Source organism: Stylophora pistillata, chromosome 4 (genome assembly GCF_964205215.1).
Source record: "Stylophora pistillata chromosome 4, jaStyPist1.2, whole genome shotgun sequence".
Taxonomy (NCBI): domain Eukaryota; kingdom Metazoa; phylum Cnidaria; class Anthozoa; order Scleractinia; family Pocilloporidae; genus Stylophora; species Stylophora pistillata.
Window position 1 is genome coordinate 752501 of NC_142522.1, and position 120000 is coordinate 872500.

Sequence of the window (120000 nt, forward strand, 5' to 3'; positions counted from 1 at the left end):
AAGCATCATTGTCTTATTAATATCGCTTTCAATTAAGAGAAGTCAGTATGCCTATTCATGCCTCAGTGTACCTCAGACTTTTACATTGCTGCAGAACCGGTTATCCGTCACTTGATAATCATAAGAAAGAGTGGCGAACAAATGCGAAGAATAATCGTAAATTTGTATCTCCATCAGAAACTCATACCGAGTAAGCTTCTTCTTCCTCGATGACTTCGAAATCAAGTTGTCCATAGTAGATCTTAAGCTTCAGAAAGTGGTCACTGCAATTAGAAAATCAAGACTCAGCGAGCAAAGTTTCGCCTGCTGGCTGTACTGAAGCTTACACTTAATTTATTTGTTTCCAGGCCTTTGGTGTCGATCTCTCTTCGTCCAGTATTAGTCTTAAAAAACGTGAAAACAATCTCGATTATTATCTAAAGACGAGGAAAATGTATTTACCTTGTCTCGCCTGAGTGATTATGATGATTTTCTTCGTTTATTTTTGTGATAAGAGTATCCTACATGTGAAAGAAAACATATCAGTGACAAAAATATCTGATGATGTATGAAGTAAATCAATGTTGACAAGTTGCAGCGCTGCGAGAAACTAGTTAAAAATCCAACTCTACTCACGCGATATTGTTTTGACGGCCATTTTGCAAGGGATACTGTTGTCTTAAATATGGTTTCCCTGGAAACGAATGAAGTCAACGAGTAAGGCTAGTTTGCATCGACAACATAAGCATAAGTACCGAAGCCATACAACATTACCTGCATCTTTCTTGGCATCTGGAACAATTTCCATCGTCAAAGCTCTTGTAAACCTTGTTAACACATTTGACTGCAAAGTTAAATCCCATGCTGAGGTGAGTACGAAATACGCAGCTCGCGATGTGTTGTTGAGTTTCGCCTTGGGTTTTAAGTTATTCGTTGTTCAAGTGTACATTGACAAAAATCAGTGAATGATACCTAAGGGATACAGCTTACCAATGTCTGTGTTTTCCACGTTACAAACAGGAATGTTACTGTATTTCAGCTCATAGATAACACAGCCACAGTTAGACTTCATCGCTTGGACCAGGCAAGATATCTTGCAGGCCTGAAAACAGAATACGGGTTTTCTTGAGATATCATTGCAACATCATTTTATAAAACCTTTCCAGATTAACGAGCGTAAAAAAGTTCGATAAAAACGAACTTAATTGCGGATTCTGGTTCTAGTGTATTTTTCAATGTTGTAAATCCAATAAGATTTGAAACTAATCGCTTAAGATAAACAAGGAACTCACTGTGGTGGAATAAGTCACATTGTATCGTCCAAATATGCTTTCCTGGAATCGATCGTTTCTGCTCTCACAGCTGCTGTTACGGAACGGATCGAGTCTTTTAATTATCACCTAGAAAAAAAAGTGCCGGAGTTGCAGTATTCTACGGCATATCGACCAATAACCTCTCTGTGCCCGTAAAATTACTGGAAGCTGATTAGTTTGTACAAACATGTCCTAAGCTAAGCTTTCATTTTACTGCATTTAAGATAGAGTGCATGTCCATGATAAAGTGGAAAATGTACTAATGTAGTCTTGGTCGTTGAATAATAAAAGCCGACAGTGAATTAGTTAGCCCTTGGGAATAGAAAATACACATAATCAAGATAGGTACGTTGATTTCCTATTTGAAATATTGCTATCCTGGCAGCCACGTTCTTGACTGCGCTTGTTGCGAAAAAGAAATCATAGTTCAGTATCTGACCTTGCGGAGCTGAATGGCGGTGGAATATCCAGGAGCCACACTTATTCCTTGCTCACGTGGAAATGGCATTTCCTCCTGACCTCCAAGGAAAACTCGGACACCAGCCTCTTGGGAAAGTTGACTAATATACTCATCTTGTTCAATGTTTATCTCCAGGGTCAAACCTGACAGAGAATATATCTGATGTAAGTCATTCATTCGTCATCAATCCTGCTACCCTCTGCTCGACATCTTCTTTTATCAATGATCTGAACTTTCTTTGGAAAAATTTCTAATTCAGTTGAGGTAAAGTTCTACGCATGCATCAAAAAGCAAGAAAGTAAGGAATATTTTAGTACTGACCTAATCCAGTCTGCGCTGATGTCATCAAAGGTGTATATGTCCCATTCTTGTCCACTCCTTTGTTGAAGGAATAACAGTTCCCATAACGTGTGTGCCAGAACTGGGTCCAGTATTTGCGCATGTCCGCATGTCTGTCCCTTAAACCGGAAACACATGTTACGAAAATTATATAATCAAGGTTTCATAACTTGTGGTGCCCAGTTCTATCAATTCTACGAATGGAATACAATTATGATGTCCATAATTGCTGGGTATTCTGAAAGAGGTGGACATGGTTTTCAAGTGGACATAAACATGGTTAGCGTCTATTGTGCATTAACTATTTAGTGCAAAACAATTTAGTATTTGTTGTATTCACCTAGGAATCAGATTAAAACCGTCATCAAAATTGTGTTGTGAGGATTATTTTTGTTTCGACATTTATTTTTATTGATACAGGTAGGAGGCCCTCATTCAACTTACAGACATTCACGTCTATGAAACTTGCAGTTGAGTATCATGTCTTCTATTTGATGGCCATATTTCATAAGCTTCTCTTCGGGTCTATCAGCCAGCTTTTGCAGAACACTTTGAATTATTGTCTCTTCCTCCGAAAGTTCAGAAAAATGCACCACCGTTTGTCCTTCACTGGAATCAAAGGATGCATTGTTTGCAGCCTTTGAGGAATTTCTTTTGATGGATCCTTTAAAAATGGCGTACATACGGTTGCTTTCAGTATGGAAATGGACCTTATTTACCTGACGTGTGGCATATAATAGATATCATGTATAACATATTGGATTAATCTGATGAAACCTGAGTCTTTAAAATTCACTTACGGAATGTAAAGTTAAAAAACCAAAGTAATAAGCCACCATCAAGCCTAACAAGAGAGATGACTGAGGAAAGTAGGAAAGATAAACTGAAATTTAGAAAATGAAGGACATCATTTGAACGTGCAGTTGAGACTTACGTCCATCTAGAATCTGAGGGAACTCTGTTACAATGTCCACTGGAATATGTGATCGACGAATCATGTTTAAATTGCAAACCGTGACTTGGGGAAACGTGAGTTTCTGAGGAAAAAGAAAAAAATACCGCCTATGATGTGTTATTTAATGTATAGGGTGTTCAGTTCTACATCTATCAAAATTTATTTTTCCTCAGTTAGAATATATAATGGTACAAATGCAAATAATAACAGCCCGAACTGATCATTAGCCCCCCTCCCCCCCCTTCAATCGTTGTTCATGGGCAGCCTGGGAAGGTGTGGGCCGGGAGCGAGAGACTTACATTCTTGGTGAGTGCCTCAAAGCAGCGTTTGACCGAGCAGGGAGAGTCGAAGGACTCAGGCTAAAGTATTGGTATATCTACTATGGCAGTTTGTTTCACGCACAAACATTGATTGGTAGGACATATTTTTCTAATAGAGTTGTAAAGAATGTTTTGGATAAGGTCTCTAAAGTTAGCAAGTAGGACTAAGTAAAGATAAGAAAGTTACAGTTAATTTTATTAAATGAGATAAGACTTAATAGGACAAAGATATAGAGTTACAAAATTGAGTCTGAGTTCTTATATAACAACTTCTGCCTCCATGAAAACAGAAATTATCTTATCTATGTATAAACTTGACATGTTTTACCTCCTCGTGTCCAATGCTCACTCTAACTTTAAGAGGCCTTGACATATATTGTTTTGTTATACCGTACAGCTGCTGAGAAAAAGCTGCGACTGCGGCTGCACAAACCAAAATCCAGAACCACCTTAACGGTCGGGAATCTGCGCTGGCCACCCGTCCATAGCCGTGTGCAGTTGTGTCACCAAAACACGCTAGAAGTTTTGCTTTTATCTTAATCCGTAAGGTATTTTTTTGACTCGGTTTGATCGAAAGTGAGGACATTTCTTTTGTTTGGTTTTTATATCATCTCATCTAGTTTTATATCTGTAACGATGAGAAAAATCAATAGGACTATTAAAAAAAGGAAACAATCTGAGCAAAATTAAATGACTGATTGAATTCTTTAGAAAATGTAAAGCATAATTCCATTAAACACGAAAAAAATTCCAGATCGATTGGTAGAAAGGGATTAAGCTTTCATATTTTAAAAGCACACACGTTAAACACGCTCACGCTGAACGATTTTTTCCCCTCTCTCTCGTTCGGTGTGGATGAGATAGAGTGTCTCACTAAAACTATAATTAAAATCTCTAACGGCGAATTTAATTTGATTGGTTATCCGCTTAACATGAAAAATGTTTGTATCGTTCTTTGAACGGATTAGTGATTGGTGTCTAACCAAGAATAACGTTCACTTACCAAAATTGCGCTGTTTCAGTTGCCTTGACGCTGTTACTTTTTTTTTTTATCATTCTCAGAGGTGAAAAATGTGTAATATGCCAGTCTTTCAAAAACATTTTGGCAGCGTGTGTGCAGCTGTCTTTTAGACTTGTTTTGTTAATACGCTCTTCAAAATATCCAATAGCTACTGTTAGTTGAATATCAATGTGAACTGTGCAAGTCAACGAGTTGAAAGCGCAAACAAATATTCAAAAAGTGGTAACTCTAAAAGATAGAAAATGGCAGAGTAGATCCTGATTCGTTATGGATATATAAGCCATTTTTAACGATGAAGTCAGTTATTCCACAACGTCGGGCATATAAACATTTAATTTAGTTAGTAGTTTTCATTTGTTATCAGAGTAGAACTAATGCGGTTGATAATAAAGCGATACAACTCATAATATTTTCTCATTTCTTTTTAGAAGATAGGAGTTATCCTAAACTGAAACCGTTCTCATTAATTGTCCAAGAATGACCTGGTTGATAAATTTTTGGAAGCAGTTATGTACTCAAGTTATATCAAAAAAAAAATCAATGCCCTTGTACGACGAATCTGTGCGTCTGGACCATAATAGAACGTTAGTACTTATCGCTGTCAGTGAGTCACCTCCGGTAATCTACAAATATGGGCGTTTGAACAAATTTTTTTGTTTATCTGCGGAAGCTATTAATAAACAACATCATCGTTTTCAGCTTAGCTTGGTAAAATTATTAAGTAAATCAATAATCTTAAAATGTTCTTATCAATCAGAATTATTTTAAGAATTTACTGCAAACTTACCGTTGACGGCTAAGATTCTGTTCCATCCAAAATCAATTGAAGTGGAATGTTGTCGAGACGGGAGGGATGGAGATTAATAATTCACATCTGTAAATTTTCAGGTAAATGTATTTGCGTGGATTATCAGTTTTGTTGTGGCTGTATTTAGTGATTCGTAATCAGTTTTGATTCCTGCTGTGCTTAAATAGACCCACAGATTTGAAGGGTTCTCAAGTCTTATTTATTGATTCATCTGTAACTTACAACATTAATTTACAAATTTTATAATTCTTTTGGAATTTGAAAGACATAGTCCTGTCTCACCGATTCACGTTAGCAGTCTGTATTCATCATTATATCAAGTTTTTGTCGTCAAAGTCAGGAAATTTCAGAATCGATATTTTTCTGCGGTATGTCACATGATTTACGGATGTTTTGTAGTTTCTTGTTTGCAGCTTATATCGACATCCCGTGGACCACCTCTATTTACTACTGCGGAGAATTTGCGAAGATATTTTATATGCGCGCATATGAGCACATGCAGATGAATATATGCGCGTTCTAAGTATTAAAGTATTATTAAAATTAAAAAAGTTATTTTATGTTGGATGTTACTAAAATTGGTAACGGGGAACGGGGAACGGGGAACGGGTGTACAGCGGTAACGCACCTGAGAATTCAAAATGGCGGAGTAAAGGGAATTAAAAGGGTCTGGCAACTAGTAGTACGTGCTATTCGAACGCGATCGTCGGAGCAAAAAGCATTGACGGTAAGTGTAGGTTTTATTGAAGGATTTTACTTTGAAATGTTGAGTGCCTCATAAATTTAGTTTTTGTCTGGCACACATTGCAGGTTGCATAGAAATCAAATCCTGGGAGAGGTGAGTATCTTACAATTCGTGCACAACATTTGAACAATCAACTCAGAACTACAAGCTCGCGACATTTATTCTTATATTCATAGAGTACTTGTACTGCAAGGTAATGAAGTTTACCTCCAATATCTTTACCGTTACAACCTAGCAATGTCAATAATGTTGTAAAGCAAACAGCTGAATGACTTTCATGCCCATTATGGGAATCACTTTCTCTTGAATATGATCAATGCAGTGTAAATATTAGATACAGTGAAATATATGAAGTTCATATATTTTGAACTGCGGTATTAGATACATATGATGCACGATCCTCGCAGTAGACAGCGCTATTTAAGCAATAGCGAAAATCAGACCTGAAAAAAATCAGGCCTGTACGGGATTCGAACCACTGACCTCTGCGATACTAGTGCAGCGCTCTACCAATTGAGCTAACAAGCCAACTGGGAGTAGGCCGTTAAGTTGATTCGTAATAAACCCGTGAAAGTGATAAATCAGATACAATGAAATATATGAAGTTCATATATTTTGAACTGCAGTATTAGATACATATGATGCACGATCCTCGCAGTAGACAGCGTTATTTAAGCAATAGCGAAAATCAGACTCCGCCCTAAATTAGACCATGATGCGAACGCAAAGAGAGCTGTTAGGTCAAAGAAGCGAGAGATTCTTGCTGTCGAACGACAAGAACGCGAAGCGGCAGAGAAACGTCGAAGCTTGTGGAAAGCAGCCTTCCTGTTGCTCAAATCGACTTTAGTCAGCCAAGTACTTCGACAGAAGAAGAAGAGGAAAATCGAAAAGAGGGGAATGAGGAGGCCTTTTCTTCTCATCTGGCGGCCATAGCAGTTAGCTAAAGGGTAAATCTCAGCTCGACCCAGTGGACGTTGAGCCGACAAGAGGCATTGCGAATGTTAGAATTCATGTTGAACGTGTTATTTGGACTGCTTAGACGGAAATTTACAATCTTGGAAGGTACCTTGCCAACTGCCTTTCTGATATGTAATCATGAAAACTCTATGTGACAGGCGTACTGCATCGGTGGATTATATGATAAGAGTTTGTGCAGCGCTTGTTAATTTCTGTCCTCCGATTGTGCCATTTGATTAGATCAACTTCACATTTAGATACCTCAAGTCTTCTATTAAGCCACCTGGGCGTTTTAAATTATTTCAGGGGGTGTAATAAAAATCTAGCAAAGTGCAGCTCAAAGAAAACTATCAGGATACAATAGGATATGATATTATGACTTAACTCCTGATATGAGTTAAAGCTGCAAAGTTTTGCTTCCAAATTTGCTTAATCAACGAGCTTTCAAGTTACCTAAACTACATGACATTTTTACGACACCTTACTTTTTAAAATTGCAAAATTTAAGTGTTACAAAAAATAATTGTCATGAACATGACATGAAGCGAAAATAAAGTGACACATGTAAAAATCAAGAAATAATACATGTAAGTTTATTACCACTGTGTGAAAACAGTTTGCAAGTGCAAAAGATCGAAAGTAAATATTGGAGTTAACTCTGAAGATGTGTATGTTGACTTGGAGCTATATGTAAAATAAGGTAATGAACTCTGCCCTTTGAAATCTACTTTCCCCTTTGAGGTGTATAGGTACAACATTTTCTTTGAATTTTGCTTTTGCAAACAAAAAAACAACAACAAAATAAAGGGAAAGTTTTGTATGAATGTTATTCAGGGTCAATTCAATAAAATTCTTACAAGTGTAATTTACAGCTGTACATAGCTATTGTTTTCAACCTCTGAAACAATAGAAACACTTATGAATTACAACTGTAAAAGTTTTTTTTAACTGATCCCAGGTCTTGATTAGTACATTTGGTTGTAACAAGTTATTAAGAGAACATATTAGTTAAGTTGCCATTTGGAAACTAACCACTTTTGTTACCCAATGAGGCAGCCAAGGAACAAAAATTAAAAGATATGCACATTTCCATTCATGATAGGTATTCATATATGTCATTGTTCATCCTTAGTGGGGTAGGACTAAATTGCAAAATTTATTCAACTGTGAAGTGTAGTTTAGAGTCATAGCCAGTGGCATACCTCGAATTTAAAAATTTGGGGTACAGTGTAGTAGTTTAAAATTTGCACGCTACCACAGTGTTGTAGTTTAAGATTTGCAGGCCGCCACATTGTAGTAGTTTTTAACAGTTTTATTGTTGCATTATTTTTTTTGTAGACAAAATTTACTTTACATGGCGGAAATCTGATTTGCATAAGCTAATGACGTCAGCTGAAAACCGAGAATAGTGCCCTATTTTGTATAGATTTCGTCCCAGTGCATTTATATTATCGTTTGAATTTTCAGCATTAAATTTGATTTCCTATGCATAATTATCACTCGGCTGTACTTCGATCACATTAGTCTCTTTCTGTTTGACTTTCCTCAGGATCATTGAACACAGGGAGGCCAACAGCTCTAGAAATTCCACACACGTTAGTGCAGAGATACCAATCCACATTCCCATGATTCCTCCAATATCTGACAAGAATCTTGCTGGCTGTTGACGATCAAAATTTAAAAAGAATAACATTCGTTCCTTCCAGTGTCTTACCAATAAATAATAACCATTTGGACTAAAAGTATGCGGCTTCATCATCTTCGAGATCATACTGATCTTGTCCTATGAGTTACTGATTATGCGCACACCAAAAGGTATTGACAATCAATATTTTTCATATTTGCCAATTGGAACTTAACCCAACTTATCGCCCTATTTCTAAAAAGTTTCATATAGCTGTACAGATAAAAGCAAAGTAGTACTTTTAATTTAGACCACGGTGTCTATTTTAAAGTTGGCAACTATTAAAATCAAACATTCTGAGTAAATGAAAACCCAAATTTTTGTCTGTTGTATACTTACTGCGTAAGCAAGCTCCTCTGCCATTACTTCATAGTTGAGTTCTCCGTAATAAATTTTCAACCTCAAGAAATTGTCACTGGTAAAGAGAGATTATTGGAAAAATACCATCGGTGTCGAACATTTCTATGGTAAGGTGTTACGGTACATGTAGCTCATTGTATTGCTGTTTAAGTCTATCCCGGTCCTCTAGGAACTAAGAATATTGCTTTCCCATCCCTCCCGTCCCTTAGGTGGGATGTCGGTTGAACTCATCTGGGTTTATCTTCAGCATTTTTTCAGGTTTACCTGGTAGTTTGTAGATACTCATTTACACTCCTACAATGAGAAGGGCTCTCGAAGGTCAAGTGTTTTGCCTCCGAATACGTCACAGTGGTCACAACCACGACGTGGCTTTATCATACAAGGACCACTGACCGCCACTTGCGCACATTTTAAAAGAAAATTCAATTTTTCCGGTCACATAAATTGTTTTCTTAAATTTTTGCTGGCTACCCAACAGTTTAACAAACTTAGCCATACCTTAACGCAGTGGAATAATTCTTAAGATCTTTTTCATCTAACGACCTCACAAGTGTATTCTATACAAAGTTTTATAAAACAAAGAAAACATATATCATCGAATGTTCTTAATGGCTCATATGGTAGCTTGTGTTACCATATTGCATAATGTTTGATTAACTGTCAGTCTTTTAAGAATGTATTTACTCTGTAAATTTACTGAGTACAGGAACAGAAGCTCCTTGTTGCACTATTCATGCATGTTGTTGGCATTTCTAGCTGTTTACCTAACTTCGACGAGGTTCTTACTCCAACAATGTTATATATAATACCTCAAAATGCCGAGAAGGCCATTTTGAAAGAGACACTGTCGTCTTAAAGAGGTCCTCCCTTGGAAAAATAAAATACCGGTCATCATGAGTAAAAAAAAAAGCAGCCAGCGCTAACAAAGAAGAAACCCTAACCAAGATTTAGAAAATTCATCAAAGATGACGAGTGAAGATCTATCAAGAACTTTGTTGAGTAACTGACCCACCACTCAGCCTACGGCTTGGAAGACTGGGAGTTGGTTTCAAAAGATTTGCATTTCTCGACCATTAATTTTGAATGACATTTTCCTGAATCAGTCAAGATCAAGATTTTCAACGGAAAAAGAAGAAATAAGCAGAAAATTGCAGTGAAAGATAATGACCTTAACGTTGTTCATAAGTAAATGTTGATGGTGAATGGCATGGCGTGAATGAAGTGTTATTTATTGAGCAGTTTGTTTACCAGCAGCCTTCTTGACAGTCCTTCTCACATGCTCCTTGGTCGTATTTATCAAATGCAGAGTTAACACAAGCGACTGAAATTTAAAATACATCATCGTTATTATAATTTGTCTCATACCGGTGATACGAACGCTGTAAAAGCTATACCACAAGGTGGTGGCTGAATAACTCGCCGAATGTAAATCCAGTGTGCAGTAAAGATGTCCAAAACTCCTCAGTTATTCTTGGTTGAAATATCTACCAACTCATTTTCGACTTTTTTACCCAACGCAGTAGCTTATCAGCCTACCTGTATCCTTCTCTGAGCCATCGCAAACATTCGTGTGATGTTCTGAGTATTTCAGTGCATACATAACACAACCACACATGTTATTCATCATCACAGCCAAACATGAGAACTTGCAGGTCTGCAAAAATGATAATTTTCATAAAATCAGGCTGTCTATCAAATCAAAGCGTTCAAAAGAGATGTCAAAAGGTCATTTTCCAATAGAGAAGTCTCTCGGAAAATCTTAACAAATGATTTTATGAAATGTAAATCAATATATGAATACAATCGTCCATCTGTAAGGTATTTACGATAGACCGTACTAGGAAATAAGGAATTAGTAAAGATAAACTCACCAAATCGCCGTACGAGACGTTAAAGCGACGAAATATATTATCTTCATTGATATCTTTACCCGGTTTACAACTCTGATTGTGAAAAGGATCCAGTCTCCCGACCACTACCTGCAAAAAATTTACATTTGCCACTGAAAAAGCTTATTGTGTGCTTAGTTGAGATTGCTATGAAATAGGTAATTCCATCCGCGTCAGAGAGTATCAGCAATTTCAACAAACTCTCTGATATATCAGCTGTGAACGAGTTTGCCACTTATTGATGCATCTGTTCGGCCATTTTGGTGCATTTTTCTTGTCGTCCGTTATCCTGTCCGTATAACCCTTAAGCACCTCAATAGACATAAAAACTGAGATATGATAAATTGATTTTGGTGATGTTAAAGAACTTCTAAGCACCTTTCTGAGCTGAATGGCTGTGGCATAACCAGGTGGCGCACTGTGGCCTAGTTCGTAAGGAAAAGGCATGTCGTTCTGTGAAGCAACGAACACTCGAACACCTGCTTCTTGAGATAACAGGTCTATATATTCGTATTGCTCAATGTTGATATCTAACGTCAGACCTGCAATCAATCAATCGACCAATTAATAAAGGACGTTTCGAGCGCTAGCCCTTCGTCAGAGCGAAAGGCTAACGCTTGAAACGTCACTTGGAAACTCTTTTTGATGGCAAATTTACTTTATCAGCTCAGTTGATACAACTCAGTTCAATTACCATTATTAATCAATTAATCAATTAATTTATTAATGTTGTGACGTGGAATGAAGTTACCCTAACATTCGAGCCAAGGCTTTCGTTTAAAACACATGAAAAATATAATCGGCGTTTGGATCATTTTATCAACCACTTACCACCTTCATGACCAGGAAGGGATGACGTCATTATTTCCGTTCTTTCATTGTGCTCGTCTGTGCCTCGGTTGAACGTGTAACAGTTACCATACTTATGATGCCAAAATTGGATCCATAAGTGTTGCTTACTATCACTAAAACGGTAACAATCATCGTTTGAGGATCACAGCTTTGTTAATGGAATATTTTCTCACCAACACACAAACATTCTCGGGTGGAAGTCATTTAAAGAAACTATGCTGGTCAAAATAATGGAAACTGAGATGACTTCTGTTTTTAATGACACGAAAAATAGAGCTCGACAATCAGTTTTCTCTGCTTTTGCTCGCTATTCTTTACATCATTGGGGCTTTCTTAAAATCTAGACGTCGTCAAATACTAAATAAAACTCGTCAAGCATTTGAATTTTTCCAACGGGACCTCGAGAGAGATCCCAACGAGGATTATTCTCTTGGTCGAGACGAAAGACCGCGTCATACCACCGCGAACTATCTTAAGATCAAAAGAAATCTCCAATGATGGGGAATGAAATAACGAGAGACCAGCTAAGAAAGCGCTGCTGCCATCTCCGAAATAAGTATAGCTTACCTTATATGTAAATTGCAGCCTACCTTGACTTTTGGTTACTTACAGGCACTCTATAGCATTGAACCAGCATGTGAGTATCATGTCGTCCAGTTGATGTCCTAACTGCTCCAGCTCGGCCTCTGGATACTCTGCAAGTCGTTGGTGAGTCTTTTCCACTACTTGTTCCAAAGGAGGAAGATCACCGAGATCCGTAACCGCTGGACTATCATTATGATTAGGTCGCGATGGTGTGGTAGTTTTGTTGCGTGTTTTGGCTGGATCCGAAATATATAAAAATGTATCATTATCATAATAACAAGGAGCACAAATGAGACTGAAAATCAAATTGTCTTACTTTCTCCATGGTCATTATCGAGAATTTCTGGAAATTCGTCAATGATTTGTTGCGGTAGTTTTGACCTCCGGATCTTATTGAGGTTACAAATAGTAACCTGAGGGAAGGCCAATTTCTATAAAAAAGTAGAAAGATAAATAAATCGTTACTTACCATGATATCGTTTGTTTTATAACTTCTAAAGTACAAAATGCTCTACTGTTTCCATTTATGACCACGTCATGTAAGAAAGTCAGCTATTAATCTGGGCCACAAGTCGTATGTTATATTACATTCTACCTCTTGGGATAAGAATATTCAATGGCGCGTTACACCTTCCTTATATACCCATTATTATCATTATTATAATTGCTGCATAAATGCGGTAAAAAGCAGGATTTGCCATCTTCAATTTGAATTCCCAACGCAGCAGCATGCCATTTTGGAATAAATTCGATACTGCAAGTTCTGAAATGGGAAAACAGAGGCCAAAGCCATAAAATGTACTCTAGAAGTCTTCCGTAACTGATTTTAAGTCAACTTTCTATTGTTTATTTTTCATTTAGCACAGGATTTTCCTGGTTCTGTTCCAAACGTATTCAAAGGGAAAATACTGAGCAACCACAAACCAAGGTTTTGTTTAGAAAAGTATGCTGCGTGGACCATGACACTTTCGTTTGCTTGGGTAAAAGTTTTGGACCCTCTGAACATTTGGCGGTCTGCTGGATCATTGCTTATGATATACATAATATTAGTGTTTTTCTTTCTACCTGGGAAGCTTTTAGGAGAAGCTCGTAACTAAATATAACCTATATGCATATCAAAGCACATGGATTTCAATGCCGCTTTCACGGATAGTTTACTTCTCAGCTCACCTGTTCATGTGCAATGCTGGTCCTCGTTTTTAATGGTCTGGACAAATACTGAGATGCTAAATCCATAAGCTGATATGTAAACACGCCGTATGCGGCGGCACAAGCCAATAACCAGAACCATTTTCTCAATCGTGATTCACCAGTGGCTGCTGCGACTCGTCCGTATCCATGAGCAGTGGTGTAGCCAAAGCAGTCGAATATTCTGCTCTTCACTTTAAGTGTATTTCTCTCGTTCGAAGAATTCAACTTGTTCATTGGTAACAAACCTTGTTCCTTTTTTTAAATAAATATACGCGGCTTTGATGACAAAATTTAGTATTCGTATTAATCGCAAATTGATAACTGAAAAACAGACAGATTATAGGCTTTTACCATATCTAACATAAGATACATACAAGTTGCGGCCTAGAATTGTGCTAGACGTGGTAATTGATAAAGGTGGGAGGTAAAGCTGAAGGAACACTGAATTTTTCCAAGGTTAACTAACTATGCACCACACTGAGCTGGCAAAGAGGACAATGGAAATTGGCCAAACTACTCATGTCTCGTGGCTAAAGACTTATGAGCAGACGAGATGTGCCAGAACAAAACCTGTTATTTCCTTCGTGGTATTTCCTGATGCAAACCCTTTTTTTAGGTAACTTTTTGTGCGAAATGTATTTCCATTACAATTATACGATTAAAAGTTGAAGAAATGAAAGAATGATTTCTGTCGTAACTCTCCCTCGAAAATTTTCTCCCAGGGGGGTGAGTGAAATCGTACAAAAGAAATGCTTGTATTTCATTCTTTTTGAGAAAGTCTTTTTTCTTTTTTTGACGTGTCAGCGAAGATTCTGACTCGTCTAATACCTTATCCATAGCAACGTTATGAAAAATAGACTGCGTGATAAGCGTGACGTATATCTCTCTCGTTAAATTATTGCACAACACTAATCGTGAGATTAGTTCCTATAAAAACTATCAGTGTAGAGAGAAAACGTTTAAGCTAGAACAAGTAATACCAAAATCGCATCTCTTCTTAAAAAAAGATAGCTTAGACTTGAAAACCTAACCGGATGATTGACTGTATTAATGATTTTAGCAATTGTCAAGAATAGTTGCGTGATTCTTCTGTACAACATTTTCAGCTTTTACTTTCAAAGCAAATTTCCAGCAAGCTATGTTCGTTTTTATTCCAAGCGCCATGGCTACTGTTAGTTTTTCAACCTTTTCCTATTCCAATCAGTTATGTCCCGACAAGTCTTCACGGATCTAGTTTTTCAAACTTTTGCTTTAATTGCGATAATGATTTGTAATTGGATTTGACAAAAATTAATGTAAAGTTATCACGAAATCTTTAGCAGTCAACCAACCAAGACAACGTTAAAAGGAGGCATCTAGAATCACGGCTAATCACAGCTTTATAATCGATATCATACATCTTTTGATACCATTTATGCGAAGTAGTGTCTTGGAATTCTGCTCTAAACGCGAATAAAAACATTTCTGTGTTGCACGATCGCGAAAGTAAGACAAGAAAAACAAATCCAGAAAAATAAACACAACAATGGTGGAAATCAGTAAGAATGCATGTATCTTCAGTTAGTTTCTTTAAAAATAAATTTACCACTGTTACTTCAGCAGGTATAAGAAAATGATCCTGACCTTACCCAAGAACACTCGCCAACTTTAGGTACATTTCATGATGATAGCAACAAGTAAAGACCCGGAGAAAACTCACAGAGAAATAAAGCGCCAGTGGTATCAATAAATTATTCAATGCAGGGTAACTTCACCTACATTTAAACAATACCAGCTTTTAGGATGATAATTGGTTTTTGGACCCACGTAGCGAGAAATTAATTGAAAAGCCCTATGTTGACAAAAACTTAACTACTAGAGATATTGTTAAATAGGCGAACATAAAAAGAGAGCCTCAATTAGCCATTTTAAAGGGGGTACAAAAGCACCAGACTGTGCAACAGTGTTGATTATCAATTCGGAAACGGTATTATGCAGCTATTTGAATCAAAACACAAAAAATGGCAAGGATAACCCTAGCAAATGGAATCCTGCCAACAGATCTATCCAACTGTTAGTATTGGTAGAGGCTTAAAGAAATGCTTTTTCATTCAAAATTAGATGTCCAAATTGCTCAGATAATCGAAGCAAAACGTTACTTTTAGTAAAGTTTTTCCCGATCAGCCCAAACCTTTATTTAAATGCTCAGTGGACAAGTGATGAAAATTGATCCGATCTTAGTAAGATATCGCTGGGCATTGAGCAGGATGGAAATCACAAGCAAGTATTCACTGATATTAAATTCTGGAACTTGTTCGTCGTGGTTTTCAAGTTGTGTACATCTTTTAAAAGAAAGGAACTGGTGAAAATATTAATTAATGAAAGTTAGAGATTTGGGGTTATAACAGCCTTTTTCATTTGTATTAAGTCAACTGACTGTAACCTAATGATTACACTACACTATGTTCAATTTGTAAATGCAATCTGATACAGGAAAGCTACATCTGAAATGAGGATTCTCACCTCTCAGTCGTGCTATCATAAAACCAAGACAAAGTAAGAGAAAAAGAGAACGAAAACTATGTTTTCATGATTCACTTACTTTTCTTTTTTTCCTACGGTTTCCTCCCTCTTGTCGTCTACCGGAGCAGTTGAGATTTTGTTGTTGCTTCTTTATGATTCGCTGCTAATTTGTTGAATTTCAAGTCGAAGATAATCTTATTAACCAGAAAGATTGAACAAAGGGAAGGAGCCTGTGGAACTTTGATCAAATAATAGAGACTGGAAAGTGAGACAAACAGCCGCGCTGTGATGGCGTCCCTCGCGGAAGCGAAAGTAAAAGAGGGTCGCGACAATCATAATATTTAAAAAAGTAATCAATAAAAGTCAATATCAACTGAAAAAAAAAACTCTTGTCATACCTTAAAATAAATCTATACAATGGATATAAAACCATTTGATACAATTATTTTGGTAACTTCTCCTTAATCCAAAAACACAACTTTCCCTCAGTTCGTCCAGATATATGGAGCTTGCTTCTTTGAACGTCTTAATTAATCATAATTTAGGTTTACTTTTGTTTATGATGTTCAGACTTAAACTATAAAAAGTGATTAGGCTTAGAAAGTCCTTAATATATTGTCATCTGTCATAATAACTTGTTCGCTAGTTTAATTGGGTTTTGGAGATAAGATTCACCTAAAGAGCGCTCTGCAGTTGGAAAAATCCGCCAGAAACTGGTCGTCTAACTGAGTTGATATAAGGGGCGTGACGGACTCGGGTCTAACTTGATCAGGGTTAGACATGCCTTCCGAATATTCCCATTCCCCTGGTGGATACTGTTTGCAAACTGGGTTTAGTGAAAATCGTTATCGTCCTTGTGAGTAATTTGGAAATTCGTTTTGTGAGATACATTGGTTTCTTCGCTGTCAGCTTTTAGAAATTGTCCACTCGATAATTTTTCATCAAAATGTAACAAGTCCATTCGCAAAACTTCGATAATTGCATCATTTTTGTCGTAGGCCAACGTATGCTGACAGTTTTTCTCCAATTTAATTGTATTCTCCTCTTGTTTCTGTATCATTGTGATTCAAATAACTGTTGTCCACGTCATTGCCATGTGCAGAAATTTCCCCCTCGTTTAAAATTTCATTGGTTTGGCAGCGGACATTTCTCAGTTCATGAACAATTTCTTTCACGTAGTCTCTTTGTAAATAGGAGTGGACATTGCTAAGCACATGAACATTCTCTTATGTATTTTCTCTTTGTAAATTTTAATTGGCCTCAGTGTGAAAACGGCGCAGTTCCGTAATTTCATTTTCAATATTTAAGTTATCCCCATAATCATTGATTCTAGCTTCAAAGTCGACGTTTCGTTGTTCATGAGGAGTTTCTTCGACACAATTGACGTGCTTTTCTACAGGTGCCTTGAGGTAGGTATTTTCTTCAATCTCATCTTCACATTAATAATTTGTAACTTGAGACTGTTGCTAATAATGAGCTGAAAAACGTTACATAATTACTGACTGGCTAAATACTAACAAATTAACTTTGAATACTAAGAAATCTAATTATGTAATCTTCCGCCCCTCACAACAGAAACTAAATTCAACTATTGACTTAAAAATAATTGATAACAATACTAACACTGTCACTTTCATGGAATATAAGGAATACGTGAAGTACTTGGGAGTCACTATTGACAGTACTCTAAGTTGGAAACATCACATTAATTGCATAGTTTGCAAAATAAGTAAAACTGTAGGTGTAATCGCCAACATCAGACGTTTTGTCCCGTCTGATACTCTCCTCAAAATCTATTATTCTTTGATATTTCCTTATATACACTATGGCATAGTTACTTGGGGTCAAGCTGCTGAAACTTATATGAACAAAATTCTTCTTTTACAAAAGCGTGTTCTTCGGTTTATATATGGTATGGAATACAGAGCTCATACTATACCACTATTTAATTCTGCAAATATTTTACCGGTCAAAGTGTTGTACCTTAAAACTGTGGCTGCCCAAATGCATGATGTACCATCCGACATTGCATCCTCTAAAATATCAAATCTCTTTACTCAATCTCTTAAAATTCACACATACATTACGAGATTTGCTAATGCTGGCAATTATTATGTCAACAAATCAAGGCTTTACCAACAACTCTCTTCATTTTCAAGACTTGGTCCTAAAGTATGGAATAATCTTCCATGTAGCTTGAGCTCCTTGCCTGAAAGGTCTTTTAGAAAAAATTCCGTATACTTTTGTTAAAATTACTCAACAATGAAAACAATTATGACTCTAAAAAAACGATTGTTGCTAAAACGACTTCTGGACTTATGGAACTAAAATAGCACCTTTTATGTTTATTTACATTAATAACCTACTGTTACTATTTATACTTTAATTTACTTTATTTGCTTCGTTGTTACTCATAATCATATATTTGTTTGAATCAATTTCACTTTTCTAAATTAATAATATTTTAATCTCCTTGTAATTTTTATTTTCAACCTCCTTGATATATTTTAAGATTTGGATATATCAACAAAATTGAAATGGTAAATTGGCCACCGTAATGATTACAAAAGCTGACGTTTCGAGCGTTAGCCCTTCGTCGGAGCGAATGGGGTTTCGCTTTAGCCCTTCGCGTTAGCCCTTTCGCTCCGACGAAGGGCTAACGCTCGAAACGTCAGCTTTTGTAATCAGTACGGTGGCCAATTTACCATTTCAACTTTGTTGATATATCCAAATTATTTCGTTACTCCCACCGACGCAGCTCCAAACAGTTTCTTTCGAAACTATCAGCCTTTATTCATTTCTATTTTAAGAACGCCTGCAACGACCCGACTCGATTAGCTTTGCTACATTCGGGTGGGTATTTAATTCATTTTCTGCATTTATTTATTTCTTCTTAAATAAATACATGATAAGTTTGGTATAATATCGTATATTGTAAGGAAAGATGGTGAAAGAAACAAAATTGTTGTTGTTGTTGTTGTATTGGCCAAATAAAAATTGTCCACATTAAGTACGTCGCTCTCTTCTTGTCACTTGACAAACGATTATTAAACCTTCTAATTAGTACTTAATTTCACCGAGACTCAAAGCAAGGGATATGGTACGTGTGTTAGACACTTTTTCCAACACTCGGTTGAACTCCTTTATTTCTTGGCTGGACTCTTAATACAATTTTCTTTCTGGGACTAGCTCAGTTTTTAACACAACTCTATTCAATTCAATTTCTCTCTGATCTGTACAACTCAACTCTGTTCAATTCTGATTAAAAAATGCTGTGCATCAGCTTATAAAGGTGATGGTAAAGGTGACACTACTAAGCTGTCAATCTTCTTGCATCGTCATCGTTCGATCTCAACCAGCGAATCACGTTAAGTTACCTACGATAGTTCTTGCATACTGAGCATGCGCCTTCGAGTTGTTTACGCAGTTACAAAATCCTTTTCTACCGTAGATTTCATATTTTTATAGTTGAGATCAGCCAGAACAGAAACAAGATTGATAATATAAAAATTATAATTAACTGACTGACGGAATTAGAATTATACTTGAAAAGATATCGTAAGAGAAAATAGCCTTAGGCGGATTGTTACAGAACAACAAAATAAAAAGAAAATTCAGAGAAGAAGGGGCGTTCACGAATACCACCCCCAGAGACGTGGTCTTACGCAGGTTATCTATTCAAAAATCAGTGCGAAAATGAAAAGGCAAAAGCTGTTTACACTCAGGGTCACCTTGAAGAACGAGGTGTTGAGGTGTTAAATTGGAATTTAAGAAATATTCCTTGATCGTGAATTTGACATAGAATTTTGTTCTAAAAATCGAGTCTGAGAATAATCAAAAGTATGAGAAGCAGGAATTTCCAGGAATTCCTGTACGAGGTTAAATTTACTAGAGAGACTTACTCTCTTCCTTAACTAGCAGATTGACATAATTAAAAAAACAGTTACTGCAAAATATACTACAACCAGATGTAATCACCATAGAAACTGACCATCTATTTTCATGTCAAATTCACAACCACAGTAAGAAAAAGGTAAAAGAAATTGTTCTTAGATGTGACCGCAAAAAGGAATAAGAAATAATCAACCTGCTAACTATAATTTTTTCGCCGAATGGCTTAAAGTGATATAATATTTCCATTCCTTTTCCCAACACCAATATAAGGAAACCCTTACAATATTTCAGATTAAATTTAGTTTTATTTTTATTGTTTAACACGTGATGTGCGGCACGTATTGGTAACACCTTATAAAGAGGTGATGGGTGATACCACGTGACATACGTTGACAACGTCAACAGAACTTGTCTTCTACCAAGCAATTTACTTCGCAGTGGGTTACAAACATTAGTCGATGCAAAATAAACGTTGGATGCATGGGAGGAGGTAATATTTACTTCCTTTTTTAAGGTAATGTTTTATAAACTTTATATTGTATTTGTTAAATTGCATAGGATTATTTTATTTCTTTTAGTAAAAAAATCATCAAAGTTTAAGATGGCTAAATGTAACTGTTATAGAGCATCAAGATTTCTAGCGGGTATCTCCCTTGTTTACATCAATGTTCCACGTTGTGCACCAGATGATCCCCAGGTACGTTGAATCCATCAGATTAATTTATTGAAAATTAGCATTTAGATGAAACTGTTAATCTGAACTCATTTCAAGTAAGATGTATTGATGAGAAATTTACCGAGAAGCTGAAGCTTTGCGTCAATTCCCACTTTATTAATTTTATTTTTTGTATCATAGCAGGGTGACTCATACTGTATTCATTATTTTGGTATGCTACAAATGATTCAGGTCCAAATTGGACGGCCGGCCATGAAGCCATAATTGTTCACCGCAGGTGCTTGCATATACTTTTAAGTATGCTCCATGGAAAAACATCTCATGCCTTCTTGTTATTATACCTTTTCCCCGAATTATTCGTTGGTGACATTGAACAATCTAATTTGCAGTCTAATCTTTCAGTTGTTTCGGGCCAAATCCGATTCATAAGATTTTCAAAAGTGATACTTTTTCACAAGAGGTATGCTCTAAAGTATAATCAAACAGTATTTTCCTCAAGCAAACCTGTAATATCGAATGAGTGTTATTTAATCGAGACAGTTGCCAGCAAAGGGTATCGCTGGTAGGAAAGACACCGCCCAAGTAAATTCCCGGGACGAATTAGCTTAAGTCTCTCCAAACAATCGGAAGCTAGTAGAAAGAAAATCCCCATTGGTGTTAAACACGATATATTGAAATTGTTGTTTGTAGCCGTCAAATAGAGATCTGTTTGTGCTTTCTTAATTCTTGCAAGACGTGAGTTTGACATTTCGGATCCTCCTATCGTCATCATTTGCATATAATTTAAAGATTAGTTTAGATTAAAATTTTGCTCGTGTCATTACGGAGACTATTTTAATGTTCCCTGCTGAAAGGATCGGGACTTTAAGTGGATTACTAACAAAGTACAAAAACGCGACTTTTTCTCAGTTACATTTAAGTTATTGGCAATTGTTTTAAAGCTCAGCAACTGAATAAATGAACCTCGTAATTTATTCGAAAGAAAAAATCTAAAATTTTCCATGATAATTCCAATTTATGACCTTCCCATGAGTTCTACAGATGCTGTTTTGCCGAAATCTTTCGGTCATCTGTAATTCGTACATTTTGAAAGTAAATCAATAACGACCTTAGCTGTATTCATGTAGCTTATAGTGAATAATAACAGTGTGTTTGTAGAGCTGAATTGATGGACCGTGAGTTTGGAGATTTCTTGTAGTTTAAGCACAAAATTCGTTCTCACCCAAATGTTTCATGATGGTTAGGAGTTTTGATAAATTGATATCAACCCTGCTGGGTAAAAATCAATATTTTAGAGCTCACAAATAATGTTAAATAAATTAAAGCAACATTTAGAAACACTTCTGGATGTATTTTCTGTCAAAATTTATCCACAGAACAAAGAAATTTGAAACATTCAGTGAAGCACTGAAAAGAAGAAAATTAAAAGAAGACCATCTGAAAGATCGGGACAAATTCGGAGAAGATAATTCCTCGTGAGTAAATATTGTCATTTCTCGCCGACATTATTTTCAAAGATCATTATCTCCTTTTCCACCCACGAAAGTGCAGTTTAGTTTATAACAAAATGCTGATGATTTTAGGGAGACTCTCACCAATTTCGCCAAAATTTCAACCAGGAGTATTGCGTTAAGTGTGAGTTAAAAATAAAGTCAAAAACTGATTTCATACCCTACTCGTTACACTAAACTTATCTAAAGGTCGGAAGTGTGTGCTATAATCAGGACCATTAGCTGTAGTATTCACTAATTTTTCTAAGCTTAATTATGTTTTCGGAGCCCTTTTTTCTTCCGAATAGTCATTATAGTAAATGTAAATTGTGAAACCACGGAAGAATTGAGGAACCCTTCCCATGTTTCTAATGACAACCACTGTGTACAAGTTCTGTGAAAGTTGTAATAGCGATAAATCCTTTGAGCGAACTTTGAATGGAAGGGCACTTTTCTGTGAACCAGAAAAAGAATAAAACCTAAGTAAATTTTGGTGAATCTAATCAAAAATAGTCCTGTGTTCAATAGAAAAGACCGCAGCAATTAATGCACAGAGTTAATAACAATGTCTAGCAAAACACAATTATAATATACGAAGAGGGACGAAATCTGTTTTCTCTCTATCAGAAATATTTATTTCTGAGCCTAAGTTTTACAAGAAGAATTTAAGAGATAGAGTACGCAGCGAGATGCAAGGACAAAAAGTCCAATGAATCAACAGACTTTTTGAAGCCAAATATCACTGAATACAGTCAATTCATTACTATTCTTACCAGGCTTATTATAAAACTGTCAAATAATAACGTCATTTGTATACTATTCATTGAATTCTTTGTGACGGCTTTGCTTCAGTGATTCAAAAGCGCAAATAACAACATACTTATCAAGAAGCGTGCATGTCCTTTCTGAAGAAACATTCTCAAAATCTGATAATCAAATATCGTTGAGGCGGATGGTCCTTTCTCGAAATGCGTGGCGTTTAAAAAAATCATTCTGGTGGAAAAGCTTAGCTTACTTTAGACAGTGAATGGTGAATATTTAGTTAAGTCCAGATGTAAGTATAGATTCATTGCTACTTATCTGTTCGTTTGTATGTGTTACTCTTGTTCAATAGCAATCTGTCGTTTAATAACAATGCGCAGTTCATAAAAATTTCCATTTCTTTGAGAAACGTTGCGCGCCATTCGAGTAACTTGTTAGTGATGTGGTTTGATTATTTAGTATCCTCTAAACAGCGGCTTAATTTTGATATTTCCGGATCGAGCGAAAGTTGAAATGCGCATCAGTCTTACAGATTGTCATCACTGTGCGCTAAAAATTGTCACTCAGTTTAATTGTGCCATCAAGAGCCATTCAATGATTGTAAAGCTGCGCTATCTCACAGATAACAATCATAGTTTTTATGTCGGAGGATTTATGTTTTCTCCAGCCAGCTTTGCCGACTGCATCATCTTTGAACATTACGCAAGATGGGAAAGTCCAAAACTGTGTTCTCATGAACGATTTAACCGATTAGACAACAGAAAAGAAATTTTGTCGGTTCTATGTCAAGCAAGCTCAAAATGACAGCATGTTTGCCGACTTAAGCACATGATAAGAGCCATTTAGACTACATCAAGCTTCGAAATCAACCAAAATTACTGAAACAGACTTTGGTCAATGCATATCTTAGGTACTTCGTACATCAACGTTACTTGAAAATTGCTCATTGAATCGCTAAACAACTGCTGTAGTATTGTGGGTCAATAACTGATTGTGATTGATGTTTAGATAATGGAGCGACTTTCATTGAGTAGCATCTGATTGCTCATCTAGATATTTAGCGTGGTTTTCCCTTCAGTGAGCCTTTCAGTTTCTTGAAATCATTATAATCCGAGGATTATTTGACTGATACATGATGAATGAAGTACAGAACAAATATTCATGAATGAGGTACAAAACACTGAGCATTTTTACAAGAGCATTTTTATTTCTAGGCAACCAGTTCATCCACAAAACCTCCATAGGAAGTACTAAAAATGCACTGATTGATAGGCAACAATGTCCTGATTTGTGGCTTCACTAATATATTATCAGCAATTCTAGCATTGCAAATAGACATCGCCGGTTTTTATCTTTCGAATTACTACACGGCTGGAATTCAGCTGTTCATGTGCCGATGACAGGTTAGGAGGTATCGTGCAAGGATTTGGAAAAATAAGGCTGGGAATCTATTTGAGTGTCATTTGTGTAGTCTGCATAGTTTCGTCTTTAGTTCTTATTTTCTTCATCTCCATCGGTATTTCTTATCTGTAGGGCATTCGACAAAATTGTTACTACATTTAAATTCCTGCCTTTAAATTTCTATTAATCATTTAGCCCAACCCTCCAGACTATCATTGTTAATGTTATGTTGATAACACATTACTGTGGGTTGGACTACACGCTGTTTATCGTTGCCCGTTACTGTCGCTGCGGACCAACGTTTTTTCAAGAAAATTTGGGAGTCAATGAACGTAGGTGGTGACAGCATGCAAATTAGGAAAAATCGTAGAAAAAAACTAGAAGAAGAAATTTAGGCTTCAAAGACTAAAATTATATCCACTAAGCACATAAAAAACAAACAAACAAACAAACAAACAAAACAGGGCTATCCCTTGTCATCAGAATAGGATTAAATGCGCGAATTACTATCTACAACAAATAAACAAAGGGAGTAAGTTTCTAAAGAAACTGTGGTGCTGCGTCGGTGGGGGTAACAAGGTAATTTGGTTTTATTAACTAAGTTGAAATTGCAAATTGGCCACCGTAAGGAGTTGCGAAGCTGACGTTTTGAGCGTTAGCCCTTCGAGAAGGAATGAAGGATTGTAGGGTGGGTGTGTGTTTATATGCAGAAAGTGGAGTTACGCTATTGGTGGGACCACGGTGAAGAGAAAAACAAGAATAAATTAGTAGAATGAAAAGTGTTTGTTGATACCTAAGGAATTAAGAGTGCCGATTTGGAAGGAAAACTTTTATTCAAGAGTTTTTTGGCTTTCTGAGCTACCTAAATATTGGGAAAGACCGTAGACTGACATATGCTCCTTAGAATGATTAGGTAGATCAAAGTGTCTAGCGACTGGTTTTGATGCGTCCTTGTCATTCTCTTCTACGTCGCGAAGGTGTTCTCGGAATCGGTCACATAGTCATCTTCCTGTTTCGCTGATGTATATCTTATGCTTTTGGAGAAATACCGCAGTCGACAACTAGTCACACTTCTGTCACTGCAGTCTGACACGGTAAGGATTAATATCTAAGTGAATAAGTCACGAGATAAGTTATAAGAACACAAATTGGTAGAGAAGGAAAGAAAAAGTTATAGTAGCCAACAGTCTTGTCGCGCGCAGTCATTCTCAAGCTGTGAACTTATGATCATGGCATATATTAATTGGACATATTCTTGTATTTCCATTCTTCACCTCATTTATTTCATATTTAGCTTTTATTGGTATTCCTCGAATTGGCTTGTTTAGGTGATAAAACCAAATTAATATCTACAACAAACTGATCTTTTACAGTATTACTGACCAAAGACCTCAGTATTATCGAAGACCCGAGTATGGTTGGTATTTCATACAAAGACTCCAAAAATGCTCTAGAAATCAGCATTTTCTTCAGTTTACCCTTTGAATTAATTGGTTTCAGTGAAAAGGAATGAAACAACCTAAAGCAGGCATGGAGCAGCAACGATGGGCGAAAAAGAGAGAGGACCAGGAGAGCGCGGATACTTTAAAGTCTCTAACCAAAGACTTCTGTAGTTATACATCAGCGCATGGCTTTGAGAGGATCATGTCATCAAAACAGTGGATTCGCAAGGCATTCTGGAGTTTGTTGTTTATTGCAGCCATTGTGGTGTTATGCCTTCAGATTCTGACGCTCTTAGAGAAATATCGCAGTCGACCATTGGTCACACTCGTGTCACTGCAGTCTGACACGGTAAGGATTAATATCTAAGTTAATAAGTCACAAGATAAGTTCTAAGAACACAAATTGGTAGAGAAAGAAAGAAAAAAATACAGTAGCCAAAAGTCTTGTCGTGCGCACCATTCTCAAGCTGAGAATTTATGATCATGGCGTATATTAGCTGGACATGCTCTTGTATTTTTATTTTCCATCTCATTCATTTCATATTCAGCTTTCAATGGTATTCCTTGAATTAGCTTGTTTGTAAATGATAGTCCTAATTAAAAATGGATACACCAAGCATACAGTAGGAGAAAGAAAAGAATCAAGCTGGGGATCAAAATGAATATTCGTCTACTGTATTATTACCCTTGGCCTTTTTCCAATGGACTAATTTTTACCAAACTTTGAATCTTCATAACTTTAACCGTGTGTTTTTTCCAGAGCCTTCCATTTCCCACTATCACATTATGCAACTTCAATGCCATTAAGTACGACGCTCTTGATGAAAGCAACTTCACTGATCTCAAAGAGACGATTAAGAAGCAAAGTAAGAATTACATAGCATAGAAATGGAAAAAGAAACATAATTAACATACGTCAGATGGCTCCACAAAAATAGTTGTCCTCTGAAAACTCTGACGAGGTTGCCGACAGGTCAGTTTGCTGGTAATTCTGAGGAGTTTGCAGACATCTCAGAAGAATTCCTGACAACTGAGGAGAGGAGTAAATTAGGGTTAGTGAAAAGTTCCAGGAAGGATGGTAACTGCGCTGACATAAATCTGCTCTTTTCAAATTAAGGAAAGTAGAGCTGAGCTTTCTCTGAGCTCTTTCATGATCACTTGTGTAAGATGCTTTCCTTGAAAAATCAATTTTCTCACCATGATTTTTTTGGCGTGAGGGGACAGTGCGTGCTGCCATTTTTCTGACTAAATACTTACTAATTCCTCCGATTGATGTTTAGATTCATCGTCGAACTCTACATCCTCTAGAAAACGTCGAGCAACCGCCGATGTGGTGCCAACCGATTCCCCACCAATCCCAAGAGACTCTTCTTCAGGTTACGGTGATGAATACAATGAAAACGAAGATTATGATTACTGGGGAGACGACGAGGTGGGAGATCCAAACTATCTTGATGAAGAATATTTCGAAAGTGAAAAGGTTTCTCTTTTGTTGGCTGGAAAAGAAGAAAATTATCTTTCCAAATTGGGTCATCAGTTTAAAGACATGATTTTGTCCTGCACTTATCGCGGCGTTTCTTGCAGGTAATTGTAGCATGCCGCGTCAATTATGTAAATATTACCTCAGACTGAGGAAAACCAGAAGTTCCAGCCCTACCAGACATGATTGCTGTGTCGTATGACAACAGAAATATGCCTACACAATTGTGATATAACAAGGCTTTCATGGCTCAACTGTGTTCTCAAATGAGAATTCTTAATTCTGGTCTTAGGTAAGTTGTTAAAGGCGACTGAAGTATCAGAGAAAAATGTGCCTATAACTGGATTAGCCCGAATATTTTAGACGCAGCGATGAGAAGAGCTGATTTTCGCCTTTTTTCATGTCTCGTCCCTTAGCAATTTCACAGCAAATTTCTGGACTAAGTTTTGGCACTACAAGTACGGCAATTGCTACCTATTCAACAGCGGTTTGACAAGCTCGGGATCTAACGGCCCCGTGGTTAAGTCAAACAAAGCTGGGCCCACACATGGTAAGTGCCTCCCTTTTTCAGTTTGCTAAAGATTCACGGTCTTTGGAACAGACAAATAACTGCTCTTTTCGTCAGCCGGTTCACCAGTTTTCCTCAATTACACAAAATCAGGTTGTCAAATGGCAAGTCAGCTAGTCAGCTAGTCAGTATTTCCATCAGTCTGTCACTCAGTCAGTCAGCCAGCCCATTCCTGATTCAGTGAGTCGGTGGGTTCATTAGTCAGTCGATGAAGCACTCTCTTAGTGTATAATGATCAGTACTTAGAAAATAACCAGCTAATCTCTCTAAAATGAGATAATTTGGTTTTATCAAATGAGTTGATAATGTAAATTGGCCGCGGTAAAGAGATTCTAAAGCAGACGGTTCGAGCGTTAGCCCTTAGTCAGAGCTAATGTAGGAGGGCGAACGCTCGAAACGTGTTTAGGATCACTTTAGGGCGTGGCCAATTCACATTATCAACTCAGTTGATAAAACCAGATGGTCTTGTTATATCCCCCACTGACGAAGCATCACAGTGTCTTTGGTAACCCTCCCCCTTTATTCATTCGGGAACATGCTTGGATCACGAGGACATTCACGGTACAGCTACTAGGTTACAAATCTACAATATGTAACTTTCTCCTCTCTTAATTTAGGACTGAATCTTGAGGTAAACGTGGAACAAGACAACTACCTCGATAAATTTACACCAGAAGCTGGTGTCAGACTTGATATTTCAAGTCAGGGATATATGCCATTTCCGATGGAGAAGGGCTTGAGCATACCTGTTGGGTTCGCCACTTCAATTGGTCTAAGAAAGGTAAAATAATTTTACCATGGATGAGACATTTCTGAGTTGTTGCTCTTAGATGTATCGGTGTATCTTATCTAGCGGAAGTTGCCTTTGTTTTCTTTTTTTACGAAGTGAATAAACGAAGATTCTAAGTGAAGATACTGTCTTAGGCTTTTTAATTCGAGATCCCGTCGATTTAAAAAAAATGTCAAAACCTCTTCTCGAAAAATAGCGCAGGCCTTGAAGCTCCTTGATCGCTCCCTTGTTCTGAAGAAAAGGAAGAAAGAAAACGTAGCTTATGTTTTTTTTTGTTGGTCTCGTATAACTTTTCAATGCCTTGTTTCCTGTGGTAGGTTATGATAGAAAGGCAAGATCCATTTAATGACAATCGATGTCATAAAAACTCCTCTATTGATAAGTCGAACTTGTACACCAGAATGTTCAACGCCTCATACTCATCAACGGTAAGTGAGAGCTGACAAGTTATTTCTACTGTTGGTTTTTGACCTTGTTATCAAAAGACCGATGACATTAAGCAATATTTTGGATATGTTCACAGCATGAATTCTATGGACCGTTTGGGTCATTCATAGACACATCTCACTAATGTGGGGTTTGGATTGGGTTATAAGGGGGGGAGGGGAGGAGGGGAGGAGGGGAGGAGGGGAGGAGGGGAGGAGGGGAGGAGGGGAGGAGGGTTGTAGAGGTGGATGCTATTTCTATTCATCCTTTCTGTAGGCTATATTCATCTTCTCTCTTGAAAACGAGACCAAATAATTATTATCTACAACTGAAACGAATCAAAACACAAAATAGCAGTAAAGTACCACGCACGAACAACTGGGTGGTGAGTCAGCCGTCGTTTGAGAGCGTAACTGTGTCTCACTTTTTTCGTTTATTCAAACACTTAACTCTTTCACTGTCATGCAAGGTCTCATTATCAATTCTTTTCTTACTGTCTGCCATACAATTCTTATGATATTAGTTCGGAGAATTTGGTATTGGATCAATCGATAATCACCTAGTTTCTATATTTTTTTTATTCTCTTTTCTTCTTGATTTTGAATAAATATTGTAAGGAGAAGTTCTGCCTTGATCACTGATAAGAGTTAAAGGGTTAAGGTTACTTTGGCATGAATTAAAGTAATATCTCCCTTTTAATATCAGGCCTGTAAGGAGTCATGCTTAGCCAACAATCAGTTTTTGCAGTGTGGATGTATGGAGTACAGATTCCCTGTGGATAAAAATCCAGTTTGTGATATTACCAATAAAACTACTAGTAAGTTCACGTATCTGATGGTCTTTTGCACAATAACGTTTTGAATTCAGTTTCCAACTGATTTTTTAATATAATATCTCGCACAATCATTTCATATTTTTGAGCAGCACAGTCATCTGCGATGGATCCAGAACAGCCAACTATTCTTCAACTAAGCGGGTACAATAAGTGCACTGCTCGCTTGCTTTGTTTTACAGTGTTTCCATTTTCTCATTTGCAGTTAGCTGTCTCAACAAGTTACAAAAGCAGTACCGGGACAACAAACTTAATTGCAGTAGCTCGTGCCCGCCTCCATGCAGGTATAACGGAATCTATTTTGTAAAAATGACAGTTGTAGTAATTGATGTCGTTACTTAATCATTCAGTCACTAGTCACATTAAATGTGACAAGAGAATATGGACAGTTCATATTCTCTTGAATTCGATGGTAGGTTTTCCTCAGAAATTAACTTACAAATTATTCATTATTTTTTCCAGCCAGGAAGAGTTCAAGATTAGTACATCGCTTGCTGTTTGGCCTTCGGTAAATTACGAGGTTCCTAATTACAATTTGTTACATTAGCTTTTAAACAAGTTTTTGAGCCAAATTAGTTAACGTAAACGAACTACATTCCTTTTTCAGGTATTCTTCCAAGATGAGCTGATTAAGCGCGGGAAATTCGATTGGTTAGATTTTGGCTCCCTCAGGTGAGAGATAGTCTCCCCACAAAAATTCCTCTGAGAAAGCTGGGTCCCAATTATAAAGTTCTTCGATTTATAGTTTATTTTAGGTACTGTGAGATGTATTAGGAAAATGAGGAAACTTTCCTGACATTCAATATTTCTGCATTATCTTTACAGAAGAAATGTATTAAAGATTCAGATTTTCTTCGAAGAACTTAACGTTGAAATGATAAAGGAACAGAAGTCATACGGAGTGAGTAGAATTCTTTTCCTCATTTCATTCATATTTCTGACTGTTTAAGTCTTCCAAGGTATGAAATATTCATACTAGTACCGATAGTTAACCACTAATCAAATTAGTTTTTAATCAAACATCATTTTTTTTTACTCGTTTTAACAGATTGCAGATTTCGCGTCTGACATTGGTGGCCAGCTTGGTTTATGGATCGGTTTTTCTGTGCTGACAATAGCTGAGTTCATCGAATTCATCATGTTATTGTTTGCTCATCTTGCCCAAAAGCGTACATCGCGAAGCAAAGTCAAGTCAACCACAATGGAAATGAATTGAAAAAACTCAATCGAGAGCAACCATGATACTAAGCATGCGTACATTAATCATAATCCTAATCATATGTTATTATATGCAGTCAAGGGTTTTATAAGCTAAGATGCAGAACGCACTGATCTCGGGCGTCAAAGCTTCCAAAAATAGAATCATATAAAGGATAAGGGGATTTAGAATCACTGCCTAAGTGAAAGAAAAAAAAAATTTTTCTTAGAATAAACTGAAAAAGGTATGTTGACTTCGTATCTTTTAGAAAACAATATATTTAAACTTATATATGTAACTCAAGTAGTTATTAGATGGGCTGAGGCAGGTTAGGATTTGAAATTGGCGGAAATGTGAGCCATTTATCAGTTTCAACATCATTAATCAGAGAGAGATTTCCTTAAGTAGTTTCTTGTTGGGCTTAAAGCAGTTAATAACATACAAAATGAGGTGGAAATACAGCCGGTAGTGTTTTTTCGGTTGGTGTTTTATTCCATATAATTTACTATTCATTCAATTCATCCCAATGTTTACAAAAAAAATAGCACTAGAAGAAAAAACCACATTCAAAGCAAACTACCCTACGTCTTCTTTATAGCAGAATGCTTAGGCTCCGGGGCGAATGAGGCAACCGTTCATCCTTTAAGTTCTACAATAAATATGTAAACTACGTCCTATTTAGTTTACAGTGCTTTGCTACTTTTACACCATTCTAACTGCTATATCTAATTTTCTGCACAAATCTGCGCTAAGGTATCATTTTTCTACTAGTAGGTAGTATTACTCTGGTTGGAACTTTTCAACAGCGACAGATGTTGACCTGGTATCCATTCCCTTTTTCAGCTTTCGAGCCAGAGAATAACATATAAGTAAAATCAGTTCCAAGATCTCTGCAAAGGTCAACACGGACATTCCTATCCAAAGACCAAGCGATCCTCCAAGGTCTGACATAAAACTTGGCAGCTTCAGACAAACCAAATTTTTGCGGTTATCCCACTTGTAGTAATTATGTATGTAAAAGATAAAATGGCTGCTCTGATCACAAATATAGGATTGCCTGGTTACACCGCTTTCCAATTGGTGAGTTCAATAATCAACTTATCGTAATTGGTAATACCACATTTCAATCCAGTAATCTTGTCAGTTACAGATCCATAATCAGATTTGGATCAATGTCAACCTCGCACCCACCCCACCCCAAGCTCAATAACAATCAAGTGAAAACAAGATTAGGTTAAAGATGGTTTAGGGGAGGGGAGGGGTACGTACGCATTTTCTCAGATATTGAAATTGATGTGCAGATTTATAACTAACCTCATACGCAGGATCCTCCGAAATCACTTCGTAATTCAGTTCTTCAAAAAATACATTTACTTTGAGAATGTTATGCCTAAAAAAAAAAAGCAATTAAAAGCTTAGGCATTTTACATGTTATTGATTTGAGAATTAGATGTGTAACATCATCAATGTAATTTGATTTTAGCGTCCATGATTTTAGCGGTGACTTCGCTGTGAACTGAGTTCCGATAGGAAAGTATAGATACAATGATTATATCTACGATCTGATTGTAATTCTACCTGAAGTCACTGGGTCCTCCGTCTACCTCCTTGCTTGTTGCCTTCAATTTTTTTTGATAGGACAGCTAGTAACCGTGGATTGAAAAGACGAGTAACACTTTTATTTAACCAAGTTTAAGGTCCGCGCTGTATATTATGGACCGTGTGTTTCTTTAGACACGAATCAAAGAGGAAAAAGCAAGGATACGTCACTCAGACCACACTTACTAAATTGACCATTCACGGCGTTTGTAGTCATCGAGAGATTTGATCACAGATTATCATTTTTTGAAAACTGAAAGGACCTTAGAATGGGTTGTAAGGAAATGAATTTATAAACACTCTGGTAGGATAACACACATATATAATTAACATCTGAAAAGTCTTTCATGTGATGTAAGTCATTTTAGTAAAGTGGCTAATTAAAACGTCTTCTTGGAATTTGGGTATTTGATATTCCACAAAGTAAAACCCTGAAAAATAGAAAATTAAATTTTTTTTTCAAGGTTGAATTAAAAAAAATTCGGTTCGAAAATTAAGAAAAATAGAGGATACTTCTTAGAATATGTAAGTTCCAAATGTACCAACCTGCGAACTGTTGGTTGGCCACAACGAGTAAGATGTAGTAAGTTTGAATGTGCTCTCCCTAAAATTTATTCAGATTCGAAATGAAACCATGAAGTGTGCCCTAAAAATTGTATCTAGTAACTTAAAATAGTTATCCTACTGAAGTTCAAGTTTTTTTTAGAGAAATTACTAAACAACAAGGAAAACAAATCAACAAAAAATAAACTGGACATAAACATCTTATTATTGACTGAGAATACTTGCAGTTTGGGTTTGCCTTCAGGATTCAAATTGGGTAAATATTTTTTTCTTACTTGCAAGGTGGAGGACATGACCGGGAACAATCCAGATGTCCTCTGCTAAAGTAGTCTATCACTCTTCTGACACATGCTTCTAGAAATAGTTAATGTGACATCACGTCAAACTTATATGGCTGTACATGTATTGGGAGCAAAAGATTTAGGTTTATACTTTAGATATCGTTGTTACCTTCAAAAAAGGGATCGTGCCCAGGAATTTATGTCTATGCCAACACAGCAAACCTTTTTTTTTCTTTACAGGGAAGGTAGGGGCAGGAGGGGATTCGGTGCTTGAGAAAGGACACTGGTGCATAGAAATAGCGTTTTAAATATCTTACGAATTATTTCATGGAATTGCTTACTATCTGTTTTATTGGAAGTTTCACAGAAACGTGTAGAATTCGGCCTTGGAAATTTGTATTCAACGCATCCGCACTTTTCTTGTTGCTTTCGTGCCCAGCAGGTCTTTTTGCATGCCTGAAAATATGAAGTAAAAAATGGGAAAAAATAAGAAAAGATTAAGTGGGCAGGAAGGAGGATGATGTGATTGTATGTTTAGATTTACTTCATTATCAGTTGAGAACACTGAATCAGTTGAGTTATAAAGCAGTGCATATGAAGATAACTAGCTGTAGGATAACATTTTACGAAGAAAATTAATAAAACCGAACCCAAATGGCAAAAAAAGCAAAACAATAAAAACAAAATGAAGATATTCAATATCACATACAGTGGTTGAATAGCCCACTTCCATTGTATCTCTGTAAAGGTTTATGCTGTCAGGGGGAGAGTCGTTCATACAGGAGTTGTTCCAAAAAGGATCCGATCGTTTAATAACAACCTTGAAAAAAGAATATAAGCATTCAATGAGAAGACAACTCCATATGCACAGGAAAAAGAAAGCTTTCTTCTATCTCTGAATGCCTGGCACATATCCCTTTTGCTTCGACAGGTCGATGGAAATGGCATTGAAAAGTATCATGTAATACTATCAAGCTAAGACTCCATGGTTGCTTGCACGGAAAAAACGAAAAACAAACAAACAAACTAACTAGAAGCTAATCAAACAAAGTGCGGAGGATGACGAGGAAAGGATAAAGGGGATTATCTGAAATATGATTTGCATTTAATAGGTGAGAAATTTGAAATTAAATTCAGTTTTCTTTCAGAGTGGATGTAATGCTTTTGGTGGCGAGTCTCATTTAAATAATAACTTTCACAAATGTTCAACAGATGAAACCTTCCTCATTCCAATAGATGTGGCATATCCTGGTGCAAGACTCAGTCCCTTCTCGAGGGGAAATGGCATTTCCCCTTGATCTGAGATGTCAATTCGCACTCCTGCCTCTTGTGTTAGGGATCCAATGTACTGACCTTGCTCGATGTTTAGCTCAAGACTAAGCCCTTAATGAGACAAAAAGGAAAATTCTTATTGCCACCCAAGTTTTAAATTTTTTTATTCATACATGAAACAAATACTGAGTTGCCAAAGCACCAGACGTAAATATAAAAGTAATGTTTTATTTTTTCGCCAGTGAGACAACCAATCCCGAGGGAAGTACATTTCAAGCGTTCTCGTTGGGAGTTGAAATTGTGGCTAATGCTTTCTGATTGGCTTCTACCTCTGATCGAAAAATGAAACATCTTTCACTAACAATCACTCTGCTAAAACTTTTTTACCTTCTTTAATTTTATTAAGTCATGTCTAGTTATTTTGAAAAGTTTTGGAGAGCATTTGGGAATGACTTCCACAGCATATCAGAGGGAAAGCTATCTTTCGATTAATTAGGCCTAAATATCAAACACTGACAAACCGAAAAATGGGCCCGTTTCGCTTGAATTAAACAATATGGTTCTCTCTCCTTGATCATTGTATCCTCCATTGAAAATGTAGCAATTCCCGTATGCATAATGCCAAAAACGATTCCAGTATCTTCTGGTATGATTCCTGAATCAAAAGATCAAAGCAATTTTACAATACGTTTAATGAAGGAGAGTTACGATCTTTTTAAAATATTTTCTCTCTTCGAGCTGTAACGTCAGTAATATACGCAAAAGACCTTTTGAAAAATAGTTAAAAAGCTGCCTAATGAGCTTAAAATTCGTAATCTTTGTTAAAAGATTCTTAACCTGAATTCTCCAGTAATTCTTAGAATGATGATTCACTCGTGACCTATGAATAGGGAGCATATTGAATTTAATTAATAAAGAGGGTGACTTACACACAGTTGATTCCACGAAAGGAGCAATAAATCATAAAGTCTTCAAACTGATGGCCTAACTCTGCGAGATCATGATGAATATTTGTTTTGGCTATTTTGGTCATAAGTTTTTCTATCCTTATAAATTTTGCATCCTCTTCCTCGTCATCTTCCTCTTCAGGTTTTGATTCTGAAAGAATGATAATATTCAAGTCTCATTTGAATTTCTAAATATTAATTTCTTTATATCATGTCCTTTCCATAGTGCAAGAGTACTTTGGTGAAAATTTTCTTTTCCAATGTGCACGGTTTTAATCTTTACAAGTTAACTAGTTTAGTAAATCTCCTGTTGCTTCGCTTTTGTACTTACTTTCGCCATCTTCATCTTCCTCGTTATATTTTTCTTCAGGTTCTGCTGATAAAATTAAAGTCTCGTTTGAATTTTTGAACATCTCTCTCTTTATGTCATTTCCTTTCCATAGTTCAAGAGCACTTTTAATCTTTACAAGTTAACTAGTTCAGTAAATCTCCTGTTACTTAGCTTTTGTACTTACTTTCGCCATCTTCATCATCCTCGTTATGTTCCTCTTCAGGTTCTGCTGTTGAAAGAATGATAATATTCAAGTCTCATTGGAATGTTAGAATATCTCTTTCCCCATGTACAACAGTACTTTGGTGAAAATTTTCTTTTCGAATATGGATGGTTTTAATCTTTACAAGTTAAATAGCTCAGTAAATAGCCAGTTGCATCGCTTTTGTACTTACAGTTCAACCAATCTGTTCCTTTCATCTCTCTTCTAAGTGCTTTGGCGGCAGTAGATTCCCAGTCTTTTACTGGATCGAGTCTCAAAGAGTTCATGTCGCAAACTGTTATGGCAGGGAACGTCAAATCCTAAGTTAAATAAGAAAACAGAAAAGATTAGCTGAACAACCGTTAAGAATATCCAAGCATTTCACGCAGAATTTCTCTTGCATTCGTTAACTTCTCGAACGTGCACGCCACACATCTTTTTCGTGGTACAAGTGGAAAAGGGGTGGTAGAACTTTTTGCTTTTCCTGGGGAATTTGCTTCGTTCAAGCATTACAAGGCTACATTGGAATCCTGACTAACACGTTTGATGGCGTCATATAGGGTTACCCTGACGACCAAATCCACATCAAAATGCTCCAATCCTGTTGATGAACGAGGAATTTTGACTGACGAAAGTCATCTTTCAAGAACTGAGATGATCAAAACTTTTTTCAGATCACCAATATCCTTTAATTGTTATGTTGGTGTTGTTAGATAGATTATACACCAGAAAGGAAGGAGTGAAGAAGTGAAAGCATAACACACTTGAACAAATAGCAAACAAACAAAGGGAGAAGAGGAAGCAAAAAAGGATTGAAAAGTTAATAGCTTCCCTTCTGGAAAATTCTATTTTCTATGTCAAAAAGAAAAAAAAGGTTTTATTACCGAGTCGCGCTCGATGTCAATATGAGTTGCAAGCGGTCGCTTCTGGTAAAGACTGTACAGCTGGTGTATCTGCCATGATGAAACACCTAACGCACCCAGCATCAAAATTATCCACAAGACTTTTCTGATCCATTCGCGAGAGTTTATAATTCTTTCAGCTCCATGCATTGAGGTGTGTCCAAAAAAATCGGACAGCAGTACCGAAACAGAAAGACGGTCATTCTTGTTCTCCATTTATTCGAGGTACGACTAACGAAGGCCTGAGAAAAATGATCAGCAATACATCACCGTAGGGAGATCTGCGCTCTAATTATCAATGGTTATATAATTTTCTAAAGACATGAAGAGTTCGAAAACGACTCTTACCAGATGGAATCGACCAGTCCTCTACATTTAAAGGTGTAAAAGTTTAACCTACGTAGGCAAGGTGCAAAGATGCTTAGAACCACCTCGGTTTGAGCCTCGCTTTCTTAGCTTGCACAGCCCGTGTTAAAATGAGAATTTGTTTCTTGATAGTCATCTGTAAGCTGATGATGGCTCCACCTGCTGTTCAATAAAAAAATCATTTAGACTTTGGGAGTTCCTGTAAATATTTATGGGGAACTCCTACTCATCTGCTGTACGTGTTAATTAAATTTAAAATCGTTCATTGTTTTTTTAGAGATATCTTATCATGAATCATGCTGATTCTTATCATGAATCAGCAGGCATTAATTTTCAATAACGTAAGCACTCAAATTTCAAAGAGACCTGATTTCAAAAAACAATATTGTCAACAAAGTCAACAATCTTCATTGAGTATGTCTTTGATGACGCAAATGACGCAATCGTTTTGTTGAACTTTGATATTATTCCGTTGCCAGGAACTGCTTTTACATTTAATCTACAATTTATTTTATTCTTGAAACTGTCCTCTTTGTCATAAACTGCTTCTCAGATTAATCAGCCGATCTTCAGATTTGAAGCAAAATAAAAAGTTTCATTTAATAATTATCAGACTTGAATATGATTACTATACACAGAAACCATGTATGGCTTGCATGATCTCAGCCTAAGATTCACTGTGGGTTGCAATCATTCCTAAAACTTAATTAGAGCCACAGGCGATTACAAGCACTCGAGAAATTTCATTCCTTATAAATAGAGAGAAATTTGTATCACATAGTAAGAATCGAGGTTCCATACTAAATGGTTTTTAAAGCAGTGATGTGGGATGTTTTATAATTTTTTATTTGGTATTTGAAGTTCGTTAAGTGAATTTGTTTGGACGCGAGAATATGAATTTCCGCTGGGTCTCCGTAATTGTTATTTTTTAATTTTGTTTTCTTTTAATTACATGTCAACAGATCGTCAGTTGTCAATTAATGCTTCCTCGGAGTTTTACCACACTCTGGAACACCTACTTCCAAATTAACTTTTGAAAAGCTATATAGACATCGACATCATTAAGAAAATGTCAGAAATTATCTTTTATTTAGAAATTTCAATTATTCATGTCGTTTTCTCTTATAAAGCGTTGAAACAGTTAACGTTGGAAGAGTGCAAGTTTCATATCTCATAAATGCCAAAGAGAATAGTTTACATATCAGGAAATTATTTTGTAATCTTATCGTTTTTGCCTTACCATTAACTTATGATTTCAGTGTCTCCCCCAAACCTTTGCAAGCTTAATTCGTAAAGTGACACTACAACAAAGCAAAAATTTGGAAAAAATATCACCTGCAACACAAGTTTGATATAATTCATTTTTTGGCACGTTTGTTTTCTTTACTATTTTAACCAGCTCAAAACAAATATTCTCTAAATAAAGAAGGATTAGGAAGATGATTATCACTGTTTTGAAATGTCAAAGCTCCCTTTGTGAATGAAAACAACAAAAGCATGAATATTGAAACAAGAAAAATCAATTGAAGTGTAACAGTCATTGGTATGAACCTCAATTATTCAAAATTATCTCTGCTGTGTGTACACAAGCGAGAAATCAAACAGCTGCAAGATCGTTCATGATCGGCCAAGATCAGAATGGAGAAAGTCAAACAGGAATTCTTTAAGGAGTCACAGGTTAGTGTATCGATATTACGCCTCGCACAATGTGCTTAGAACAGAACCTTAATTGGCATTATTGTTTTAATAAACTAGGTTACTATTTTGGTTTGGATAGATTTTTTCCCATACTATGAACGATGAAGGGATAGCTGTTAACCAATTACGAGCAGATTTGTAAGTTGGATTCTGCAGTGAGTCATTTTCCCCCTCAAATCTGACATGGCGATGATGATAGAGAAGTATGAGTATTAATATATTTTTTTCAAAAAAGGGTTAGTCTCCAAAACGTTAAGGAAATTCTGAAGTTCATTCGTAGCACTCTCATATTTCATTTATATCAAATTTTAATAAGGTACCATCGCTTAGAATGAACATCTACTCAGGGAATTGTTTAACGAGACTTTTCGTTAATCACGAAAATATAGCATTTACATTGTAAATTTACATATCATCATTTTATTTCCAGTAAATACACCCTTCGTTAACTAGAGCGATGGCTACAGGAGAAACAACAGTCGGAGAATTAAGCAGAGTCAACAAACCTACTAACTCCATTCTCGAAGAGTTTTGTAACGAAACTACTGCACATGGACTGGGACGAATTTTACCTGTGAAAAATAGAATAAGAACAACCATCTGGAGTGTTCTATTCATAGGGGCATTTGTGGCATTTACATATCATTTCCATGTCCTTTTTGGTAGACTTAGGACGAATTCTCTCGTAACTGAAATGGAGGTAGAATCGAAATTGGTAAGTTTTGATTCTGTGCTTGACAAATTCATTAATAATTCATGGTAGCAACAGCCGATAAGTGAGGCAAATTTGAGTCACATGGATGAACCTTGATACCCAATGAGCATTCCGATGAAAATCATAGGGGTCTTGATCTGACTTCAAACATGGCTTTGATCTCAGATCAAACACTCGTACATGCGGCTGCGGCCTCGTGCTTCCATCTTTTCCTCGGTGTTTGAAACCCCTGATAAAACACTCTTAATCAATGGTTTCATTCGCTAGCTTTTTAAATTGACCAGAATAAAGTTTCCGAGTAGCACACTTTACCAACCGTTTTCATACATTACCATACAGTAATTCTTGGACCTTTTGATAACCTGACTTCTGTGCTAACAAATTAAAGAGAGGCAACATGGGTGCTTTTGCTTTTACAGAGCTTAGATTTTCCAGCGATAACCATATGCAATGCAAATATCATCAAGAACTCCTCCCTTTACAACCAAAATATATCCATAAAAGGCAAGTATTCGCGTAAAATTATCAATTATGTCTTTCCATGCTTAAGTAGGACCATAGGGTATTTAAGAGGACTTTAAAGCGGACTATAATTAACCATCTGACCTCTAAGTTATTTTTTGGATCGTTTTTATATATAATTACAATTAAATCTGTAACTGTCTAGATATATTGCGATGCAATTAGAGGATTAAGCACAATATTAGTATGCCTGGTTTAAACAGTAGGACATTTTTACCAAGTTAACACATTTTCATGAAGTTTACACTATACGTTACACCATTTCTATACAGACCCAAAGAATTGTCTCTTTTGGGAAAATGTATCCTACCATGGATACGACTCTGAATTCTGGAGAGAAGAGAGCATGCTGGCATGTTTAGCTGAATTAAATAAGACATTTCTCGCCAAACTGGGTCACCAGTTCAAGGACTTAGTAAGGTCTTGCACTTTCAGAGGGATACCCTGCAGGTACGCTGGTGCTAATGATCGTAGTGGCTCATCTAGCGATGATACCATGTAAGGTTTATATAGGACTGGTATATCTACAGTGGAAACCAACCTGTTAGCGATTTCTTTCCAAAATGTAGACATTTTGCCGCCTCATGTGAACTATTAGAGTTTGGGTACTTAAGACGCAACAGTTTTGAAATAACATTTTTAGTTGGGCATATTTAGACATTTCTACCGTCAATTATCATCACAAGTCGTCTTCGTTTCATTCTAAAATTAAGGCAGTTTTCATCTTCAAGAAGAATCCTTGATATTTATTCTTAAGATAAGAGAAAAATTCAAAAAAATTGTTTTCTCGAAGCGTTTTAAAGAATCTGTCATCTTTTCAGGGAAGATGCCTCTTTGTGGACACACTTTTGGCATTTCAAATTTGGAAATTGCTTCGTATTTAATTTAGGTGGAAAACAAAAGTCTTCAGTTCTTCACCAAACCAAACCTGGAATATCACAAGGTAATATTTGAAGCTAGATGAACATATCGTGGAAGGACTTATGCACAAAAATTGTTTGAATCATTTTTGTGGAGTTTCATTGACAAACTCCAGTTCAGATGGTAACTCAACTTGAAAATGTCACAAAGCACCTCACTGTAATGATAACGATAACATCGCAGCTGTAGTTGCCTGATCAAACTGGATTGTGTAATGTGATTATGCGTCATTCACTGGCTTGTGAGGAACTCGAATATCGTAGATATGGCTGATGGTTTGACTGAGTGAGCTTGTTCGATCATTACAAGTCTTCTACTCTGCTTGCTTTAAAGGGCTAATGTTGGAGATGAATATTCAGCAACAAGAGTACCTTGATACCACATCAGGTGCAGGAGTAAGAGTGGATATCTCAGATCAGGGACAAATGCCTTTTCCGCTGGAGAGTGGAGTTAGCTTGGCTCCAGGTTTCAGCACAATGATTGGTCTGAAGAAGGTACATACACTAAAAGGCGAATCTCGATACCGACGCAATCCTTTCATAGTGAATTACTATTTTTTTCAAACTTCATTTACAGACTATCTTTGAACGAATTGACCCCGCTAACGACGGTAAACGTTGTAGAGAAGGGGACAAATTGACCGAGAAAAATTTATACACGGAAATTTTGAACATCTCTTACTCGACAATGGTGAGTAAAAGATGTACATATCCATTCGTAAATTCCCCCAACCATTCAATATATGTCTCTACATGCTGTATTCATTCGGCATTGATTCCTCCATCCATACCCTACATGTAGCTATGCATGTTGCATAGATTCGTAAATCAATTTATTTCTCCATCTATATGGCGATCGATTCAAACTGACATCCCTGCATTCGTGCAACTATGTATCCATTCATCAATGTATCATTCTAGCTACTTCCATTCCTCCACTAATCCACTTATCCATCCATAACTCGATTCATAATCCATTCATCTATTTATTTGTCTAACGATCCTTAAATCCACTGATCCGATGACCCTCTCTCCATAATTCATGCATGATCCATCGACCATCCATTTATCCAAATTCTCGTACAGCGATCGATTCAATGGTAGATTCACCCTTCTATCTGTCCGTCTATCCATCCATTCATTCACCTAATTTATGCAGCGAGTCTATAAGGTATCCATGGCTTGATATGCTACTTGACACCTGAGCTTCAGTCTTGCAGAGAATCTTGCCTGGCCAGAAGTCAGTTAGTGAAATGTGGATGCATGGAATTCAGATTTCCCACTCAAGATTTGAAGAAAATTTGTAATTTAATGAATGAGACCCAACGTAAGTGGCAAATGTTACAATGAAACATTTCAAACTTTAGGAGAGTATTTACTTTTTCAGTTTGATGCATCGAAAAGCGTCAGACTAAACTCAACGTCTTAATAACTAAATAGCTAAAAGGACTTTGACAGCAGTGCCTAAAATACATACTTAAGTGTAGTGTTTCTTTTAGATTGTTCATTTTACAAGATTAATGCCTTACGTATTTTCTTCGCTTTCGCAGTGAGCTGTATCTTTGGAAAACAACTCTCGTTTGATGGAAACGGTGATGAGTGCGCAGAGTCTTGTGTTCCACCTTGCAGGTACAAGTAGGGGCTCTTTCTAAGGTCGATCTTGTCGTCAACGTTCTTTGCTAATTAATTTATTTTCAAGACAATGGGTACGATTTTTGTTTTGTATTTTTCAATCTGTAGGTCAGTGCAACTAAAAAAGAGTACCTCTTTAGAAGTTTGGCCATCTGAGAAATACAAGGTATTTTAAATAATCAGGAGCAATGTGTGTGTGGACAAGGGCCGATTGAGTTTTTTTGTTTTGTTTTTTAGCCCAATATCCTTAACATCGGTAATGGCTATTTCTTGACAACTTTTATTATTTCAATCAATCAGACTAGAGCATTTATTCGTAAAAGTAAAGGCCTATGGTTAGATTAAAAATGAAATATGAAAAAGATACACTTACCTTACTAAATCCTAAACTCTTCAATTAATAATGTGATTATATGTGACCAAGTTCAATAATTACATGGTTAGATTAAAAATGAAATATGAAAAAGATACACTTACCTTACTAAATCCTAAACTCTTCAATTAATAATGTGATTATATGTGACCAAGTTCAATGATTATAAATGGAGAATAAAAGTTTCTTGGAAAACTCTTATCAATGGAAATTTTCTTTCATCGAAATCTACAGCGTAGGGTTATATCAACTTGACAGTTTAGCTTTCAAATCTTAAATGTGAGGTCATTAGTCAGATCACTTTTAAAACCAATATCTTTAGGAGACAGACAGTGAATTCAAATTCAGCGAGGAGGATTTTGATTCGTAAGTATAGTATTTTCCTATAAAATCATTTTTTCTGGGACAGTTGGAATGAAATCAGTAATAATTAAATTTCATTGAAGTTCAATATATGTGGATGTTGCTATCCTCACAAATTAAGGATGGAAACTATTCTGTTCACGGGTCAGTAGTTTTACTTCCGTCTGTGAAGCTGATGAGAATATTTCATAATCCTTACATTGTTTATCTGGATTATTAGAAAAAATAACCTGAGGCTGCACGTTTTCTATCAAGAACTTGAAGAAGAAATAATTAAGGAGGCAATATCGTACACGGTAAGCTGCAGGGGTCGATACAAGTATATTTGAACATTTTAACTAAAAAAAAAAGAGAAAAAGGCAAATAGTTGGACTGTTTTGGGAGTTGCTGTAATGTGAAATCATGGAAGCATCATCTCGATGTTGAAGAAAACAAGTTAAGGATATGTGTCCAAATTCAGAGTGACAAACTAAGGCTGTTTTAAAAATATTATCTTTGTGAGAAGGCAAGTGTTGTTCTTGATGAGGAATAACTATTGTAACAGTGTAATTTGGATATATCAACAAAGTTGAAATGGTAAATTGGCCACCGTAATGATTAAAACAGCTGACGTTTCGAGCGTTAGCCCTTCGTCGGAAGGGCTATTCATATTGTAACAATGGCCTTAATTATCCATAAAAGGAACTGACGAAAGAGAGAGAGAGAAGACCCTTTGTATCAAACTGAGCCGCCGGCCTCTCCTTCTATCCACAACATTAAAAAGATTGCAGCGATTCACTTCTTTGGCTATGATGTTTCTATCTTTTTACTGATGTGGGTGTCCTGACTTTCACTTTTATAGATTGATGGCTTCATTTCAGACATTGGTGGTCAATTGGGACTCTGGGTTGGAGTTTCTGTCCTGACTTTGGCTGAATTCCTGGAGTTGATAACAACGCTCTGCCGATTTGCATTTAAGAAATACACAAAAAGAAATGAAGTTGTTGTTACTCCCAAAACTTGAGCGAAAATGTGATCTATCTCACGTTCGGATTTTCTGTACAGCTTTTCAATGGTCACGTTCCCTTTTCTATATTCTTGTTTGCTAAGTCTTACATGTAATTATTTGGCGTGTTTAATTATTTAAGTACTGTTTTTGTATACTTGTTAATGAATGTATGAATTCGACACTCGATTTTATCTTAAAACGATGAATAATGGACGTCTGAGGAAAAGGACTGAGCAAAACGCAAGAACGTGTTTTTTTTTTTATTTTGGCAACTACTAAGGTGACATGTTCATAAGTAAATAATGATTAAGTTTCCTTAGTTAACCAATCGAGCAAACCGCCTCCCGGTTAGCTCAATTGGTTAGAGCGCTGGATTGTTGTGCGGGAGGTCGAGGTCGATGGTTCGAGCCCCTGCCAGACCAACACTCAAGGTCTTAAAATAACTGAGGAGCATGCGCTACCTTTCTATAATATCAAGAAATGGTTAGACATTCTAGTCTTCTCGGATAAGGACGAATAAACCGTAGGTCCCGTCTCCTGCATCTATTAATTTGTTAATTTGGTTAGGCAGGGGACGTTAAAGAACCCACTCACGAGATTACTGTGATGTGGTCTGGCCTTTTTAATGGGAATTGGGGGGAGGGGGCATCTTCAAATAAAAGTTTCTTTCGAATGTTTGTAAACTGCTAATGCAGTCTGGCCAAAGTCCCCCGAAAAGTGTTGTGATGCGCATTTGATCATATCTTCATGTTAATTTGCGCAATATAAATATTAAATTATTATTATTATTATTATTATTACTTAGTTGAAGTGGAAGAGTAAACACCATATAGCTACACTTTAAAGTCAATAACGCAAATCGAGATCATCTTCACAGGGGATCATCTTTCAGAACATTTTCTTAAAAAAGTTTGTTTGAAAATGAAATTCACGAGGTTGTTGAAAGTAGAACTAAGTGGATAACTTTATATGAAAGACGCGCGGATTGATATTGTGGTTATTGAGTACAAATTTACTCGTTATCCTTAGGAAGTGGGCCAAATTACCTTCTATTCCGATTATAGTTCATGCTGTAAACCAATTTGTTCACGTTCTTATTTATTCATGCAACTTTCCTAAACACTGCACGAAGCTAATAAAGTTATTTGCTTAAAGGATAAGTGAGGCCTGGCTTGAATTAAGTTTTTATTATTGTTTGCAATTTGTTAAATATGGTATCTCATTTGCTTCACGCTTACCCAGTTTACTTAATTCCCTCTAATTCTGAACAGCAGAAAGGAACGGAAATCGTTACTGAAATAAGAGGGTGGTTTATGAATGAAACAGAATCACAATCAAACTCACATGAACTCAGTTAGTTGTGGAATTGAAGCCTTGCATGATGTAATTTACCCTATTATAGAATAGAGGTGTTTACCGAAAAATAGCCCGTTCAAAACAATGTCATGTAATCATGTTTTGGGAATTGAAGCAAATACATTCATCATCTCCTACTATTCCCGAATTTTCGTCGATGCAGGTAACCTTGGATGCAGACTATATCAGACGTCTCCGTCGATGCAGGTAACCTTGGATGCAGACTATATCAGACGTCTCCGTCGGATCGTCTAAATTTCGTTTTGTATGTTTTGTTATGTGCATCTCAACGACCCTTGTTTTAATTTGCTTCCATTCACAGTTTAAAAAATTGATATTTTGCAAAAAACCTTTTAAACTGGATGATGACTAATGCAAAAATGAATGACCCCCGCCGAGTTACAACTAATTTGATAAGTCGATTTGACCTTACGTAATTATATTATTGCAGCACTGGGTTGTGCAGTGTAAGGCTAAGGTAAGTTGGGTCTGTTAAATATTTCCATGAAGGTTTCTAAACGTTTATTCTGTGTAGAGGATAAAAATAACAAAGTACGTTTAAAAGCCTGAAGTAGCTACAGTAAGGTAGAAAAGTCTGAGGGAAAGAACGTTTAAATTGATAAGGTGATAGAATAATGCCGTAATAAATTTATCTTTTTTTAAACAAATCGAACTGTTTAAATGAAAGAGTGATAAGCCGGCTTGGAAAAAAGGAGGTTTCTTCAAAACTTTTCCCGATAAATTGAAGTTCGATAGAAAACAATTCGGGTTAACGCTAATATACTAGGAAACGTGTAGCAGTAAAAATTATATCACTTTGAAAAGACTCTTAGGCATTAAAAACTCTTAACGACCAGTTACATATAATAGACAAGACAGCAAAACAACCAAAGATCACTGTAAGTTATTAAATTCTGTATGCTCGCGGAACTAACAAGATAAGGAAGTATTTTACATACTGTTTCGTCTTCTTATTTTCTTTGTTGTATGTGTTCCTAAAGAAGTCGTAATCACTTCTGGACAATTTATGATGAGGGTTGATATGGAAGCTCCTGAGGCAAAACAAGAAGATGAAAAGGCAGGTGGAACCAAATCCAACTTCACTTCAGTCATTCGGGAGTTTTGTGACAGTACAACAGCGCACGGTCTGGGGAGAATATATTTTGTCAGTTATTGGGTCAGGAAAGTGTTTTGGAGTTTACTGTTTATTGGCGCTGTCACTATGCTTTGTATTCAAGTACACGCTTTGTTTGACAAGTATCGGAGGCGACCGCTGACAACCTTAGTCACAGTAAAAGCAGAGACGGTAAGTCCGAGTGGAAATTCATGGCCTTTATGACAGAAACAGTGAAGATCCTATAATCCAAATGAATAATTTACTTCAAGTAAGCGCCAAAATTTCATGATCTTTTGTCCTTATGAGGACTTCAACTGTCCAACACCCAATAAATTCATTGGTATTTTGAAGCTAGCAACACAATAGCTATCTAACCTTGTAGAAACGATTTCTGTTTTAAGGTTGAAGTTCATTAAAGTTTTGGCATTGTATCTGGCAAGATATTTCCAGGACTGTTTACGAACATGCGTTGCTAACTGCAAGTTACCTTTATCATATCAGAGTCTGGAATTTCCTGCAGTAACCTTTTGTAATTTCAATGCTTTGAAGAACTTCACATTTCAAAAAGGTGATACAGAGCTCACGCAAATCGTCCAACAACTGCAAGCACAAAGTAAGGAATTAATTACGTTTGGATACATGTAAAGTAGAAAGAAATATATATCAAAGAATTTTTTAGAAGATTTCCTCTACCTTTGGCAGCACTCACTGATGACTACTGACATGTGCGAATTGTCAAGTTGAGATTTTTGTCCTATTTGCAGATTCGTCAAAAGTGCTGGGTAACGATACTTCTGAAGAAGTATCTGAAACCAGCAACACAGACGACACCGAGTGGAGCCAAGAAGACTTCCAGGACCCAGAAGAACTTGATTCGAGATATCAAAGTGGAGAGGAAATGTCAGTGTTTTTAGCAAAAGAGGACGTGCAGATTCTTACTTTGCTGGGACATCAGTTTAGTGATATGGTCATGTCTTGCACATTTAGAGGAATGTCATGCAGGTGAGGGAGCTTGTCCAACTTCAACAGATTTTTAACTTTGATAATAGCTGTATAACATCGGGATTCACCGAGGAAAATCTGTCATCAGCTTCATTTCAGTCACGGGGATTGTCTTAGATAATGAAAAATTCTAAGAAACAGGCACTGCATAAGCAAGAATATCATGCAGTCAGGTTGTGCCCTTCCAGTTCAACTTGTTCCTTTTCTTCGTCTTTTTTTTTAGAAACTACACAACATGGAACTGGACATCATTCTGGCATTACAAGTACGGAAACTGTTTTGTGTTTAACGGTGGACAAGTTAATGGAGTCCCAGTGGACATTTTGAGATCGAACAATCCAGGGCCTTCTGAAGGTATCTACAACAGTAACTCTCTTCCTTTGATTAGAACAATTTTAAACTCATTAAATAAACCGTTATTCATAACCGATTACACCCCATTTTTTCTTGCCCGAAGCAGGGAATTATGATCATGAAAAGTACGTTTGTTTGAGGACTTATGCTGCTCATGCTAAACAGGCTAGCCTCTTTCTTGATAGTTTGGTTTTATCAACTGAGTTGGTAATGGATGAAGGGGTAACGCTCGAAACATCAGCTTTTGAAATTCTCTACGGTGGCCATTTTCACTTTATCAACTCAGTTGATAAAACCAAATTATCTCTTAATATTTCCTCCACTGTAGCAGCACCAAAATTTCTTTAAAAGTGTTTCCCATATTGTCCTTTCTTCCCTGTGTTAAGGCTTCAGTGCTGCTACCTATATAGCTTGATTTTTTCTGCTTCGATTCCAAGGTCTCAATCTTGAAATTAATATTGATCAAGAAGAATACATCGGCCAACTGACTCCACAGGCAGGAATAAGAGTGGATATCTCCAAAGCGGGGGAAATGCCATTTCCTTTGGAAAAAGGAGTGAGTTTGGCGCCAGGGTATGCTACGATGCTTGGACTCAGAAAGGTAAAGTATGCTGTTTTTCTTTAGCACCGAACAAGCAGAGATTTGTGGCGATGTATTTACATCTACCGCTGTCATAGAAACCAGCAGGAGTAGTATACATACTGTAATTGCCATTGTTAAATGTGTGGAATTAGTTAGTGATTGTTACCTGGATGGACCTAGACAGTTTTGCCGAATTGTAGTAGCACACGGTTAATGAATATCAATTTAACGGTTCTGCTTTCTAATTATTTCATTGCGCCAAGATATCTCCCGCCAGCAGTGTTTGGCTTTTTTCATGGTTTTCTCTCTTATTAGTGTCAAGCATTCCCCCTGTTTATTAAACTTGGTACATCTTTCTACAGATAATCAAAGAAAGAAAAGACCCTTTCAACACGAAGCGTTGCCTGAATTCATTTGATCGTGATGACCATAACTTTTACACTCGCTTTTTTAACGTATCCTACTCGTCCACGGTAAAGCATAGTGTAGATAAGAATTATAGTTTAGCTGAGTTTGTTATCAATTACAAAATTCATAGGTGATTGATTATTCCATATTTGTTACAACTTAAGGAACTTTCCGAGTTCCTGTTTTTTTTTTTTTGCCGAATGATTGATGGATGATATCTACGCCATATCCTAGGATAGAAGTGGTAATTTTGACTGTGAGATAGTCTTTGCTGATTGAAACGAATGTTTCTTTTAACTGGTAGATCTTCATTTCTGCTTTTCTGCTTTCTTGTGGTTTTGAGCGTGGAATTTTGAGTTTATGAATAATCGGAAACTTACAACTGTTACTATGATTAGTTTTGATGCGTCTTTTTTCGGTTCTGGAATGCGTTCATTAATATTTAGTTGATTTCTTGAAAATACTAATGCCGATTTCTTGATTTAATCGATTTTCAACCATTTTTCCCTTTTAGGCTTGTAAGGAATCATGTTTAGCATACAACCAATTCGATAAATGTGGTTGTGTGGAATACAGATTTCCAGCAGAGGGACTATTTAACATTTGCAGCGTTACGAACATTAAAACACGTAAGGATTGTAAATAATTTTGCCTCATTGTAGATTTGTCCCTTATTTTTTGAAGTCTAATATGATTTTAAATTTCTGGCGTTGATTTTGTCTTTCAGTGAAGTGCCTGAGCGAGGTTCAAAACCTCTATAAAAACAACAAATTGAATTGCACCCAGTCGTGTCCACCTCCATGCAGGTAAATAATCATCTTTATATCTCAGTAACTGTGTGTTTTCTCTTTTAAAAGACACATCAGCCCGCGCCGATGAAGCTTAGTGGTAAGATTTGCAGCACAGCCGGGTCATTTTCTTGGAGTGCGATATTGATTGAAGTCGTTCCTATCAAATTGCATCTCTCCCCAAGATTGTAATGGACCGGCGTCATGAAATCTTAATAACCATTTCTATTTATCATCTGTTGTAAAAAATTTCTTAATTTTCCTTTCACAGACTGGAAGAGTTCAAAATAAGTTCTTCATTCGCTACCTGGCCTTCACAGAACTATGAGGTAAAAAAATGTACCCACAAACACTGTCGAGCAAAATCTTTGTCATGATAATACATGTTTGATAAAATGTTCTAGCAAAGCGGAATTCGTGGAATTTTCCAGTAATCTATTTAGTTCTGAAATATTAAGAGGAATTTTCCAGCAAAGAAAGTGAGAAGTGGGGGAGATGGATATGCATAAGTGTGTCACTTGTGGTTCTAATATAATTGCACAAAGACTTGGGTACTATGCACCCCATGCCAGGAATCAATCAATCAATCAATCATTTATGTCCTTGCTACAGTGTAAATGTTTTTATGTAAGAAACTTTCGAATTAATTCCATTTTCTATCCAGAATTATGTTCCTTTAAATTGCTTGTATTTGTGTTCTTCTTTTCAAAGAAATATTATCAAGACATAGTGATTGAAAATTACAAGAAACTACTCATCACCAAATCTGGGTCCCACAGGTAAGGAACTTGTTCAATCATCAACTGGCGACGGAACTAATGAAAAATACTCTCATAAGCTGATTATTACTAGATATTTTAATATATCTTATGGTAATTTATCTTCATGATCACAGAAAGAATGTTTTGAAACTACAAGTTTTCTTCGAAGATCTTGACGTGGAGGTCGTTTCAGAGCAGCGCTCATATGAAGTGAGTAGATTAGCAGAATAAAAAGATTTTTTTCTTTTTTGTAGCCCACTTGTTCAATGACATTTATCTTATTTCGGAGCAGGGTGATCAGACATTAAAATACTTACAGAAGGAAAGGAATTACAATAAGCTGTCGATCGTTGAGGGGTTCTTTACTTAGAAGGTGACTAGATAATGCTTCAACTGACATTGCAAGAAGAAAAACATAACGAGCCATGCATTTACAAAAACCAAAATAATAAAAAGAAAAGAGGAAAATCAACTACAGACCTACTTGTATTTCAGAGTTAAAAGTGCCGAATGAAAAACCTAAATACCCGAACTTACCCTCATAAAGTAGTTTCTTTTGCTTTTTTCCCGGCAGACGAAACGAGGAACATTGTTTTTGCTCAGCAGTTGTTATCAAATCAGAAACTCGACTTTTAGACACTATTTTGTAAAGCTCAGTCGTGCCATCATCTAGTTCGAAGTACGAAAACATTTTTTGTTGTTATTTTTTTGCAGTGAAAGAGGGAATGGGACTCAATTGAAGTCAGTTCAACTCACGATACCAAACAACAATACGAACTCTCTGAACATAAGCACTTTGTTTATAGGGTGCTCAGTTAAGACAAACGCTCTAGAACTGATATTGTCCACTGCAAGAATAATCGGGCAATACTTTAAAGAACTTATCTTCGATTCTTAAACAAAACTTCAATATTAATGTACCATTTGTAGTCATGGATAAGATCTCTTACACAAAAATATCAAAACGAATCGTACGGGTATCTCTTTTGTTTCTAATTATTACTGCCGTAAATGTTATGGCCTAGAAATTTTTCTAACTCCTGTTCATTTTCTGCTTCAGCTTGTCAACTTTGTGTCGGACATTGGTGGTCAACTTGGCCTATGGATTGGGTTCTCTGTGCTAACTCTGGCTGAGTTCTTAGAGCTTCTAATACTACTGTGTCATCTGGCCGTCAAGAAATGTTTCAAGAGGAATGAAACGTCTGAAAGTTATCGTCCGAGTTAAGGCTAAGTGGGTAATGAAAGTCGAAGGATTTGATCAAATGTCGAATTGCATATATTGAACATCTCTCGATCAGTTTCCTCAATTTCATCGCTAATGTTTGCGTCGCGTTATACATGCACTGCCAAAACTTCTGGAGCAATTTAAGCTAAAACGTTGCCTTTAGATGAGCCATGTTATGATTTAAGGCTATATTCTTAATTTAGCGCATTGTAGGTCGTGCTGAGCTAAACTTAAACGCCCTTACTCATCATCTTAAAGTGTACCATTCATAGCCTCTTAAATTTCAATCAACTTTAGTGATATGATATTTAATTGACAAAACTGAAGCGACAAGCTTAAGTAAAATAGCGTAGCTTCCTCCTGGCTATTTATGTTTAAAAAGACTTAGGTAAGGACCCCATTTGTGGTTGTTTATTTCAGCAAGGAGACTAGCTATTTGCAGAAAGACAGGGGCGGGACAATTCATGTTCTGCGCGAACTTTCATGAGTGAGCATTCAGTTGAAGTGATGAGATATTGGCTTTTCAAAAAGGGTCTTATCCATGAATGGAATTTGTTAATTTATGTTTCCCATGCCTAAATAATCAAGAATCTATAGGGGATGCCTATTTACATCATCAACCCACAGAGAAAGTAATTTTTGGCGATATAGAAACTGGACTTAATTTGTTCTCTACATGAAAGCCCTATTCCATCCAACTTCGACCCGTTTCCTTTTGTCGTTCTTTTATGGCACGTAATTAGCTGGTAAAATAACAGCCAACATAGATGTATTTATTACTTATTCAGAAGAGTTTCATTTTTAAAAGTTTTATTCCAGATAGAAATAATTTTACGACAAACAGTAATCGCAGTGCATTTCTCATAGCATCGGCCGAGAATTCATTTGCGGTACATATTACTTCTCGCGTCGCGTGTCACTTCTGTTGACGAGCAATTTGATGTTGATCACCTCAGAGACGGCGGATTAAATTGATTACTTTTCAAATTCAGCATATATCTTACGGAGTCTGTCAGCATTTCCTGAACACCGTCCTCAAATCAATGACTCCATCGTCATTAATGAGTCATCGACAAGCTAAATATTGAATGTAGTAGGTAAAACGCTCGTCTTGTTCAGTTTCTGAATTTTACGATTAACACGAGGTTATTAGCAGTTGCCAGTCGTTTTGGATGAGCAATAATCAGCTGTGTTTCCTAAGGTAACGGAGAACTCACATTTAACTGAGGTAAGATGTGCTGAATAAGCAAATTAGTCACTTGTAATTGTTAGGTATTTCTTTGCAAGTTAATTTCCTTTCATTTGAATTGGTGGCTTTTGAGATTTTGACTAATGAACCTTTTCTGTAAACAATAATCTCTATCAACGTTATCTTCTGCTTTGAAATTGTATAAATTCTGTTTTTCAATGTCGTCATGTTTCGCAGATCTCGCTATGCGTAAGCCCTCTAGAAAGTTAAGAGAGAAACGTATTATGTATGTTTTAAAATACGAGTCGCACTTCACTTTTCCGCCAAACCTACGAGTAGGAGACTTGTGGCATTTGCTGTAGAATAAATTCTGGTATTCATAAGAAACAAGTACGATATGATAAAAGTTCAGTCGAGAGCCATGTCGAGTAAAAGAAAATAAAACTAAAGCCATAAAAATAGACTTTTTTACCCACTTGTAATTTTATTTTCCATGTACTCGAAACAGTATTTTCTCTTGGTTATTTCAATATCAGTTGAAGGAAAGTCTCCTAATGAGCAAGGCTAATGTTCTGAAAGAGGAACATGCTTCAACGATAATTTTTAATTATTACTTCGAGAATGTTTTTTATTCTTAATTGCGGCTAATCTTGTTAAATTAATATCCACCAACTTTTGCCATGCAGAATTATTTAGATGGAATATTAAATTGCTTCTCGTGAGAAGCAGAGATTAAAGTGTATATGACATGAAATTTTTTTTTTTGTTTTCTGCTAGTTCGATATATATAACAAACGGTTCGAGAGTTAAAAATCGTTGAAAATAATTATAAATACATAGTTTTCGTTTAAACTACGCGCTAAGTTGGCTTGAAATTTGTCCCCTCGAACGCTCGGCCAAAAGGTCACGTGAACTTTACCTGTGACGTCAGGTTGTTTGACTCAGTAGACCACTTTCATAAATGGCTGCCGCATTACAATTCGTTTGTTTACATATAAATTTGACAGGGTGGCCTCGTTCTCCAGTACAAAATTCACAAGAATACATTATCTCAAGCGAGGCCACTCGGGAAAATTTAAGTTTAAACAAAAGAATATTAATCCGGCAGCCATTTATGAAAGTGGTCTATGGCGGAAAAGAATAGGCCAGAACGGAAAGGTGGACGTTATTGTGTGGCTGGGGCGCCCAACAATAGAAGCTGTACGAATACCAGCTACACACCTGGTATTTCGATGCACCAGTTTCCTGTAAATCCAACAGTGACAGCCCAATGGGTGAAATTCGTGCAGCGGCACCGAGTTGATTTCGGCGAACCTGTTGCCAAACATGCCTCGTTGTGTTCGGCTCACTTTGAGCAAAGTTGTTACGAGGGCAGCTTGGCATTTTCGCTGGACGGTATGACGCAGATAAAACGGAACAAAGTTCTTATCAAGGGCTCTGTTCCAACAAGACATGCAGTTCTACCAGAAGGTCCTGAAGTTCTGACAGATCGCAAAAGGCGACAGGTAAGCGTTTTCTCGTGATCTCCGATCATAAACATTAACATGTGTAAGTTTTTCTGATGTAAATAACCTATTCTTTTGGAAGCATTTATGTGTAAAGTGTCCGTGTCTAATTGCGGTTTTGCCGTGCTGAAAGCAAACTGAACTGCTAAAACCTATACCTTAGTGAATCATCAACATGTTCACTGGAGTTTTGAGTATTGATTTATACAAGCTTTGTGATCGTTTCGAATCCTACACATAATCTTAGCAAAAGCAAGGGTGTCTTGTGCTCGATATATTTTATCAACCAGGATATTTTATGTTTTTGCTGCAGCTAAGGCGTGATGCCTTTGCAGACTTTCATGAGTCAGAGGCGAAGAAAAAGAAGGTTGATGAGGACAGGGAAGAATCAATGAGTAACCTTGTAGATGATCATGATGATGATACAAATGAAGAGAATCCGTTCAACATCGCAACAGATGTGTGCATGAGCCCAACTGATGAAAGTTCTGGCAGCACCAATACCTCAACTGCTACTGTTTCTGTTATCACTCCTTTCACTTCTCCAGTTGCCTTGACCTCCACCAACAATACCTGTGCTACGCCAGTCAATACAACACCATCCCCCAACGCAACACCATTGCAAGGCAGCTCTTGTGTAGATTGTGTATATAAATCCAAATTAAAAAGTCAGAAGAAGCAAACTATACGTCTAAGGAGAATAGTAAAGGAACAGAAAAAGGAGATAAGAGAGCTCAAAAGTGTGAGTGCTAAACAAAACCTATTTATGCTTTCTTGTAGCTTTGTATAATGGCGAAAGAATAGTATCCATATTGAACTTGATTCAAGTGTTCCTAGTGCTACTCACTCTCACTAGTACTGGATAATTTATTCCATCTTGTTTGTTTGTTATTATAGAAAGTAATTGGTTAGGTTCTTTTTGTAGCTATGTATATGTTGTATTACAGTGACTCCCACCTAAATACCGGTATGTTGCAAACAATATTTTATCCTTTTCCTTTTACACTCTGCAGATGTAGTATTCCTGGAAGTTTTATGGCCAAAGTAGTGTTTTGTATTGCACTTTTAGCTCAAAACTGTCATTTTTGAAAATGAATGGGTATGTGACTGCTAAATGTTACACATGATCTATTGACCAGACATCATGCAACATGTCTACAATGAATGCAACTACACAAAACAGTATTTGTTATCATTTATCACATTCCCATCCCCTTAATTCCTTTCCTTGGTTCTTTCCCTTGTGTTCCAACCATTATCATACACAATCTCATTTTCAGATTTTCATGTGTTCGCTCATCTAAAGTAAAATTTTCTAGGCACATACTGGCAAGCTTGCATTTTAATGAAAACCTCAGAAGAGAAACCCAAACATCAAGCGATGGAAAAGAATACATTTGGGTGACTTATCCAAAATTTAAACTGGGAGAAGAGGTTGTTAGAGAGGTGGCATCTCCACCTAGCTATGGTAATTATTGACCATTATGATTTTAAAAGTACAGTGGCTACACTGTACTAAGTGTAGGAAATGTTATGCTCTTTTGTTAAGAGTCAGATCACTCTTTTTACCATGATAAGTACTATTGACCAGCATCTTGTGTAAAGGACTCTGCTTCACCTTGTTTCCTTATATCTGATAAAACACTGTTGCATGTTTTTCAATTGACGTCGACATTTTATATGAATTGGGCTGTGATCTTTTCAGGGTATGTTGACACACTGAAGAATCTTCTCTTCACCTTGCCAAAGGCAGAAATGAAGAAAGTAGATGAGAAGTATGCAGCAAGGGTACCAGAACCCCTCAACCAGCAGTTCCCAGACAGAGTAAATAAAGAGGATGCTGTAAAGTTTTACCAGGCAAGAAAGGCAACGAAGAAAACGTCACTATTTCCACCAGGTTAGTTTGCTTTGACTCTTCAAAGCTCATGAAGCGCAATGTTCAAATATGACATAATGTTCTACGTACCAACTGTCATGCAACCTTGTCCTCAGGGTCTATCTTCTTCCCACCCACTAGAACTGGGGAAAAGATAGACCTTGGGAACAAGTTTGCCATCATGGTAATGCACAATGTGATTGTCTCCACAGAGGATATCTTCTACATGTTTTTTCCATAGTAAAAGGATGCTAAACACACAAACTAAAAATGCACTAACATAATTAAATAAATTTATTTATTTTACAGAAGCAGAGCAGGCGAAACTACAGATGTCTATCAGTGACAATACCTCAAGCAGCAGTCAACCCACTTCAAGAGGACCTTACAATTGCTCAATATGACAAAAACCATTGCGAAGTCACAAAAGCCGTTGCAAAAAATAAAGTGACCAAACTTTTGTCACAGGAAGGTTTTCTGCGTGGTACAATTTTCCTTCTTACTTCAAATTTTCCATGCCTGCATTGCACTGTACTCATCGACTTACAATATTTGCACTGTACCTACAACAAGTTGAAATTTTAAATTTAGTCAAACTAGTGTGCATGTAGAACCTAAGCTGTTTCTGGTTCACAGTCCATACATTACCAAACAATAGAACAAGAAACAACCACCCATGAAAATCAATTTGAAAATTGTTGTTTACCGAGACAATCAGTGTAGAACAATCATGTCATAGGTTTGATTACGTGTACTATGCTAGTCTCTGTCATGAGCAGCAGCAAAACCTCTGGTATTAATTTTTGTGACTGGTATTTAGTTCTGATATTATGGTAAACACAGGCTGGTAGTGGTCTTCTGTTATCCCAGCCCATGTAGCCACAAAGCCACCTTGTGGTCCATCGGTATGCAACAGCTCTAATGAACCTAGAGTAAAAGCACAATGAAAATTATATAGGAAGGTGTGTAAGAATGCTCTACATTACTACAGGACCCTGCCTTTCACCTCCCCATGACACACACATTCAAATAAAAAATATTTATGTTTAGGAATTGATAATGAACTGCAGGGCATTTCTCAAGCTTACATTTTCCTACAAGCTACTTTGCAAGCAATCTTATTAGTTCCTGTTTTATCTTAGGTCAGTGCATCAGATAAAAGTCCAAGTAAATGCAAAATCTAACTTAACTTGGTCAACTTTTATAGCTTGAGGTGCCTTAATTTACCCTGATTTATCTGAAGCTTAATGTTTTATGCCCAGCAAAGTGATTATGCTAGTTTACACATTGTATGTTTTTATTTATGTTTTTACTAAAAATGTACTGACTCGTTTTCTGACTCCACCTCGGCGACGGTAAGTCCCACCATCCTGGTTTCTCAACAAGGGAGCCACTTGGAGAAGAACTGCGCGGTTCCTAATCGCATCGTAGTCCTCGTGTTGTGTGATGCATTTTATCCGTTCAATGGAACCATCAAAAACCATCTTTGCAGATGAATTTGTTACCTCTCTGCAACATCGAAACTCCAGGGAACCAACTAACGTCCCGGTATTACATTGCTTGCAGCGACACCTGAAGAAGACAGCAAAAATGAATTGTTGTCTAACAAAGATTTGCTATAAGTATATATACAAGGAATTTTAAAGGACCAGTTTTACTAACCAGGAGTCTACGTCTACAGTTCTCTCGTATCTAGCCTCCAGAGTTGACGGGGTAAGTCCATCAACATCGGTTTGTTCGCTCGAAACGCCAGTTTCTTCGTCGTTCTCGTCCGCGAGCGGCTCATCTTGATATGGAGCTATCACACCAGTGATAACTCCCCATTCCTCTTCAGAACTGTCGCTTATTCCACAATCCATACTTTCTATAGAGTCAGACGACTCAATACTCTCGGAATCGCTGGACATTTCGAAGCGTGAAACGATAGAATTGAGCGAGTAATCACAGCGTGTTACAAGGAAAACACTGAAAGTTGTTGACCTTGCCAATCATAGGATCAAACAACCTGACGTCACGAGTCCCAATTCTCGGCCCAGTCTCCGGGAACAATTTTACACATAAATTTAGCGTGTTTCGGGCGCTAAAAATCGACCAAAAAAATTGTTTCATTCATTTTAAACTCTCAAACCGTTTATTATACACATGGAACTAGCTATCAACGAAAAAAAAAATTTCGTGTCATATACACTTTAAGCAGAGGTGATATTGACTCATAATGCTACTCTGAATCCAAAAGCGCCGCTTTGTATATCGCCATAAATGATACATATAGTGTTATGTGAATTCTTGAGTAAATCGGTTCGAGCAATGACACTGGGACTTTAAATCACTTTCCACTGTAATGAAAACCTCAGTAGTAAAGTATCCTATACATCAATGACCAACTTTACATTCATGTAATATGATGCGTCTTCTAGGAGTGTAATTTTGTTTTAGTGGCCGAACCTTAAGATAAAATAACTCTCCACATAGGTTTTTGACCCTCTGTGAGGCAAGCTTATTGCATTTCGGTCGTTTTATTATAAGTTTCCTTGGTAAAATATTAAAAACATCTTCAATATATTTAGCTACATGATTGTATCGTAATTACTATGAATAGATGCTTCCTGTTTGTCGCAGTTCAACGCACTTTTTATAGAATTATGCTATTTTTCAAGACTGGAGACATGTATTCTTTGACTTTGTACATGCGATTGGTTTAGCTGACGTATAAATAAAAGAGTTACATAATCCTGAACCTGAGCTAATAAAAATTGCAGTTTGCAGATGCTATTTCTACGAATGTTTATCAGTTATTGCCAATAGAGGGCTTCGACCAGTTCTTACTGAATTGGTTTCAAAACGTAATTCCCCAGAATAAACTTTTGACGAAGGTGATTCTGCCACCAGAATTTCACGTTTTTTAACCACTGTGAGCAAACTCTTCGGACATTAATCAACGCCGAAAAATGAGAAAGGAAGAATAATCGGAACTCGAAACAAAGATTCTGTCTTGCTGAGCGATTGATGACGGTCTGTGACTATTTTTATTAATTCGTCGAATGAACTCGTATTCGACGGTTAACTACAGAATACGCTGGATTCGAATGACATTGAGACGAGTAACCAAGAAACACACCTAGGAGTGTAATTCACAACAGCTTCTGTTCAGTTAAGGCATCACAGAATCCGTTCGTCCAAAGGTTAGCTAAAACTGGTTGCATTTCGTGTCTTTAAAAACACTCACCCGAACTAATTCAAGACGATGCAAGCATAACAGTTTGCATTGTAATAGTGCCCCCCATCCACATAATCCGTGGACTCTGCCATAAACGACAGTTTTTAAACGTGCTTAGCAGAATTTATCACCTCTTCTCCTTTATGGGCAGAATTTCATCAGAAAAGGGAAAATCTTGGAAGCATAGTATCCTCTTCGGGTAAAATTCAGGCCAATTCATGAACAGAATTTACTACGTTATATATTGCAAATACATAGGAACTAAAAGGTAGCTGAAATACGTTTTTTTCATAACTTTTACAGTAGTTATTTAGAATTTGATTCAGCAGTAACTCAGCAACCATATATTACAGCCTACACCATGGTATCTTATTAACGCAAGCTTGTCCGTTTGGAGTTTCATGTTAACGTAAATTTTTTTTTCCAACTTAGTTTCGGTCCTCTGAAAAATTGCATTCACTAAATTAGTGTTACGAGACTTACAAACCGCACACGAAAAAAAAAAAAATTCGTTTTGAAACAATGAGAATGCTAAGTTTCTTGTCGATGATATCGGCACCTAAAAAAAAAACACTTGTCGGAAAAACTGACATACAACGATATTTGTTATTAAAAAGCTATTCATTGAGTCCATATGCTGTACATGAAAATAGAAGCTGAGAGAGTAGTGCCCCATAATGTCATGTACATTGCATAAGGATTTGAAATTATTCTCGTAAACTTTCTTCCGAAGTGTTTGTACGCTGATGATTTATCTTGTAGTGAATGAAAACGTTGAAGAGATAAAACGGTGCTCTTGAATTGTACATTTAAACCTTTTTTTATTTATTTCAAAATCGATTATTTGACTAAATCAATGATGAATAAGCCTACACGAGGAAAAAAATTAGTAGATTTAAATATTCACACGTCAACAAAAGTGGGAAATCCAGGCGGCGTCTTTTGGATGACGCTAGTAACAGCTTAGAACCTCGATCAGCGAGCATCTGTGTTTAGAAACTCAGTAGTTTATCTTTCAACGTAACAAGGAGCATCATATCAATTTAAAGAGAACCGAAATGAATGAAAACACCGGATCAGTTTTCGTGTGACTGACTCATTAACACTTTGTCTTTCATATGTAAACTGCATGGTTGCTCAGAATATCTAAAGACTGAACCGTACAGGGGCACTTTAAGTTATGATATTCAGTTAACGTCTGTTTGTAGAAGTCTGAGAAAACCGCATCCTTTTTAAAAAATTGGCTATGGCGTGGTATGAAATAAAAAAAAAAAAAAAAAAAAAGACAAAGAAAGTTTTCTCTCGCAGACAAACTTACCTACGCCCTTCAAGTAGATACCAAAATTAACATCTCCGGTTTTTCATCACGAAAGCTTGTGATGAACATCCGACTCTAGTCTGAAAAAAAGATAGTTTATTTATTTTCTTTCTCTACATGCGTGCTCTTGGCACGCAAGTATCAAAATTTACCTCCATTTCCCTTCGATTAAGGCTTTGCAAAAGTGTTATCACTCGCCACACCTGTCGTTTTAAGGCAAGTGTTAATTTAAGTATGATAATTCCATCCGATCGGTTCAGTGTGAATAAAATCAAGCGCTTAATTCCATTACTGCACTTATGAAGGAGTGCACCTGCATGGGTTTATCCAAATGAATACCTGTTTTCATTAAAAAAGGCTCTCAGGCTATTGAAGAGTGAAACTTCTCAGTGAGGTGGAATCATAAGTAGAAGCAGACTGGCCTGCAGAGGAATTGCTTGACTCGAGAGCGAAGACAACATTTCAATAAGAAAAAGATATGATAAACTAAAGTTCTTCATCGAAATATAACTTGGGACTCAAGAAGCAGACTAGTGCGTTGAAAATGTTTAATGTGGTTAATTCAAAATAATCTCAAGGTATGGGATGGATGTGTAAGTTTCAGTTGGTTGTATATTGAAATTGTTGAAATGACTCTTTGGTCAAAGAAAGTTTTCCTCACAAATGGATTTTTTGGCAGAAAAGTATTTTATTTTAGTAAGCTTATCTTGAGAGTGGTTACGGCAGAATTCTTCTTTTTGGCTAAAAATTTCAAGAAGGTCTAGGCCTACGTATACTTTTATGCAATAAACTCGTAATGAGAAATGCTTTTTCCTTTTAAAAGTTATGATAATTATAATCTCCTCAGTTCTGCATCGTCCCACAGTCTAATGCTCGGGAATGGTGTAGCGGGCCTACTTAATTTTAATTTTCTGCGACAGAAAATCTACCCTGTTGAGCTGACTCTTAATTAATTCATAAAAGTAACTCTTGATGACTCTTATTTAATTGCAACGAAGGAGAAAAAACTAACAAAAGATTTTAAAGAGTTCCGAAACGTTATGGTTATGAGAAGATCATATCTTTCTTTCTTTCTCAAGCAAATTGCATTGCGTTTATCATTCAACAGATTCTTAACTTTTCCCTGAATTGCTCATGCGCTGAGCGAAACGTTTCAGTTTGGAAATAATTCAACAACACCCCTTAGTGTCTTGCAAAAGAGCTAATCTTTGTTCCTAATGAACAATTCAGTCAAGATATAGTGTTTTAAATTTCTAATTTCCTCAGTTAACCGAAGTACTGAGCTAAAAGTTAGGTATCATTTCATTTCATTTTTTTCCTTGAAAGCTCGATATCATTCAGATGCATTGGTGATCATATCCCAAGATGGAGATGCAAGAGTTAAGAAGCCATGATGGATCAGAAATCGAACATGAGAGAAACGCAAAAGACTTGCTCTGCTCTCTCATCAAGGACTTCTGTGACTACACATCTGCGCATGGCCTGGGAAGGATAATGGCGGCTACACATTGGGTGCGAAAAGTACTCTGGATCATGCTCCTTTTGATTGCGATGACGATTATGACGATTCAAGTGCACGTTTTGTACTTAAAATACCAAAGCCGGCCTCTGACTACCTTGGTCACGGTTGAAACAGCCTCGGTATGCCAGTTCCAATGCTATCGCCATTACTTTTTGACTCTGTAAGGATTGAGCTTCAAAGGGACACTGAAACCCAATCGTTATATTTCTATCAGGCATGCGCGAACTACGGCACTATGCACTACATGAGCCACTATGGTTCTACGCTCTGAGTATCGAAGGTCTAAACACAGGCAGCGATTTTAAGTGCAGCGGCTTTCAACCGGTCAAAACTTATATTTTGATTCAGAATGACAGAGGTAGGAGTGCAAACGTTTCGCTCCCAAAAAATACCGCCTTGGCAAAAAAATAAAATGATTGTCTCTTTGCCAGGACCTTTTTGAAGCGCTTCCCCTCGATACCAAGGCTTTAATCTTTTCTATATACTCTCGTCCACGTTCGTGTTATTATTTTTTTATGGCTTCAAACAGATTCTTGGAAATGTTTTAACTTTCCTGGAATCAACTTCATATTTCTCAGAGCCTCCCATTTCCAGTTGTAACACTCTGCAACTTCAATGCTCTCCGAAATGATTCTCTACAAGCTGCTAAAGAAGATGGAATGGACATTTTCAAAAACCTCTTCACAGGAGAACTTGGTAATGCTGACAAAAATACTGCTTTATAGTGATTATAGTCCTGCTAATAAGCAGGCATAAAATTCTAGTGCCCCGTTTAAGTCTATTTGTTGCACACATTGGTCATGAGAATCTAATGAGTTTCTAAACTCTACCAGGGTATATTTCTTTCCAATTTGTAGTTAACTGGATGACGCAGAGACATTATTAGCGGACATGGGCATACACCTCTTACATTGTTTTCGTGTTTATCTTACGCTAATTCAGCCAAAAACATCTCAAGTAACCGGAGAAAACGACGATCAAATGATCCTGCTCCAACTTTAGAAAGCCTCGCTAATCAGGAAGGTTCAACATATGATTCTGATGACGATGATGACGAGGACTTTTCTTGGGATGACGACGAAGACGAAGAGTTTCGCGATCCGTTTAAGAAAGACCCAACCTTTTTGAAAAAGGAGCAGTTTGCTGTTCTTATGGCTAAGGAAGATCTTTCACTATTAAGCATGATAGGTCACCAATTTGACGACTTGGTTTTGTCCTGTACATACAGGGGTGTCCCATGCAAGTAAGTTGTACAGTAGCTACTTTCACTGACGTGAAAGGGCAATTTGAATATCAACTTTTATTCTTATCGGTAGTTGTGGTGAAGACAAGACGTTAGGCAAAACGTTTGAGAATTCCAAAAAGATTCTTAGCCTAGAGTTTGTACGCCCATACTTCTACCAAACTTCAGCGAAAAAAATGTCTTTTTTTAAATTCTTCACTGAAGAAACTTTAATGCAAAGGTACAACCGCTTTGGAAATAGGAGCCATTCTAAATGGAAGAAGCGATTTTTCCAAGCCTTAGAACACAACTAACAGACAAGAAGGAAAAACTTGCTTGCTCTCTGACCAAATAAGTTTAATATTTTCCTTTTTGTTTCAGGAATTTCTCCTCTATTTTTTGGAGGAAGTTTTGGCATTACAAGTATGGCAACTGTTTTGTATTTAACAGTGGCAAAACAAAATCAGGGGAGAACGCACCCATCCTAAAATCCAACAAACCAGGACCATCTCATGGTAAAATACGCGTCTAAGTTACACTTATACAAACCTATACTTAAACGCAAAAAGTAAATCAACTGAAGACGATGAAAGTTCTATCTTATAAGTTTCAATTTACTAACTAAAAATAACCTCTTCGTTGGCCAATTAGGATATGCAAACGATTCCTGAAAAGAGCGTAAGCGAGGAAAAAACATTGATTGACTCTTCTTTGATCTCATCCATACCTTTAAGAGAGCGGTGAATTTGCGTCAGATTTCAAGTTTTGTTAGTATCCTTTATTTCTGGACTGTGTACGTGAAAATGGTGATGCCATTAGCGAGCGCAAGGTTTTGTAAGTGCCACGTAAGAACTAAACATGGTGTATCTGTGTATTCTTGATCATGAGCTCCTGTGCAACTCACTGACAGGTCTGGCCATCATCAGATCCGTAAACAACTGTCAAGCAGCCGTATTTGAATCTAAACGATGATAATAAATATTTATGCTTCTTTTTAGGACTTATCTTGGAACTTAACGTCGAGCAGGAGGAATACGTAGGACAAATGAGTCCAGAGGCGGGAATCAAACTTGATATTTCTCCTCATGGTGAGATGCCCTTTCCACTGGAAAGAGGCCTGAGTCTTGCTCCAGGATACGCCACTATGATTGGGATGAGGAAGGTAAAAGAATTCAGCAACCTGATCGGCCAGAAATGACATCTTTCGGTAAACAAAGTCGAACTGAAGGATCTTTGCAGTTGGCAACGACCTCAAGTGCAGCACAGGCCCACGAATATGAGTTTGGAAAACCAAGTACTTCGACTTTAGCTTAGTTTTCAATGTCATTAAAACATAAATGAAATAACTAGTGAAGAAATGATCCCCGCATGTAAAGTAAGATCTGGACGGGATACGAACCCGAGGGTCGCTACAACCAGCTGAGCTGCGAAGCCAAATATTAAGAGTGAGGCAAATTATGATGGGCCTTTCGTTCCCACAAGTAGCTAAAATTGTTTCGAAGTGTTATTCTGTTATTTATAGGAAGTGATAAAGAGAGAGGATCCATTTCAGAGTAAGCGATGTTTGAAGGAGGTGACCAAAGATGAAACCAACTTGTATACAAAGCACTTTGGAGCAGTTTACTCTTCAACGGTACAATGCTGTTAATTATGATATCGTCGTTGCCACCTGCCTTGTTGTTGTCGTTCAAAAAAGTACTACAATCCTCTAATCCTATTTTTTGTCTTAAAACTCACCTCAGGCATGTAGAAAATCTTGCTTGGCCTACAATCAGCTTAAAAGGTGCCGATGTATGCAATACCAGTTTCCAGGAAGTTCCAATTACGGTATCTGTAACGTCATCGACAAACCAACACGTAAGTCTCTTCACACGACTTATCCAAGCTTAATTGTCGTTTGGTAGATTTCGGAATAACTTTTGTTATCTTCAAACAAAAATTTAACGCAAATTGGATTTCATCTTTTTTTTCAAAAGTCAAATGCCTCAGCGGTGTCCAGAAGATGTTTAAAGAAAACAAGTTAAACTGTACTACATCTTGTCCGCCACCGTGCAGGTAAAGACAACTAAAATTACAGGCAACGTCCAGAGAAAGTCATAAAACAAAGGAAATTTTATACTTAAACTTTTATTCTGGAACGCAGAACTAATGAAAATGCACTAGAAAAAGATCATACGAAAAAAAAAATTGCAAATTAAAAACAAACATTTTAAGTAATCAGCATTTCTGGCACTCTCAGAAACAGAGAAAAGTTTAAATCTAACTTCACATTGGAGTTGACGAGGCGTTCCTCTTATATGTTTCAGTCGCATAACAATTAATTTACTTCCCGATGAGAGAGACACAACAAAACGTGTTCTCATCACGTGTCATACAGGAAATTGATAGTGAGAATATGCTGATACTCAGTTCTTTGGTTTGTTATCAGAGAAGAAGGTTACAAGATGAGTTCCTCGTTTGCTCTTTGGCCATCGGAGAAGTATGAGGTACAGCTGATGGTTACTGGTTATTTTTTTGAATGATGGTAACCATGACAACTTACTTCAACCTCTTTTTATCTTTGCTTTGGTCCACTTGCAGCCAATCTACGAAGAGGCTTTGCAGAAGGAACACAAAATTTTGTTTACCAAGATAGGTTCATCTCACAGGTAAATAATATTAATATCAAGGGACGACTGGAGCTTCACAAGCAGGACGCCGGCCCTTTACGGGAGTACCTGTGAAGAGATAGGAAGTGCTTTACAGAATAAGCCTAACGCATTCATTATTTTGAATCCAGTCAAAAATATCTTTTAATAAATTAGTTGAAGCCATTTGTGTGTCCTTTTTTCCTTCACTATAAAGGAAAAATGTTTGCAAGTTACAAGTATTCTATGAAGAACTCAACTTGGAGATGATAACGGAACAGCGATCGTATGAGGTATGCATGTTAAGGGCTGAGCCCGTTAACTCTAAAAAGTGATAAACATTTAACTTCTCCCCATGATATTCATACATCATCCAGCAAAGGGGCTGTAACAATTAAAATGTATGATAAAACGTGCCAGTTTTTGTTTCAAATGTTGAGGTTGACGAATCTGGACAATTGATATAAAATTTAAAATAATCCGGAAAGCGTCTAAAAAAGTCTGGAGAGGGTTCTCTCGAGTGCTAATCATGGTAAAAGGGCTCAACGAGTGTTTCTGTCCGTTAACAGATTGAAGACTTCGTATCGGACATTGGCGGCCAGTTGGGTCTGTGGATTGGTTTTTCTGTGCTGACTGCAGCTGAGTTCTTAGAGCTGTTCATGCTCATATTCCACGCAGTTTTAAAGAGCTGTGGAGCCAAAAAGACACAAAATTCAAACCACATTCATCAGGATAGTGTGGCCTAAACAGAGAAAGCTATGGAATTTCCCTAACCAGGCGCGTAGCGTGGTCATTTTTTCAAGTACGCACAAGTACATATGATCTAGAAACCTAAGTAAACTGAGCGAAAAATACCGCGTTCTTTATTTCTTGTTCGAAATAGTTGTGTGAATACAAGCAAAGAACAAAGCGTCTCGCCCTTATTTTGAGCAAACCTGGCGCAAACACAACATTGTTTTCAAAATTTTCTGGTCACAGTCAAGTACGCACGTGCGTATATGCGTATAGGACGCTACGCGCCTGCTAACCTGCTAATTACACAATCAAAACTACATTCACTCGGCCTGTTGGCAAGATGGCGGGGAACACCCCATAACGTGGTGTGAATTGAAAGAAGACTGCCCCACCCTTGTTCTATGGTTGAAAAAGTAAAGCATTTTTTATTTGGTTACGGCAAGGCGATTGGGGAGAAACATTCTTAAATTCTCAATTTATTCTAAGATTTGAAACGATAGCATCGTTACGTCTTATTCCGTTTCGTTTTGTTTTTGTGAGTTTATTTTCAGATTTATTTTGAACTTATCCGATAATAAAGTGTCGCTAATATAATTATCTTAAAAATAGAAGAGAGAACGTGTCTACTTCACACCAAAGAATACAGTTTCCGTTTCCGATTAACCGTCATATGAAGCACTGCGCATAGCTTTTTCAGTATATGGAGGAATCAAGCTATTTCAGCTATTTTTAGTTCGTTTTTTGTCTTGCCTGCTTCAGCCCAATAAAAGCTTTGCTGAAACATCGATTATACAAAAAATCCTGGAATCATACCTTCGAATTGCTAGCTTCTTCAGTGCGACTGATGGGCTCATACTGGGTGCTATGCTACAAATGTTGAACCAGGAAATAACAAAATATAGGTCACTTGATAATTTTAACATAGCCACTGATATCGGTCAATTTAATGACAGATCAGTTTTGTTAAAAAGTGATGACATTCATAGCTAAACAACTTTACTTTCTCATCCTTCGTTATTTGTTTTGAATAAAAAACCACCTTACAGTTTCATATTATATTAAGTGCATGTTTTAATTTACATCTGAGTTTTATTCGTAAGGACCTGCCTGCTCATGTTTTTATTGATCCCAGCCAGTCGAACGTCAATCAAACCCAACGGATAAATCAGTTTTAATCAGACTTCAAGGTGTGTCGAGATCATAGATGTTGCTTAGCTACAGAGCAGTTTTCAGTCATAAACAAACGGAAAATAAGCATCAACAGAAAAACAACACGTGTTTGGGTGGTTCTTCCCAGACACAGACTCGTGCGACCGCATTTCCGGAGATTGAAATATGATATTCTCAGGTAGATCGTTACCGCCTGATTAGTTAGTTATGTGTTCAGAGAAAAGCGCGAGTAAGCAGGCAAACTTTCCTGCATGTCTGATCCAACCGGGTCCTTGCTCTCTTATCAACGTCCAATCGATTCGAACAGAAATTATTTTTCCAATTCTCTTAAAGTTTATTATTTGAAGAAAGAAAGCCCCCAATGGAATCTTTCTGTTAAAATAAAGGAATAAATGTGTAGGATATTCAATTTACTTTATGTAATTCTTCTTCCAGCTGTGATTAAATGTTGTTACTTTTGACCAGGTCGATCGATTTTCACATTGAGGTCAGCTCTCAACGAGAACTTTACCTTGCATGAAGCAATCTGTGTCCGTAACAGATTGACATTTGTCACTTGGTATGCTTACCATGACAATTTTGTGTTCAATCTAAATAAAGAATCTTGAAAAAACGTCATAGCTTTAGTGTCCTAAGATGCCAAGCATACATAAGACGAGTCTGGAAACAGTCACGCGATTTAATCGATCATAAGTTCTTTTGATCTAAGTAACAATCAGAAATGGAAACTGGTCAATATTCTATTTTGACAGACCTAAAATTAGGCAAAACCTGTATTTTCACCGCGAGTTCAAGTTTCAGGCTGTATCAACAAGAGCGCAAATTATGCAGTTCAGAAAGAAAGATAGTTACCCTTCAACATTTATTAAGCGCTTCATCAAACAAAGCGAATAACGTTGTGCATTGTTATTGTTTTTACGGGTGCTGTTTTATCATGCAAAAAAGGTCAATAACAAATGTTACTAATATAATGATATAAGATGTTTAGCATAGAAATGGAAATGCGGAATTTTTTGACGTCAGCAATGTTTTGTTGCCCTTAATTAGCGCGTATGAACCCAAATTAGATCACTGACTACGTGCCGAACGACAGACCGCTGTAGGACAAGCTTACAGATCACCAATCGCTCACATGTACTCTTTGGGTAATTGTCGAGGTCTTTTTGTTTGCACAATAATGAAAGAAAGTTCATCTTGACGTAAATCACCAAGGAGCCGATACTCACCGTGATCAGTCAGAAAATTTGCTGCACTCGAAGGCTGAAAGAAAAACTGTTCTCGGGTAAGAAAGCTTTCATTCCACTGCATTTTAACTGTGTTATATTTCCAACATTAGAGCCATACGGAGTGTAATAACTTCCATCGGCACATACACCTGTGTAATAAGTCCAATGTTGTAGTAGAGTGAGTCGCTGCTCGCGAACACTTTCAATAATTCAGTTCAAATTGAGCAGTGAACAATGAACTGGCAATTAATCTTCTGAAATTACATTGCTGACATCAAGATCGTTTGAATAAAAGATCCTTTAGTTTTGCATGTTCGATTCACCGCATGTTCTTTGTTCACCTGTGAATCTCATAATTTCAATTGAATTTCCTTTTTACCGCTGGGGAACAAACTGTAAGCGCAATTCAAGATGCGTTTAGTTATTCAATCTATGTTTGAATGAATCAACAGCCTGAGCTTTCACAGATCTCGCTTGACATTTTGAGGGAAAAAGGCAAACTCCTTGACAAAAATTGTCGACTCAACTTGTGCTACAACAGCAACACTAACAACGATTTGAAAAAATTCTCACTCAGCCAAGAATTTTCGCATGACTGACACAAGAGCCCTTACTCAAGGTGACCCATTACACTTAGTGACATCTTGTCCTAAATATCCAGAGGAGATATCGGGCGGCTGTAAACATAACCAGATAACGGAAATCATCATATTTTCATTATCAGCAAATCACACCCGTAATTTTCACGCAGTCTTTCGAAAACAAACGATTATTTTATAAATTTATTTTTCCATATTAATTTCTTTTCGAGGCTTATGTCAACACAAGCGACGGGCAAATACGAAGAGGCCAATATGCTTATGAACTAGAAAACTCGTGCTGATAGATTTTGATAATACCTTCCGCGATAAGTTTAAAATAAAAATACTGCGGGTTTTGAAATTTCAATATTTTCTTTTCTACCGCAGAAAAAACCTTAAAACTCGAGTGAATTCTTAAAATGGTTTACGGAGCTGGGCTCCGTTTTCTGGTACTCGTGTATCTTAGCTCCCTCGCATGTTAAAGGCTTTCTTCTTGTTCCATTCGAGACTGCTTAACCTAAGGTTGTTGGTAACTTAATAAGGCTTTTACAGTTCAACTCAGCAAAAAAGGTGAATATCCTAAAGCAAATTTCCCAGAATACTGACCATTTCTTCGTAGCATCAATGGTAAACATTTGCAATGTCTATCAACTGGTGATGTAATCGAGGGTCAATCCTCTATCTGATGGAAGTTAAAAGCTGTTAGATAATGGACTAAATTAACAACATTATGCTGAGGCCTTTGTTTGATTAATTCAAACACTCTTCCTTAATTTCTTTTTGAATATCATTTCCCAGCGTGCGATAATTTTGTACACGTTTGCATATCAACACTTAGAATTCGAATTCACAGAATGCACGCTATTCTGCCAAGAATCAAGATAATAAAGATCCGTTACGTAAATTCACCACTGTTGAATTGTTGTGTGTTTCATTTCTCCTTTACTTTCACTTTTCCTTCAATTTTTTTCGGTTTGATAAGTATGGGAAGAAATGGTAACTGCTTTGATAATGTCTTTGTTCCCACTATCCATATCCGGATGTGGCATTAGGTGTTGAGCTGCATCTGAACTTATAAGTCAAAGATTGGACGCTATACTTAGCTGATGAAAGGCTTAAAATATTCTTCCTTATCATTAAAATAGTGCTAAAAGGAAAACTGGCTTGATATCAAATTCGAGAACGAGAATCTCAACCTATTTTTTGTATCACCAATTAATCATGGAGAACTAAATGAAGAGAGTATCAGAGCGTCGAAAAGCAATGAGTAAGTGTACATGCAAAGTTTGGAATTTCAGATAATCCAATTCGGGTTGATTGGAGATTAGTCTACTGATTACGAACACAAAATATAGAAGTATTGTTACTACGCTAGTTCGGTGTCTAAGTGAAGGTAATAACTATTAAGAATGACGTTACTGGCCAAACTTTTATTTTTTACCATCTGTCTTCAGTCGTTTGCACTTAGTATACTTGATTATCTTCATCGATTATAAAGGTATTTTTTGTCCTATTTGTAACTGTTCTGTGGTTCTCTAGGTTTGGTTTATGGATTAGAGGACGACAAAGCAATATCTGGCTTTTTATGATCGTCTGCCGTTGGTACAAAACGTCCTGTATTCGGTTTGTCCAGCTAAATACTGACCAAGGGTCATGGAAATTTTTTCTGCATTTGTTAATAGACTTATTCCAAGAAATTTCTCAGAGAAAGTTTTGTGCCATAACAATTATCAAAAGAACAAGTGTTCACTCTGCTCATGGTGTAACACGCTCATTGTTTTACATTCGACTACTTTTCATAGTTCACCATTTAAACATACTTGTGGTTTCAGGTTCGACTGATTAGTATCCGACGGAGTATATTTGTAGTCATACAATTGTGGAAACTTCTAGTTAACATGACTGGCTTACATCTATTTGGCGCTTATTGCTGGCGAGCCCTGGCGAGGGAGCAGCCTATTTTTTACAAGAGCGAGAAAAAGCCAAAATTTGTCGGATGTAAGATCGGAGATATGCGCAGTCGATTGCGTTTTCTATATCCGGGGTGCTTGTGATGATGTCACGTAAAATGCATGTGGGAATATCTATGGATTTCAAGCTATAGCTGTGTACAGCCGTTCCGCTCTGCTAGAAATCAAGAACACGATAAGCGAGATTAGTTTTTAATATAGATGTCTTTAATTACTTGTGGAAGTATCCATCAAGGTCATGAACGGTTTATAGTGATGACTCTCGAGGATGACAAGAGATTTTTATATGTTTGGCTGCTCTATTATATGAGCAATTTTTGCCGATTCACGAATGGAGGTGCCAAGATATCGATAACGCCCCACTTCATGGGTATCATTTCTTTTTTCTCAGTGCATTCAGCAGCAGTGAAGTGTTAGGCAAAATGCTCCCATTCGGAGTAAACTGCCGACTGCAGCTTGCTGGTCTCGGGAGAAAAGAGAGGAAGGTGTGGAGCTAACCTGCTTTATGTCGAAAGCGATTTCGGGCTCATCCTCGGTGTAAAAACCTGTGAAGCTTACGAGTGACGTAAAACAAAGACAATAAAACATAAACAATAGCGTACAGCAAAACAATACCTCATGAAACAAAGAAAACCTCGCCGTCAGGTTTTTACACCGAGGATGACCCCGATTTCGGCACTACAGGCATATCACTCACAGTATTCTTCGCCTCTTGAGGCGTTAAATTTTATCTTTGAGTCAAAATCTCTGCCCGTCGAGTTAAATAATTCGACCATTGAGTTACATTTTCCCGTTGAGGTAGAAGAAAAGCTTCCTATCATAGATTCAAAATGTGGATCGTTCGTTGAAGCTAACCATTGACCACTTTCATAAATGGCTCCCGGATTAATATTCTTTTGTTTAAATTTAAATTAGCCTTTCTGGCCTCCTTTTCCAGTACAATATTCAAAATAATACATCATCTCAAGCGAGGCCAGAAAGGCTAATTCAAATTTAAACAAAAGAATATTAATCCGGCAGCCATTTTTGAAAGTGGTCAATTCGATAGCAAACACAAATGACTGTTTGGGCTTTGAGACAAATTCTGAGTCGATTTCATCCGTCGAGTTCAGTTGTTTATCAATCTTCGAGTCAAAAGAAAACTTCCCGAGCACAACATTAAGTTGTCGTTTGCTGTTGTTGTTTCACAAAAGCCCTTAAAACTAAACTAGTTGGAAAAATCGTAATTCTCTTTTAAAAAGCCACACCAACCCCTATTATACCGTTTATTTCAAATCGTATTATCAGTATTTCCTTCAAGCTCTGACGCCAGTACCCACTTTCATATTAAAACTGCTAGTCTACAAACATACACCCTGTATGAGTAAGAAAACCGGCTGTTCCAATTATGAAAAACTGACGCCTTATTGTAATACTTGTACATTAGCAGAATTTTCTCTCAAGACTTTCTCTAAGCAACAAAAAACCAAAGGAAAGTACGTTAGCAAACTCTCTGCCACGTTCTAAACTTTATCACTGTGTTTCAAGTTTGAGATATTTTTCGCAAGTCGCACTCGGCAAGCCAAAAAGGGGATTACAATTTCGTATTAGTTTGTTGTCATTTGTATTAGTATAGAGTGCAATGAAATAATTGGCATTATAATGAGAGGTATATTTCAGAGCCACTTAGAAATCCTTTTCATTAAAACTACACACGCAACACAAAATTAGAATTATTTTCCACAATATTACAACTGTTTTTATCTAACGAGTAAGAATTTTTTTCTTTAAAAAGCATAAGAAAAACTTTAAGGAAATCTTCATTGATTTCAGGTCGAACGCTTTTATCACGTATAACAAGCTTCCTGTTGCAATTCTCGCATTAACGAATGTGTTGCTTATTTGATTTCATAAATCGATTTCATTTAGAATTAACAAAACGTTTTCATCATTAAACGGGAATTTGTAGGATCAAAGAGTGACCGCGTTCATTTTTAGGAAATTTTAAATTTATGACTTGAAGATGAAAACTTCCCATGGAGACGATACTACCCTCTTGGTTAAACTATTTTAAGAGCGTATTGAGGAAAATAGTTTTGATGAAACAATGATGGGAGACTAAGACCTAATTACGTGAATTATCATCGCAGCTTAACATGAGAAAAAAATTTAATGCGTGAAAGCCTCCAAAAGGCGCGCATTTGTTATCATCATATGGAAAATTGACTGTACTATTTCAAAAGCGAGTGAAGGGGTTTCATTAGGTTTCTAAACGCGAGAAAATATTTGAAACCACGAGGCGGCAGGCCGAGTGGTTTTATCGTTTTCTCGCGTTTGGAAACCTGATGAAACCCGAACCACGAGTTTTTGAAATGACTTCTCCAAAGAAGCAATACAAAATTATGCAGTATTTTATGTTGTATTTTTCCCATTTTTCTTTAAAATTCCTTGTATGTGTGATTTGTCGTATTCGGTCGGCATTCATTGTATTTAGTTTCGCGTTGCTCCAAAAGCGTTGTGAACTTTAAGAGATTTACATATTGTTTTTGCCATGGCCGAAGGAAGGTTTCGCTTCTCGAACTAAAACAATCGAGGAAGTAGAACTTTGCGTAGAGAGAGCATTACCGAGTTTCAAAGTCCTTTACCTGACACGAATGGGGCTCTTTAATTGGCTTATAACGTCATGAATTATTAGTGAATTTAAGAACTAAATGTATAGAACCTTCATTTTCAAATAAGTGTCATCCGTCTATTGCTAGCACTAAAAACATTAACATAAGATACTTCCACCTGCCTTACGAGATCAAAACGCTAAAAGAATATTGAGAGTGGAGGAGTAATTTTTTTAAGACCTGTAAGAATATGGAGATGCACCTCTCGCGCAGGTGGTACAGACATTTGATTTGTCCTTGTTTAAATCTTGTCGGGCGCTCTTAAATCCATTGACCTATGTGAATTTTTATAAAATTCCACAGATCGTCATTCTCTCTTTGATCCCTGCTCAGAAGACAAACCAGTGACTTTGAAATAGAGCTTGCCATGGAAAATACAAACCCCTTTCAACGGAAAAACGAGTTTGAGATGTCCGTCAGGGAAGGAATCAAAGGAGCTGGTGAAGACGTCAGCCAAGATCTTTCGGATGATGAGGAAAAAACGTATTCTGTACGACATTTAATTCTGGACTATTGTGAATACACGTCTGGCCATGGTCCTCCGCGCATCGTCGCCTCAAAACAAATGATAAGAAAAGTATTTTGGACGTTGTTATTTCTTGCAGCATTGGCGGTGTCTTCATGGCAAATAAACACTCTGTTTGATACGTATAAATTACGTCCACTGAGCACTCATGTCTCGATAAAACATGAAACGGTATGTATATTTCTTTCTTACGAGGGCTCTAAATTTAGATTTCACAGAAAAAGCAAGCAGTGACTTTGTAAATAACTGAGTGCAAGTCCAGGTTCATTTACTGATCATAGCATTGTGTTTGTGTTTTGGGGCAAAACCCTCTTTCTCACAGCGCCTTCTCCACTTAGGAGTAAAAATGGGCGCCATAACTGTCAGGGAACTTTCACAAAATATTGAGGATTGGCATCCAATCCGGGTCAAGCTCCATGATATGAGTGCAACTTGAGCGACTGCACACACTTAAGTTTTTAATTCTGTTTTCAATCTTTAGTTGTTTAATATTGGAGAGGTGCTTACTCTGTGGACGTGCTGAACGTTAATCACCGGTTTATCAAAAACTGTTTAAGATCTTCTGATTATTTTTTCAGAGTCTTGACTTTCCGGTGATTACGATTTGCAACTTCAATGCTGTGAAAATTGGTAAAATTGAAGATTTCCCTGAGGATCTGAAAAAGGACATTCAGGCAGAAACTACCAGTAAGAAATATGTGCCTTAAATCAATTATAAAGTCACTTTACTGTGCTCAGAACAAATTTCCTACATCCAGTGGAAATGCAAGAGGGTATTGTTCGCGGGATGGCAATTTGATGTATGGACAGACATAGCTTATTTTACACAGCTTCACTCCCATGATTAACTTTCCTTACGCGAACACCTTAAGATAATTATGTCCCAGTATTCATCGTAGCGACGGGGCTCCATCTCAAATTTTAAGTTTTGATTTTAAGTTTAATCTTTTTGTCTTGATTTCTTAGACTCTTCTGGAAAAGATAAAATAACCTTTAAATCAACGTTCCAGGCTGCGAGCTTAGTACCCTGCTTTAAATCAGTACAGGCCTTTCGTGTAATATATTTTGTAATCTCTGTGATTGTTTTCATTATCATATACTTTTCATCATTATTATCATTATCATCAGTATTATTATCAATATCATAGGCAATAATTCGCCAACACGAGGAAAGAGAGCAGTAAACCAGCCCCCCTCGTCCAATAGTCCAAACAATATTGACGTCTTAGAGGAAGAAGAGGAAGGATTTGAGAACCCGGATGATCTGGATGAAGATTTCAAGAACAGGGAACAAATGATAATGATAATGGCTGAGGCTGGGGTCGAGGCACTAAAACCTCTTGGTCACCAGTTTGAAGAGTTTGTCTTGTCGTGCAGATATCGCGGAATCTCGTGTGTGTGAGTTTGCAATCTTCTCGTAAATTGCAAATGAAGAATAAGAAGCACTTTCCTTCCTAAAACTGTCCAAGGTCATACTTTGTCTGGACACGGTCATGTCATAAATCAGCTCACACGGAAAAGCCACTAACGACTAGTTTTCTTTGCTCTCGCCGGTTTGGCCCCAAGCCCAATTCCTAAAATTCAGGTCGCAGGCATCAACAAAGCAATTTAAGACGATGAATGGCAGAATTTTTGTCAAAGGCCTTTGGAGCGTTATTTCAGCTTTATTGAGTATCAGATTAACAGAGTTCTTTTCCACAACTGCAGCGGTAACCATGGCGTGCTTTTTCTTGATCTGCATAATATACGTTGTATGGATTCTCCATATTTTCCCGTTTTTATTTTTTCCCTTTTGTCAAAATCAAAGTGAATTTTTAATTCTAATTGGATTATTATTTTCCAAGAAATTTCTCGAGTTCTTACTGGACACGCTTCTGGCATTATACCTACGGAAACTGTTACGTTTTTAACGCTGGTAAAGATAAAACAGGAAAGAGAGCTGCCGTATTGAAGTCTAACAAGCCTGGACCATCACACGGTAAGATAGCTGTTTAACTCAATTTATATTGATTGTTTTAAAGCATAAAAAACTCTGAACTCTGATTCCTTTACTTACGAGTGCGTAAAATGTATTAGGAAGCATTTCTAACGACTAATCCAAGGGAAATCTTCAGAAACAGAGCCCAGAAATGATCCCAGATACATTAGGGCTGTAATCTCGCTGAACGATATGGTTGCCAAGAAACGACATTTCTTGGCATTTACTCCGCTGACCAGGAAGCCAAATGCTAGCAGGCTTGAAATGGCGATCTCGCGTGAACACTAAAAATATTGAATTCGTTATCCGATAGCCAAGCGCATATTGTTCTAGCCGTTTACGGCCTGCTGAATAATCAGTTATAATCTGTAGAAGAGAACTTTCCAGACATAAGGAAAGTTTCATTTCCTTAAAAACGTCAGTCGAAAAGAAGTTGACCTAAGTAACTACCTTTGAATTTCATTAATGGAGCGGCTTCTTCTTTCAGGACTAAACCTCGAGCTAAATATTGAGCAGGACGAATACATTGGAGCCTTTACAGAGGAAGCTGGGGTGAGGATAGACATATCAAATCAAGGAGAGATGTCGTTTCCTCGCGAGAAAGGACTCAGCGCGGCTCCAGGATTTGCCACGTCAATAGGAATAAGAAAGGTTAGCACTCTTCAAGTTAAATTTGTAATCAAGCAATGTGTTATCGAGTATCTCAAAGAATTTGTAGGTTTTTCAGGCAAAACTCGTTTAAAGAGTTTTCGCCCACGGTTGCCTGTTCGATGGTACGAGTGCTCGACTTCAGTTCCAATGGTCCGAGGTAGAGGGAGTTTGGCTGGGCATTTGCTTGGTAGTTTGGCTAGGAGTTTGCCGGGAAGTTTGCCTGGGAGTTTGGCTAGGAGTTTTCCGGGAGTTTGCCGGGAGTTTGGCTAGGAGTTTGGCTAGGAGTTTGCCGGGGAGTTTGCCGGGGAGTTTGCCGGGGAGTTTGCCTGGGAGTTTTCCGGGAGTTTGCCTGGGAGTTTGCCGGGGAGTTTGCCTGGGAGTTTGCCGGGGAGTTTGCCGGGGAGTTTGCCGGGGAGTTTGCCGGGGAGTTTGCCGGGGAGTTTGCCGGGGAGTTTGCCGGGGAGTTTACCTGGGAGTTTGCCGGGGAGTTTGGTGGGGAGTTTGCCTGGGAGTTTGCCGGGGAGTTTGCCGGGAGTTTGCCGGGGAGTTTGCCTGGGAGTTTGCCTAGGAGTTTGCCGGGAGTTTGGCTAGGAGTTTGCCGGGGAGTTTGCCGGGAGTTTGGCTAGGAGTTTTCCGGGAGTTTGCCTGGGAGTTTGCCGGGGAGTTTGCCGGGAGTTTGGCTAGGAGTTTGCCGGGGAGTTTGCCGGGAGTTTGGCTAGGAGTTTGCCCGGAAGTTTGCCGGGGAGTTTGCCTAGGTGTTTGGCTAGGAGTTTGCCGGGAAGTTGCCGGGAAGTTTGCCTGGGAGTTTGCCGGGAGTTTGGCTAGGAGTTTGCCGGGGAGTTTGCCGGGAGTTTGGCTAGGAGTTTTCCGGGAGTTTGCCTGGGAGTTTGCCGGGGAGTTTGCCGGGAGTTTGGCTAGGAGTTTGCCCGGAAGTTTGCCGGGGAGTTTGCCTAGGTGTTTGGCTAGGAGTTTGCCGGGAAGTTTGCCGGGAAGTTTGCCTGGGAGTTTGGCTAGGAGTTTTCCGGGAGTTTGCCGGGGAGTTTGCCGGGGAGTTTGCCGGGGAGTTTGCCGGGGAGTTTGCCGGGGAGTTTGCCGGGGAGTTTGCCGGGGAGTTTGCCGGGGAGTTTGCCGGGGAGTTTGCCGGGGAGTTTGCCGGGGAGTTTGCCGGGGAGTTTGCCGGGGAGTTTGCCTGGGTGTTTGGCTGGGAGTTTGCCCGCGAGTTTCGTTGGGAGTTTGGCTGGGAGTTAGCTGGGAGTTTTGCTGGGAGTTTGGCAAGGTCATTGTGTCGTGTTTCTTGAAAAGGCACTTACTCCCCACAGTGCCTCCACCAAGCCTTGGAGTATAAATTGTACCTGGTAGGTGTCAGAGAGGCCGGATGACATACTGAGAGGGTCTGGGGCGTTGGTCTAGCATTAACTATATGAAAGGATAATAACCCATACGACGTTTAATGCTAAAGAAACCGAGTTTTAAAATCTTCGGCAGTAAGGGCCAACCGGTTTGTTCGCGGGCTTTTTTCAACTAGATTAATTGTCAGCTTAACCATCGTTACCTACTTTTGAAGTCGTACTTTTATTCTAGAGATGTTTTTTTTTTTAAATTATAGGTGGAGATCCACAGAAAGGACCCATTCACCAACAAACGATGTCAAAATACCTTGAGTTTGAGCGACGCCAACCTCTACAATTATCACTTTCAAGTAAATTATTCAGCCACGGTAAGGAAAAGTAAAAGATGGGGAGAATAGCAAATTTTCACTGGGTACAATTAAACCTTAAATCAGCACGAAGAGTGCAGTCTTCGTCAGTCATAAAGACTGCATTCATGCAAATTGTATTCTATAGAGCGTATCCAGATCATTTAGGAAAAAATATATATAAAAAACATTGTTTACCGTGCATTTGTCAGTTCAAATACATTTTGAATTCCCTTCTCTTTTTGCGATACTAAGCTGCCAGGGTAACAAGAAAGGGTCTGCTAGCTTGATGTCATTATCATTTTCATCATCGTCATCATTATTATCTCATACCACCACGTTTTTTACCTCTCGTCTCTCATAAAAGAGAACCCTTGGTTGAAAAAATCTTGAAGTACTTGAAGCGTGTGAAATCAATCCGCTTTCTTAAAAACCAGTGAAGAACAACAACATACAGTTTTGGTTGACATGTCCTGATTCCAGCCTTTTTAGACTCATTTCGGATCATTCGTCCTACACAGGCATGCAAGGAATCATGTCTCGCTTATAATCAGAGGAAAGAATGTAAATGTATGGAGTACAGATTTCCTCTTCCTAATGACAAGACCCCAGTTTGCGACATTCTAAATAAAACAGTCGGTAAGTATTAATGAACTAGCTGTTTATAACCTTGAGGCATTGAGATAGAATGCGGAACTTACTGATTTCTCTAAGATTTTTCAGCAGGAGTTATACCCCAGGCAGGGTCAATGATATTGCAAAGGCAAATTTGTGGAGGGCGGAGGGGGAATCTTTATTCAAGGTATTCAATCACCTGGCCTGACCTGGATGTTTGACGAAGGGTGAACAACCCAACCATGTAAAAATTACTTTCATGGAAATACAACGTTGTAGTTACCAAGGGACCTCAAACCTTCCTCACGCTGGATTCACTGGCGGAAATTAAGTCAATTGTAAATCGTTAATCTAAAACAGAGATATCCCTGTGCACCGAAAAATTACAATTGAGTTGTGGGATGCAAGAAGTATGCACAGGTTACTAAGGAGAGGAATGATAAAGAAGTATTGATGGAAATTACGTCGTAGTTTTTTATAACGAGGTTCATAGCCTATTTGTTTCTTTGTTTTGTCGTAGTTAACTGTCTCAGCAAAGTACAGAAGGCATTTAAACGAAATGAATTGAACTGCACGTTGTCATGCCCACCACCCTGCAGGTAAGAGTAGAGTGACGAAGTGTCAGAAGCGTCAGTCAGTTTATCATTCTGTCTGCCAGTCTTTCGGTCACTCAGGTAGTCAGACAATCAGACTCTAAGTAAGTAAGTCAGTCATTCAATCCACAGTCTCTCCGTCAGGTGTGGAAGTCGGCAAGTCGTGCACGCGCTTACTGTCTGTCTGTCTGTCTTCTGTCTCTCTATCTGTCTGTCTGTCTTTCTGTCTCTCTGTCTGTCTTTCTGTCTCTCTGTCTGTCTTTCTGTCTCTCTGTCTGTCTTTCTGTCAGCCAGTTGGTAACTCAGTCAGTCACTTAATCGGGAAGATAGTCAGCCAGTCAGTCCGTTAAGGGGTCAGACTGTCTCTCAGTTTGTCCCCAGGTAAGCAATAGTGAAAGTGATCTCAAGCTTATTCTTACCTGAATTTTCGTAGGGAGAGCATATTTCAGCTCTCGTCATCATTCTCAGCCTGGCCTTCCAGTGGTTACAAGGTTTGTAACAGTTCTTATAATTCTATTACTGTGTGAAAATAATGTTCATACGAGCTATACCTTCTAGCTTGGTAATTTGATCTCATTTCGGCCGCAGATAGAAGCGCCTAACACCCTCCTTAATCAATGTGTTTTTTCGATATCTAAATTTTCTTTTGTCTTAATTTCTTCTCTTTTAGCCTTTTTATATTGACAAGCTCAACTCTCAGGACAAATCTCATAACCTCGATTTTAATTCAAATTCAAGGTAACTACCTGCCTTTTTATTAATTTCTCAAAATTACTTTCCACAAAATTTTAAATAGAGCACCTCTACTGGTTTGTATCCCATTATGTTGACAGCGTAGATTATACAGAAAATCTTTGTAATTGTTAATATATTTTTTGAATGCACTCTGAATGAATGGACTGACAGACATTAAGGGCACCACACGCGTGAGGAATTATGAGATAAGGGGGCAAAAAAAGAAATCATATCAATCCGCTACTGTTCTTAACTACCCGTTCCCTTCCGTTTTGTCGTCTCTTGAGTCATAAGGCGGCAGAGAAAACAGCTAAGAAATAATTGGATTTTTCTTCCTTTCCATAATTCATATCCCATTCGCCTTTGCATGTCTGCTGGCAATTGTTTTGAGAGAGTGTTATGAAAGATAAAACAACGCTGCATAGGACCAAGTGATACACAAGTAAAAAACGCCATAAGTACTATGAACTGCGCGTATGATTCATAGTAACACATGGACTCCACAATTTATTCATTTCCAGTAATATTCGCTCCAATGTTTTGAAACTAAACATATTCTACGAGGAACTAAATTATGAAACCATCAGAGAGGAAAGATCCTATGAGGTATGTTTACATTTCTTTGAAGATTTTCCACTCAAACTTAAACGAGTCAATAACATCTTTTCAAGCCAGACTAGTTTGTCAACCAGTGTCCTGTTCTATCCACAGCTAGCAAATTTCGTGTCCGATCTCGGAGGGTCCCTTGGTTTATGGATTGGAATGTCTGTTCTGTCGTTTGCAGAAGTTCTGGAATTGTTGCTATTGATTAGTTACGCACTATTTAGGAAATTTCGAAGAAAATTAAACGGTAAAATACGATCATCTTCATTTCATGGCAAGGGAAAAGGAAAAGACGCCTTCTGAAAAGATATTAGTGAAGCTGGGTGGAATATCATAGTTAAAGTGCAACTAAACCCCAAAATTTTTTTTTGCTTAACGAAATAAGCGTATTTTTTGGAGTATTTCGGTGCAAAAATGTTTTTATTTGCTCAAATCTTCAATTCTCTGTGCCCAGTCAAAATAAGGAAAATCGGCCGCCATCTTGCCCTACGACCGAGTTTAAAGAGGAATGGCTCTAACGGGTAATGTGACGTCAAATCGAGAACACAGAAATACTCCAAAATATAAACTTATTTCGTTAAGCGAAAAAAAATTTTTGGGTTTAGGTGCACTTTAACGTTATAAAGTCCTGATGATTAAATAGCTGAATTAAATAGTACAAGAATATGAACAATCTAGCAACTATTTAAAGTAAAACTTGTTTCGAGAGTCAGATTGCTAATAATTTCCCAAGATACCTTCCAGTTATTTATCAAAAGTAGCTAATGGTTGAATTATACGCAGTCGTACGCGTTCGAGTAGAGTTGAATTAAAAAAAAAAAAACGAACTGCAACAGCGACTAAAATGGTAACAACGAAAACCATAGCAAGAAACGAAAGACGAGAACGGCACCGTTTGATTTGAAAAAATTAGTTCGTACCAAACTCTTAGTACTCATAAAAAGGCATCATCTTTTCCTTTAGTCATTTAGCAATTTTCTTATTTATCAGGTTTCTTTTTTTATCGTTAAACTGTAATTAATTTGCGCAATTCTGTCATTGCTTTTTCCTTCTTGTCGTGATGCTCATTATTAATTTTGCAAATAATTTTTCAAAGTTTGGTTCTTAAGATACACACATACATACATTTTATTGAAGCTCCCTTGACAGGGCTTTTCAGCCACAATATGCTGAGACTAAATAATTAACAAGAAGAATTGAACTAAATTACTAACTAATTAAAATAATACAGAGACAAAATAAAAATCAGGCTAAAAGCATATTGACAAGTCTCTTCTTAAAGATTTTACCGTCCGCTGCCTCCTTATTAAGGTCTTTGGGAGACTATTCCAACATGCAGCGCCTCTGTAGACGAACGATCGTTGCCCAGTTTTTAACCGGCATCTTGGTAGGTTCAGATATTTTTAATTTCGTGTATTTCTGTTATCTAGTTCTAGTCTCCTTGTAAATTTTTGACTGAGATAGTCAGGCGCCAGTCCATTTAAGCACTTGTGAATCATAACAGAATCATTTTAAAAAAAGTTTATCGGCAATAGGAAGCCATTTCAGCGACTTCAAGCCTTCAGAAATGCGATCGTACTTTCTTAGGCCGAGGACTATCCTGCCTGCAAAGTTCTGAACAAGATGGACGGATTGTAAATAAATTAAGACTTATCCTTGCAGAATAATGTGGTCTCCTTTATTCTCTAAAACTGGAGGGGGGAAGGTTACGAATATCTGCACAGATAACAGCTAACCACCTGTTATTTGTCGATTTTTCAATCATATCCTCCTTCAATCAAGGCGCCCCACAAGTACTCCTTGCTCTAGGCAAGTGCGAAAAAAACTTTCATTCAAACCTTCTAATTGTAGGATAAAGGCCCGGACATTGCCGGGCAGTCAAGTCGCCCAGAGGCTGGTTTGAGATTCTACCAGTATTGTCTACCAATTCTGTAACTGTGAGAAATGACAGTATAAACAGGTAGTGACAAAATTCCGTTCACTCCCTAATTAAGGAGTCTGTTAAACGTGAATCTTACTGTCGTTTGTCAGCCCGGCCGTCCAACTGTCAGCCCTTGAATCAGTCTGTCTGCCTGTCCATTTGATGGTGTGTTTGTCTGTCTGTCTGTCTGTCAGCATGTCTTTCTAATTGTGTTTTATCTGTTTGTCCACCATCTGTTTTGTCTGTCAGTCTCTCTCTTGAGTTTTTTGTTTGTCTGTATGCCCGTCTTTCCAATCATTTGTCTCCCCTTCTATCTGTACAGTTGCCTGTCTGTTCATTTCCCGATTTTTTCAGCTGTCATAATACTTGATCTTTGTCTATCGGCCAATGGGGAAGGCACTCGTCATCCATGTGGAAAAAAAAAAACAGACAAACAAATAAAGAAACAAATGAATAGTTAATCAAGGGGAAATAAATGTAATAGTATTTTAATGGAGGCATTACAAGAAAACTTTAACGCCTCTCCCCAAAATCCGTGCTTTGAACTTGCTGATGGAAGATGGAAGCTTTCCTCCTTCATTTGACAGCTGAAATAAAAATAAAAAATACGTCAGTTTCTTCTCATGTTTGTCCAGGCCTTAATGAAACTGTGTTTGCTTTTATGGCGAAATCTGGTGCCGTTTACGCGGTGACGGGAGAAAAGCTACTACATGAGCAATAGGAAATGTCTTAACGTTGACTTCCTAATTTACCAGCTCGAGATACCATGTTTTATCTCTCAATATACCATGTTTTTGCTTTTTCTCATATCAAGATATTAAATGCACCTCGAATAAAACCCTATCAGGTTATTTTGTATTATCATATTGTGCTGATCAAAAGTGTTATAATGGCAGCACTATTCTTTTAACAAGTTTTGCATTTGCAAAAAGAAAAAATCAAGGCAGCAGATCACGTGGTGTCCAACTGTGCCTCTTCAGCAAGTGCCTGGATGTGGTATGGTTCAAAACCGCACCGTGATCATACGACTTTCCAGTGCTGCATAGAGATGGCAAACAAATCATTTATAAAATCGGAAATGTAAATTAACTTTTTCTTTAGTCTGTGATAAGCCAGGGAGGAAATGACAAAAATGTCTCGGAAAAATTATTTACATCTATGATAGCAAATATCCCACAAACTGTCCAAGAGGGTAAATTGCAAGTCAGTCAGGGTTTATATTATATTCGTCAGAGCGATGACGAAGGGCTAACGCTCGAAACGTCAGCTTTTTAACTCTTTACGGTGACCAATTTACAATTTCAACTTAGTTTATCTAACCAAATGACTAAATGACTGTCTGACCAACATACTGTCTGAAGGACTGACTGACTGGTTAAGTGACTGTCTCACCACCATACTATTTGAAGGACTGACAGACCAGCTGAACAAATGACTGTTTGGAGGACTGACTGACTAGCTGATCAACTGACTGTCTGAAGGATTGCCCGTCTGGCTGACCAACTGACTGTCTGAAGGATTGCCTGTCTGGCTGACCAACTGACTGTCTGAAGGATTGCCTGTCTGGCTGACCAACTGACTGTCTGAAGGACTGACTGTCTAGCTGACTGTCTGACTGACTGTGACTGACTGACTAGCTGATCAACTGACTGTCTGAAGGATTGCCTGTCTGGCTGACCAACTGACTGTCTGAAGGATTGCCTGTCTGGCTGACCAACTGACTGTCTGAAGGATTGCCTGTCTGGCTGACCAACTGACTGTCTGAAGGATTGCCTGTCTGGCTGACCAACTGACTGTCTGAAGGATTGCCTGTCTGGCTGACCAACTGACTGTCTGAAGGACTGACTGTCTAGCTGACTGTCTGACTGACTGTGACTGACTGACTGATGAATGGAACGATGGCTAGATGATCCATGCATACCAACTTACCCATTTTAGCAAGCCTGATTGCTGCTTCGCCAGGAGTAACTTTCCCACGAACGTCGCCTTGAGGGCTGATGGACATTGTCATGGCAACAGTTTTACCAGTAGACTTCAAAGTTTCCGTCGCCCATTCAGTCTCGTCAATGTTGATCAGATACTGAATAGTCAAAAGAATGGAAACAGAGAAAGAAACTACTAAATAAGAATAAAATTGATCAGACCCGATATGAACCTTTGCTGAGGTTCAAGAGAAATTGTTTTTGCCTCTATAACCCCACAGAGAGGATCTGATTTTTACCTGATTCTGCCATGATTCCAAAAATTGCTAAATTGAGAGCACCTGCAGAATTTCCTTTCAATAATTTTAAACTGCTCAATGCCTGCGCAGTCTGGCCAAAGTCCCCTCCAAATTCTTGTAAGCGCATTAGAGCACATTGATAAGGAAACACGCTCTATAAATGCATCGTTATCATTCTCAAGATTCTCCAAGATTGTAAAATAGTCTTAACACATGTATCACTCTGTGGTATTTCTATTTTCGTCCCTCTCACGTGTTAAACATAGATAAAAAGCACTGAAAGAATCCTGAGGCCTACCTGATGTCATTTCCCAACCCTACCCTACCCTAACTACTTCCCCTGTGTTCTTAGCCACGCTCACCAAACTTTAACGAAACTTTCCCCTTGATATGTCGCTATGCAGAGGACAACTTCTTTCAAGGGTCTTCGATATTGATCCCAACAGAGCAATATGCTCTTGTAATTTTTGTACTTGTCCTTTCTGTTCTGAGAATGTCCCTCATCGGTAATAATGTTGTCCAAGGGCTAAATCATACGTTTAACTGAGAGGCTTTCTTTAAATAAATATCCCTCGTCCACATGTACTTACCTGCCTCAGGATTCTCTACTGTGCATTCCGGTGTGTATGGACCAGCTCTTACGTAGCCTCGCCTTTCCAGAGCATGAAGGAATCCGCCATCACCGATCACAACTTCTCCTGCGTCAAGTCTCTCAAGAATTCCTTTTGGCTGATCAATTCAAGTTTCATCAGTCAAGTGGGTGAACATTACAACAAGCGCAAAGTTGAAACTACTTAACGTTTAATTCCGACTTTTATTTTGAAGAGAGGATATCAAAGAATTTTCTTTAGTGTGATCAACGTCCACACTTCGCTACATTTGCACTCATGGAAACCAGTAGAGGCTTCTTTGAAAGCAGGCCCTCGAGCTTTTGTTTGACGACCTCGAGGGAATTAGAAAGATTTGCGTATTTTATAGATAACTAGCAAATAAACTTTGGAAAAACAATTACTTTTCTAATGTACAAGAAACATGTGCCAGAAATATCTACTTATATATTTTCAAATATATCGTGAGAGGCTGCGCCCAAGCTCGAGATCCTTCCAGAAGGATTCAAGCTTTGTTAATTTGAATACTGCACGGGTAGTTCGTCGTTAACTTACGCAAAATAAGAAACCTACTTCTGTCACGCGCACGAGCCCCATAGTTGTTAGTCGTGCAAACTCCGCTTGAGTTGTGCAACCAGGGCAGCCTTAAAATTCTCGACATTGCCGAAAAAAGTGTGGCCCACCCAGCCCAAACTTATTCCAGTTTCCAAGCAGCGTGAAACAACTACCTGGAGTATCAATACTCGCTCCTGAACTATCACAAGTTCTGAGTAACTTGATTAGTTACGTTACCCCTAGTCTTTTCAGGTACATAACTCGGCTGGCACATGCACAACGGACATTCTTTTACCATGGCAGTCATGGTTCAGACAGTGTTTGTCTTTTAAAATCCGATTGGTGGTTAATACTATTAGCTTTAAAAGTTCAGAAACAAGCATAATACCTCTTTCTCTTTAGAGGCATAACTAGCCATGGAACACCAGATGCCAGACTGCTTACATAATCCGCAGTGAGGGACCTTTCGTATTTCAGATTGACCACCAGTGTTTCGGAAATGTCAACAGCATCGTTTTGAGAAAAAAGTTAAATTCTAACGTGTTTAAGTCGAGCTCACTTGCGTATTTCAACCCTTACCTTTCTAGTTGTGGACGCCTTTTTAAAACTTCGTCGGCAGATGACTTTGATGCCATTATTGTCACGCAATATGGCAAGCTGCTGACCGTAGTCTTTTATACAGAAAGCAAATAAATATTGAATATTAAAATATTCGCGCAAAGGGATGAACAGTTTCGTGACGACAGCAAAATAAATTAATACCAGACTATTACAAAATCAAATTTAACTTGCTTATGATAAAATTTATTTCAAAGAATACAGTAATTTCACAAATGGCTTTGACGCCACGCTAGCATATATTATTATCAACTATCTATTTGATCTCTGAGTTGTAGTTCCCTGAGAAAGTAATTTCATCTGTGTGTCGTCGAAAAGTTTGACCATGCAATCGTGATCAACTGGCCTAATGAGCAAAATATTGGGATCATCCTTACAAGGTTTATTATCATTATACATCAAAAACGTTGTGCTAGAGATGGGCTGAATACCCAAATCAGCCGCCAAGATTCCCACATACGCATCATCAACTTTGAGTGGTTTCACAACGTCAAACAATGGAATAAATTTCAAGACCAGATCCCTCGAGAGCACATAACCGCCTCCTGATATGTAATCTTTGTAAACATTTTCGGGATGATCTTCTTCTGAAACACCGTAGAAACCATGGCGAAGAACAGGGTTTCCATGCATTAAATGTCCAAAATAAAAGTCTGTATTTGCCGTGCCGGTTTTGCTGAGTAACTCGATGAGACCGCGAGTATTTACGAACACGTCATCATCTGTCTTGAGCATGTATTGAAACCTACAGTACTTTGCTGCCCATTCAAATCCTGACTGAATCTTAAACACTTTATTTGTAAACGTTTCAGCGTAGTCACCCTGGATGATGTCGCCAAATATCTGTGCTTCGCGCGAGATGCGATAGGAAATGTCAACGCTTCCAGCTTCGCCGATGAGAAACACCGTCTTCCATTTCCGATGAAGTGCGTTATCCGTTCCCCAGGTATGACGAATAACCATTCGGTCTTTGTATGCTTCAGGAGAGCTAGAGACAAGTATTATGAGGAACAAATCTTGCAGACACTTTGTTCGTGTTAGTAGACGGGTACGATGTTTACGTATTTTAAGCCAAGAGTCAGAGAATGCCTCATCAATTAAGTGATTGTCAACAAAGCCCGTTTTGTCTCGACCGCTTCGTCTGTGAAATGAAGTTCCGCCTGTAGTGAACGTAAACCCACGCTTGCCCATTTGACCTTCTTTCTGCACTTTATACTTCATGGACTCCACATAATTTGTTAGTCCTTGACTAGTGAGCCAAAGTGAAACACACAACATGGAAAGGGAAACGGTAATGCAAAGGAACAAACAAGAAGCCGCAGTCACAGTAAATGGACAAGACGAAGACTTCATCGTGTCAATACTTTGTTCCTTTGAGTCCACGAAAAAAACGGCAATTCTTCCTTTTTTCGAAGTTTCATTAATGTAACTGAATCAGTTCCGCCACCACTGAACGGTTAAGTTTTACGACAGCGCTTCGAAGACCAACCGTCATCCTCGCGACAGTTCATTATGTAAAATATTAACCACGCAATATGTGGTATTAACCAAGATTATGTGACAAAATCTCGCAAAACGAGGAATGCTGAAATTCCAGATTCCTCATTCAACGAATCGTGTCCTAGGCAGCTTCAGTTACAAAACTTTTTCGCTTTCTTTTACGACTGATTACATCGAAACATCAGCGAATTTTTAATCCAGATCAATTGCATAGTAATTAGTCAGATATTGTTTGGGTTGACAGATATTTTTTTTTCATATTTATTGCATTCCCCTTTCTCATCAAGAGTAATTGTTTGAGTTGGTTTTGTTCTGCTATTATTCTGCGCCCTCTAGAAACACTTTTTGTCATTTTAACGCAAACGAAGTGCCTTAACGTTTTTTAAAACCTAATAGTATTAATATCCTCTTCACAGTTGAGTTTGTTGTTGTTATACTTGTATATCACAAAAATCGATGTCAAGTTTTCAAGAAAACAAGTGGGCTTGCCCCAATAAAAGAACCTGTTAAGATTTTATTCGTTTTTTTCAGTTACTACTTCGTTTTCTTATTAAGTCCTGGGGAAATTGTTAAAAGTCTCGAGACGACAAAAAGCATATGAAAAGAGAATCAATTTTTATCATGGCTTCTGTTTTTGTTCGAGTTCAAAAAAGCTCAAAGCTATCCTGTTAGACGGAAAATATCCGAAATCATCAAAAAAAAAAAAAAAACTGACGACAGACGACGGAAGAAAGTTGTTTAAAGAACGATGACGTCAGAATTGGGGCAGAAATGTCCGAAAAGGAACGATGGCGTCCGAAATCGGAGAGGAGTTTCCAGAGTCGAATGAAGGAGTCCGAATTCGAACGATAGTTTCCGAAAAGAAACCTAAAAAGGTCAAAACTGTCCGAAATCGGACTAAAGTGTTCGAAATCACGGAGAACTGTTTGAAATCTGGTTTCGAAAAAGACGGAGAAAATCAGTGGGGCGGGGCCGGGGGCCCGGACCCCCACTTTCTTATTTTGGGTAAAAAAATAAACGCAGAAGGAAGAAAAGCCGGCAGGTTTACACCCCTCCCCCCCCCCCCCTTTTAGCTGAAGGTCTGCATCCGCCACTGATATCTACCTTCAATAGCCGTTCTTTCCATGTCGACACGATTTTGTATGTATTTCTGAAAGTAAATTCCTGGCTGGTTTTTCCTTTTTTACCACATGTTTTCACTGGTTTTCGAGAGGATTGTGGCTATTTCTGTCAGAGTGAAGCTCGTATCTTTGGAATTTTGGGCGTGTTCTTCCAGTTCTAAGAATCGGAAAGTGTTTTCTTTCTCTCCGATTTATTTTAATTGTTTTAACAAATACGCTGAGAAAATGGATGTTAGAGCCTCTTGGAAATCATCAGTGCTGTGGAAGTTAAATTCTTACTTTATTGGGGGCCAGTAGCTGTGAATTCGACAGATAAACGACTCGGGTTCCGAATGATTCAATAGATTCAAGTGCTACATTGTAAATAATTTCAGGAAAGAAAACTAAACAACTTCTGCGTCACTGAAGTTTTCTAAGATCACTACCACATGTTTGTTTTTTCTTCGCCAGAGAGCCCAATAACTAGAAGTATAGATGTTCACTATCGATCCTATCCAAAAAGTGAAAAAAAATAAGAGTCCAGACGCAATTCCCGCAATTCCTAAACTCACTGCAGTGTTGCATTCTGATTGTTTACTGTAATGACTGAGAAGGAATCCAATACCGGAAACTTGAACACATACCATCCCAAGAAACAAAACATTGAATATCAGCATGGCAATGTCGTTTGCTTGCATAGGAGGGCATCGCCACTGCAAAGACAGAGAACATGAGATAAAATTATATTTTAAAAAGTTTCACAAATAATTTAACGACAAAGGAAGGCAACGTATACGCAAATTCATGTGAAATCTTGGCATCTCAACTCACATCTGACATGAACTGAAATAAAACAATCAGCTAAGACCTGCACATGTCATCATCATTATAATATATAGACTTAGCCAAGGCTAAAAGCGGAGCTCCCAAGTTCGTAATGTTAATGATAACATAAAAGATGTGCATTTGCCAAGACTCGCCTGAGACACCCATCCCTTCGTTTTGATAGTCTCCCCTACCCTACCCATGCAATCTGAAGGCACGTACGTACGCTCGGTCACTCACGTGACAACCAAACGAAGAGGTTGACCATACTTCATGGGTATGGGGCTCTGCCTCACGCGCGCTTCGCGCGCGTGGGAGCCTCGCTATTAATTCTGAACCACCACAGGTCATCCAAATTACAGGGTTCGTACACTTTTTCAGGTCAAAGATTCAAGGACTTTTCAAGGACTTTCCAGGACCCTACTTAGAAATTTCAAGGACTTTTTGTAATGACAATTTTACCTCAAAACCAAGAAAAATGTTTCTGTTAACATTTATGTTTTGGGTTTACCGATGGTGCAAAACAAAAGCAGATATTTTTCGATGTTGTTCAATAAAAAATCAAAGACTTTCAAGGACCCAAAACGAAATTCAAGTACTTTCAAGGCCTTGAAATCGGCCTCCTGAAATTCAAGGGTTTGCAAGGGTTTTCAAGACGCGTACGAACCCTGAAATTAGTATATACTCAAACAGATGATAGCATCGAAGGCGCGCTCTGAACTCTGACTCTCCTTCGCTATTCACCTCTTAGCATTTGCGCCAGAAAATATTGTAAGCGTTGCAGGAATAGATGAATTTAAATCGTCTTTATGTGCTATATTAACTCTAAAACTATTGTTCACCTATGTCGGTGGCTAACGCTGGATATATGTCTCGCCGTCACTCGCCTCCAATTCGGTGAATAGTGGTTGACTATTCCAAATGGGATCTCTAAGATGAATCTGATTCATTTGGAATAGCCTCCGAAAAAAATGATGGAGAGTGAAGATCATGCTACAACAAAAGAAACGCGACTCTAGTTTCATTTCACCCTCACATGCTGAAATGAATTTGTTACGTGTCATTCAATTTTAGTATTCAGCACTTGGAAGAGTTTCAAGGTTTGGTCAAAAGAATGTTGAAAAATGGAAAACTGTATAATGAAATACCTTTTTGATAGGCTTGTAAACTCGTCTAATGCGGAAACGAAAATGACAAATTGGACACGAGTTGCTGTGGACTGAATTTAACCACAACTCCAAACAAGATTTATGCACTTTTCCCATCGTTCCTTTACACCAGCAAACTTTATGTAAAGGTTCTTGACCTTGGTCCTTTCCACCGGTATTGTGGCAAATCCGACACATCGGTGCATCTTCGCCCAACGAAATGGAGCTTAAAGAGCAGGATACTTGAAGTATCGCTGGACTCTGATAACCAGATGACATTGCAGCTACTTCGCGGTGTTATTTGCAGCGCGTAAATTGTGGGCTAAATCCAGAACGTCACAGAACAATCGATTAGTTACCATGACAGCCTGAGACGAGCGCGCGCTGTTAAGGCTGTCCGCGAAGTTTGAAAAGATGGCTGGATAATTATGTGCGAGGCAGAAAATCTGTCCAACGGTTTTTCTTTCTTTAACTTAGAGACGGACCATGATATAAAAGTGATGGAAGAGAAATATAATTAAGTAAAAAAAAATGATTTCCTAGAGAAAACTTGAACTGGATTTTGTCGAAAACGAGCTAAAAAACAACGAGCAAAAACAAAAATTAAAGTAATCAGTTAACAAGATGTCAAAATGTGTAACCTGTTGATTTATTCCTCTACTTTATACCTAGTAAAGATGTAATAAAGTAGATTTTAAAGCTAAGTTTTTATTTCCATCTTAAGCTGACTCGTGCAGGACATTCATATTGACACTTTAAGGCGCTTAGCGCCAACATCTGAAAAGAAAAAAAAAAGTACAGTATTTTAGCATGTTTGATGAATTGTGTATCACTACCAATGTGGAATAGAGACTCATATCCATGGGAGGAAAGTGGCTGCCCACAACCGAGCCTAGGAGAGAATTGAAAAGCGATGGAGCCGTAACAAAAACTCAAAAAATCACAGCTAACACACTGAAATCTCTGACCCAACAAGCTAAAAGACAGGAGGGTCACTTGCAATTACTGCAACAGGGACTCTACTCTCACAACCCTGGCATTGAACTTATCTGCCTTTCTCAGTAGGAGCTGTTATTCCCAACCCTGAACCATTTCCCTGCAGGGCTTTGATTTCTCGAGATTGTTGTATGCTTATTCATTATTTTCCAGCTATTCTGTGAGCCATAACAAACGAGTGTGTGTGAAACGATGTGACTTCGCGATTTCAAGAACACTCTTCTGCTAGAAAGTTACTCAAAGGATGGTAACCCTGTGGTTTGACAGTCATTTGTCATATAAGTGGACTATGTAAATCGTTTTTGATGCACAGACATACCAGTCACATAGCAGACTTCTACATTAGCTCCAAGAGACTGTAAAACATCCAGCCAGATTTGTTGTTTAGTAGAAAGCTTGTCTCCTGGACCCTTCACTTCAGCAATCTGACGTTGAGAAAAAGAAAAAAGTTCTCTGTTCACCTAAGGTGACATGATGACAAGATGAACATTAAAAAAAATCACCTAATCCATAGCTGTTAGTCTGTAAAGATTTCAGCCACACGGAGAACAACTTCATTGGAGAGCAGAAAGCGCTCCGTCATTGTTTTGGTTTTGCTTTACAAAGCTCTGTGATTGGTCTTGATATACCGCGCCAACTTTGCAGCCAATCGAATACAAAAGTTACACCCAATCATAACTAAATGTAAGTTAAAGTTTTTCGCACAGTTTGCCACGCTTGAAATCGTTTGCTTGTTCTCATTGGGTACCCAAGCCGTTATACTAAGTTTTTCTTCTGGTCTTCTGGTCTTGCAATACTAAAACAAAAGCAGTTTATTGGAAAGACGAACCAAGTTACCATATAATCCAGAGTGGATGAATTCCATACAACCAGATCAGGCATACCCGCGCGACTATAGCGGTATCCTTGAGCAAACTGAGTGAAGATCCCAGACATTATCTGACCACCCAGGCAGGCTACGAGTTGCTACAGAAAGACAAATTATCATTCATAATGCATGTTTATATCTTCAAACATGGATTCCCTGAACCTGACGCAACGTTAATTATCTTGAAGGAATTCCCATTCACATATGTGACCAACCAACACCCAAAAAGAAAAAGAGCAACCAAAAATATCCTTTTAAAACGAATACACTAGTAAATTCACGAGAAAAAATTCCCAATATCATCCACCTACTTGTGCTTGTTCCATACTAGTGAAGCGATCCCAGCTGAGTCCTGCACAAACCTGCCCTTCCTTATCGTTCCAAGCTTTGGCCAGAATGTCCTGAAGTTCCTGCCAGAAAATGTTCGTACAACGAAAAACTTGGTTTAAATAAGTCTTTTGCTTTAAGCAGACCATATTTGACGGACTACTTAACATAATAATCATTACGTTTCGTTTTCATGTAGACGACACAAAGAAAGATTGAATGCATTATCAATCACATGTACCTCAACTGATGCTAAGGAGATTTCCTCCAGCCTCTTGTCGATAATTTCTTTACGACTTTCGTAAAATGCATCACAGCAGAAGTCCAGAGGAGCAGCCTAGGAAAAAAACACAAAGAATTAAACAGATACTAATTTAATTTCTGCAAATAATAAATTAAAAGAAAATATTTGCAGACTTTTCTTCTTGGTTGAAAATAAGCTAATGGATATTACTAAAAGTGCTTTACATTGTGTGCAATTTCAGAAAATAACCACAGGAGATTGAAAAGGAACGAAGTTCCATACTTGGAATGGACTTCGAAAAACATCTGGAATTCCACTTGCAAATATGATGTCCCACGTGAATAAGGTATAAAGTGATGAAAAGGTTGATCCTTCACCATGAATTCCTTGCTCAAACCCCTTCTGGCGATAATAAGACAGAGCATATTCTTCCACTGCACAGAAGGTTGTTGTACCATCAATTACTTGGCCACCTTGATCAATCTCGGGGGCAATGAAAACACCTAGCTCAGCACATCTTGTGCCAGATATAGTGATCTGCAAGGATGGATCCAAAGCAAAACAGATCAACCATCTTATTGTATTTTGAGCAAGCCATTTCAAAACCAAAACCATTGAAAAAATCAAAGTAACACCTACTGAAAGACTTACACTCTTAGATGGATTTGGTTCGTCTAACTCCAGGTCAAAATAATCTTCACATTTCTTCTTCTTCCCTTTGGTGAATGCTGGTGAAGAGAGGATGCGCTTGGCTCTCTGCACCAGGGCAAGACGACGCCCAAATCGCACATGTTGGTCAGAGAGTGCTTCCCTGATGACCTGCATAGCCTTTGAGATAAATAACAAAACACTGATATTGGCCCTCTAACTCATAAGAGGGTTTAACACCTAATTTCTCTTCACCATATCACTGCTGAGTCAAACATCATTTACATGGGAACCACTTAATTGTTAAACACATTCTCTTCATTGGCACTGTAAGAAATATCAGTTATAGAGAACAGTGCAGAGGTTATGGGAACTGAATGCAGAAGTTAGGGTGTAAAGAGTAAATCTTTCATGTCACAGATCAGCCCAGAAAAATTGAACAGGGTGCCAACCCATGGATGTGAAACCCTTACATTTACAATAAGCTGTAACAACATTATTTTTGGTTAAACATTCCAGTTGTCCCTTTCCAATCTTTGTTCTTTTGAAAGTAATGAATGAAAAATGAACAAGGACATACCTTTTCGGGTTTTTTTAAGTGCTGATGCAGATTTAGTGCAAGTCTGTCATACCACCTTCCACGCGAATCAAAGCAAAATATGCTTTGTTGAAGCAGACTTTCAAGTTGCTTGACAGCTTCATCATACTGTCGCCACTTCTGTAACACCTCCACTCCATAATAACACATCTTTGTAATAGCCCACTCTGCAGTAAAGCATCGCAAGTGTTCTGGGAGGAGTGCAGCAGGGGTTTCTGAACAATCTTTCAGCTTGGCCAGAATAACATCAAATTTCTTTGAAGCTTCTGGATAGTAACTATAGGCTTTTTCAAAGTTCTTATCTTCAAGTGCTACTAGCATCTCATACTTCCGCTGACATGCTTCAGAAAATTGGATGAGGCCTTCACGAGAGTGGAAAACTGGTGTTGGTCTATCAATCACATATCCTGGATAGACAACTTTGCCAATATTAGCAAGGTAGAGCATTGACCTGAAAATCAGATGTACAACACATTGCAAAGCATCAGACAACTTACAGCAAGTATTTAAAATTAACTGCAACTGGAGCATACTGGTGACAAAAACTCGGGTTTGTGTGACTTAAAGATTTGTTATTTGAACAAAGCAGCCCTGAATAGACCAGTTATGGTTATTCAAAATTGTAAAAGTTTGGAAGATTGCTAAGTTTTTTCAAGCCCTAATTCAAAAGGAAGGAGCCCCACCAAAATAGGCGAGCAAGAAAAAGAGAAGAGGCTCCCCTTCTCACCCTGGCTGCTCTCTTACTTAAATATCTACTTGAATCATTCAACCATTTTCTTCATTTTAAAAACTGGTATCAGTTGACATTAACTGTTCATTGCATACTTTTGTATGTACTAACAAGAATAGCAAAAGATTCTTACAATTGCTGAGCCTGTCCATTGTTTGAGGTGTCTTCATCATCAGGGCTGACATTCATAGTAAACAACAAAAGAAGGCGGCTGAACACATCTTTGGGATGAGCTGCCAGTCTCACACAACAACCAAGGGCCTGCTTAGCCCTGCAAAAACAAATGAATGGCAAATCAAACCTTCACAAAAGACAATAAATAAACATACTTTGGCTTTTCACTGCTGCACACCAGCAATTTAGCATGAGAGGTTCCTAATCAGATCACTGGACAAGTAAAATGTTGGACAAAAATTGTTAAGATGTAGATCTCACACCTTTACACTTAAACACAGCTTGCTATTAAAAATTGACCATTTACTACAGCTGTAGTCATCTTTACATCTCCTAAGCAAACTACACAAACATGTACTGGTAAATGAAATAAATGGTATCTGTCATGAATACTCAGTCAACAGCCAGATTCTTACAGGTACCTCTTCAAAACCACAGCTTTAAAACTTCCAAGGAGTGTTTTTTGGTGCTCAGCATGGTTAACAATCATTTCTATGGTGTCTTCCTTGGTTCCACCCTTCTGACTTACAGATGTTGATGAAATATGAAGAGTTTTCACCAAAAGTTTTAAGTCTGGAGCCGCTGTAAGATTTAATGCCTCCTGGAGATCTGTGAGATGACTTTCATCTTCTACAAAACCTATGAAGCAAAAGAGGGATGATACATCTATGTGTTATTTTCATTTTGAACTTATTTCTTTTGTTTAATTTATGGGACTGAAAAGAGTGCAGTGGAATCTGCACTCAGTAATGTAACAGGGTGGGAAGTGATAGTAGATAATAGGACATAGGGATGCTACCTGTTCCAGTAGATGTAAGAGTGCAGTGGAATCTGCACTCAGTAATGTAACAGCGTGGGAAGTGATAGTAGATAATAGGACATAGGGATGCTACCTGTTCCAGTAGATGTAAGAGTGCAGTGGAATCTGCACTCAGTAATGTAACAGGGCGGGAAGTGATAGTAGATAATAGGACATAGGGATGCTACCTGTTCCAGTAGATGTAAGAGTGCAGTGGAATCTGCACTCAGTAATGTAAAGGGTGTGTAGTGATAGTAGATAATAGGACATAGGGATGCTACCTGTTCCAGTAGATGTAAGAGTGCAGTGGAATCTGCACTCAGTAATGTAACAGCGTGGGAAGTGATAGTAGATAATAGGACATAGGGATGCTACCTGTTCCAGTAGATTTAAGAGTGCAGTGGAATCTGCACTCAGTAATGTAACAGCATGGGAAGTGATAGTAGATAATAGGACATAGGGATGCTACCTGTTCCAGTAGATGTAAGAGTGCAGTGGAATCTGCACTCAGTAATGTAACAGGGTGGGAAGTGATAGTATATAATAGGACATAGGGATGCTACCTGTTCCAGTAGATGTAAGAGTGTAGTGGAATCTGCACTCAGTAATGTAACAGGGTGGGTAGTGATAGTAGATAATAGGACATAGGGATGCTACCTGTTCCAGTAGATGTAAGTATTCATAAGCCAGGTGCATGATTTGAACAGAGGTTTACCTGCTTCATACCACAATGCTGTAAGCTTGTGGTTAGCATTTATTTGTTGGAAACCAAGGACACCAAGGCATAATGGCCAGGCAGAAGGGAGCTAATCCAAGTTGAAGTCAATGTCAAGCACTTTAAAGCCCCAGAGACAAACTTTTACCATGAAAACATAACTGTACCCTTAGGTCCAGTATTTGTTTTTCAGCCTCCCTTCCCACCCTTATCCCAACTGACACTTTTCTGCAACTGCTGTCTTCCTTACCCCACCTGGGCCTCATATTCCTGCTATTCACCTTGCCCTTTACTCACTTACATTTTAAACCTGCTTCTTGGCTCATGCCAGCAGTCTGCAACTATGCATACTTAAAATTCTATCTTAAATACCACAAGACAACAACATTTGAAATAACAAACTTAACCTTTCTTTCCAAGAGACTTTAAAATTGGTGTCAGATTGCTACTGATCCTTGGGTATTCCAGTTTGCTGCACCTAAACCATCCATGTTTACGCTGGAAAAGACGAATATACAGCTTCTGTTCCTCAGAAGACATGTCATTGAAAGCATCAATTATACCATTGTCTGCTTCATTGAACAACTGCCTGTCATCCTTGTTTGACAAGACACTGTTCAATACAAGCTTAAAATTAGCTAAGTAGTAAGGTTCATGGTCTTTGTCTTTATCCTTGGAGTTTTCAGAACCATCTTCCATTAAGTTTTTGGTAGGTTCAAAAACTTCATTTGCATCATGTGTACTCATTTCTTTCAATCCTAAGTTATCATTACTCTGAATGCATTTTTCTTCCCTTGATAGATTTGCAAATGCATCACATGGTTCCTGACATGCACCAACTTGATCAACATTACAATTAGATTCATTGGATTCAATGACGATGCAGCTTTCTTCATCCAGATTGACAACACTTGGCTTCTTTCCATCCAACTTCTTTGACATTTTCTTCATGAGGGTTACTTCACTTCTTTCATTTGCAGGCTTTAAGATAGAAGAAACACCCTCAAGAGCTAAATTTTTATCCTTTAATTCTGGACTTTTGACACTAGGTTTGAAGCATTCTGATATATTTTCTCTCCTGTCTGCATTCTGGTAACTTGGCTCTGGTGCTTTAGTCTTTGTGTAGCCTGAACTGCATGGAGAACTGTTTTGTGCCTCACCAAGTTCATCAGTTGTAAAATCTTCAGTTACAAGTAGAGCTAAATGAAGTTTACAGTTGTTGTCTAAATGTTGGTTTATCTTGGAAAGAATCACAAGTTTTCCGCACATTGGACAAGAAACAGATTTTGGACTGAATGGTTTCTTAAACCATGTCACTATTCTCTTATTAGCAGGCTTTCCATTCTTATGATCCATGTAATTAACTCCTGCTGTTTCTTTTGTTTTGCTTGAAAACTTGACTTTTTTGTTGCATTGAGAATCGTTTGCGTCTGTATTGTTCTGCTTTGATTCAGTAACTGGAGTTTCATCTAGAGGAAAAACTTCAATTTCAGAGTTTTTATCTGGGGCGCACAACTCACTCTTCGTGTATTCCAATCCGCTGGTTTTTATTTTCTTTCTCTGAGAGAGAGACAGCCTCGTCCTTTTTCGATTCATAGCGTGACGACGTTCACTGATTTGAGATTTCGTTAGATTATGTAGACATAAACTGGAGAACACGCGCGAGGCAACGAAGAGTAAAAGTTCATTGAAAGATGAGATAGTCAACTAAAACGAGATAGTCAACTAGATATGTCAACTAAAATGCTTGCAATCTTTAAACGAAGTTGAAGAAAATTGCAGTGGAAATGAATGGAACGAAATTCCCGCCTTTCGCAAAACCTTCCGCCATTTTGAAATTTGCGATAACAGCACAGCGGTCGACACCAGAAAGCGGAAACGAGGCTTGCTTGTCATCATTTTACCATGAGACCTCGTCAAGTAAAACATGGCGGACAACTTGACGAAAGAAGTATTCGCGAGGTCTTGGAGTTAACCTTCCACTGTGATGGCGCACAGCTCTGCTTCAAAAAGTGGTGACACCACACAGTCACCAGAAAGGGGAAGTAGAATTGAGGGGAAAGTGTCTCCAGCCATGGCAACAAATGTGGAACGCGAACCAGAGAAAAGAGAGGAACAGTTCTTGGCATCTGACAGCTTCTATAGTAGAATGGAAGCGATGATAAAGAAGGGTGACGTCGAAGCAATTCTTGAAAAACAGAAAGAAACGTAAGTATTTGGAATTTTAGAAAATGCCATAATCGTTCAAAGTTCACAAACTTCGGGCCGTTTTTCGTTGTAATGTAATTATATAACTTTTTGCACGTACATGTGTTTTAGTAAACGTGTTCGATTTAATTTCGGCTTCAATTTATTACCGTACATCTTACGCTTTTGTCTGGGCCAGCTGTTGCCCAGAGTGCGTTCATTGTACATATACACTGTGAATATCTGGTGTATTTATTAAAGTTCTGCTGCATTCTGGCTTCCAATCTGATATTAATTTTTCTAAACAGTAGCATGTGATTCTTGAAGGAAAAATAAGAGATAGGATTTTCCATTCTTTTAGTGGTGTTTGACCCATCAAATTTTAATATTAGTGCTGTAACCTGATATTCATATCAGATTTACTGATTGACAGGCTCTCAAAGTTTGAGAAGACCAATGCCAAATTTGGAAAATTCAATGATTTGTCTGCAGCCAGATTTCTGAACTTAAACCACCAACTGAAGGGTCATACCAAGATGTTGATAGAGATGAAAAAAGATTTGGATTCAATCTTCAGAAGAATAAGGTGAAAAATGTAGAGCTTTTGAATTGAACAAATTGATTTCATGTTATTAATATCATGTTAACTTTGTGAAATGATTTCTTTTTGTCCTCTATTTAACAGTTTTTTTTAAATTGATATTTCTATGTTGTTGTTGTTTTGTTAGTTTCTAATTTAATCTAATTCTGTGCTCTTGAGAAATGAGCTATATCCTGAAATGATTCTCTGATAACACAATCAATGACAAATTACTGATTGGCAGTATGATTTTTTATATATACATCAGAACATTAAAGACTAAACTGACAAAGCAGTATGGACCTGCTTTTGAAGGTAAGTTCATAAGCTTCATACAGTTCACTTCCTTAAGTCTGCCTTTAATGTATGATGATATACATGTTTCCCTCAAGATACAAAAACAAAAAAACATTGTAACACTCTGCTGAGCCTATTAACACAGTTGGTCAACGCAAAGGAAAACACTTGAGTTTTGTCTTTTAGAAAGCCCAGCTAGGTTTAAAAGCTAGGTCTACAGTTTTATTTTATACTGGTTGCTGTCATGCTGCATAATGTTTTCATTACCACCAATCAAGGGTTGTTTTTTTTTTTTTTGTCCTTTAGCTATCTCAGCTGGTATACAAAAACTGGAGGAAGAACTTGGTGCTAGTATTGGGAATGAAGATGCTTGTTCTGTTCACACTTTAACAGAAAGCAGTGAGTTTAAATCAGACAATCAGCTTTCAAACCAAAAGGAAGCAACTGGAGAAAAAATTGTTCAACAGAGTGCTGAAGAAGGCACATGTCAAAGTGGCATAAGTCAGCCAGTACCCACTAGTCTTTTGAGAGAGGAAAGCAGTGAAGACCAGTGTACTGATGATAAATCAACTATGAACTCAAATGTGCCTGTGGCATCTACTAATGCTGAGTCAATGGACCGTAAGGAAAATTATCTTGGATCATCATCAAAAAATAAGACAGTTGATACTGAGAGGACAGTCACTAAAGCACCTTACAGTGAGAGTAAGTTTTTTGAGGGAGCATCAAGTGCTCAAAAATTTAAAGACATTACTGCAGCAGGTAAAGTGGACTTGCATGATTTCACCAGGCAAAAGGAAACTGGTGACTCTGAAGTTACAGGGAACAAGGACACAGGTGCAATGAAAAAGATTCTAAATTTCAGCAGTAGAACAGATACACCAGACATAAGTGATACAGATAAGACACTAGACATAGACCCTGGTGAAGACTTTATTTGACATTATGTACTAAGTGCAGATGAGAGGTGCGGCTTGCTACAATGGTAATATGGTGCTGAATAATGAATCATGCTGTAATCTTGTCGAACTTGATGGTGGTAGTCCCAAATAGCCCTCCAGTTGGGACATACAACACCCCTTTCTTTTTTCATAAAGAAAAGAGTAAAAGGAAGAAAATTGCATCTTGGATGCCTGATTGTTTTTTAAAAAAAAATTGAAATATGGACACATTCAATGTTTTCAATGTTTCTCAACATGGTGGAATTCAATTTAAAAGAATACTGCATTAGCTTTTCATAATAAATAATTTATGATGAACTGAAGAGACATTTTTTGTGAGTATCTCATTGAAGATGAAAATGCCCTCGGTCTTAAAGGCTTCCGCAAAGGGCGGGCTGAGTAATCTTAATAAAATGATTTCCTATTTAGAGTTATAAAACCCCCACTCAAGTAATCACAAACAATAGGAGAAAATGAGAATATCATAGGAAATCATAGGAAATCACAGGCGGCCCAAGCGTACTGTGGGTGATTTTGGGATCTAAAAGTAATCAACTGGAATACCTAACATATTGAAATCAAATTTTAAGCGTAAGCATGGGCCGTTACAAAAGAGGAAAAATTATAAAATAGAAAATTAAAAAAAAAGATTAAAAAGGATAATAAAAGTGCTACTGTCTAACTGTGTTAAATAGTAGCACCACATGCGTTGCAAAGAAAGTCGCCAAATAGCGTTAAAACGACCGTTGGCGACAAATCGGCCTCGGAAAAAAGGTAAGTAGACTTGACACATTAAATTCCTCTCTTTTGTTATCTTTTTTAATTTGTCTTTATTTTTGAATTTATTCCTTTTTTAACGGTCCACTTTTAAGCTTAAATTCAATCTTAATATCCCCGTGAATGACTTTTAAACCCCAAATTAAAAAAAAAACAAAACAAAAAGCTTGAGCGACCTGTGGTTGCACGGACTCAATGGAATCCAAATTATCGCATTGGCGAAACATGAAGCGTGTCGACCATGTGGTAGAAATTTCTCGTACTTCCCGCGCGGCTTTTTCTTAAGCCCTCCCGGTCAATCCAACTTGGTGACGTAACCGCGAGGCGAATGAAAAACGGTCGTGACTTAAAAGGATACTCCAAAATCAGGTTTCCGAGTAAGGACTGGAACCTATTATTGCCTATTACTTCATTATTTACCGAAAAATAAATTATTCAGTTCCAGTCCTTACTCGAAAACCTCATTTTGGAGTATCCATTTAAGTCACAACCAATGAAAAACAACGAAAGACCGCGTTTAATGTAAAGGCCTGGGAATCATACAAGCCGGAAGCTAATAAAGTATCGAATGAATGCGATCCAGGAATTTTATCACTGTCAAGCACATCAAAGCCGAAAGGGGCTTTCAGTTTTGGGTTTAATTTACATAAACATCTTCAATGGCTGAACGTCTAGCCTTAGGGTATATTTATTCATAGCCGACATAAATTCTATGGTTTGCAAATAAAAAACCGCCGGCACATAGGCTATCGGCACTTTTAGCAGTCATTAAAATCTGGTTTTCGCACCTTTATTCATGATTGCCTCATTAATATTTCAATAAAATAAGTTAAAGTCTTTTTCTCACTTGAATAAACACTTCTCCGTTGAAAATTCGAAATTTATTTACGATGCCTATCAGGAGTTCTCAAATGCTCTCAGTGTCCTGAAATTTGCAGCCAGAAATGATCTGTTACAACAGATCGGCTGTTAAATTTGTGGTAAAACAATTTTAATATCTTTACGAACGGCGAATATTACACAATTTATCAAATCTTTGTCGGTTCTTCAGTTCTCCTCAAGAAACAATATATTCATCGAAATCCCGTCCTTTAGGAAACGTGAAACTAATTTTGCCTATTACTCGAGGTTATATCTGAAACCAAAAATGGAACCTGACTCTATCAGATTGAAGATTCTTTTAAAAAAAGGAAAGAAAAAGCTTTCGCCAGCCTTAGTTTTTAAGATTGTTTTTGTTTTGCAAACATCCGTTGTACATATATTTTTCAATCCCGAACATCGAAATCCGTCATAACGCCGCAGGCAATAGAGATTTCAGATCGCAGCGTATTGTTCATCAGCAGTTTTGGCGTCTCTAAGACTAAAGTCAAGAGGCGAAAGTTTTTGTTTGTAATATTTAAAATAGGAAGAACAATCAGCAACTTCGATCTTTCATGCCACGATCACAGCTCGGTATCCAAAACGTCTTCTGCAATGTCTTCATTAGTTACGAACTGCACGCCCTGTTGGATTCTTGAATCTTTTCCAAACGTTTTTACTTCAGACGATGGCGTCAAAATTCCTGTCATGTTATTTCCTCTGCCTTTACGTTCCATCCTAGTTGTTCCCCTCCTTAAAGGGCACAAACCCAGTGCCTGTCTGAACTCAGGAATCCTCAGTACATACACGACTGGATTGACAAATGCGTTGGAATAATTAATAACATTTACCATGAAATATATTTCATGTGATATCGAACTGAAGCTAGTTAACATTATCCAAACGTTCGTAATAACTAACGGAAGCCACGAAAGTAAAGAAATAATTGATACAAAAAGTAGAGTTTTTGTCAAGCGTTTGTTTGGCGCAGATCTGTTCCGCTGCGAGGCGAGACTTCCCCGTCGAAGTTTCTTCCATATGCATAAGTTACTGGAGCAGATTACAAGAGTTAAAATCAAGATATACGGCGCCCAAACAAATATAGAATATTTGGGGGTTGAAACTGAGAGCCAAAGTCCACTAAAGAGCCCAGAAATAAGAAAAGCTAAGATCCAAACCAGAATTACAGCAACACGATGTGCCCTCATTAATGTTCGGTGCTTGAGAGGCCAGTATACTGCGTAAAATCTTTCACAGGATATGAAAGCTGCAGAAATTATCGAAGCCTGGGTAAAGATGCTGTCAATGAACGTGTAGTACCCAGATGACAAGAAATCCTTCAATTGATTCGTCCAAAGCTGGAAATAATCCCCAACAAAGTAAACGTAAATGGGCAAACATAATGTTCCAACCATAAGGTCAGCAAACGCCATGTTGATAATTAGGAATAAACTCTTCTTACGAAGTTTCTTGTTAACTGCAAAGAGAAAAAGGGCAAGAGAGTTTCCTGCGACGCTGAAAACGGAGGTCAAAATGAAAGAGCTGCACAGTGCAATGCCCTCTGCCTTGGAAGGAGATATCTTTAGACTGGTGTTAAATGCTAAATACGATGTATTGTTCACCATTTTATCCAGGATTTTGCCGAAAAAAGCGCCGCAAAACTATTTATGGCTATACCGGCTGTCCTACAGGCTCATGGCAAATCTAGAGCAACATGGCGGTATTCTGGTGCTTTTAGCCGGGTTTTCAGTTTGAATTGCTTGAATGTTTTCAGCTGGCTTTTTTTTCTCTGGCTACCCAGTGTGCGGTTGGCTTAATTATGATGTTTCCGGCAAAATTATTAAGTAAAATGCGATTAGCAAACGAAGAAGTCATATCACTGATTCGTTTGACACAATTGCAATTTAAGAAGGGGAGCTCTCTTATCTGAAACCGAAAATGTCCGACAGTAAAAACCACAATGAGGTTTTTTTTGGATAAGGTCATTAAAAAGTACAATGTCTATTTGATTTTGGCAAAGTACAACTGATCGCTTGAGATTGAAGTAATTAGATTTTACGAGTTGTTTGATTGCATTGTTCGCAGTCTGCTGGTAAGACACTTAAGTCCTTCTTGAAATAGCCAAAAAAAGAAAACAAATATCATCGCACTCTTACATTAAGACTGAGTGTTACGAAATTTAAATATGTATCGTTCTGTATTTTCCAGCATTCGCGAGAATTTAAGAGACGCGTCCATAGTCTAATGCTATATGAATAAGTAATGAATTACGCGCAGAGTCGTCATAAAACCTCAAATCGACATACAGCAGTGGAACCGGCTGATATCGATCTCGTCTGGCGTTTAATTTGCAGTTAAATATAGTTTTCAATGTTGACGACCAGACTTCGATGAAAGATAGTGTTTTATGTCAGTGTGCGGAGTCATTGACTGAAAAGCATGTCCGGTAATATCTTTTTCCTAGAATCTTCGTTACCCTTGTCCAGCGGAACGCTTGCTAGAGGGTCGTGTCAGAGACAAAATCTTTGTGGACAACATGACTGGCTGGTGAAAACAAACATCGAAATAAATGCACAAGTCCAAACAAACTCTGTCATTCAGAGCCTTATCATTCGAAGCGCTGATCAGAAGTAGCTGGCGGTTTTGTGTGGGCTTTTAATCATCAAGCGGCTTCGCCCCCATCGATTTTTAGTTCACACAAACCCTCCAGTCACGTAAGCCAAAAGTATTGCAGCTCTGGGGATGATTTTAGTTGAGTCGGTAATGACACATACGTAGTACTGTGCAATGAACGATAACCAAATCTGCGAACTACTTGTGCGACTAAAATTCATCGCTCAAGATCATGTCGTTAATATGCGATTATTTTTCCAATGAAAATGTGACAGCTCACGGTTGTGGCACTTACAAAATTATTTGCGAGAAGGACCGTCGTGATAAACTTTAATTGCAAAAAGTTTACTTTTTTAATTGTATTTTAGAAAATTAAAGGAAAAAAATCGAAATAGAATCGGTTCAGTTTTGGTCTTTGTAAAAAAAAAACTATACTTAAATCAATCTGAGTCTAAGAGAATATCCCTCTCAAACGAATTTATATTTCTTAACGACTTCGTTTCTCACGATGAATGTTATTCTGATTAGGAATTTACAGATGGCCAGTTTTTATTTTTCAAGACAGACGAGCCTTGTCAAATCCTTTATTTTCTGTTTTTTGCTATTCCTCTTCTACTATTTTTCTCTTTATTTGGTTTTCATTAAGAATAATTTTGCATTTGATGTATACCCAAAGCTTTATATCACTTTTTATTTCAGAAATAATTCGAAACCACATCTGATTCCACCATTTGTTCTACTAACGCCGATGCGAGTGTTAATTTATTTATCTTCAATTTACAAACAGGCGGCTTGATAAAAACTAAAAAAAAAAAAAAACAAAAACAGCTGTAAAAACAAAAGTTGCTAGCGCTTAAAACTCTTGACATCGAAATAAGCTCTCGGCTGTAATTTGAAAGCCATCTCAGTAAGGGGTCACACTAAACTGATCAACATGCGAGAAATTAAAAGAAAAACATTGGCTGTAATAAGACATTTGTGCATCACTCGTCTTCCATCTATCCTCAGTATTGTTTTCTCTTCTCACTCAGTATTGTACGATTGTCTTTCCATAAAATCTCAGGATGAACGATATTTCTCTTCCCAATTTTAGCATGAAAAATTACCAGCCAAATTCATCATTGAATGGTTACTTCAAGGCAGAGGGAATCATTTGGTGCACTACTTTTACAATCACTTTTGTTTTAGTTGTAGCAGGAAACATTTTTACAATTGTTCTCTTTGTTATGAACAAGAATATTCGCAAGAAAAGTTTGTTTCTGGTCATCAACATGGCATTTGCTGATCTGCTCGTGGGAGCTGTGAGTTTGCCCATTTTCATTTACGATGTCGGAAGCTATTTCCGGCTGTGGACGGTCGGGACTTGGGAACTGTGGAGCAACAAGCCTCTATCTATTTTTTTCATGATCGTTGATACAGTTTTCTCACAAGCCTCACTTATTTCTGCGGCCTTCATATCCTGTGAGAGATTTTACGCTATATACTGGCCATTTAAGTATCGAACATTGTCAGCACGCGCGTACCGCATTGTTATTTTTACAACATGGACATTCGCTCTGCTTATCTCTGCTATATGGACCGGATCAAACCTTTTATTTTCGTTCAAACACACAATGTTAATTTGGGGGCCATATACTCTGATTCTCACGTTAACCACATGTGGCTGTAACATTTTTATTTGGAGAAAGTTTCAAAGAGGAAGTGTCGTCGTTTCACATCGGCAAAACAGAGAGTTGCAAAGCAAGCGCTTGACAAAGACATTGTTATTTGTATCTGGCCTTACTTTGCTGGCATGGTTACCATTGGTTGTATTAAACTTGTTGATATACGTCTGGGCATTTCCTGTGCAGTGGAAATTCTACCTCATGGTGAACCTTTTCAACTACTTCAACTCTTTTGTCAATCCAGTAGTTTATGTGTTAAGAATTGCAGAGTTTCGACATGCAATGGCTCGCTTTTGCATCGGAAGGAGAAGAAATTACAGGCACCAGGCAAACGATTTAACGAGTATGGAGTTGAACTCGCCAACTGCTTTCATTTATGAATTGGCGTTTGAGCAAGAAGTAATGGATACACAGTTGTAACTGGTATTTCGGGATCTTCAGATGTTCCGTGGCATTTTCTTTGGTTATTTCACATTCGGTTTATCAAGTCGGAAAGGAGAAGGGCTGAATTAAAAAAAAGGCTTAACATAAATAATAACAATAATAAATGTCTGGATGCTTTTTACAACTAAAAGAAAGAGATCTCACGAAACAGGTACGTTTTCAACGCCCTTTTAAGACTACCAATAGAGTTGCTTTGTCTAATGGCAAGCGGTAGCTAATTCCATATGTTGGGGCAAGTTGCCGCAAAAGATCCATCTCCGTAAGTAACTGTAGTAGTCTTAGGGATAACTAGAAGGTTGGAATCACTCGAAAAAAGAGAGCGACAGGAAATATCATGATGTAACAGTTCATTAATGTACACTGGAGCAAGGCCATTAATCAAAAGTAACTCAAAAATTATTCTGTCACGAACAGGAAGCCAGTGCAATTTTTTTAAAGCGGGAGTAATGTAATCAGTCTTCTTCATGTACACAGTTAATCTTGCCGCGGTATTCTGCAATCTCTGAACTTTCTCAATTTCACGGAAGGGAATTCCATAGAGCAAACCATAACAATAATCTAATCTCGATAAAACGAAGGCATGGACAATGCGCTCAGTATCCGCTTGCGAAAGATATTTCTTTATGCCACCAACCAAAAGATAACGCCCAGGAATTTATATAAATGTCAACAATTTTACTTCAGTTGTAGCTCTTCTTTCGCAGTCGGATTGGGTAAAAAGTCGTCACCTAATGAATGAAGCGAGTTTATGTTACTATCTGAATAAAGGCTGATAGTTTCTAAAGAAACTGTTTGGGGCTGCGTCGGTGGGGGTAACGAAATAATTTGGATATATCAACAAAGTTGAAATGGTAAATTGGCCACCGTAACGATTACAAAAGTTGACGTTTCGAGCGTTAGCCCTTCGTCGGAGAGAATAGAGGAATTATGGGTTGTATGTACTTTGAAAGGCAGAAAATGGAGCTACGTTATTGGTGGGGACATGGCAACGAGAAAAACACGAATAAATTAGTGCAATGAAAAGCGTTCGTTGATCCCTGTAGTTTAGACTGCCGGTTTGAAAGATGCATGAGCTTTTGTTCAAGAGTTTTACGGCTTTCCGTGCTACTTAAGTGTAAGGAAAGACCGCAAATTGCCATATGTTGCTTAGAATGATTAGGTAAATTAAAGTGTCTAGCGACTGGTTTCGATGTGTCCTTGTCATTCCTTTCCACGTCGCGAAGGTGTTCTCGGAATCGGTCGCCTAGTCTTCTGCCTGTTTCGCCGATGTATATCTTTTTTGCAATAAGTGCAAGTTATGCAATAGATTACATTGGCGGAGGTGCACGTGAAGTGATCGGTGATCTTAATGGATCGTTTGGGTCCCGATATTTTATCAGTGTTGTGAATGAAAGGACACGTTTTGCATCGTGCACGAGTGCATTTAAAAGTGCCTGATTGATCATCAGTCTGAAAAGAACTTCTGACCAAAAAATTGCCTATGTTTTTGTCGCGTTTGAATGAAATGAGCGGAGGCTGCGAAAAGATAGTGCTTGTCTCTGGATCGTCTTGAAGTAATTTAAAGTTTTTAAGAATGATGGATTTGACTGAGTGGTTGTGAGGTGAAACGTGAGAGTGAATGGAATGCGGTCGGAATCTTCCTTTTGTGACGTGCTGAATGTCGATCAATAACTGAGTTGGGCGCGGTGGTAACCCGCTTGAACGACAGAAACAGGGTAACCACGTTCATCGAAAAACTGGCACATTGACTCTGATTTGTGGTGGAAATCAGAGTCATCACTACATAAACGGCGAAGTCTTAGAAACTGAGAAAAAGGAATGGAATTCTTAACGTGAGATGGATGCGAAGACGAATATAACAAGTAATTATGCGAGTCTGCAGGTTTGTAATACACACTAGGGCATAAACCGTTGCCTTCAATTAAAACTTTGATGTCTAAAAAGGATCCTAATCATTCTAAGCATCATATGGCAATCTGCAGTCTTTCTTTATACTTAGGCAGCACGGAAAGCCGTAAAAATCTTGAACAAAAGCTCATCTTTCAAACCGGTGGTCTAAATCCCACATGGATCGACGAACGCTTTCCATTCTACTAATTTATTCTTGTTTTTCTCGTTGCCACGTTCCCAACAATAACGTAGTTCCATTTTCTGCCTTTAAAAGTACACACAACCCACAATTTCTCTATTCGCTCCGACTAAGGGCTAACGCTCGAAACGTCAGCTTTTGTAATCGTTACGGTGACCAATTTACCATTTCAACTTTGTTGATATATCCAAATTAAAAAGGATAAAGACTTATCAGAAACTTTCCTGGTATATTTCAGAACCGGGTGAAAACGGTTTATGCACTAGTGTGTATTAGTGTCTACTAGTGCGTACTAGTGTGTACTACTGTCAATTTTTTAATCGTTGTGGGTACTTAGTGAGTATTTTAAATTATTTCAACTCTTTCGTCAATCCGACAGTTCAAAGCGGGAATGCCGCTGTGATGCTTAACGGTGACAGTTCAAGGCGGAAATGCCGCTGTGATGCTTAAGGGTGACAGTTCAAGGCGGGAATGCCGCTGTGATGCTTAAGGGTGACAGTTCAAGACGGGAATGCCGCTGTGATGCTTAAGGGTGACAGTTCAAGGCGGGAATACCGCTGTGATGCTTAAGGGTGACAGTTCAAGGCGAGAATACCGCTGTGATGCTTAAGGGTGACAGTTCAAGGCGGGAATGCCGCTGTGATGCTTAAGGGTGACAGTTCAAGGCGGGAATACCGCTGTGATGCTTAAGGGTGACAGTTCAAGGCGGAAATGCCGCTGTGATGCTTAAGGGTGACAGTTCAAGGCGGGCATACCGCTGTGATGCCTAAGGGTGACAGTTCAAGGCGGGAATGCTGCTGTGATGCTTAAGGGTGACAGTTCAAGGCGGGAATGCCGCTGTGATGCTTAAGGGTGACAGTTCAAGGCGGGAATACCGCTGTGATGCTTAAGGGTGACAGTTCAAGGCGGGAATGCCGCTGTGATGCTCAAGGGTGACAGTTCAAGGCGGGAATGCCGCTGTAATGCTTAAGGGTGACAGTTCAAGACGGGAATACCGCTGTGATGCTTAAGGGTGACAGTTCAAGGCGGGAATACCGCTGTGATGCTTAAGGGTGACAGTTCAAGACGGGAATGCCGCTGTGATGCTTAAGGGTGACAGTTCAAGGCGGGAATGCCGCTGTGATGCTTAAGGGTGACAGTTCAAGGCGGAAATGCCGCTGTGATGCTTAAGGGTGACAGTTCAAGGCGAGAATACCGCTGTGATGCTTAAGGGTGACAGTTCAAGGCGGGAATACCGCTGTGATGCTTAAGGGTGACAGTTCAAGGCGAGAATGCCGCTGTGATGCTTAAGGGTGACAGTTCAAGGCGGGAATACCGCTGTGATGCTTAAGGGTGACAGTTCAAGGCGGGACTGCCGCTGTGATGCTTAAGGGTGACAGTTCAAGGCGAGAATACCGCTGTGATGCTTAAGGGTGACAGTTCAAGGCGGGAATACCGCTGTGATGCTTAAGGGTGACAGTTCAAGGCGAGAATGCCGCTGTGATGCTTAAGGGTGACAGTTCAAGGCGAGAATACCGCTGTGATGCTTAAGGGTGACAGTTCAAGGCGGGAATACCGCTGTGATGCTTAAGGGTGACAGTTCAAGGCGAGAATGCCGCTGTGATGCTTAAGGGTGACAGTTCAAGGCGAGAATACCGCTGTGATGCTTAAGGGTGACAGTTCAAGGCGGGAATGCCGCTGTGATGCTTAAGGGTGACAGTTCAAGGCGAGAATACCGCTGTGATGCTTAAGGGTGACAGTTCAAGGCGAGAATACCGCTGTGATGCTTAAGGGTGACAGTTCAAGGCGGGAATACCGCTGTGATGCTTAAGGGTGACAGTTCACGGCGGAAATGCCGCTGTGATGCTTAAGGGTGACAGTTCAAGGCGAGAATACCGCTGTGATGCTTAAGGGTGACAGTTCAAGGCGGGAATACCGCTGTGATGCTTAAGGGTGACAGTTCAAGGCGGGAATACCGCTGTGATGCTTAAGGGTGACAGTTCAAGGCGGGAATACCGCTGTGATGCTTAAGGGTGACAGTTCAAGGCGAGAATACCGCTGTGATGCTTAAGGGTGACAGTTCAAGGCGGGAATACCGCTGTGATGCTTAAGGGTGACAGTTCAAGGCGGGAATACCGCTGTGATGCTTAAGGGTGACAGTTCAAGGCGGGAATGCCGCTGTGATGCTTAAGGGTGACAGTTCAAGGCGGGAATACCGCTGTGATGCTTAAGGGTGACAGTTCAAGGCGGGAATACCGCTGTGATGCTTAAGGGTGACAGTTCACGGCGGAAATGCCGCTGTGATGCTTAAGGGTGACAGTTCAAGGCGAGAATACCGCTGTGATGCTTAAGGGTGACAGTTCAAGGCGGGAATACCGCTGTGATGCTTAAGGGTGACAGTTCAAGGCGGGAATACCGCTGTGATGCTTAAGGGTGACAGTTCAAGGCGGGAATACCGCTGTGATGCTTAAGGGTGACAGTTCAAGGCGAGAATACCGCTGTGATGCTTAAGGGTGACAGTTCAAGGCGGGAATACCGCTGTGATGCTTAAGGGTGACAGTTCAAGGCGGGAATACCGCTGTGATGCTTAAGGGTGACAGTTCAAGGCGGGAAGACCACTGTGATGCTTAAGGGTTACTAATTGTGTGTTCGTGATATCTTTCCGCTACTCAATACAAGCTTAGAACTTTGTGTTTTTAATATTTCTCTGTATTAGCATAGTTTATCACTACATCTGGAAGAAATTTAATCCTAGGGCCAATTAGTGTATTGGAGAGTTTATAAGGTTACGAAATTTAGATTTGTTTCGAGTTCGTGTGATGCAAAGAAAATTTGAAACAAACCAACAAAATATAATTGAAGGTGAAGAACCGTGTCTTTGCTTACGAAGTCGCCAATCATTGCCGCTTGAATTTGTTATGTAAGTGTGTAATTTGCATGGTTTACTAAGCGCCGGAACCTTCCTCAGCTAAGCATGTGACTACAACGTTTAATTCAAGTGGAAAGAAAGAAAATGACCCTAGGAATAGGGTCCTCTATCTCAGAAAAACGAAAAGTTTTGGTAATAATATTGTAAACGGTGTTTATTCCAGTTTTTAAATAAAAACGGCTTCTTTTATGAACAAAGTTCCATGACGAAAAAAGCACTCAACCACTGTTTCCCTCCATTACTTCATTTTCTTCCCCCCCCCCCTTCATTTTTTACCTAAGCTGGACCACTGAGTTAGAAGGCAAGCTTTAATTAATTTACTCGAGATCTTTAAATTGAAGCATATTTTGCTGGAATACTACAGTTTCTCATATTGATCACTGCAACAGAGAAAAATTCCCACTGATACACAACGCCTGGTGTGGACTTTTCATTTCATAATGAATAAGAAAGTTTGCCGTTGGAAAATTAACTCATCGTAAGCGTTTTAACATCTATGATAAAGAGTCGGTCTTAAACATATGGTTGAACAGATGTGACGGGCTACTTGGAAGGGACTTCCGGTAGGGGTTGATGACAAAAAAGAGTTAGAAGCAGTTCTAAATGACAACTCTAAGGTTATTTTCATATACAGTCACTGTCAATTAATTGGCCGTCAATTTTCTTTAATCCCCTTTCATGCTCTTTTGGTTACGACTGATCCCTTCTCCGTTCACCCTAAAACCCATGTGAACCCCCCCCCCCCCCAAAAAAAAAACATCTGTTCTCGAGAATTAAAAGTGGATCAGTTAGACCTATGAGCTCTTCATCTTTCATTTAAGAAATGACAGGATAACAATATGAACACCTAACAAATTCGGAAACGTAGCTTCATTTAATTGGTACTTGTTGACACCTTTTGTATTGTTTTTACTGAGGTCATCTTGCGCTATTATGTTATATTCACCATTTCATTTAGAAAAGCTAAACCCGACTGTTAAAATTTGAAATTTCCTTAGTGAAATAGTAGTGCCGTCGTTTTTGACTCTTCTTTCTTCCTCTCGATCTGAGATTATGCCTGAGATGAAGATGCGTGGGTGTCCGAATTCATTAACGACAAAGTGACAAATGAGAACAATTCTTGATCGGTTCATCTTAGTTTACGTCGAGTTAAGCGTATGCGGTTTTTTTGTGTTTGTCTTTGGTATTCTAGCTAATCACAATAGAATTTTTCATCACGTTCTGGCTCTTTTCGAGTCTCTGTTCTAAGCATATTTTCAGGCAAGACAGTTTACTCTCACAGTGCATCTCTTCACCCAGGTGTATAAATGGGTACCCGCAAATTTAATGCTGAGGGTAACCCCGCGATGGACTGGCATCCCATCCAGGGGGGAGTAGAAATACTCCTAGTCACTTCATGCTACAGAAACCGGAGTTAAGCACCGGCATAGAGGGCCACTAGGCTCGTAAACAGACTTTACCTTTACCTATTTCTATACTTCAGGAATAACTTGGTGTAGGGTTACTTCAGTTTTGTTTTAAGAACAGGTGACTTACGAAGAAAATACTCGATGGCAAACAATTCTCTCCATGGAGGATTCGTAATATCTCGTCAAACAGTATTTAATTGAAGTCTTCATAATGAAAGAAAAACCATCTAATTTCTGTTCGCACTACGCGAAATTTTGTTTGTTTTGCAAAAAAATCTGTCTACGCGAAACCATTTTCAGTGCGAACGATATTTTTGACCCAACGAAATTTTCGCAAAAGTCACGAAACTTCAAAGATGCCGTCAATTACTTTTGGAGGCCAACAATTTTTTGTCGGGCGAGAAAATCTATTGTCCCTTCAGAATGAGATACCCTTCAACTGGTCATCATGTTTCGTAACTGAACGTCGAGTTAGTAAGTTGTCGAATGACTCTCTCCCCATTCTCAAATGTCTGAGGGAAAAGGCTTCAGGAAGTTACAATTTCAAACCAGGATTCTACAGGTCGACCGCGGCGTCGACGTTTGTTGAGCAACTGAGCTTAAGTCTCCATGACTGGTAAAAGCCGAATCCTTCCCAACAAAACCAAAAGTAATTGTTCACTAGCCACAATCAGGTTTTGCATGGCAAGCAAACAGCAAAGAAGAGCGATTAAAACATTTCGCGGAGGCATTTTGCTTTGCGATCAGTCCTTGACCAAAAACTACCGCTTACCGTTACGACCGTGAACGGTTAAAATTTTGGCCATTTTAAGGCTTATCATTAATTTCTTTCCTCTATGGTAAAAGGAAAAAATTGTATGATCCTCCCTTTTCACGACAAACGGTTAAAATTCGTCCGCAGTTATTACGCCTAATAGCTATTTTTTCCGTTTTACGGTTAACCCACTTTGAGACCTTCACAAGATTGTCGTTATATCGGTAAATATGTCAAAAAAAGTAAAGAAAAGAAATGAAAAAAAAAGGAGAACTTAAGTTTAGGAACATCCGAAACGTGTACGTTCGCCTATTATCCCTTAGAGCTTGTCGTCTGATATAGAGGTTAGCTTATAGTAGTTATCCAGGAATCCTATTAAAATAAGTCCTTAGGTACCTGCTTTTTGAAAGATTTATTCGGATATGAATTTACTCGGTTATGCTTTATTAAAAACAACCGATGCTTTGTTATAAGCGAAGAGGCTATCAGCTGCCTCGAGATTAACTTAAGACTGTCAAGAAACACAGTACAGTAATTAATGCTTGACAAATGTTTGACAGTTGACAATATATTACACGCGTTCCTAATTGGTGGACAAAACAGGAAAACTGAAGGAGAACACAAAATTTGTTTTTGTCCCTTCAGTTCTGCGTGCAACAAAGGAAAGAGGAGAAGTGTGCACGCAGGCAAGCAGCCTGACTGCAGAGCTCTCTTTAGTTTCTCAGTATTATCGAGTGAAAACATATACTGTCAAAATGAAAAATACATCTGTTATCAATGTCAGCCAAGCAAACGCTCACTCCAAGACGGAAGGCATTGTATTGTGTAGTGCTTTTATTTTGACATTTGTTTTAGTCTTCGCCGGAAACTCACTCACCATTATTCTATTTGCGATGAACAGACGTTGTCGCAAGAAACATTTGTTTCTACCCATCAACATGGCGTTTGCAGACCTATTGATGGGAACTGTGACTTTGCCAATATACATTTATCATGTTGCCTCTTTTTTCCAGCTGTGGACCAGCCAGATTGGGCACTTGGACGGAAAAACTGGCCCTTTCACGATTTTTCGCTTGATTTTTGATACATTTTTCGCACAAGCCTCACTTATTTCTACAGCTTTCATATCCTGTGAGAGATTTCACGCTATACTCCGGCCGTTCAAACACGGAACATTGCCAACGCGAGCATACGGCTTTGCTATTTTAACAGCCTGGATACTCGCTTTCCTCATTTCTGCGATGTCGACCGCAACATATGTCTTGCAATTGCACCAATACGTTATGTATTTTTGGGTGCCATACAGTTTAGTTCTCATGTGTATCGTTTGTGGTTGCAACATTGGCATTTGGATAAAGTTTCGTGGAGGTGTCTCAACACCGCAGCAAAACAGAGACTTACAAAGAAACAGAAATATCCGCTTGACAAAGACCTTGTCACTTGTATCGGGTATGGCTTTAATAACGTGGTTGCCCTTGATTATTGCTAACGCGATAAATTTCTGGTCTTTTCGTATACAACAAAACGTGTATCATTGGATAAACCTCTTCAACTACTTCAATGCTTTTGTCAATCCAGTTCTTTATGCATTCAGAATTGCCGAGTTTCGACAAGCTCTGACGTTTTCTTGTTTCTAAGACAGCCAATAGCGCTTAATAAGAATAGATGTTAGAAGCTAAGGCAAGCAATGGCTCCAGTCATTACAGATATGAACAGACATTTCGTCAACGAGAGTCAATGGATACCAAATTGCAAATAACGACAGTTTAGAATAACTTTTACCTCTTCTTGGAAATAGGAACCCTACTAATAATGAAAATTATGTTGGGTAAAACTGAAGCACGGCTTTAATTTTGAGATTTAAAAATGAATCGGAATAGTCTAGTATACACGTATCGTTTATGTTTCAAAATGTATATATCTGGAATAACATGTCATGCACTTGATGTTGAGTAGCCAACGGTTAAGCTTTAATTGCAATTCAATAAATTCATGTAGTGAGCTCCATAATATTTATTCAACTTTGTATAATCTATTGCTCAGTAAATTGGCATACTTAAAACTACATTAAATTAAAGTTTGGCACCGGATTCTAACTTAGAGAAGAGATAATAACCGTACGTAATTTAGACTTGTCTGCTGACGTGTGATTCAAGAAAAATAAGCAAACAAACCGGCAGCCAATGTTGAGTCCAGAATTGTGCCTAAAATATCCCAATAACTGCCAGTTAGGTTTGCTCATTCGTTGTAAAAAGCAAACTGGACTTTCCTCAGCTAAGCGCGTATTTGAAATGTTTTATAATATACCTGTAAAAACAACGAAAATTACCCATCGAAACGTTTCCACTTCCTTAAAATCGAAATACAAAAATATAGTAGTGGGTTGATGATATGAATAAATTTTAGCAAGCACTCATTACCATTTTTTTTTTTTTATTTACGTCATTTTAAACTTCCCCTGGGAACTGAAACTTCATTTTGGTAGCCATAACTGAATAATTAGGACACAATGGTGCCGTGAATGTCGCTTTGCCCTAATTTTGGAGCTTGAATGATTGTGTGAACATGGAATACCCCAGAAAATGGCTGTCTTAGAGGATTTTTTATTTCACATCAACAGCAAGTGGAAGGAACCTATCGGAGACAGGATATATGCATTTTAATGTACAAAGTTAAACACAACCCCTTGAATATTTGTAATATATTTCAGAAACACAACGCTTCCTTTAATTTAAGACAGGCCGACTTCTCTATTCCTAGATACAACACAATAACTTACGGCAAACATTCACTACGCTATTTAGGACCTAACTTATGGAGTAAACTGACAACTAATGACAGATCAGCCACAACATTAGCTAGTTTCAAAAACCGCATACATAAGCGTGACCTCAGCTCCCTATTAGATGATGGCTGCAGGGGCTGTGCTTTATGTAATTCTTAATTCATTTCATATTTTTTCATACATAATATGACTTAATTTTATTCTTAAGTAGGTAATATTTTTTTGTAAATAATTTTTATCCATTTTATTTGTGTCCCCACATTAGTATGGGATATCTCCCAAACTAGAAGATTTTTTGACAGGTTAATAAAGTTTCTATCTATCTATCTATGTGCGAACTGCTCAGAATGAAAGACTGCTCTTAAGCTGGAAAAGTCAACTTGGCTACAAATTGAAAAACACAAATTTCATAAGTGAAAAGAAAATCGCTCACGTCATCTCAAAGCATACCAGATAATTCGTTATATAAACTGAAGCGTCGGCTTCCTTTTGTCTCTCCTCACCGAAAAAGTTTGTTCAGTCGTTAAGAAAACAAAACTAGAACGGAAAAAAGAATAAAAAAGTCACAGAGGGGCTAATGTAGTCGGGTGTTCCGAAAACACTGCCACTAATTGCCTCCGCCATTTTGTTCGGCTCATTCCGCCGCATGTTCATTGACTCGTCCCAGTCTTCCACAATACAATAGACCAATTGTACCGTTGCCCT

General features: G+C 38.0%; 15 protein-coding genes, 1 long non-coding RNA gene and 1 other non-coding gene across 37 annotated transcripts in view; 8 read left to right on the forward strand and 9 right to left on the reverse strand.

The window, feature by feature from the left end:
- LOC111345823 (acid-sensing ion channel 1C) overlaps nt 1-5397 on the reverse strand; it is a 16557-nt gene extending 11160 nt beyond the window's left edge. The window contains exons 1-12 of the mRNA XM_022953142.2: nt 5175-5397; nt 3695-3994; nt 3026-3128; nt 2536-2755; nt 2074-2210; nt 1732-1895; nt 1272-1379; nt 970-1081; nt 754-823; nt 616-673; nt 442-500; nt 188-263 (exon numbers count right to left, since the gene is read on the reverse strand). Of these exons, the coding sequence (XP_022808877.1) occupies nt 188-263; nt 442-500; nt 616-673; nt 754-823; nt 970-1081; nt 1272-1379; nt 1732-1895; nt 2074-2210; nt 2536-2755; nt 3026-3128; nt 3695-3952 (1365 nt within the window). The 5' untranslated portion in view covers nt 3953-3994; nt 5175-5397. The remainder of the gene's footprint in view (nt 1-187; nt 264-441; nt 501-615; nt 674-753; nt 824-969; nt 1082-1271; nt 1380-1731; nt 1896-2073; nt 2211-2535; nt 2756-3025; nt 3129-3694; nt 3995-5174) is intronic.
- A 2071-nt stretch (nt 5398-7468) lies between these two features.
- Nucleotides 7469-27092, reverse strand: LOC111318820 (epithelial sodium channel subunit beta). 5 transcript variants are annotated; one of them, XM_088756622.1, is made up of 15 exons: nt 26963-27092; nt 26883-26920; nt 26541-26655; nt 13438-13710; nt 12584-12698; nt 12293-12503; nt 11662-11795; nt 11209-11372; nt 10813-10920; nt 10478-10595; nt 10190-10262; nt 9751-9808; nt 9440-9498; nt 8921-8996; nt 7469-8557 (listed from the first exon to the last, which is right to left on the reverse strand). In XM_088756622.1, exons 4-15 carry the CDS (start codon nt 13690-13692, stop codon nt 8381-8383), a joined length of 1548 nt encoding a protein of 515 aa, XP_088612748.1. In that variant the 5' UTR covers nt 13693-13710; nt 26541-26655; nt 26883-26920; nt 26963-27092; the 3' UTR covers nt 7469-8380. The 5 variants fall into 5 exon arrangements, with proteins under 5 accessions (XP_088612748.1, XP_088612747.1, XP_022782382.1 ...); XM_088756621.1 differs by lacking the exons at nt 26883-26920; nt 26963-27092 and having other exon boundaries at nt 26541-26663; XM_022926647.2 differs by lacking the exons at nt 26541-26655; nt 26883-26920; nt 26963-27092 and adding an exon at nt 16040-16160.
- On the forward strand, nt 21987-31590 carry LOC111344686 (epithelial sodium channel subunit gamma). Of its 4 annotated transcripts, XM_022952031.2 has the most exons (14): nt 22874-23074; nt 25161-25277; nt 25684-25974; nt 26386-26491; nt 26906-27209; nt 27522-27655; nt 28291-28454; nt 28781-28891; nt 29595-29706; nt 29927-30005; nt 30184-30241; nt 30329-30393; nt 30547-30622; nt 30770-31590. In XM_022952031.2, exons 3-14 carry the CDS (start codon nt 25693-25695, stop codon nt 30935-30937), a joined length of 1659 nt encoding a protein of 552 aa, XP_022807766.1. In that variant the 5' UTR covers nt 22874-23074; nt 25161-25277; nt 25684-25692; the 3' UTR covers nt 30938-31590. The 4 variants fall into 4 exon arrangements, with proteins under 4 accessions (XP_088612745.1, XP_022807766.1, XP_022807698.1 ...); XM_088756619.1 differs by lacking the exons at nt 22874-23074; nt 25161-25277 and adding an exon at nt 21987-22005; XM_022951963.2 differs by lacking the exon at nt 25161-25277.
- On the reverse strand, nt 31389-47010 carry LOC111344901 (epithelial sodium channel subunit alpha). Of its 2 annotated transcripts, none has more exons than XM_022952261.2 (16): nt 46910-47010; nt 37366-37545; nt 37000-37259; nt 36309-36435; nt 36098-36142; nt 35914-35955; nt 35565-35733; nt 35157-35290; nt 34583-34746; nt 34073-34183; nt 33705-33819; nt 33358-33436; nt 33065-33122; nt 32498-32562; nt 32234-32309; nt 31389-31882 (listed from the first exon to the last, which is right to left on the reverse strand). In XM_022952261.2, exons 3-16 carry the CDS (start codon nt 37231-37233, stop codon nt 31700-31702), a joined length of 1602 nt encoding a protein of 533 aa, XP_022807996.1. In that variant the 5' UTR covers nt 37234-37259; nt 37366-37545; nt 46910-47010; the 3' UTR covers nt 31389-31699. The 2 variants fall into 2 exon arrangements, with proteins under 2 accessions (XP_022807996.1, XP_022807936.1); XM_022952201.2 differs by having other exon boundaries at nt 35914-35958; nt 46910-47009.
- Nucleotides 34104-45748, forward strand: LOC111322122 (epithelial sodium channel subunit alpha). 4 transcript variants are annotated; one of them, XM_022925528.2, is made up of 15 exons: nt 34111-34475; nt 38346-39060; nt 39161-39284; nt 39512-39796; nt 40216-40300; nt 40591-40768; nt 41140-41261; nt 41573-41733; nt 41816-41929; nt 42451-42565; nt 42789-42867; nt 42979-43036; nt 43566-43609; nt 43827-43902; nt 44448-45748. In XM_022925528.2, the coding sequence occupies exons 4-15, from the start codon at nt 39539-39541 to the stop codon at nt 44607-44609; spliced, it is 1452 nt and encodes a 483-aa protein (XP_022781263.1). In that variant the 5' UTR covers nt 34111-34475; nt 38346-39060; nt 39161-39284; nt 39512-39538; the 3' UTR covers nt 44610-45748. The 4 variants fall into 4 exon arrangements, with proteins under 4 accessions (XP_088612751.1, XP_022781263.1, XP_022782752.1 ...); XM_022927017.2 differs by having other exon boundaries at nt 39161-39219; XM_088756625.1 differs by lacking the exon at nt 41816-41929 and having other exon boundaries at nt 34104-34475.
- LOC111325715 (epithelial sodium channel subunit alpha) lies at nt 45862-54229 on the forward strand. Its single transcript, XM_022929943.2, has 12 exons — nt 45862-47256; nt 47569-47680; nt 47832-48069; nt 48293-48423; nt 48861-49024; nt 49369-49479; nt 49929-50043; nt 50142-50220; nt 50474-50531; nt 50914-50981; nt 51098-51173; nt 52024-54229. The coding sequence occupies exons 1-12, from the start codon at nt 46978-46980 to the stop codon at nt 52186-52188; spliced, it is 1596 nt and encodes a 531-aa protein (XP_022785678.2). The 5' UTR covers nt 45862-46977; the 3' UTR covers nt 52189-54229.
- Nucleotides 54136-58091, forward strand: LOC148731969 (THAP domain-containing protein 2-like). Of its 9 annotated transcripts, XM_088756629.1 has the most exons (5): nt 55561-55624; nt 55896-55981; nt 56202-56350; nt 56588-56779; nt 57068-58091. In XM_088756629.1, exons 2-5 carry the CDS (start codon nt 55974-55976, stop codon nt 57160-57162), a joined length of 444 nt encoding a protein of 147 aa, XP_088612755.1. In that variant the 5' UTR covers nt 55561-55624; nt 55896-55973; the 3' UTR covers nt 57163-58091. The 9 variants fall into 9 exon arrangements, 4 of the variants coding, with proteins under 4 accessions (XP_088612756.1, XP_088612753.1, XP_088612755.1 ...); XR_015999885.1 differs by lacking the exons at nt 56202-56350; nt 57068-58091 and adding an exon at nt 54299-54882 and having other exon boundaries at nt 55196-55624; nt 56588-56726; XR_015999886.1 differs by lacking the exons at nt 56588-56779; nt 57068-58091 and adding an exon at nt 54299-54882 and having other exon boundaries at nt 55196-55624; nt 56202-56256.
- Nucleotides 57035-58959, reverse strand: LOC111339559 (uncharacterized). The gene is made up of 3 exons (XR_015999888.1): nt 58421-58959; nt 58087-58330; nt 57035-57685 (listed from the first exon to the last, which is right to left on the reverse strand). It is a non-coding gene; the product is annotated as an uncharacterized LOC111339559 (transcript).
- A 3593-nt stretch (nt 58960-62552) lies between these two features.
- Nucleotides 62553-69030, forward strand: LOC111342988 (epithelial sodium channel subunit alpha). Its single transcript, XM_022950149.2, has 12 exons — nt 62553-62934; nt 63394-63511; nt 63758-64058; nt 64419-64552; nt 65036-65199; nt 65560-65670; nt 65780-65894; nt 66014-66092; nt 66466-66523; nt 66618-66685; nt 66882-66957; nt 67234-69030. Exons 1-12 carry the CDS (start codon nt 62659-62661, stop codon nt 67408-67410), a joined length of 1677 nt encoding a protein of 558 aa, XP_022805884.1. The 5' UTR covers nt 62553-62658; the 3' UTR covers nt 67411-69030.
- Nucleotides 66812-68292, reverse strand: LOC148731970 (uncharacterized). The gene is made up of 2 exons (XR_015999889.1): nt 68213-68292; nt 66812-67352 (listed from the first exon to the last, which is right to left on the reverse strand). It is a non-coding gene; the product is annotated as an uncharacterized LOC148731970 (long non-coding RNA).
- A 441-nt stretch (nt 69031-69471) lies between the features above and the next one.
- LOC111329881 (epithelial sodium channel subunit alpha) lies at nt 69472-83655 on the forward strand. Of its 2 annotated transcripts, none has more exons than XM_022934678.2 (13): nt 69472-69851; nt 75301-75694; nt 76102-76210; nt 76672-76921; nt 77368-77501; nt 77989-78152; nt 79759-79869; nt 80370-80487; nt 80984-81062; nt 81490-81547; nt 81727-81794; nt 82313-82397; nt 82503-83655. In XM_022934678.2, the coding sequence occupies exons 2-13, from the start codon at nt 75365-75367 to the stop codon at nt 82695-82697; spliced, it is 1701 nt and encodes a 566-aa protein (XP_022790413.1). In that variant the 5' UTR covers nt 69472-69851; nt 75301-75364; the 3' UTR covers nt 82698-83655. The 2 variants fall into 2 exon arrangements, with proteins under 2 accessions (XP_022790413.1, XP_022790485.1); XM_022934750.2 differs by lacking the exon at nt 69472-69851 and adding an exon at nt 72732-72831.
- Nucleotides 83656-88476: 4821 nt separating this feature from the next.
- LOC111330037 (beta-1,3-galactosyltransferase 5) lies at nt 88477-90483 on the reverse strand. The gene has a single exon (XM_022934861.2). It carries the CDS (start codon nt 89668-89670, stop codon nt 88570-88572), a length of 1101 nt encoding a protein of 366 aa, XP_022790596.1. The 5' UTR covers nt 89671-90483; the 3' UTR covers nt 88477-88569.
- A 627-nt stretch (nt 90484-91110) lies between these two features.
- On the reverse strand, nt 91111-93369 carry LOC111346166 (E3 ubiquitin-protein ligase MARCHF3-like). Its single transcript, XM_022953504.2, has 2 exons — nt 92891-93369; nt 91111-91630 (listed from the first exon to the last, which is right to left on the reverse strand). The coding sequence occupies exons 1-2, from the start codon at nt 93167-93169 to the stop codon at nt 91322-91324; spliced, it is 588 nt and encodes a 195-aa protein (XP_022809239.1). The 5' UTR covers nt 93170-93369; the 3' UTR covers nt 91111-91321.
- Nucleotides 93370-93517: 148 nt separating this feature from the next.
- On the reverse strand, nt 93518-100840 carry LOC111334492 (fanconi-associated nuclease 1). Its single transcript, XM_088756618.1, has 11 exons — nt 99397-100840; nt 97898-98114; nt 97435-97572; nt 96554-97022; nt 95977-96153; nt 95608-95862; nt 95323-95418; nt 95066-95164; nt 94724-94852; nt 94206-94311; nt 93518-93667 (listed from the first exon to the last, which is right to left on the reverse strand). The coding sequence occupies exons 1-11, from the start codon at nt 100583-100585 to the stop codon at nt 93633-93635; spliced, it is 2910 nt and encodes a 969-aa protein (XP_088612744.1). The 5' UTR covers nt 100586-100840; the 3' UTR covers nt 93518-93632.
- Nucleotides 100841-100878: 38 nt separating this feature from the next.
- On the forward strand, nt 100879-103321 carry LOC111335611 (uncharacterized). The gene is made up of 4 exons (XM_022941610.2): nt 100879-101197; nt 101610-101762; nt 102025-102071; nt 102360-103321. The coding sequence occupies exons 1-4, from the start codon at nt 100977-100979 to the stop codon at nt 102992-102994; spliced, it is 1056 nt and encodes a 351-aa protein (XP_022797345.1). The 5' UTR covers nt 100879-100976; the 3' UTR covers nt 102995-103321.
- Nucleotides 103322-104545: 1224 nt separating this feature from the next.
- LOC111346460 (adenosine receptor A3) lies at nt 104546-106408 on the reverse strand. The gene has a single exon (XM_022953780.2). It carries the CDS (start codon nt 106252-106254, stop codon nt 105214-105216), a length of 1041 nt encoding a protein of 346 aa, XP_022809515.1. The 5' UTR covers nt 106255-106408; the 3' UTR covers nt 104546-105213.
- A 1691-nt stretch (nt 106409-108099) lies between these two features.
- LOC148731971 (neuropeptide SIFamide receptor-like) lies at nt 108100-110260 on the forward strand. The gene has a single exon (XM_088758519.1). The coding sequence runs from the start codon at nt 108307-108309 to the stop codon at nt 109324-109326; it is 1020 nt and encodes a 339-aa protein (XP_088614645.1). The 5' UTR covers nt 108100-108306; the 3' UTR covers nt 109327-110260.
- Nucleotides 110261-120000: the final 9740 nt, after the last annotated feature.

Coding starts and splice junctions, on each gene's coding strand:
- LOC111318820 (XM_088756622.1), bottom strand. CDS start 13,692: ATGAACAAGTTGAATTCTTCGAACGAGAGAAATACACTTAAAGTGAAG. Junction 11,796..12,292: donor TTCAATGCTATAGAGTGCCT/GTAAGTAACCAA, acceptor TTACCGTTTTAG/TGATAGTAAGCAACACTTAT. Junction 9,499..9,750: donor GGCCTTCTCGGCATTTTGAG/GTATTATATATA, acceptor AACTTTGTATAG/AATACACTTGTGAGGTCGTT.
- LOC111344686 (XM_088756619.1), top strand. CDS start 25,693: ATGAAACAACCTAAAGCAGGCATGGAGCAGCAACGATGGGCGAAAAAG. Junction 27,210..27,521: donor TATCGCGGCGTTTCTTGCAG/GTAATTGTAGCA, acceptor CTCGTCCCTTAG/CAATTTCACAGCAAATTTCT. Junction 29,707..29,926: donor TATTACCAATAAAACTACTA/GTAAGTTCACGT, acceptor TCTCATTTGCAG/TTAGCTGTCTCAACAAGTTA.
- LOC111344901 (XM_022952201.2), bottom strand. CDS start 37,233: ATGGAGAACAAGAATGACCGTCTTTCTGTTTCGGTACTGCTGTCCGAT. Junction 36,143..36,308: donor AGGAACAGATTGGTTGAACT/GTAAGTACAAAA, acceptor TTCTTTCAACAG/CAGAACCTGAAGAGGAACAT. Junction 34,747..35,156: donor CGAAACGGGCCCATTTTTCG/GTTTGTCAGTGT, acceptor TGTCTCATTAAG/GGCTTAGTCTTGAGCTAAAC.
- LOC111322122 (XM_022925528.2), top strand. CDS start 39,539: ATGGCTACAGGAGAAACAACAGTCGGAGAATTAAGCAGAGTCAACAAA. Junction 40,301..40,590: donor CCAAAATATATCCATAAAAG/GCAAGTATTCGC, acceptor ATTTCTATACAG/ACCCAAAGAATTGTCTCTTT. Junction 41,734..41,815: donor CAATGATTGGTCTGAAGAAG/GTACATACACTA, acceptor CTTCATTTACAG/ACTATCTTTGAACGAATTGA.
- LOC111325715 (XM_022929943.2), top strand. CDS start 46,978: ATGATGAGGGTTGATATGGAAGCTCCTGAGGCAAAACAAGAAGATGAA. Junction 49,025..49,368: donor CGATGCTTGGACTCAGAAAG/GTAAAGTATGCT, acceptor ATCTTTCTACAG/ATAATCAAAGAAAGAAAAGA. Junction 50,532..50,913: donor GGCCTTCACAGAACTATGAG/GTAAAAAAATGT, acceptor TTCTTTTCAAAG/AAATATTATCAAGACATAGT.
- LOC148731969 (XM_088756627.1), top strand. CDS start 54,505: ATGGCGGAAAAGAATAGGCCAGAACGGAAAGGTGGACGTTATTGTGTG. Junction 54,883..55,195: donor CAGATCGCAAAAGGCGACAG/GTAAGCGTTTTC, acceptor TTTTTGCTGCAG/CTAAGGCGTGATGCCTTTGC.
- LOC111342988 (XM_022950149.2), top strand. CDS start 62,659: ATGGAGATGCAAGAGTTAAGAAGCCATGATGGATCAGAAATCGAACAT. Junction 63,512..63,757: donor CCTCTTCACAGGAGAACTTG/GTAATGCTGACA, acceptor ACGCTAATTCAG/CCAAAAACATCTCAAGTAAC. Junction 66,524..66,617: donor GGCCATCGGAGAAGTATGAG/GTACAGCTGATG, acceptor GTCCACTTGCAG/CCAATCTACGAAGAGGCTTT.
- LOC111329881 (XM_022934678.2), top strand. CDS start 75,365: ATGGAAAATACAAACCCCTTTCAACGGAAAAACGAGTTTGAGATGTCC. Junction 75,695..76,101: donor TCTCGATAAAACATGAAACG/GTATGTATATTT, acceptor TTATTTTTTCAG/AGTCTTGACTTTCCGGTGAT. Junction 76,922..77,367: donor TATCGCGGAATCTCGTGTGT/GTGAGTTTGCAA, acceptor TTATTTTCCAAG/AAATTTCTCGAGTTCTTACT.
- LOC111330037 (XM_022934861.2), bottom strand. CDS start 89,670: ATGAAGTCTTCGTCTTGTCCATTTACTGTGACTGCGGCTTCTTGTTTG.
- LOC111346166 (XM_022953504.2), bottom strand. CDS start 93,169: ATGTCATCTGGTTATCAGAGTCCAGCGATACTTCAAGTATCCTGCTCT. Junction 91,631..92,890: donor TTTACAAGCCTATCAAAAAG/GTATTTCATTAT, acceptor CTGTCTTTGCAG/TGGCGATGCCCTCCTATGCA.
- LOC111334492 (XM_088756618.1), bottom strand. CDS start 100,585: ATGAATCGAAAAAGGACGAGGCTGTCTCTCTCTCAGAGAAAGAAAATA. Junction 97,023..97,434: donor AATGGACAGGCTCAGCAATT/GTAAGAATCTTT, acceptor TCTGATTTTCAG/GTCAATGCTCTACCTTGCTA. Junction 96,154..96,553: donor ACTTAAAAAAACCCGAAAAG/GTATGTCCTTGT, acceptor TTTATCTCAAAG/GCTATGCAGGTCATCAGGGA.
- LOC111335611 (XM_022941610.2), top strand. CDS start 100,977: ATGGCGCACAGCTCTGCTTCAAAAAGTGGTGACACCACACAGTCACCA. Junction 101,198..101,609: donor CTTGAAAAACAGAAAGAAAC/GTAAGTATTTGG, acceptor ACTGATTGACAG/GCTCTCAAAGTTTGAGAAGA. Junction 102,072..102,359: donor GTATGGACCTGCTTTTGAAG/GTAAGTTCATAA, acceptor TTTGTCCTTTAG/CTATCTCAGCTGGTATACAA.
- LOC111346460 (XM_022953780.2), bottom strand. CDS start 106,254: ATGGTGAACAATACATCGTATTTAGCATTTAACACCAGTCTAAAGATA.
- LOC148731971 (XM_088758519.1), top strand. CDS start 108,307: ATGAACGATATTTCTCTTCCCAATTTTAGCATGAAAAATTACCAGCCA.